General features: G+C 35.1%; 2 protein-coding genes across 2 annotated transcripts; both read left to right on the top strand.

The window, feature by feature from the left end:
* The first annotated feature begins 3,197 nt into the window (after positions 1-3,197).
* LOC128188439 (uncharacterized) lies at positions 3,198-79,033 on the top strand. The gene is made up of 54 exons (XM_052859488.1): positions 3,198-3,438; positions 8,803-8,975; positions 18,106-18,193; positions 38,088-38,188; positions 39,287-39,396; positions 40,339-40,482; positions 41,121-41,335; positions 46,413-46,506; positions 47,390-47,490; positions 48,218-48,280; positions 48,370-48,428; positions 48,886-49,022; positions 49,497-49,579; positions 49,825-49,980; positions 51,455-51,628; positions 52,082-52,182; positions 57,468-57,568; positions 57,988-58,548; positions 60,042-60,278; positions 60,463-61,026; positions 61,155-61,193; positions 61,324-61,629; positions 62,231-62,488; positions 62,605-62,634; positions 62,753-63,322; positions 63,470-63,502; positions 63,607-63,735; positions 64,464-64,601; positions 65,062-65,091; positions 65,398-65,515; positions 65,814-65,953; positions 66,187-66,301; positions 66,497-66,636; positions 66,873-67,010; positions 67,114-67,140; positions 67,515-67,629; positions 67,952-68,181; positions 68,731-68,845; positions 69,394-69,662; positions 70,305-70,422; positions 70,923-71,068; positions 71,342-71,456; positions 71,572-71,783; positions 71,937-72,051; positions 72,162-72,388; positions 72,611-72,748; positions 72,875-72,910; positions 77,103-77,135; positions 77,338-77,448; positions 77,564-77,707; positions 77,968-78,085; positions 78,182-78,357; positions 78,590-78,713; positions 78,798-79,033. Exons 1-54 carry the CDS (start codon positions 3,298-3,300, stop codon positions 78,922-78,924), a joined length of 8,283 nt encoding a protein of 2,760 aa, XP_052715448.1. The 5' UTR covers positions 3,198-3,297; the 3' UTR covers positions 78,925-79,033.
* Positions 79,034-85,438: 6,405 nt separating this feature from the next.
* LOC128188438 (uncharacterized) lies at positions 85,439-129,223 on the top strand. The gene is made up of 80 exons (XM_052859487.1): positions 85,439-85,522; positions 86,703-86,726; positions 87,385-87,948; positions 88,064-88,657; positions 88,772-88,813; positions 88,920-89,048; positions 89,201-89,362; positions 89,643-89,760; positions 90,084-90,226; positions 90,331-90,445; positions 90,700-90,839; positions 91,114-91,242; positions 91,390-91,416; positions 92,388-92,502; positions 93,050-93,294; positions 93,599-93,713; positions 94,035-94,294; positions 95,315-95,429; positions 95,613-95,800; positions 97,248-97,362; positions 98,060-98,244; positions 98,833-98,947; positions 99,649-99,866; positions 100,770-100,884; positions 101,066-101,304; positions 101,511-101,625; positions 101,972-102,192; positions 102,601-102,715; positions 102,877-103,051; positions 103,510-103,588; positions 103,914-104,028; positions 104,343-104,545; positions 104,714-104,828; positions 105,122-105,318; positions 105,576-105,741; positions 106,358-106,602; positions 106,951-107,065; positions 107,155-107,429; positions 107,552-107,666; positions 107,790-107,983; positions 108,456-108,570; positions 108,797-109,044; positions 109,476-109,590; positions 109,844-110,049; positions 110,444-110,558; positions 110,864-111,225; positions 111,658-111,772; positions 112,155-112,324; positions 112,787-112,901; positions 115,930-116,108; positions 116,328-116,442; positions 116,840-116,978; positions 117,171-117,222; positions 117,440-117,557; positions 117,674-117,933; positions 118,025-118,136; positions 118,387-118,728; positions 119,054-119,340; positions 119,467-119,581; positions 119,733-120,049; positions 120,400-120,514; positions 120,838-121,094; positions 121,623-121,737; positions 122,031-122,284; positions 122,461-122,575; positions 122,882-123,108; positions 123,471-123,585; positions 123,724-123,983; positions 124,276-124,410; positions 124,901-125,047; positions 125,307-125,351; positions 125,965-126,137; positions 126,507-126,664; positions 126,906-127,078; positions 127,374-127,424; positions 127,556-127,594; positions 127,712-127,829; positions 128,141-128,265; positions 128,514-128,628; positions 128,971-129,223. Exons 1-80 carry the CDS (start codon positions 85,465-85,467, stop codon positions 129,098-129,100), a joined length of 13,179 nt encoding a protein of 4,392 aa, XP_052715447.1. The 5' UTR covers positions 85,439-85,464; the 3' UTR covers positions 129,101-129,223.
* The last annotated feature ends 14,956 nt before the right edge of the window (positions 129,224-144,179 follow it).

The following is a 144,179-nucleotide window of genomic DNA, read 5'->3' on the forward strand; positions in this document are numbered from 1 at the left end:
TTAAAGATTTAATTGTACGATGGCTAAAAATCATATAAACATAAGTAATAAGGAATCATTCTTTGAATATTATGAGGTGATAATTTCGGTCGGGGCGTGATCAAATCTATCATAAAGCCCTTCGGGCTTTATTGGATTTGATCACGCCCCGACCAAAATTATCACCTCATAATACTCAAAGAATGATTCCTTATTCCTTATATAGATTACATATAAGTTTCAATTTGGTGTCAGAAACTCTGATAATCCTGTTGCATGTAGCGGCCTTGCTCTATCAACGGGGATAATAAAAGCGGACTACAAGGTTTATAATAGTCCTTTTGAACACTTAGTACATGTAGTTAATAATAAGGTGTACGTTCAGACGCTATACATGTGTGTGTGTGTGTGTGTGTGTGTGTGTGTGTGTGTGTGTGTGTGTGTGTGTGTGTGTGTGTGTGTGTGTGTGTGTGTGTGTGTGTGTGTGTGTGTGTGTGTGTGTGTGTGTGTGTTTGTGTGTGTGTGTGTGCGCGCGCGCGCGCGCGCGCGCGCGTGCGTGCGTGCGTGCGTGCGAGAGAGGGGGGGTGGGGTGGGGTTGTGAACACGGCGTGCTTCACGGTCGTCTTCCAATATACAGGTAGGTAAACGTCTATTGTTTCTTAAGGGACAAAAAACCGTTCAATTCACACAGAATATACAAGAAACTAACACGTGTATACACGTGTATAGGTAGAGTCAACGATCACTAATCATCTTTGGACATGTACCCCCCCCCCCCCCCCCCCCCACTAGCTCCAAATATTGTAACGGAAATAATGAGCAAGTTATTTTGTAATTAGTACATGATCATGATTTGTAGAGATAATGTGACGATGGTCCCGTTTAAGGGAAAGTGAAGTGAATGATTGATTGTCGTATGAAAAATATCTGCATATGTCAATTAATGCATGTATATACACTGAAGTATCAATAATATTTATTAATGCATGCATTATTCTTGACCCTTTTTTTATTAAATGTAAAACATTTCTCGATCTTAGATTCATTCTGTTCAGTGTGATTTATTTTTTTTTTCAAAGTGCGTTAATTTTAGGACCAAGTCAACGCACTTTAAAAATTATTTTTTCAAAGTGCGTCGATATCGTCGATGTTAATGCACTTTGAAAAAAAATTGCTCAGGGTTTGGTCGAAATAATTGATACTTTTATATATAAAAAATAATTGATTTAACTTTTTAAAGCTCAATGGGAGATATTTTTAAAAAGAACCGAATTCTCGGCTAACTTGGTAAACTGTTTCTCGATTATAATTTTTTTTTACTCGGTTTCCTAATATGACGATCTCTGTTGGTTTCTTTGTAGACCCAATGATCGTGGAACAGCCTCATGAACAGTATAAGCTGCCGTAGACTAAAATGTTCTTGCTGACAATACCAATTTAATAACAAATACATGTATTAGTATATGTTAGTACATGTATAACTCATGGACTTCCATCAAATATTTATTTCAGTCACCATTCATTAATTTTTTGGAGTGGATGTAAGATTTTTTTCTTTGGCTTTGTAGGAGATTTTCACTCACATACTTTTTTTCATGAGCTGATCTAGATAGGATTCGGAGGTGGAGTCCCCCGCCCCTTAGAAAAAATAATCAAATTTCTTAAATGTTCGTCGGAAAATTACCAAAAATATGCCTCGACCCCCTCACCCGACAAACCTACCCCCTCAAAAATACTCTGGATGAACGCATGGTTCTTATTACGTATCAAAAATCTTATTGAATTCTTATTCATTTAATGAAAAAATCATATGCATATCATTCATTAATATAGGTATTCGACACGGATAAATAAATGCGTATACATGTATACACATATACATATTCCTTGGGTGTTTCGTATCGACTTGTTCACTTTCACTGTATTATAATTTATCATAAGAGCCTCAATGACAGGCATAATCATCAAAATTTTATGTTAAATTAATTTAAAAAAATGGGTAAAACTTAAAAAGGGTTATAAACCGATTAATATATATAAAACTCATATCACCCGACTTCATGTAATATAATAAATTAATCACAGCAATAAGTGGAGTTCTGTAATTTAATGTTAACTCTATAGCCATCTGAAATGATTTATGAATTAGTTTATACAAATAAAAATGACTTTACTAAATGGCAGGCGTGCATTTTAAATCGACAGTCGTAAGAATTTTGCGTTAAGGTTTTCCCTTCACTTTGTCTTTCGCGCGTTTTTTTTTTTTTTTCTAAATTTGCGTAAAGATATGAATAATTCTATCTTTGCAATCTTTGCAATATTTTTAGTACAGTGAAATAAAAGATTAACGTACAAAAAAAAATAGAAATTAAAATTAGCCTTCAGGCAGGCGTTCAGATTATGGATTCTGCGTAAGCTTTTTTTACTAATTTAATGTTAATCAATAAATATGTACATATGAATTCTACGTACGAGTTATCTATCTTTACCAACATCTTTGATTTTTCGTCGATTAATCCGTAATAAAGGCTTTTAAAAATATTTTGTTTTGTGAATTATGATTATTTTATCATATTTATACATAATCAATAACTGTTGTATTGATATATAGCCGCATTTGCCGTGGGACTTGCGTGGGACTTACGTGGGACTTGTTTGTTTTAGTATCAGCGATTTTTCCGAGCTTGCCGGAAAGGCCCGAGAAGTTGCGATTGCTCTAGGTTATTCTGCAGTCGCAACTTCTCGGGCCTTTCCGGCAGGCTCGGAAAAACACCTCGAATGTATTACCAAGGCGTCCATGACAACCCCCCTTTTTATAAAACTTGATATAAATACAACACATTTTACGATCTGTTGAGATGTAAGCTAGACTTTAATAAAGTAAATGATATACCCTAAACTATAACACAGAAGCGACTTATAAGGCTGTCTAGCCGATACTTATTTTAATAGGAAGCGACTCCATTTTGTATAAAATTCTAACATCCGGTAATGTTAATACATTCGAGGTGTTTTTCCGAGCCTGCCGGAAAGGCCCGAGAAGTTGCGATTGGGTTATTCTGCATATTTACACAATATTTTACACAACAAAAACGATATTTTGAAAATGTTTTACAACATTTTTAATTACTTTACCTGCAAAAGATAGAGTTCTTTTATAGTTGAAATGCGAAAGAACGGTTTTGAGTATTATACCGGAAGTGATAGGGAAAACATCATCATGATCATGATGGGGTTGTGCACATGGTTTTGACATAGTTTTTTTTTTACAATGATTTAAACGATGTAAAAAAAAAAAAGGTGTCGTACTTGTCAATTATGGGGAAAACAAGACATAAAAAGTTTAAAATTGACAGACCTAAACCAACGGCTTTAATCAGTGTGAAAGAGGCAGAAAATGAGTTGGAGCAAGATAATATCTCGTCAAATGGTGGCATCGTCCAGTCCTTGATAGAAAAGGTATATTTTAGGATTCTCAGTGTCATTGTCTGCGATAACACAACGAATCAAATTTCTTCTTCTCCTTTTTTAAGTGCTGACACCATTTAAGTATTTTTGCATTGACAGGTCGGGCACCAACCCCCGTTTGGTGTTTGGAGTCCCATTTGGTGGTTAAATGCCTGAACGGTATACCTATTTTACCTACCAATTGGGACTCATTTTTTGTTCAACTCGGATTACGTTTTTCTGGAGGAAAGGCGCATCACGTTTATTACCGGGCAAGTACTCTGACATGTTTGCTTCATGATTAAACATTCGTTTAAAAAATTTTATGTGTCGATTTTTCCGCACACGTGTTTTAAAAAAGGCCGTGATGAAATGCTCCCGGAAGTCGCATATAAACAAAGTGTTTATGTCTTCTAAAAGATCGATTTTAATCAAAGTAGGACATGGCCTCATTCCTTGAACTCTGTACTTTCGATTTCTATCATCCGGGCAAGTGGAAAACAATTGCAGTAAATGAAATCGGTGTTCTTAAGTGATGTACGTCGAAAGCTCAATTTAGGTTTGGAGGCCCAATCGTACATTTCTTCAGTAAAATTCCTGGACAAAAGTAAAGTATGATTATGAAAATAATACCGAAAGTACAAGGTAATAAGTCACTATTTATGTTATAACAAAACAAATTTCGTTAGTTAAGATCTTAAGTCAGTTTTACTGAGAAATTTAATATAGCGCGAACGGGGCTCCATACCTAAATTAGCTTATGACACGCACCTAAAGATCATTCTTTTAATTGGCTGCAATTGTTTTTCACTTGCCTGGATGATAGAAATCGAAAGTACAGAGTTCAAGGAATGAGGCCATGTCGTACTTTGATTAAAATCGATCTTTTAGAAGACATAAACACTTTGTTTATATGCGACTTCCGAGGAGCATTTCATCACGGCCTTTTTTAAAACACGTGTGCGGAAAAATCGACACATAAAATTTTTTAAATGAATGTTTAATCATGAAGCAAACATGTCAGAGTACTTGCCCCGGTAATAAACGTGATGCGCCTTTCCTCCAGAAAAACGTAATCCGAGTTGAACAACAAGTGAGTCCCATTTGGTTGGTAAAGAAGGTATACCGTTCAGGCATTTAACCACCAAATGGGACTCCAAACACTAAACGGGGGTTGGTGCCCAACCTGTTTGATTGAATTCATCCATTTGGATAATAGGGCCAAAATAAATAGATAAGAAGTCAACTCGGCATTTGGATGCCGAAATCACCATATGCTAAATTTACTTAATGCCGAGTTTACCAGATACCTGCGTTTAACTACGTTCCTTATGAACGCAGGGGCTGCTGCTCCTCTATGTTCATCTCTGTTGTCTCATCAGGCTGTGTCACTAAGCTTGTAGGGATGGGATGATCCACCAATGCACCGGTGCATCACGGTATTTATTTTGACAATATTTGGATGGATACATTTACCATTAATACAACGATACCTAGGCAAACTTTTTTTTATTTTCCAAAAATATCTGAGCTTCATATATTGGCTATTTTTAGTCTATGTGCCTAATATGAAAGTACAAAGATGGCGGAAAACCTCGTAAAGTTGTCAAAACTGTTAGGAAGCTAAATGTGGAGTGTGGACAACTTTAGGATTACCTGTTTATGAAAAAGTAGTGTATATGAGACTAAAGTAATTTGTAAATTGTGCAGTGCTCATTTTAAATATATCAAAATAACTTTGGACATGGGGTAATACACCGACAGATTGAATAAATTTTTAACCCTTATTCATGTTTTCATTTAGTTGCAATGTATCGTGATATGTATCGCATCGCATCTCATGCATCGTGATATGTACCGAATCGGCAAAGTACAGAATCGTCCCAGCCCTATTAGCTTGGTCATTTCCCCTTACTGGTCCGTAATCTGCAGTGTAGTTGTATTTCATTGGATGGTTCTTCCAGTATCTGTCTAGCCTGTTTCAAATGTCTTGACTTTTATGGCAGATACAACATAGTCAGGAAGGCTGATCCATGTGTAAGCTACTCTGTTTGTGAAGAAGTATTTTCGAACATCTAGTTTGAACCGAATGCCCGAGACGCATAACTTTTGGCATGGGCAAACAATCTTGTTTGTACGAATGCCCAACTAGACGTGGATATTTTTTTTGCCAAGTGTATATAATATCGGGATCGGAGTTTTAAGAATTTTTAACTGATTCTTGTCACACTATTGCTTTCTTTGTATGGTCATTTAACATCAGTCAAGACAATTGTTTAATTCACGTAGACTATGTTTGAAATGTGAGCATGGCGAGGTAGAGTCCCTAGACATGCAACGAAATAATATAGGATAATATTAGGGAGATTCGTCGAGACTGATAAATGTTCACTTGGGTTTCCTGTCGAATTTCAGAACAGTGCAACACATAGATTTAATAAAATCTGCGCCAACTTTGGCGAGCTGTTCCGATAGAAATATGCTGAATTAAATCAACTCCCAGCTTCAACTTTTTATTGAACATTGTTTTAAATTCCTATCAACGTAAAATGTTATTTCCTACCATTAAATGGTTTAAATCCCACAAAATATGAACTTGTTTAATTATCCAATTCATTCCCACATGCAGAGATTTGGAAGAGACATCCCTCAAAATTTTGCAGTTTCAATGAATCTTGTTGAGATAAGTGGACGATAATAGAACAAACAAGAAGTTAATGACAAAATGAAATCGAAAAACAGATTTTTGAATGTTTTACATGCATTGAAGCAGGGCTCTACATTAACTTTTTTTCCTACTTGTCCATTCGGACAAGTGACCAAGATATTTACTTGTCCGAACTTCAACTTCACTTGTCCAAAAAAATTTCAATATTAAAGATCAAATATTGTCAACTTGAAAACTACAGTTCTGTATTACTAAAATAAAGTCATTTATTGATTATTCTTGCCGTAATTAATAAGCTGACTTCTTCAATGGAAACTTAGTGTCTTTCCTAAATGTATTGGTTCCATATAACATTAAATATGATTTGTCAGCTGTAGCTTTGTCATGGCAAATTACAAGACATTTTAAATTTAGCATCAGGTTTTAAAATACATGTATATTGATTTCTCAGCTGTTTTTTAAACTAAACATGGAAGGTCATCATAGTCTATCAATGATGAATGAAACCTAAAATAAATTACATTTCTTTCCATAATCCTTAAGTTTATCTTTGCTACCTGTTCTTCCTTTCTTTTTGATAACTTGTGTGTTTGGTACTTTGAAAGAACTAAGATCCACACCTTTACAGTTCAATATTGAAAGTTGTTTGTAATTAGTGAACTTCAATCCCGATCAAGAGTAACTCAATTGCATTTCAATTTGAAGTCGGGATCGAAATTCAAAATAACTAATCGATAAACTTATAACGGGACTACGGATAAACTTATCACAAAACTTTCTTTACTTTTTAAAATGTTGGAGACTTCTTTAAATAAAAATGCACTTGTCCAGACGGACAAGTGGCAAGCAATATTCACTTGTCTGTATATTTTTTTAACTGGTACCGGACAAGCGTTAATGTCGAGCCCTGTGAAATAAATAAACAAAGGCCCCATAAAACTAATTTTTAGATTCTCATCCCTGCCCGCCCCTCTGAAAATGGGCCGCCCCAATGCATTTTATTATACCCCCAGCAAACAAAGTTTGGGGGGGTATATAGAAATCACCTTGTCCGTCCGTCTGTCTGTGCAATCGTGTCCAGTCCATATCTTTCTTATGGAGAAACATTGGAAGTTCTTACTTCACACAAAGATTGCTTATGACCTAAGGGTGTATCATGACCTTGACCCAAGGTCATTCGGGCAAGGTCAAGGTCATTGGCAGAAAAAATACAAAAATTGTGTCCGCTCCATATCTTTCTTATGGAGAATTATTGGAAGTTCTTACTTCACAAAAAGATTGCTTATGACCTACGGGTGTGTCATGACCTTGACCCAAGGTCATTTGGGAAAGGTCAAGGTCACTGGCAGAAAAATGCAAAATTCGTGTCTGGTCCATATCCTTCTTATGGGGAAACATTGGAAGTTTTTACTTCACACAATGATTCCTTATGAGCTAAGGGTGTGTCATGACCCTGACCCAAGGTCATTCGAGCAAGGTCAAGGTCACTGGCAGAAAAAGTGCGAAATATGTGTCCGGTCCATATCTTCCTTATGGAGAAGCATTTAATGTTCTTACCTTACACAAAGATTGCTCATGACCTAAGGGTGTGTCATGACCTTGACCCAAGGTCATTTGGGAAAGGTCAAGGTCACTGGCAGAAAAAATGCAAAATTTGTGGCCGGTCCATATCTTTCTTAACGGGAAACATTGGAAGTTTTTACTTCACACAAAGATTGCTTATGAATTAAGGTCAATTGATGAAGTTCAAGGTAATTGTTTCAAAAATGCTTAATTCTGTCCGTGTCATATCTTGTATTAATTGAAATATTAGAAGCTAAAATTTGACACAAAACTTGCCTGTCTCAGGCCACATAAAACTATTTTTAGTCTCTCATCCCCGTCTCTATGAAAATGGCCTGCCCTGATGATTTTTTTTTTTAGGAAAAAAAAAATTTGTGGAAAAATTTTTTTTGGTAAAAATCCGGCTCAGTATACCAATAATTTAAAATGTTTAAATATTTAATTTTTCTTAGCGGGGGTATCGATTGTGAGCTTGCTCACAGTACCTCTAGTTCATTTCACTTTTCAATTAAGGTCCGTTTTTCTGGAGTTCGATCGGGATTCGGTGACATCTTTTTTCTTGTTTATTCGAAACATTAAAATAATTCAAAATAGACATCTTGACTGACTGGGATTCTTCAATACTCAGGTTTTAGTCCTGTAATGTAACAATAACTTCAGATGTTCTCAATAAATACTCATCATTTATTCATGCGTCAAAACTACTACTAATTAACTTATGTAGTATTCAAAGGGGAATAACTCATTCAAGATGATTAAAACAATGACCGCATAAATTATACACGGTTGAACACGCGACTGCATATTTAACACCCACACGTAATGTTTAACGGTCGAAAATGCGTTCTTTACCACCAGTGTAGATAACCACTTTTACATGTCTATAGATTATCTACACAGTGACCATGGTGATATGCGTAATTGTTTATTTGTTATTTTTTTAAAGCACATCAAAAGTATCACGATACATATCGTATCATATTGTCTGTACCGTGATACGTATCATATCGTGAGGCAAGTGTATTGTTGCACCCCTAAATTGGTGACTATGCATTCATTTCAACCTGTTCCCTTTGTGATAAAAAATTTCTTTGAATGAGAACTGGTATGCAGATTTTCTAGTTTAATTTTTTTTGTATTTTTAGCTAAATGGGCCATCTGAAGAGGAAAGAGAATGCAGTTGCACAACAATAGCTAACCTTGTATCCCAGCCTAGTGCTGTTAAACTTCTTTTGCAGAACAACATTGTAAAAATCTTAGCTCCAGTAATTTTAGACAAAAACCCTGAGATTCAGGTCAAAGCTCTTGGGGCACTGAGGTTAGAATCACATGTTGCATTAAATACATGTACTAAATGAATGATATTTGGTTATTTAAGATGCTTGATTACTAGTAAATACATTTAGCCTTAGTCATGCAAATGATTTGTTTTACAATTACTAGAAAATGATTTCCAAAATTTAAAGGTCATATGAAACGATTTTTTTAACACTGATTTTCTTTCATAATTATAAAACTTGGTATAAACAAATGTTAAAATATGTGAAGTAAGATTTTTTTGCCTATGCATTTCTGAGAAATAACCATGAAAACTCAGTACCTGAAAAAATTCTTCCCCACTTATCGTTCTTGATTTTGTGGATTTATGACGTCACACAGACCCACCGATGTAAACAATGTATTAAAACTAGTGTAATTATGTCTCCCCTTTCAAAGGGGAGACATATTGTTTTTGTCGACTTTCTTTTTCTTCTTCTTATTAAGGTCTTCCGTTTCCAACGGAAGACCTTATTGTTATTGCTTTGTTTCTTTTTCCCTTTTTTTTTTTTTTTTTTTCTTACGCTTTTTTGTACAAGCGATTTTTTGAAAACGACTTGACCGATTTTCGTGAAAATTTCAGATCTTGTAGATATTGATAAAAACCTTATATATAATTTTTTAATTTAATGACGTCATTTCCGTTCGGGAGATATTGACGTTTTAGTGATTTTTAGAGGGTCATTTTGTCCTGCTATCTCCTCCTAAACGAAAAAAGATATTGAATTTAAATTTTCAGGGATTGTAGACAAAAGATTGTAGATGTGTTTAAAGGCATTTGTGGGTGTCTGGCTTCAAAGGTGTCGAGGCTCGCCTGGACCCGAAAATCGAGTTTAAAAAAACGACGTAATTTTTAATGGTTTTCGTTCTTTATCTCCTTTCCTGAAAATATTTTACCATAACATATAGAGCAAATAAAATTTATATTTACAGGATCTTCCGTTTGATAACAAGAAAAAGGGGCTGGTCCCTTAAATAATGGGCCAAAAGGGCTCTAAAGTCTTTCTCCCATAGCCCTTTACTGAGAAATATTTTGTAATATGTTTAAGAAGCAAAAATGTTCATCTTTTACTAATAAAACTATACATTATAAATTTTATTATGCGTTACGTAATTAGGGGTTTTAAGGGGCCAAAAATCCAAAACTTCGATCGAATATATCTCAAAAAGGACAAATATTTTGAAAAGCAATATAGAATAAAAGATGCTTAGAATGATGTTTTAAACAATATTCAATCATAAAATTTTCGTTATCTGGCCCCAATAAGGAGATTAGGGGTCGGCCCCTAAAATGTCCTTTCCCAGATAGCTCTTAAACGGCAAAGAATTTCTAAACACTTGTTGAACAAAATATGTTTAATATCAAAAGAACTTTCGTATGATGCCAAGAAAAAGGGGCTGGCCCTTCAATTTAGGGGCCAAAAGGGCTCTAAAGTCTTTCTTCTATAGCACTTTACTGAGAAATGTTTTGTAATATGTTTAAGACACTACTGGCTCTAAAAAGTACTGAAAGTGCCATTTTTTACTGATAATTTCTGATATTTACTGATATTGTACTGTTAGTGCTGAGAATTGCTGATATTTACTGATAATTTTACTGCTGTTACTGATAATTGCTGTTGGTTCTGATATTTACTGATGCTTTTGCTGTGAGCTCTGATAATTACTGATATTTACTGAGATTTACTGTTCGTACTGAGAATTGCTAATAATTACTGAGAATATTTTAAGGCCCAAAACATTGTCTTTTAATTATTAAATAATACATATTTCAGATTTAACACAATTTATTTAATTATATATTCTTAAGTTTTATTTATTTGATATTTAGCTTCTTTTGAACTTCGGAACCTCACAGATCACATTTTAGACAATATAGAAACCGGTAAAAGATTCGTACTCAAACTTAAGGCAGACTCCACAAAAATTTTAATTTCTAAATGCGGTGGACATTTTTTTTCAACAATGAAAAACCCCATAATTCTTAACATGATTATATTTCTTTTCAAAATAGAGAGATACCCGGTCAGGACTTTATAATGTCTTTGAAGTTTTACTTCACAGAAAGATTAGCGAGGCAGTACCTGTGTATAGTATGCATACTTTCAGCAGATCAAGAGGTTTGAATGTTGCAATTCAACCCTGTAAATTGTCAGTCTGGCACCTTGTGTATGACATTACGTAATATCCGTATACAGGAATCCATGATCTTGAGAATATTTATTCAAAGAGAAAAGTATTATTTTTATTGACAACAATATAAATAACGTATTAGAATGATTTTCATATTCATCATCTTATTTGTTCCGCATTCAATTGATTCAAAAAAGTTGGATAAATAATCTCTCTCTCTCTCTCTCTCTCTCTCTCTCTCCTACCATTTGCTGAAATCAAAATAGGTAACAATCGGCGAAGAATAATTTTTATTGTCCGACCATTCACTCTTTCTCTTTTAATACATATGTAATATATCTTCTGTTGCACGGCTAAGTAAAGTTGTCATGATCTAGTTCTATTATTGTAAATCTGCCCATCCTGCTCTCTCTCTCTCTCTCTCTCTCTCTCTCTCTCTCTCTCTCTCTCTCATATATGAAATCCTAAAATTTGAGTTTCCGAGTCAAAATGGCATAACGGCATTAGCACGATAAAGTTCTATTTCAGCATCACAACCGCCCTTTCAAACATAGATTTCGAGTGTAAACTTTTCTAAGACTACAAAGAACACCAGCTTAATATAGTGAAAAAGTGTTACGGCTTATCATGCTTTAATTCTCTCTCTCTCTCTTTCTCTCTCTCTCTCTTTCTCTCTCTCTCTCTCTCTCTCTCTCTCTCTCTCTCTCTCTCTCTCTCTCTCTCTCAGATAATCTATTATAACGTATTTTGAGGCGTCAATGCAGAAAGGCATAAGCATGATTATGTCCCATTACAGTATCATAACCACCGATTGCAACAGCGATTTGATTGAAAACCCCTCTCTCTCTCTCTCTCTCTCTCTCTCTCTCTCTCTCTCTCATTAATACTTTATTCATGCACTTGTATGCGGTTATATGACCAGCGGCTATAAAATTTTGAAAATAAGACACATAATTTAACTGATTTTCCTTAATCTATGAACGCTTAGATATTTAATCTCCACGCCTAAATGCAAGCGGAAAAAAATATTTTGTATGTCTGGGATTAAGAAAAACCTCAGAACTAACAGAGAGCACTCAGACTATACACACGACAGGGTGACCACTGCAAGGTGTGAAAATTGACCACCTGTGTATATGTCTGGCAGTCGCTGAAAAGATTCTTTTGTATGTCTGGGATCAAGACAACCCTCAGAACTAACAGACAGCGCTCAGAATATATACACGACAGAGTGACCGTGGCAAGGTGTGAAAATTGACCACCTGTGTATATGTCTTGCAGCCTCATAATAAACAAATATAAATGGCCGGGAAATACAATGTGAAACAAAAGTGTTTGATTTTATTTTGAAAACAAAATTAGTGATTATGGCCGGGATAAAAACATCTTAAGTTTATAATTATAAATATTTAAAATTTAGAATCATTAAATAGATGTTTATCAATTACATAAAGTGGTTAAAATCTTTATAATTTTTTTTTTTACTATGGATTGTTCTATATATACAATGTAACACTGTAGTATCGAGTGGATTGGCGCACGGGGATGGGATATATAGCAATTCTGCAATTTCTACATTCATTTATTTATGTGCTGAATTGTGTTAATCAGCTAAAATAAAACTTAGAACAAGAACAAGAAAAAAAAAGAAGTTACTGTTGATAAAACTTTAGTTAGATCTTACATATTTCTTTTTAAAAATGCCCGGTATTTGTTTACCGATAATTTTAAATAAATATAATTTGCATGTTACAGTAATTAAAATTAATCTCTTAAAAATCCCCTGCCTGTAATTCTCAGTAATTATCATCAATTCTCAGTACGAACAGTAAATCTCAGTAAATATCAGTAATTATCAGAGCTCACAGCAAAAGCATCAGTAAATATCAGAACCAACAGCAATTATCAGTAACAGCAGTAAAATTATCAGTAAATATCAGCAATTCTCAGCACTAACAGTACAATATCAGTAAATATCAGAAATTATCAGTAAAAAATGGCACTTTCAGTACTTTTTAGAGCCAGTAGTGAGAAGCAAAAATGTTCATCTTTCACTAATAAAACTATACATTATAAAATTTTTATTATGCGTTACGTAATTGGGGGTTTTAAGGGGCCAAAAGTCCAAAATTTCGATCGAATATATCTCAAAAAGGACAAATATTTTAAAAAGCAATATAGAATAAAAGATGCTTAGAATGATGTTTTAAACAATATTCAATCATAAAATTTTCGTTATCTGGCCCCAATAAGGAGATTAGGGGTCGTCCCCTTAAATATCATTTCCCAGATAGCTCAAAAACAGCAAAGAATTTCTAAACACTTGTTGAACAAAATATGTTTAATATCAAAAGAACTTTCGTATGATGCCAAGAAAAAGGGGCTGGCCCTTCAATTTAGGGGCCAAAAGGGCTCTAAAGTCTGTCTTCCATAGCACTTTACTGAAAAATGTTTTGTCATATGTTTAAGAAGCAAAAATGTTCATCTTTCACTAATAAAACTATACATTATAAAACTTTTTGTTATGCGTTACGTAATTAGGGGTTTTAAGGGGCCAAAAGTCCAAAACTTCGATCGAATATATCTCAAAAAGGACAAATATTTTGAAAAGCAATAGAGAATAAAAGATGCTTAGAATAATGTTTTAAACAATATTCAATCATAAAATTTTCGTTATCTGGCCCCAATAAAGAGATTAGGGGTCGGCCCCTAAAACGTCATATCCCAGATAGCTCAAAAACGGCAAAGAATTTCTAAACACTTGTTGAACAAAATATGTTTAATATCAAAAGAACTTTCGTATGATGCCAACAAAAAGGGGCTGGCCCTTCAATTTAGGGACCAAAAGGGCTCTAAAGTCTTTCTTCCATAGCACTTTACTGAAAATTTTTTTGTTATATGTTTAGGAAGCAAAAATGTTCATCTCACATTTATTTAACAACATATTATAATTATTTTATCATGTGTTCCTTATTAAGGGGTTTTAATGGGTTTTAAGGGGCCAGAAGTGCCAGACTTTGATAACATACCTCAAACAGAACAAATATTTTAAAAAACATTATTTTGAAAATCAATATAGAATAAAATGCTGAGAATGATGTTCCTAATAAAATTCAACCATCAATTTTTTTTTGTTGCCCCAATAAGGAGATAAAGGGTCAAATATCAAAGTCAAGGTCATATAACCTTCAAAAAATCGCACGGAAGACCTCCTCGTTGCTCGTAACGAGATCGTGTCTAGTTCTTCTTATTCTTCTTCATCCAAATTTGTCCAGGCCGTAACTTAAACACACTTTGACATTAAGACTTCAAACTTGGAACATAGGTAGATGGTATTAAGAAGGAGTGCACGCCACCCAAATTTTTGATTTTGACCTAGTTTCTTTTTCAAGGTCAAGCGTTTTATAGAAAATAGAGTTTGGACTATAACACAAGACTCCTTAAACATCCAAACTTTTAACTTGTATCATAGATAGATGGTATATAGTCCAGTTGAACCTTACCAAAAATTTTGACCTTGACATAAAAATTTTATTTCAAGGTCAAATAAGAAAAAACTTCATTGTTCACCTCCTAAATATTCTTTGACAGAAGGACTTCAAACTTTACACAAAGAACAATAAAGATACACTTAGGTGTACTATTGATTAATATTTGACCCTGACCTTGTTTTACTCAAGGTCAAATTGAGAAAAAAATAATTAAATTTTGTCTGGGTCGTAATCTAAATATCTTTTGACATTAAGACTTCAAACTTGGAACATAGGTAGATAGTATTAAGAAGGAGTGCATGCCACCCAAATTTTTGACCTTGACCTATTTTCTTTTTCAAGGTCAAGCGTTTTATAAAAAATATAGTCTGGACTATAACACAAGACTCCTTCATCATACAATCTTTCAACGTGTATCATAGATAGATGGTATATAGTCCAGTTGAACCTTACCAAAATTTGTGACCTTGACCTTAAAATTTTATTTCAAGGTCAAATCAGAAAAAACTTCATTGTTCACCTTTTAAATATTCTTAGACAGAAGGACTTCAAACTTTACACAAAGAACAATAATAATACATTGAGGTGTACTATTGATAAATATTTGACCTTGACCTTGTTTTACTCAAGGTCAAGTTGAGAAAAAATAATTAAATTTTGTCTGGGTCGTAATTTAGATACCTTTTGACATTAAGACTTCAAACTTGGAACATAGGTAGATGGTATTAAGAAGGAGTGCATGCCACTAAATTTTTTGACCTTGACCTATTTTCTTTTTCAAGGTCAAGCGTTTTATAAAAAATATAGTCTGGACTATAACACAAGACTCCTTCATCATACAATCTTTTAACGTGTATCATAGATAGATGGTATATAGTCAAGTTGAACCTTAACAAAAATTTTGACCTTGACCTAAAAATTTTATTTCAAGGTCAAATTAGAAAAAAATTCATTGTTCACCTCCTAAATATTCTTTGACAGAAGGACTTCAAACTTTACACAAAGAACAATAAAGATACACTGAGGTGTACTATTGATTAATATTTGCTTGACTTTGTTTTACTCAAGGTCAAATTAAGAAAAAATAATTAAATTTTGTCTGGGTGGTAACTTAGATACCTTTTGACATTAAGGCTTCAAACTTGGAACATAGGTAGATGGTATTGAGAAGGAGTGCACGCCTCCATAATTTTTGACCTTGACCAATCTTGTGTCTCAAGTTAATTCATTTTCTATAAAATATTCTATGAATCATAATATGAGATTCCTTAAACATACAGACTTTTAACTTGTATCACAGATAGATAGTAAGTAACTTAGATGGAACCCACCAAAATATTTGACCTAGGCCTAATATTTTTTTCAAGGTCAAATAAGAAAAAACATTCTCGTCCTTAATTAAAATATACTTCGACAGAAGGACTTCAAACTGTAAACAAAGAACTAAAATACCATGAGACATATTGTTAATTTTTTTTTTACCTTGACCAGACTCGTAACTCAAGGCCAAATTAAGAAAAAGGTTCATTTTTTTCCAGACCATAACTTCAAAATTCTTTGACAGAGAGACTTTAAATTTAAAACATAGTTTGACGATCTAGCAAAAAAGTGAACTAAACCCAACTTTTTGACCTTGACCTTTTTGGTTCTCAGGGTCAATTATCATGAAAATATTCCTTACAATAATGACTTGTATCAAATATGGATGATATCTAACATATAGCTGACTTCATTCTTTTTCACTAATTATATTTGCCCCATATTACAATCCTTGGGGAGAAGGGGAGACATGTGTTTTTTTGTATAAAATAACAATACCCACTAGTTTTACAGTAGTTTATCGATTTGATTTTAGTAGTTTTTGTATATATGAACGTGTCTTTCTTTTCAAATGAGATCATTTGATTTCGTAGTACAGATGACTTAGTTTTAATTGGTCGTTAATGAATAAATCTAATATCAGCTTCTCACCAGAATAAGATCATGATGAAGACGTGAAGTTCCCGTACTGCAGTGAAAATTTAACGAAAGAAATGCTCCAACATTAACAGCTGATTAATGAATTATCCTAATCCTTTTGAAAGAGAAACATCATTTTCTTCTTCTATACGTATAATGATTGAGCTACATTTAAAGGGAATTAAAGCATTTTAATTCATTTAATTTATTTTGTCACATAAAAAAGTATAAGCCAATGAAAATGTTTGAGGCATTGTGTACATAGTTTGTTTTTAAGAGCTTCTGTAAAATGCCACAAAATTATTCTTAAATTTTATCTTAAAATTATATAAATTTCTGACTTATTGATATATGCATGTAGCAATATCTTTAGAAAATACTTTGTGTACACATGTATAGACGTTTTATTAAATTAGATCGTGGAAATATGACATTTAGGGATTTAGAAATTTATCGGTAAATTAAATCGGTTGTTTGATAAAAATAGTTGTGAACGACTGTGAATATAATCAACAAATTTTATAAAGAACAAGCATCAGTAATAATAAAAAAACGAAAAAAAAATTGCAGAAGAAAGTGAGATCGAAGGGATCTGTGAGTAAACACCGCACATAGACGTTATTAAATCAAAACACCGCACATACAAGTACACGTTTCAAAATCAAAACATTTGAAGAAATTTCTCTTAGACTAAAAATAATTGAATGGTAACATATTTGTGAATTTGAAAGCGAAACAAACGATTTACTCGTGAAGCGAATGAGACACCACGAGGCCTATAAGTTGTTTAGAAAAAAAAATCTTAATGAATTGCATGAACGTGCAAATGGGAAAAACGATCAGTTATTTTTGAATCTGACAATTTCATTAAAAAGATTGAAATAAAACATATATACATGCCTACATTAAAATTATATTATACTTGCATGTAGATCTATGAAGAAAATCATTCATTCTCCGTGCAGTCTCTAAACTGAATATGTACACGCTATCAAATATAGACGCACATGATTTCATTTCTTGAGAGAAAAAATACTGCCGTGGTTCATATTGTATAATTATACAAGTTTTTATATAAAATAGTATTTATTTATTTTTTTAAATGCTACAAAATGACATGGATATTTGTATTCACAACATAGCTTTATAAGACCATTTGGTCTTCCTGACGTCATAAGCAAGGTAGCTAAGCTGCGTAAGTCAATGTTCCTTTTCCCGATTAAGTGATTTTGATCGACTGTGGCGCTCACATTTTGCATAAAATATTCAAAAAACAATGTCAGTCTTATTAAATAGGCACTTATGAACTCATTCCTGTATATAACTCAATATGGTCAGGATATCGTTTCATATGACCTTTAATGACAAATGTTGTTAACTCTTACCTGTGTCTCTTTTGCAAAATTGTTTGATGTTTTACTGAGTGTGGAAAAAAATGAGGCATATTAATTTATACAAGTAGATGCATTTCAAAAATAAATGAATTATGACAAGCAATTTTTTTTTTCAAAGAATAAAAATTCATTGACCTTTGGCATTTCTTCATAGAAACTTAAGTGTAGACGGTGGGGAGACAGTATGTCAAGAGATGGTGAAAAAGGATGTTCTAACACCACTTGTGGCTTTTCTCAAACAGGTAAAATCATATTTTATCCAATTTATAGTACATGTATCTTGGGCTTTTTAAAATTTTACACTAAGTTACTCTAGACAAATAACTAGAAAATGGACATTTAATAAACATCAAGGTTTATGCAAAAATTCATTCGTGATAAACAATGTTAATTTCCATAGCTCCATTTATTAGGTCTTTCCACCTCTCAGGTGAAAGATTGTGTTCTTTATGTTTTTAGGTCTTTTCACCTTTTAGGTGAAAGACCTTTTGTATTTCTTGTGGGTTTTTTTTCATCCCCTCGCGCAACTTGTTGCGATGGTGATATACCATCGCTGCTGTGCGTGTGTGTGTGTGTGTGTGTATGTATGTATGTATGTATGTGTGTGTGTCCATTGTCAGCTCTTTAGCGAAATTCCAAAAAAAACCCTCTAATGAATATTCATCAAACTTTGTACACTTCTTTGGCATGGTAAAAGGACAAACCCTTATGATTTCCAAGTCAATTGATTCAATACTTTTTAAATTATCATAAAACAGCGAAGTTAAAACATGAATTTTATGTACGACTTGACAATAGACATTTCATGTAATTTTCTGTTCGACTTTAAGTGAATGACTGTCACTTAATGAATCAAAATTATTGAACTTTAAAGCATATGTGTACTTGTGTTGAGTTTCTGCTAGGAATAGGAAAACTGTGCCATCATGTACATATAACAACCCCCCCCCCCCCCCCCCCAATTTATACACCACAAAGCTTGGGGATTTGGAGAAAATAGATATTATGAATTCAAAGTGGTTTTTAGAAATACTTGTGTCATATTTATTTTAATCTGATACATTTTGATCTGAAAAATTTACATGTATTTTCCTAAATAATGCATTTTCCCTCTAACAAGTCATGTCGCGAGGGGATACTCCGCTTTGCGGTGCCCTTGTTTTCTCTTTTTTTCCAAGAACATCTTTTTTATTTCTAGAGATATTGAAACAATTTTTAGTTCACCGACACGAAGTCAGGGGGAGCTTATGCTATACCGTCGGTGTCGGCGTCAGCGTCCGGACCTGTTTAAAGTTTTTGTTGCATGTCCTGTATCTAAGCTATTACTTGTCCTATCTTCACCAAACTTGCATGGATGATGCATCTGGACCTACTTATGGACTTGAAAGACTTGGATGCTGAATTTGAATCCTAAATTTCAGATGCTGGAGGAGGTTAAGGTTTTTGGACCAGGTTAAAGTTTTTGTTGCAGGTGCCCTTTGATAGCAATATCTAAGTTACTGCAGGTCCAAACTTCACCAAACTTGCTTGGATGGTGTGTCTTATGATACTGATGCACTAGACAGGCTTGAGTGCTGAATCTGAGCTATAGGTTTCAGATGCTGGAGGAGGTTAAGGTTTTTTGAGCAGGTTAAAGTTTTTGTTGCAGGTGCCCTTTGATAGCAATATCTAAGTTACTGCTGGTCCGTACTTCACCAAACTTGCATGGATGGTGCGTCCTATGATACTGATGCACCAGACAGGCATGAGTGCTGAATCTGAGCTATAGGTTTCAGATGCTGGAGGAGGTTACTGTTTTTAGAGCTGGTTAAAGTTTTTGTTGCAGGTGCCCTCTGATGATTATATCTTAGTTACTACTTGTCCTAACTTCACCAGACCTTCATGGATGGTGAGTCTTATGATACTGATGCACCAGAGAGGCTTGAATGCTGAATCTGAGCCATAGGTTTCGGATGCTTGAGGAGGTTACTGTTTTTAGAGCTGGTTAAAGTTTTTGAAACAGGTGCCCTCTGATGATTATATCTTAGTTATTACTTGTCCTAACTTCACCAGACCTTCATGGATGGTGAGTCTTATGATACTGATGCACCAGAGAGGCTTGAATGCTGAATCTGAGCCATAGGTTTCGGATGCTTGAGGAGGTTAAGGTTTTAAGCTCACCGAGACGAAGTCAGGGGGAGCTTATGCTATACCCTCGGCGTCGGTGTCGGCGTCGGCGTCCGGACCTGGTTAAAGTTTTTGTTGCAGGTCCTGTATCTAAGCTATTACTTGTCCTATCTTTACCAAACTTGCATGGATGATGCATCTGGACCTACTTATGGACTTGAAAGACTTGGATGCTGAATCTAAGTGCTAAATTTCAAATGCTGGAGGAGGCTAAGGTTGTTGGACCAGGTTAAAGTTTTTGTTGCAGGTGCCCTTTGATAGCAATATCTAAGTTACTGCAGGTCCGTACTTCACCAAACTTGCATGGATGGTGTGTCTTATGATACTGATGCACCAGACAGGCTTGAGTGCTAAATCTGAGCTATAGGTTTCGGATGCTGGAGGAGGTTAAGGTTTTTCGAGCAGGTTAAAGTTTTTGTTGCAGGTGCCCTTTGATAGCAATATCTAAGTTACTGCTGGTCCGTACTTCACTAAACTTGCATTGATGGTGTGTCTTATGATACTGATGCACCAGACAGGCTTGGGTGCTGAATCTGAGCTATAGGTTACAGATGCTGAAGGAGGTTAAGGTTTTTTGAGCTGGTTAAAGTTTTTGTTGCAGGTGCCCTCTGATGATTATATCTTAATTATACCCCCGCAAACGAAGTTTAGGGGGGTATATTGGTTTCACCCTGTCCGTCTGTCCGTCTGTCCGTCTGTCTGTCTGTCCGTCTGTCCGTCTGTCCGTCTGTCTGTAGACGCAACTTTGTCCCCCCTATAGAATTTTTTATTACTGCATGGAACAGTTTGAAAATTTGTACATATGTTGAACACCATCTGAAGATGTGCACCTGCAATTTTTTTAAAGATCAGACAAGATTTAATGATTTTATGACAGTATTCATTTTCCTTATTCTATATATTGTACACTAATGTTGAAAAGTAAGGGAGGTAATCCTTACAGATTTTATTAATTAATTAATAGAAAACACTCTAAAATATATTTATATAAATACATCCAGATGGAGTTTTTTGTCTTTATGTCTTAATTAATAAAAAAAAATTCATTTTTTATAAGTATTCTATCAACTGACAATGCAAAGTTTTTGTTTGTCAATGATAAATTCTTAGGAGCTAATGAGAACATCAAAGACAAGTGTGGCTGAATTCATTTGTCCCAAGGGAGCCATTATCTGAGCCATGGCTCAGATGGAGCATGTGTTTAGGGGAAATTGATCATCTGTAAAATGGGTGATGGTTTTGGGGCTATTTTAAAACTGTTTCATGTAAACCAAAAGGTCTATCATTATAAGGAAATAAATAATATAATTATTAATAAAGAAGTTAAACTATTTTTAGAGGTTGTTTAAATTTATTTGTCAAGTAATTTGATGAAGTGACCCTATTGGGCATTAATTTAAATGAAATTCAAAATTACTGATATGATTGTAGTGTTTTGGCAATTTTAAAATTGTTTGTAATATTAAATTTTCTTTTTTACATATTTTTACATAGTATGGTAATTATGGTAATGTTTTGGGAGTTTATTAAATTTAACAAGCTCATCAAAGAAAATCATAGTCCTATGGGATCAATTTTCTGATATGGAGTTCAATTGTGCCATAGGAGAAAGTGAGGAAAATTTGAAACAACTAATTGCATCTGTCAAGACTCTTATTAGAAAGATATTGAAAGTTTTATCAACAGAAGAGCATTGCTTGGCTACCGGTATTTCTATTCACTGCAAAGGGAGGGGTTATTGTCATTTTGTTGGTTTTTCTTTAAATCAATTAAATTAAAAAAATATATCATCAAATACATACATTTGTAAATGTATTACTGTTATAGATATGTATTTACAGTGAAATTCTGACAATTTTGATTTTAATTTTTCTTTGTTAACTATTTTTTTTTTTTTAACAATTCTAGAATTTTTTTTTTGTATGTGTTCCAAACCTTAATTATTATTCAATTCAATTATTTGTCCCATTTGAAATTAGCCTAGCGGGGGTATTAGTCCCATTAGGACAGTTCTAGTTACTACTTGTCCTAACTTCACCAGACTTCCATGGATGGTGCGTCTTATGATACTGATGCACCAGACAGGCTTGAATGCTGAATCTGAGCCATAGGTTTCGGATGCTGGATATGGTTAAGTTTTTTGGAACAGATCACATGTTTAATAAATAATAGTACTATTTCAAACTTGCATAGTTGAATAAACTATAGAATGAATGAATCACAGAGGAAGCTTCAGATGCAGAGCTTGATCTCCATTATCAAGGATGCTAAAAAATATATCTTAGTTAATACAGGTCTTAACTTCACCAAACTTGAATGGATGGTGTGTCTTATGATACAGATGCACCTGACAGGCATGGATGTTGAATCTTAGCCATATTAGGTTGCGGATGCTGGAGCAGGTTAAGGTTTTAATTGCTAGTGCCCTCTGATGATAATATCTTAGTTATTACTGGTCTGAACTTCACCAAACTTGCATGGAGATGCGACTTATGTATACTGATGCACCTGACAGGCTTGAATACTGAATCTGAGCCATTGGTTTCGGATGCTGGATGAGGTTAAGTTTTTTTGGAACAGGTCACATGTTTTATAGGTGATAGCTTGCATAGTTGATTTAACTATATTATAAATGAAATGCAGAGGTTGCTTCAGATGCAGAGCCTGATCTCCATTATCAAGGATGCTAAAGAAATCTCCCATCTCACTCAAACCTGCTCGATAGATAGATGATGATATAACATGATTCCTATGATATAGTATTGTATGGCATGAAACAATATTGTTTAATATGATATAATATAATATCATATGTAATATTATAAAAAGTGATATGATACGATATGATATTGAATCAATTTTTTTTATATTTTATGTTATGATATTGTAACATGATATTGTTATGTATAGTATTGCATATTATGATACAATATTGTATAATATTATATTGTATTATTAATTTATTTTATCACATGATACTATTACATAAGCTATTGCAAAATATAATATTGTATCCTATGATACAATATTGTATATTCTATAATATTGTATCATACGATATTGTATAATATGATATTAGTTTCTGTAATATAGAATTGTATCACATGAAATTGTTTAATATTATACTGTAATATTATATAATATTGTATCATACGATATTGTATAATATGATTTTGGTTTATAATATGATATATTATCACATCACATGAAATTATATTGTTTGATATTGTAAAATATATTATTGTATCATATGATTCAATATGTATAATATAATGTTGTATTATATATTTTACTTTATCACATAATATTGTATCATTTGATATGATACAATGTTGTATCAAAATATATTGTATCATATGATACAATATCATATTATGTTTTAAAAATGATACAGTATCATACAATATCATACTATATTATACAATATAATATCATATGTTTCAATGTTATGATGTATTATGTAATATGATATTGTAATATAATACTATAATTATTGTTTTATATATTATGATATTGTATTATGTGATCAAATACAATAACATATAACACAATACAATGTCATACCATACATTACAATCTCATATCTCATCATTGTTTATTATGGTATTTTATTGTATTATATGATATATGTTGTAAATATGATAGGATGCAATATTTAATTTTATATTATTGTATTGATTAACATATGAACATATGATTATCATACAATTTTTTAACAGATGATATACGATATTGTGTCAAAACAGAATCCATGAATATCCAAGATCATAAAGTATGATTTTCATTTAATATGATAAAGGTGGTCTCATAAAGGTGAAGTCTCATAAGGGTGATATCTCGGCTCGGTGAGCTTTGTAATCTGTGATTACCTATGTTTAGAGCTGGTTAAAGTTTTTGAAACAGGTGCCCTCTGATGATTATATCTTAGTTATTACTTGTCCTAACTTCACCAGACTTCCATGGATGGTGTGTCTTATGATACTGATGCACCTGACAGGCTTGAATGCTGAGTCTGAGCCATAGGTTTTAGATGCTGGATATGGATAAGTTTTTTAGAACAGGTCATATGTTAATAAATAATAGTACTATTTCAAACTTGCATAGTTGATTAAACTGTAGTATGAATGAATCACAGAGGAAGCTTCAGATGCAGAGCTTAATCTCCATTATCAAGGATGCTAAAAAATATATCTTAGTTATTACAGGTCCTAACTTCACCAAACTTGAATGGATGGTGTGTCTTATGATACAGATGCACCTGACAGGCATGGATGTTGAATCTGAGCCAAAGGTTGCGGATGCTGGAACAGGTTAAGGTTTTAATTGCTAGTGCCTTCTGATGATGATATCTTAGTTATTACTGTTCTGAACTTCACCAAACTTGCATGGAGATGGGTATTATGTATACTGATGCACCTGACAGGCTTGAATGCTGAATCTGAGCCATAGGTTTCAGATGCTGGATGAGGTTTAGTATTTTTTGGAACAGGTAACATGTTTTATAGATGATAGCTTGCATAGTTGATGTAACTATATTATAAATAAAACGCAGAGGTTGCTTCAGATGCAGAGCCTGATCTCCATTATCAAGGATGCTAAAGAAATCTCCTACCTCACTCAAACCTGCTCAATAGATAGATGTGTTTGTTGATAAATGATAAAACATGATTCTTATGATATAGTATTGTATGGTATGAAACAATATTGTTTAATATGATACTATTATATCATATGTAATATTATAAAAAGTTATATGATACAATATGATCATTTTTTAAAAATTTTATGTTATGATATTGTATCATGATATCGTTATGTATTATTGTATATTATGATACAATATTGTATAATATAATATTGTATTATTAATTATACCCCCGCTCCAAAGGAGAGGGGGGTATACTGTTTTACCCTTGTGTGTCTGTCTGTCTGTCCGTCTGTCTGTCCGTCTGTAACAAAAATTTCTGTCGCATTTATCTCAGCAACTATTTATCGCAGATGCTTGAAATTTTTACACAGTGTTTGTTAAGGCATGCCATATGGTGGGATATATTTTTGTCCCAATCAGGCGTCAACTTCCTGTTAAATAATGACTTTGTTTATTTTTAGCCAAAATGTTCAAACAAATTTTCGTCAAAGATTTCTCAGCAACTATTTATCGCAAATGCTTGAAATTTTTACACAGTGTTTGTTTAGGCATGCCATATCGTGGGATATATTTTTGTACCAATCGGATGCCAGCTTTCTGTTAAATGTCGACTTTGCTTATTTTGCATATTCACATCAGAGTGGGGGTATCACTAGTGAGCATTGGCTCACAGATATCTTGTTTGTTATTTTATCACATGATACTATTACATAAGATATTGCAAAATATAATATTGTATTGTATGATACAACATTGTATATTCTATAATATTATATCATACGATATTGTATAAGATGATATTAGTTTTTGTAATATAGAATTATATCACATGGAATTGTATAATATGATACTGTAATATTATATAATATTGTATCATACGATATTGTATAATATGATATTGGTTTATAATATGATATATTATTACATCACATGAAATTGTATTGTATGATATTGTAAAATATATTATTGTATCATATGATACAATATGTATAATATAAAGTTGTATTATATAATATATTACTTTATCACATAATATTGTATATATCATATATATCATTTGATATGATACAATGTTGTATCAAATTATATTGTATCATATGATACAATATCATATTATGTATCAAAAATGATACAGTGTCATACAATATCATACTATATTATACAATATAATATCATATGTTTCAATGTTGTGATGTATTAAGTAATATGATATTGTAATATAATACTATATTATTTTATATATTATGATATTGTATTATGTGATCAAATACAATAATGTAAGCCTTCTGTCTTACAGGATCCTATTGAGGGTCAGCTCAAGCTTATGGATGACAAGTCCAGTATTTCTTTCTCAAGCGGTTTTATTAAGCGTGATCGTATAGTTAAGATTACAACAATCTAAAGCAGCCCAAATCAGGAGTCTGCACAATCTCATTTCATATGGGTATATATAAGGTTTTACTTATGATGGACAGTTTTGACTAGTTCGGCCCATATACGACGATCATGAGTGAACATTTAGTGTTCAAAATTAAGATTAATATTTTATTCCTAAATAAAGTAACAAAACCGTCAAAACTGCCAATCAAAGAGTCTGGATGCAGGATGTGGGTCTCCGAGTCCTGGGTCTCGGAGCCCCCCCACCTAGTATGAGACATCACTTACTCACAATACGTTCATTCATACACGGCATAAAAGGTTACAAAGGTTAATATATAGAATACACAATACATGACTCAATATAGAATACTAGAGCATTCGTTGCAGACACAGAATCGCCAAATAGGTCACATGTTGTTAAACTCTCAATTTGGATATTATTCTGCCCGTATTATGACCTGGTTTCATAACATCATTTAGGAATACTACGCATTGCTACAAGAGTCACAGAGTTCATTCTGTCAATTATTATTAACACCATTCAGTGCGCAGCATCTAGGTACACATAAATATCATAGTGACCATTATGTAATACTAGCAATTCAAGGTCATAGCATGGCTATCTGTTTACATACGTCCCCCAAACAAAAGAAATATCCCGAAGGGAGATTTCTCATGCCTGGCGCCCGGAATAGGAAAGCGTCCTTGATCTACCCTTGATCAGACGAACTTCCTAGTGACATACCAGTCAGAACATCTATGTTAAGAGATAGTAACAAGTGACATGTTTCCACCTCCGGCTTGGAACACCATTCATCTATAAAAACAAATCTATACCCAGGATGTATACATGTTCATAAAATCATATAGCTTGATTATATCGCATTACAATCATGAAAACAATAATGAATAAAGTATGATAATAATGACCAAGATGAAATAACCATAGTTGAATATAATCGTAATTCATCATCAAAGTAATACTAAGTATGATTAAGCTTGATGTCACATATATATAAAAAGTCAGTGCATGCTTATAAGTTCACAAAAATATCTCTTCCTTCCTAGGGGCGAGGTTCGCGTCATAAGTTCGGAGTCCATCGGTTTCTTCCTGAATTTCTCCAGAGTGAATCACCAAATACAAGATTTATATTAGCACAAGATAACGCACATTTCTACTTTAACACATTTCACATTTTTTTAATTTTCGCTAAATTTCACAATCCTTTCATAAGGAATACACAACTTCTTCGCGGCTGTAGCTCAATTATTCATCCATCATCGGCACCAGTGGATAGAGGGTCGGCGCGGATGGCGAGGCGACTTCTCGCGGAGCGTCTCCTGCGTTCCTCTGTTGCGTAGACATCGCGGCCTGCCAGCTCTGGGTCCGGTCGATAGTATTTGGTCCATGGATAGTCTTCATTTTCCTCCTCTCCACGAAATTGTTGTGCTAGTTTAGTCGAAATGGTCCCCGTGTTACTGGCCAATTTATGAGTTCCGATTCCTCCGCTTCGTCGGGGTTTCTCTTGGATCCTATTGACTTGCGGGACTGGTTCAAGTTCAATAATGTCGCTAGAGGTCCTTTTCTCTGGATTCTCACCACAAAATACAGTGTCTTTGGAAGAACCTTTCTTATCTCCGTCACTACCCTTTTTTCGACAACCTGTCCAGCAACCACCAAAGCATATACCACCCCACTTTTGAATAGTTTTGCGTTTCTTAATACAAAGTCCTAATGTTATTGTTACTGCCAAAGTTAAACACACATAAAACAAGGGCTTCCCACCCAAGGCGAGGATTTCATGGGTTGCAAATTAATTACTGGCAATCCCGCCGTAAGCGAGTTCATACGGAAAACTTAAATATCTTTAGTCTTAAGACATTAAACCCTGAAAACCTGATCAACCTTGTCCCATTATCAAGATGATGATCGCAAAATTTGATTGTTTTTACCAATAATCTTAAATCACGTACAAAAATTAGTCTTACAGTTTTTTTTTACTTAGTCGCTGTCTCATGTATTTCGAGTATATGTTAAATCTCTTTAACTCCGCATATACATATAAATAACCGAGATGCTGAGTCCGCGTTTGCTAGTCGGCGTATCTCAATACATGTTTTTATGTCACAGGGGGTCATCCTGTCATACCTTTTTAAAAGCGTGCAATATATACAAAGCTAAGCTTATTCAAGATTATTTACATCTACATTAAAGCAACTTATTTATTCCAGTACTTTGGTCAATTGCTTCAAAATAGCTAAGCAATCTTCAGCATACTCTTGTTTGCATTTTTTCTTACGGGGTTTAGGGGTTAGTTTACGCGGTTTAGGGATTGGTTTGAAGCCTAGACCTACTTTAGGGACTATTTCATCTATTTCCATATTTTCATCTAAGGGTACATTTGGGTTATCTAAGGGTATTTCATAGTCTTGACCACTATTTTCATCACATTGTTCTGACTCATGGGTCTCATCCGATTCTGAATCTACGGTCTGATCATTCTCGTGTTTATACTGCTGATCATCCGTGATCTTCTTAGCTCTTATACGTCTTTGAAGTTCTGCTAGGGGAATATCCTCTTCGTCTGAAGATCCTTCTCTTTCCCATTGTTTGGACTGTATAGCTCTTTCCAATGGTTCTGGTTGCATGTCTTCATTTTCTGACGACGATTCATCTTCCGGTGGCACCACATAGTTAGTTTTTCTTAGAGTCCTTCCACCATCTTCAGTAGTTTGGGAAAGGGGCCAGTGCGAAATATCTGCCAGTCTTAATTGTCGTGCATGGCATTTGGTGGTTAATCCAGTCAATTGATCTCTCACCACGAAACTAACTGGTCCTTTCTGCTCTATGATTCGATAATATGGTAGCCACTTTTTATCTAACTTATTTTGTCTTCTGTTGTTCTTAAGGTAGACAGGGTCACCTACCTGAAAATTTTCATCTTTGCTTCTCTTATCGGCCTGAGCTTTCTGTTTCTTCTTGGCTTCCTTCATATTACGATGTACTAGCAGGAAAGCTTTATGTTGTTCTTGAAGGGCGATCTTGTGTTGATCTTCTCCCGCATATCTCCTTCGAGGTTTCATTAACGTATCAAGAGGTAGTACGACATCTCTGTTGTACATAAGGTAATATGGGGAAAACTTTGACGAATCGTTAGGATGGAAACGAATGGCTGCCAACGTCTGATTAAGATGAATATCCCATGTTTGAGCGTTGTCTGTTGTTTTCTTAGCCATCACGTCATGTAGAGTTCTATGAAATCGTTCTACTTTACCATTACCTTGAGGGCTGTAATAAGATGTTTTGATATGGTTGATATTCAATTCTTTTAAAGTTTCTTCCACTTTCTTATTCACATTTTCTGTTCCGTTGTCTGTGAGGATTTGAAGAGGACAGCCATATCTTGGATATATTTCTTGTAAGATAAGGTGTACTATGTTGTCAGCTGACTTATCAGGAACGGGAAAAGCTTCTGGCCAACCAGAGTAAATGTCAATAAAAGAAACTATGTACTTGTTTCCCGACAAGGATGTTGGATAGGGTCCTGATAGATCAAGTCCTACTTTAGCCATTGGAAAAGGTGGTATATCTGTCTCTTGAAGTGGAGGTTGATTTTTCTTATTGCTCCTCGTTTGGCATACTACACATCCTTCTATATAAGAGTATAACCTTTTGTACAAATTTGGTATGTAGTACTTTTGTCTGATTACGTCATATGTTTTGTCCACTCCCATATGTCCAAGTCCGTCATGATACTGTTGCACTACTAAAAGTTCTAACTCACGTGGTACATACAGGCGAAGTTTTGGGCCTTCTGAGTCTCCATCTGAAAGATAGTACATTAAACCATCAATTTCCAGGAACTTCTTTTCTTCGGTTGCTGTTGCTGTTCCTTTACTTAACCGATTCTTCAGTTTCTTGATCTGCTCGTCGTGTTGTTGACTTTCTTTGATGTTGATATCTTCTGGTAGATCAATAAAGGGTTTGACCAGTTCGTCGTGTTGATTAACTTCACATCTGGCCAATCTCTTAGGCGAAAAGGCATTGGAGTTAAGTACGTTCACTTCAAAGAAATTGTCCTTAACATCTGGTTCATCATGCTCTGATTGTTCTTCCTCTTCACACTCGAGGTTGACTGTCGGTAATCGGGATAAGAGATCTGCACAGCAGTTAAATCTTCCTTCTATGTACTCTACCTTACAGTTATATCCTGCAATACTTAATGCCCATAGTTGAATTTTCTTATTTTGCATTGGAGATTCTAAGATATACTTGAGCGGCTTATGGTCTGTTCTTATAGTAAACTGAGCACCGTGTAAATAATGGTCTAACTTCTGAAGGGCGTAATGGATTGCAAATGCCTCCTTTTCTATGGTTGACCACTTTTCTTGAGTTTTACTCAGCTTGTGGGATAAGTAATATATTGGCTTATCTTCTCCCTCATCTGTCTTTTGAGTAAGGCACGCTCCAATACAATTGTCGCTGGCATCGGTGTACAGGATGTAAGGCTTATTAGTATCTGGATATGCTAGTAAAGGCACTACCGTTAAACTTTCTTTAATAAAGTCAAACGCTTTTTGGCAACATGGCGTCCATTTGAACCTTGCATATTTTCTGGTTAAGTCGATCAATGGTTCCGCAATCTTAGAGAAGTTCGGTATAAATCTCCTGTAATAACTACACATACCTATAAAGCCACGAACTTCTCGGACTGTAGTGGGCGCTGGTAACTTTCTTATAGCTTCGACTTTCTTTGGATCAGGTGTAACGCCATGTTCATCAATGATGAAACCAAGATATTCTGTCTGTTCCTTGAAGAAACTACATTTCTTTAGCTTCATTTTAAGTCCATGCTTCCTTAGGCGGTTGAAAACGTCTTGAATATGCCGAAGATGATCTTCCGGTGTCTCTGAGAATATAAGAATGTCATCCAGGTATGCGATGGCAAACTCCTCTTGTCCTTGAAGAACTATGTTCATCAGCTCTTGAAAAACTGCTGGTGCATTACTCAACCCAAATGGCATCCGGTTGAATTGGAATAGTCCTTTGTGACATGCAAAGGCCGTTTTTTCTTTACTTGAATCTTCTAATTTCACTTGCCAATATCCACTCTTTAAGTCTAGTGCAGTGAAATATTTTGCCTTACCTAGTAAACATAGGATGTCATCAATCAACGGTAGCGGGAATGATACGGGTTTCACTATCTTATTCAAGCTTCTAAAGTCAACGCACATCCGGTCTGATCCGTCCTTTTTCTTCACCACTACTAAGGGAAATGACCAAGGCGATTGTGATCTCTCAATTATCTTTGCGTCCATCATTTCCAGTATGGCCTTGTCAATTATCTTTCTTTTATTTAAGGGTACACGGTAGGGTCTGTTCTTTATTGGGTGGTGATCTCCAGTTTCTATCTTCATTTTAACAGTATCAGTCACTCCAAGGTCACTGTCTTTCTTTGCAAATAAATCATTGTTTTTGCTCACAAGTCTTTTGATTGAGTGTTCAAATCTTCTAGGTACATCAATTTCTTCTTTTGTGTCTTGAGTAGTCTGTATTTCTGAGATTTCCTTCTGTTTTAATGCGGTAATTCGTCCTACTATGTAGCCTCTTGGAATTTTATAATTTTTGTTAGTTTGGTTAACGAAGATCATTGGAACTTTCTTATCCTTCCGAACTATACAAACGGCGTCTTTTAAATATAGTCCTGGGTCTTCCATAATGCAGTTATTGTCTATGCTGTTCACTTCAACCAAGTCATTTTTTTCCAGAGGAAAATTGTTATTTATTTTTCCATAGAATACAGTCACCGTGTTTGGTCTCATAATAAGTTTCTTAGGAGTTCTTACAATAGTTGAGATGTGTAAATCTTCTTTAAGTTCCGCGTATACTTTGCCATCAATACGCATGAGTCCAAGATCAAAGTATAAACGAACATTGTTTTTCTTGAGCCAATCACGACCGAGAATCATGTTTCGGTTGAGTCCCTTTGTCACATAAAGTTTGTGGTCTAAAGTTAACCCTGAAATCTTAAAGGAAATATTTACATACCCTATCGCAATTAAAGAATTGCCATTTGCTGCTTGTAAAGAGGGGATGTCATTATTAAACAACTTGGGGCGGGGAAATAGATTATCATACATTTTCTTACTAATTAGAGATACGGCTGCACCCGTATCTACCAAAGCTCTAAATTTATTTTTACCTACTTTTAATAAACAGCTACTGGGGTTGTTAGTAAAATTAATTTCATATGTAGGTCTTTGTTTAAAGTTCTTTCTTCGGGCTTCAACGAAGGAAGAACGTCTTAGTTTTCCTGTTTTTGTTTGTCAAAATAAGAGCGCGATTTGAAATTTTGAGACGATCCCCTATTTACTTGGTCGCTAGATTTATATGTTCGGCCTTGACGATTTGATGGTCTGCCCCGATTTTGCTGCGTTCTTTGATACATATGCGAGCCCCAACAATCTGCACGCACATGACCTACCTTACCACAATTCCAACATTCCACATGCGAACGGGGTTTCTGCTCTATATTATGGACGGGTTTGTTTTGACTGGGTCGTTTATCTATTTGAGGACGGGACCTGACTTGGGATTTATTTTGAGTACAAAATCGAGCCCTATGACCCGTCTGTTTGCATTTAAAACACCTACTATTACGCGCATGGTCAATTTCCATTGGTTCTACATGCCTTGTTTCTACTGAGGTAAGATTATCTGCTCTATCCTTTAATAAGGGAAGAGTAGTATCAAAATTTGAAAGAGTTCGTCTGTTGTCATTACTTTGTACAATTTCTGTCATATTTGACCCTCTTATCGCTAGCCTCTGTCTCAGATTTTGTTCTCGCATTGCTATTTGAATTGCGGATTCTAAATCTTTAGGGTTTTCTCGCAAAATTTTCATTCTGAGGTAGTCGAATGTCAACCCGTCACAAAAGATATCTACTAACTGTTGTTGTATCAAAGGGTCTTTTAGTCTGTCATTACTGTAGGCGTCTTCCGCGATTTGCAATAGTCTCTCGGCGAACAACTGAACACTTTCATTTGAATGTTGTCGAGTCTTACGCATTACTGCTAACGCGTGTTGGGGGTCTGTTATTTCTGCAAATCTATTTTTAAGGGATTCCTTAAGATCGTTCCAAGATGGGATTTCTTCAGACGCATCTGTTTCATCTAAATACCTTTTAATATAATCCCCAACTGAACCCTTACTCGTTATGTATGCAAGCATGGGGATCTCATGACCTTGTTTCCCAGACATAACACTGTACTTTTCAACTTCCTTTATCCACTGTTTAAATTTTTGAGCATCTCCCTCAAAAGGAGTTATCACAGAAGATAGGGGCACTGAGAGTGCAGCTGTTATAGCTTTAACTTGACCAATAAAAAAATCTTTTTCATCATCCTGATCTGGGACTCGGTGTCGAGTTTCACGAGTTTCATACGGCCTAGCATCATGATATGTTTCAAAAGTATTTTGTTTAATCTGCTCTTTTTCTGGGGATTTTTGACCTGTTTCTTGCCCTTTATTTTTTTTGTTCTGACCCAACCCCGTGAATTGTTTTTCTAATTGCTCCATTTGATTTTTAAATTCTTTTTTATCAAACCCATCACCTGTCGCCATATTGGTTGCTTAGACAAAGTTGTTTACTTCGAGATAGCTATAAGAGACATATAGAAATGGTTCTTACCTTACTCTGTATTGAACTTCGCTCAGTCCTGGTCACTGGCACCAAGAAAGTTCATGTAAGCCTTCTGTCTTACAGGATCCTATTGAGGGTCAGCTCAAGCTTATGGATGACAAGTCCAGTATTTCTTTCTCAAGCGGTTTTATTAAGCGTGATCGTATAGTTAAGATTACAACAATCTAAAGCAGCCCAAATCAGGAGTCTGCACAATCTCATTTCATATGGGTATATATAAGGTTTTACTTATGATGGACAGTTTTGACTAGTTCGGCCCATATACGACGATCATGAGTGAACATTTAGTGTTCAAAATTAAGATTAATATTTTATTCCTAAATAAAGTAACAAAACCGTCAAAACTGCCAATCAAAGAGTCTGGATGCAGGATGTGGGTCTCCGAGTCCTGGGTCTCGGAGCCCCCCCACCTAGTATGAGCCATCACTTACTCACAATACGTTCATTCATACACGGCATAAAAGGTTACAAAGGTTAATATATAGAATACACAATACATGACTCAATATAGAATACTAGAGCATTCGTTGCAGACACAGAATCGCCAAATAGGTCACATGTTGTTAAACTCTCAATTTGGATATTATTCTGCCCGTATTATGACCTGGTTTCATAACATCATTTAGGAATACTACGCATTGCTACAAGAGTCACAGAGTTCATTCTGTCAATTATTATTAACACCATTCAGTGCGCAGCATCTAGGTACACATAAATATCATAGTGACCATTATGTAATACTAGCAATTCAAGGTCATAGCATGGCTATCTGTTTACAATAACGTATGACACAATACAATGTCATATCATATGCTACAATATCATATCTCATCATTGTTTATTATGGTATTTTATTGTATTATATGATATATGTTGTAAATATTATAGGATGCAATATTAAATTTTATATTATTGTATTGATTAACATATGAACATATGAATATCATGCAATTTTTTAACAGATGATATACGATATTGTGTCAAACAGAATCCATAAATATCCAAGATCATAAAGTATGATTTTCATTTAATATGATAAAGGTGGTCTCATAAAGGTGAAGTCTCATAAGGGTGATGTCTCGTCTCGGTGAGCTTTGTAATCTGTGATTACCTATGTTTTCTTTATGTAATTGACCAAATTTATGGTAACAAATGACCCTTTGCTTGATAACTCCTAGAACTTACAAAGTTATTGCCCTTGTGTATGAAAACCTTGTTATCGCTACTCCCCGTAAACCGTAAGAGGTAGAGACTTGAAACTTATACTAATGTGTTCAGTTAGAGTCTCCTTCAATTTTTCATACCGAAAGGACCAGAGGCCCCCTTTAAGCAGTTATTGCCCCTGAAAGTGTTTAAAATTCCATAAAAACACTTACAACTTTTTACTCTTCCTCCTAGAGACATTGCACCACTCGGAATTGAAGCGTCTTCCTTGGCCAATCAAAATGACATAAAGGTCAAAGGTTAAGGTCATTTGAAAATCTCTGTATTAATGAGTTTTCATAATTATTTTGTTGATAAAGTCACTGATAAATTTTTTAGGTCACCGAGATGAAGTCGGGAGGAGCTTATGCTTTACTCCCATCTGAACTCAGTTAAAGTTTTTGTTGCAGGTCCTGTATCTAAGTTATTGCTTGTCTTATCTTCACCAAACTTGCATGGATCATGCATCTGGACCTACTTATGAACTTGAAAGAATTGAATGCTGAATCTGGGCCATGAATTTCAGATGCTGGAGGAGTTTAAGGTTTTTGATGCAGGTTAAAGTTTTTTGAGCAGGTGCCCTTTGATAAGTTACTGCAGGTCCTAACTTCACGAAACTAGCATTGATGGTGTGTCTTATGATACTGATGCAACTGACAGGCTTGAATGCTGAATCTGAGCCATAGGTTTCGGATGCTGGAGAAGGTTAATGTTTTTGGAGCTGGTTAAAGTTTTTAGAGCAGGTGCAGTCTGATGATTATATTTGAGTTATTACTGGTCCTAACTTCACCAAACTTGCATGGATGATGCATCTTATGATACTGATGCACCTAACAGGCTTGAATGCTGAATCTGAGCCACAGGTTTCGGATGCTGGATGAGGTATAGTTTTTTGGGACAGGTCACATATTTAATAGATATAAGTACAGTACTATTTCAAACTTGCATAGTTGATTCAACTATTATATAAATGAATCGCAGAGGTTGCTTCAGATGCAGAGCCTAATCCCCTTTATTAAGGATGCCAAAAAACTACGACCTCATTCAAACCTGCTGGATAGATGTGTTTATTGTAAAATGATATAACACGATTCCTATGATATAATATTGATGTATGATGATACACTATTGTTTTATATGCTACAATATTATATCATCAATTAAATTGTAAAAAATTATATGGTACAATATGATATCAATTTTTGTGTGTAATGATATGATATTGTATCATGATATAGTAATTTGTTTTCCCTCGGACTGAAATGTCATATTTTCAATGGATTAAACATGGCACGTGATTGCCTCATATATCTCTATGTAGGTTCTTTGAGGATTAATATTAGGCAATATGGCCGTCATTGGCCGCCGCCTCACCTACTTATCTCGATATTTCATATTATTTAACACAGAAATTGTGTTCAGTAAGTCCTCAAAACATTTAGAGTAGTGGCCCTTTGGGATTATTTTTAAAATTAGAGAAGTTGCCCTTTGAATATTGACGTCACATTGTTGTGTCTGGAGCAGAACAAAATGGCAGCGTCTAAATTTGCTCAGATCTCTGCAGAGTTTTAAAATTGAATAGCAATAAAACATTGTAAGTAATATGGGTGAAGCGAAGATTTTTTAAGCGAATTTGAAAGGTGGTATTGATAATTTTGAAGAGTTTAAATGAGTTTAATTGGACGAGATGTAAGGCATCTTGTACATGGCTTAGCGTAGATCACCGCTATTTGTGAATGAATATGTCGCTTGATATTCTTCGGGAAAACAAAACACTTATTAGGTTAGTTACTGACTCACTAAGGAAATATATTGGGTTGATCAATCTCATAGACGGTTGGCTTCGCCCCGCCATCTATGAGATTTCCGTAGTGAGTCAGTAACTAACCTAATAAGTAATAGTATCATATTGTACATTATGATACAATGCTGAATAATATGATATTGTATTTTATATTATTGTATCCCATGATAATGTTTCATATAATATTGTAAAATATCGTATACTTATAGAAAATATACCCTTTTATGCCCTGTGCGATATAAACTGAAAATTCGCCTACCCTTGTGATATAAACCCTAGGGGTGTGATATAAGATTTATATCACACCCCTCTCCGCCAATCTTCGGATGTTATATCACACTCCTTTCCGTTAATCATCTGCTATTGTTATGTAGAGTTCGGTATGCACCGTTCAACTCTGATCTCAGAGTATGACGTCAAATAGTTACGTCGACGTCAATCCATTCATATCAAAATGATTCGATGTTACCTTAAAGCAGTTATTGCCCCTGAAAGTTTCTAAATTTTGTTAAAAAAACTTATAACTTTTAAACTCTACGTTGTAGGGTCATCTTACCACTTCAATTTAAAAGGTTGACCTTGATCAGTCAAAATGACAAAGTGGTCAAAGGTCAAGGTGCATACGGCTTTTTTTTTACTTTTTTAATGAAGTAACAGAGTAAATATTTTATTAATTCTTAATTGAATTCTTGAATTCCAGTAAGGAGTTAAAGGATTAGCACCCAATACCTTTTTTTAAGATATCTCCAGAACAAAAAACAAATCATGAATACTTGTTGAAAAAAAATATGTTCATATTTACAAGACTTTTCATTTGGTGTTGAAAGAAAATGGGCTGACCCCTTCAATTAGGTACCAGAAAGGATCTAAATTCTTTTTTTATAACTCTTTACTGAGCAATAAATTGTAATCAATAATAGAACCAAAAATGTTCTTCTCGTCGTCATCTACCTGTATAATATCATGCAAATTCAAATTTGAAATCCGTTTTAAAATCGGAGAATGCATTGCAAAGACATCGAGATTTAAAAATCGATTCTAAGAAGGATTAGAAAGCTATGCACAAAAGACTCTAGACTGAATATAAAGCTGATTATAAGACTCCTTGGCAGATCTATGTTTTGGCTATTGGGTATGGTACTTTGGTGAGCATGAATTCCTGTGGGCCTCTGTTTTATCTGTCTAGACTTGTATTCTACAATGATATGAACCTCTGCTGTACCCTTTTCAGTATGGTTGCAATTGGATGCCAGACCCACCAACAGGAAAGAAGCACAAATCTCTAAATTCTTCTATTTTTACTGAAGCTGTACATCTATTGTGGAATTTATGGTATGGTCTGTTTTAAGTAATGATACTTGACATACTATGACCTTCTTTGCAGTTAAGGAAATTGCTTTGCAAAATTTGCCAGTTGTTACTGTAGATTCCTGGCTAAATTCAAGCAATTAATATTCGTCAAGAAGATATGTGAGAAGTACATATTGCAGATTTAAAATCTCACTTTTATTTTTCGGACAGATGTAAGTTACATGAAACTATGATAAAAGTTTGGCGTTTGGGATTTTATTATCTCACAATTTGATGCAATTTAATTTGAAATTAAGCACTCGTGTAAAATAAGGAATTTACAATACACACCTTCCATGAATGTCCATATGAATCTTTATGAATTATACTGTATATCAGCTTTTTTCTGCGTCATGTTTTTTCCACGAACCAGAGCCTAGAACGGTAAATAAAATTTACGCGAATCAAATTTTCATTATTTCAAAGTCAACTGAAAATGTAATTCACGATTGTTTTAACTTGTGAGGTAAGAGGGGAAAAGGATCTAAATTGTCGCTCTTTGTAATGAAAAATTCGGACAATGAAACCATTTACACGATTTCCTTAATGTGAAATAATTACCGATAATTATTTTCAGACACGCAAACAGTCATAAATAAATAGATCATGTGCCGTTACATATATAAGTAGCTCTGTTATGATTAGACATCGGTTTACACAAGGAAAGCAACCATTTTAATTAGCTTGTCAATGGATTATTAAATAAACAACGAGGCTTACAAATCTATTATCTGGCGCTTGTCCTCCGATCCCGCAATTTGTACCTCTAACGAAACTTACTGAGCATAGTTCACCGTAATTTTACTTTATACCTGTTTACTTTATCAAGAAAGAGAGAACTCTATTTAAAAACAAAACTTTGTATCAAATTTACGGAAATCTCCACAAACAAAGCGGAATTGGATGCAGGCGGAAAAAAGCTGATATACGGTATTTTGTGTAAAATTAAAATTCTGTCATAGTAAAAACCATATCATCCTCTGCAAACATGTTAGATCAAGCTAAGGAATTTTACGTGTACTGGTATATTTGTTTATTAAAGAACAGTTTATGCACAGTACCTTTTTCTGGATTTTACAGTGAAAGCAGTGAAGAGGCTTTAGATATATTTAACCGAGAGAACCTGTTTCCCATTGTGTGTGCAGGCTTACAGTACAGTGTTTATGGGGCAGAACTTGCCATCACTGCTGGTAAGTAATCCATCAATCCATGAACCAATAACTACCGTGATATTCTATATTGTGTGAGTCAAGACATATAACTTATTGTATATTGTGAAGGTAAAACAGATAATTTATATTCTTTATTGGGTATGTCAAAAAGATATTGTATGGGTCAAACAAATAACTTATTGTATATTATGAAGGTCAAACATATAACTTCTTCCATATTGTGTGGATCAAACATTTAAGTTATAACTTATGTTCCCCGCAAACCGAATGGGGGGGGGGGGTAATGTAGGAATCACCTTTTTCATCTGTCCGTCTGTCTGTGCAAAATTGGTGTCTCGTCCACATCTTTCTTATGGAGAGACATTGGAAGTTGTTACTTCACACAAAGATTGCTTATGACCTGAGGGTGTGTCATGACCTTGACCAAAGGTCATTTGGACATGGCCATGACATTTCACTGGCCAAAAAAGTGCATATTTTTTGTCCGGTCAATATCTTTCTTATAGAGACATTGGAAGTTCTTACTTCACACAAAGATTGCTTATGACCTGAGAGTGTGTTTTGACCTTGACTCAAGCTCATACTGTCAAGGTCAAGGTCACTGGTAGAAAAAATTGCAAAATTCGTGTCCATATCTCTCTTATAGAGAGACATTGGAAGTTCTAACGTCATACAAAGATTGCTGATGACCTGAGGGTGTGTCATGACCTTGACCCAAGGTCATTTGGGCAAGGTCAAGGTCACTTGCAGAAAAAGTTCATATTTTTGTGTCCGGTCAATATCTTTCTTATTGAGAGACATTGGAAGTTCTTACTTCATACAAAGATTGCTTAAGATCTCCATAAAGCTGATTTTATTATGTCAGACTCTATTATTGCTCAAGTGAGCGAAGTAGCCAACTTGTTTTGTGATGATTTGAAAAACTTAAAAGCATTGTGTTGAAGTTTAATATTTTTTCAGCTAATTGTCTCTACACCATAACTGAAGATAATGCTCCCATCATAAAGATCTGTGAAGACCCAGATGTTATCCAACTGCTGAATTCTTTGGTTTCACTTAATAGTGACTCCTCTGATCTAGTCCTTCTGAAAACTCTTGCAACAGGTTGGTAATTTTACATAAGATAAGAGCAGCTTCAGCACACGCCATAAAAAAATAGATTTTGGCAATAATTTCCATTTCGCCTCTCTTTAAAATAGATACATGCAGCAACTCTACAAACACTATGTGCGTACTGCGCATACTGTATTGGTAGTTTACAAAGATGTATGCATTGATATATTCAAACAAAGCAAAATGTACATGTTATCATTATATATGATTGTAATAGTAACTTTATCCAAAGGGTCCAATCACTTTTAGTCTCATGATCCATGCTTGGCAACCAAATGTGATCCAGCTCTTTGGATCAAGTTACTGTTATGATGATGAATTTATTATATTCCCTTTCATTGAAAAGTAAAAATGACAAAACTTTCTTTTTATTAATCAATTGTAGAAAGTTTTTTTTAAGGAACAAAGCCATTCTAAAACAAACCCTTAAAATCCACTAAAAAGCAAACAATATTTATTGTGTACTACGTCATCAGGTTCAGAGAGAGGTGATATGGATTTGGAAAACCACTGTTAGGTGATCCAGTCAATTGGATCACACTCTGTAAAACTAACAATATCGAGAAAGAAAAATTAATGGGTATATAATGAAATAAAGAGTCGGTCATCTCATTGTTGAAACTTGACAGGAATCCTGGTGAATGTACGCTGTGGAAGTGGTAGATGTGAGGGTGGAAGTGTGATCACTTCATTACTGAAGGCAGTCGCTGACGTTTTAACCTTGGATGCCTTGGATGCTGCCCCCAAATCTGCTTCTGATGACAGCAGCTCACAAAACGGAGATGATGACATGGTTACAGAAGGGGAAGAAGAGGGCAAAGCCCATACTGTAAATATTGGTCAGGTGTGTGTCTCTTGTACACCTTGAAGATATGGCTCATCATTACGGATCATGTCTTAAATATCTGATCAACAAAAAAGGAGTCCAACACATTCCTCCGAGTGATACTACTCATAAGATATTAAATAAATAAATCACAGCAACAAACACAGCTATTCTACTGCAAAACACCTACTGCAAGTAAAGAGAAACTTTTTAAGATTTAACAAAATATGATATGCAATTTTGCAACACTTCTTCACAAATTAAGGGATTTTTTATGGTGTCGAGCGAAGCTGGAAAGCCATCTAGGGATCGTACGACCACAGGAAGTGTTAGGAGCTGAACAATGCATGCTATCAATAAATCCGCGGAAATGAGAGCAAAGTTTTCTTATGTATTTGAGGAAAAAAGAAGATATACTCCCCTTTAGAATAGAACTGTACGTCAATTTAACAAGTAGGCAGATAACAAAATAGTTGATGTCTTTGACAATGTTCATATTTTTTTGTTAACAATATGTCTGGGTTTCAGCGGATGAATACACTTGCACAGAGAGACATGTGATAGTTAGGCCTACATATTCAATTTTTAACTCACCTGAGCTGAAAGCTCAAGTGAGCTATTCTGATCACATTTAGTCCGTCGTCCGTCTGTCCGTCTGTAAACTTTTTACATTTTGAACTTCTTCTCTAAAACTGCTTATCCAATTTCAAACAAATTTGGCACAAAGCATCCTTATGGGAGGGCAAATATAAATTGCAAAAATAAAAGTCCGATCTGTATTCAAAGCGGAGAAAATTTTGAAACTGTAGAAAAAGGGGGGTGCATTTTAAAAATCTTCTTCTCAAGAACTACCGAGGCAAATTCAACGTAGTTTAGCATAAATTATCCTTATGGGAAGGAAAATATAAATTGCAAAAATTATGGGGTAATTTTGTTTCAAATCTAAGTTATTACGAAAATAATAATAAAGGAAAGGCGTGTTTCAATCAGTTTAATAGCTTCGGGCTCGGCATCCGGTAAAATGGGTAGGCAAGACTTGGCCTGGGCAAAACAAAAGATTGGCAGTTATTAATCTGCCAATCTCATTAAAATTTCGGGATATTTGATGGACTAGTATATTTGTATTCGCTGTAGATATTGCTGCAAAATAATGCGTATTTGGAATTGACGATTGCCGATCTGCCCCGGCATTTATTTTTCTACGGCCCGGGTTTGCATACCCATTTTACCAAGACTCGTATTCCATACTTCTAAAACAAGGTTCTTTGTTTAAAGCAGCCATGACATTATACGAAAAAGGGTCGATCTGACTATGATGAATTTGCTTGTTGTGCAACAGTTCACGTATGAAGGGAAATTTTGAAACATGAAAAATATATTGGTGCCGATTTTGTGAAGTAAATTGAGGCTAAATATTTCAATGCGTTGACAGTTTTCACACATGACGTTGCTGTTAGCTTGTTCTGATTTTCGTTTCGTTTTCATTATTTATGCTTTGTAACCTGGAAACTATCGTCTGTATTTCGTGATTTTTACGTATCAAATCAAACAGAGACTTCGGTAAATCAAACAGTTACGTTAACTGTTTACCTGCGCAAATTAAGCAAAATCTGATGTAGGGGTACTGAAATACAATTCATTCTATCGGTAATTCGGCATTATCTTTTACGTAATGGTAGATTAATGCAATAGGTTTTGTTGAGATGCTCGGCATTTTCTCTAGTTTATTCAGTTTAAATAGAGTTTGATATCGCTTACGGAAATATGTAGGTATATACATGTATATATATGATTCATTTCGAAAAAATAAATTGTGTTCTTTATTTGTTATACATGTAGTGCATGTTTCTTGTGTTTAATTGTTTACAATTTCTATTTACTAACCATATTTGAGTGTTAAGCTTCAAATTATAAGCAAGATACAGAGATTTGCTCACAATTCTATGTTTCTACACAGATCTTAAAAGCTAAAGATTAAAAAAGTAAAAAAAATTGTCAATATTTATTACGAAAATTTTCAAAATCTGTTCTTCCAGAAACCAACTTATTGAATTGTAAACTTAACCTTTTAAGCTCACCTGAGGATGGGGCCACAATGGGGGTCGAAGTTTAACAAATGAATATATAGAGTAAATCTTTAGAAATCTTCTTCTCAGAAACTAATAGGCCAGGAAAGCTGAAACTTGTGTGGAAGCATCCTCAGGTAGTGTAGATTCAAAGTTGTGAAAATCATGACCCCTGGGGGTAGGATGGGGGCACAATGGAGGGTTGAAGTTTAACATATGAATATAAAAAGTAAATCTTTAAAAATCTTCTTCTCAGAAACTAGTCAGCCAGGAAAGCTGACACTTGTGTGGATGCATCCTAAGGTAGTGTAAATTCAAATTTGTAAAAATCATGACCCCCGGGGGGTAGGGTGGGGCCACAATGGAGGGGCGAAGTTTAACAAATGAATATATATAGTAAATCTTTAAAAATCTTCTTCTCAGAAACTAATCAACCAGGAAAGCTGACACTTGTGTGGATGCATCCTCAGGTAGTGTAAATTCAAAGTTGTGAAAATCATGACCCCTGGGGGTAGGTTGGGGCCACAATGGGGGATCGAAGTTTAACATAGGAATATATACAGTAAATCTTTAAAAATCTTCTTCTCAGAAACTAATTCGCCGGCAAAGCTGGAACTTGTGTGGAAGCATCGTCAGGTTGTGTAGATTCAAAGTTGTGAAAATCATGACCCCTGGGGGTAGGTTGGGGCCACAATGGGGGATCAAAGTTTAACATATGATTATATACAGTAAATCTTTAAAAATCTTCTTCTCAGAAACTAATTAGCCAGGAAAGCTAAATCTTGTGTGGAAGCATCCTCAGGTAGTGTAGATTCAAATTTGTGAAAATCATGACCCCTGGGGGTAGGTTTGGGCCACAATGGGAGGTCGATGTTCTACATAGGAATAAACAGAGTTATTCTTTAAAAATCTTCTTCTCAGAAACTAATCAGCCAGGAAAGCTGAAACTTGTGTGAAAGCATCCTCAAGTAGTGTAGATTCAAAGTTGTGAAAATAATGATCCCCAGGGGTAGGGTGGGGCCACAATGGGGGGGGGGGGCAAAATTTAACAAAGGAATATATAGGGTAAATCTTTAAAAATCTTCTCAGAAACTAATCAGCCAGATGATTCTTTATAATTGTTAAGACTTTGGCCCCAAGACAATTCTTTGGCCTCACGAGAAGGTTCAGAGTTTGATGTACATTTATATCCCATATATAAACTATTGTTAGGTATCTTTTTTAGAACTGCAATACTCAACATATGACTATAAAATCTTCCTGTTAGAAAAGGGACTAATGGTTATAAACATAAGAATATCCAGAGGAAAATGGATTTTATTTATACAGGATTTACATGAATTATTGTAAATTGTCCAGATAGTTTGTATTATGACTCCATTGAGCTGATTTTATCATACCTATTGTTCCTCAGGTGAGCGATGTGGCCCATGGGCCTCTTGTTTTATGAAATATACCTGCCTGCAAAACAGATTATTTTTTATCCATATCGAATGTTGACAATGTATAAATGCTGTATAAATGCTTGATCTTTAAGGTCAGACAACATGTTCCTGAATTTTATATAACTTTTTCCAGGAATTTGTTGATGGTTTACTACTATTTTGACAAGCTTTCTTGCAAAAAATTAGGGTACCTTACCAGGCATTTCTGCAAAATACTAGAGTATGCAATTTACTAATCTTCTTGAAAATACACTTGAATTGCTGATATAAAAATAAATACATATACAGCACAGCAAAATTCACTATATTGGAACTCTGTCTCGGCCAGGGTGGGGCTTTGAACTCACGACCTCTAGAACCTATATGCTTCTGGCAGTGAGCGGCCACGGTTCTAACCACTCGGCCATCTAGACACATAACCACATCCAATTAAATTTTAATCATTTTTTAGAATAATTATAAATTTAATATTTTTCAGTGGAACTCTTTATTACGAGGAGTTACAAAAAATATTTTCAAAAGATTACTTTCGGTTTATCCCTCCGCATGCTTCAAATAGTGCAAGTCAAAATGAGAGCATATGACAGTTTTTTAATTAAAAATATGAGAAATTGTAATTAATTAAGCAACACAATTACTTAATGGATAATTTCAATGCACCATTTTGCATTTCCCTACAACAGACAACGTTTGTTTACGTTTTAAAACGGCGTAGTAATACACAGTGTAAGACAGAAAAATCTCACACTGCTGTCTCACAGCGGACAAACCGATCTCACACGGGTGATAATGCGAGAAAGAGTTTTTATCAGCAATATACAATACATAGAATTCAATACAATTATAATTTTAATACTAATTAATTCTATTTAAATTAAGAAAAAAATTATCTACAATTTTTTAACTTCAAGGATATTTCTATAACTTAAGATTTTTAAGTAACATTTAAAACTTCTTAGGAATTCAGTGAGTCAATTTGTAATGAATTGTACTTTGATTAATTTTGTGATAAACACATAATTTTTATTTATTTGAAAGTAGTTGACTAATGTATTTGTCTTTATATTTGTTATTAAAAAGTAAGTATAATTGATACTAATTTCTAAATGAATGGTCAATAACCAAATTAGAATGATTTTTGATAATAAAAGAAATCACACTTCATTTTGATATTTTTATTATTTTAGTTGACTGCATAAAATCTATATTAAATTTAATTTGTGTTAAATTGACCACCCGACTCAATTTAAAAAAAAAATTAATCTCTAGCAAAACAATAAGAAAAGTTGGTCTCATGTTATTGTAGTACATACATTTCTTAAGAGTTACAGAATCATAATTTGTTTTAAGGATTTTTTTAATCAATAGTACCTAAATGTATGTGTGATCAATGATGGAATACCATAAATAAAACAATATATATTTATTTCTGTTAAGTGGAGATTATTTTGACTTTTTAAAAAAATTGTTCAGGTTTGTACTCTTCAAATTAATTTCAACTCGATGCCATTGTGGCCCTTCAGGCCTTTGATTTTTTAATATGAGGCATTTGAAAATACCTATTAAATGTTGATATTTTTACAGGAAGAGTTGGAGGAAACATTTAGGGATGTTCAAAATGTGTTAACTGCTCAGCAAATAGCAATGGAAATAGTAGCCAATATCTGCTGTACAGATGGTAAGCTTCTTGACCAAATGACACAAAAATTTAATATTTTAGATAATTCAATTTTCCTGAAAAATGTACGGTTTACAATGTATGGTAAAAAGATAAAGATGTAGCAGTCAAAATTATTCCAGCAATTTCATATTTATTATTACCAAGGACTTGGTGATAGGTTTGAACCATTCAGCGATCTAGCTTTTTGGTAGACAAACCTTATGGAGTGGATGAAGAAAAATCAAAAATAATAATTGTGTACTTGACAATAATTTAACATTTTTTGTAAAAGAAATTTAATTGGTTTTCGTTTTAGATTAGAAATGTGATGTAATTTCTTCTACAACTACAGTTACATAGTAGTGGTTTATGAAATGGTTTTATGTGCATTGTACATGTATTTATAGGGCTGGGATGATACATTGTTTTATCTATTGATATATCTTATGAAGTTTGTGTGATGTTACAATATGTATCATCATATTTTCCTTTCAATAAAAAAATAATGAATTTTACTCACAATATTTAAACATTAAAACCCTGAAAGGAACAAAGTTTATTATACTGCCTTTAACATGATCACCTTTTTATGCCATTTAGTGAGGTTTATAAAATTGTGAGTTCATATTGAACAATATTTTACAAATAAATAAAATTTAAAGCATAGAATAAAAAAAGATGGGAATTTAATATTTAGCATCAATATTTATGCACACATATCAATATACATGTACACATATCGTCCGCACATTATATCCAAATTATCGATATTTCAATATATTGGCCCAGCCGTAATTGTATGCAGGGATAAAACTGAGATTTGAGAAAGGAGTTTGATGGACATTGATTCCTTTGAAAATGTGCTAACTGAAATTCTCAAAGGATCAATCTCTACATACAGATGATGGATGGGAAGATATGGGAAATAGTGAATCCAGTAGCTGTGAGGAAGAAACAGCAGAAGAAGAGGAGGACATGGACCAGGAGACCATTGATATGTTTGTAAGTGGAATTGGACGGCTGAATGGAAAAAGAGGGGGTGTAAAATGTTGAAGTTTTGTAAGGCAACAAAGCTTAATATATGTAAGAGAAGTATTTCTGTTGGTTCAGATTAGTTAAGAAATGAAGGAAACTACCTTCAGTAAGACATGCTTATAGCAAACACGCTTGTATGAGTTAATGCTTACAGAAAAGTGATTTTCATTCCCTGTGACTTTATTACATGTTGTAAACTAGACGGATAATATTAGTTACATGGTTTGAAGTTGACCAAATATGGTTTATACATGATCAGTAAATTCCATATGGGGCAAGAGCGTAGCTCGAGCCCCAATATGGAATTTACTGATCATGTATAAACCATAGTAGGTCAACTACAAACCATGTAACGATTATATCTTACCGACTGTCTTTTTTTATGATAAAAAGTAAATAAAACAATGAAGTCAAGCTTTTGTAATAATACTAAAAGTTTCAATTTGAGTACCTAAAGTGACGTCATAATGCTCAAAGGGGATAATATTTTCTACTGACTATGTATGGAATATACATAGTCTCCACGTGACTGCTGTAAGCCAATAACTTTCTTACAATTTAGCAGGAGGTAAGATATAACAAATTACGCTTATAACAAGCAAAATTGCATGTCCCTGGCACTTCCTTATAAGCATGCATGTTTTACTGTGTATCTCTTCAGGTTTTTGTTTTCATATTTCACTTTCATCTTTAGTCTTCTCTCTGTGTGTCAACTGAAGTTCAACAAGCTGTCAAAGGATTTTGTGTGTTTGAAAAGGTAAATGTCAATGATTCTTCTGAAACATTCTGAACGTCATTTTTCTGACATGTTTCAGCCATATGCATAATTGTGTTTTTGTTTTGCAGGTGTGTTCGAAGTGTTCCCCTGTGGACTGCTGTGGTCCTCCCAGTAGTGTTTCAAAAAGGTTTGTGTGTTTCAATCTTGAGTCTGAAAAATGTAAAAGCAAGCTTACAAATGTGCCCCTACTAGTATCTAATGTGTATATCAACACAATGAACAGGAAATTTTGTGATGTTAGCAATCTCTTGTCTTGTGCTCAAGTTTTACATTGTCACATACAAATTCAGGTGGAATATTTAAGGAAGATTTTATAAATTCATCATTGGTGTTATGCATAATCTGGTCTGCATCTTCATTTATGCCAACAGAATTAGATTAATACACACTTAGTATCACTTTTATTTGATTCTGCCTCGAGTTCCAATGATTATACCATTGTCTTTTTAAAATAAATCTCTGAGTCTCTTAGTTATTCCAGTTTTGACCAGTGATAGTTCATCAATGCTATTCATGTATGTTATAATGTATTTTATACAATTTCAATGAATACTGAAAGATGGGATCTACATGTACATTTTTAGCTTTGTGAATTTGCAAGCCCATGCTCTGCTGTGTATGAACAATATGGTGAATTGTATGGACCTGGATTTGTTAGGAGGAGCAGACAGACTACACCAAGTATGGAGCAGCCTAGCATCCCTGTTGGCAAACATTGATAGTAAGTTTTGAAAACTTACCATGTAGCCCAAACTCATTATTTGGACATTTAAATTAAGGTTTTGTCCGCTATAGTAAGGTATGCTTTATGTTATATTATGTTGTGTCTAGTTGGCTCTGTACCTTAGTTTAAAGAAATTTTTAAAGGCATTATTTTAATGGTAAGTATGACTCTGATCTCTGTTTACTTGAAACATCAAATTATACCAGCATAGCAAATTAAAAAACAGCAAGATTCCATCTATAGCATTTTGCTATACAGCTGGACATATTTCTAGTTACAATCTTGCACACATATTTTTTAACTTTAAAAGAGGGCATAGATTAATGGAATTTGCTTTTTTCTCTTTGATGTCATGGGTTAAGACGCTAAACATAGAACAGTCTTTTAATTTTTCTATGACCAAGATTAGTTATTACTCAACATCTACAGTATGAGATGAGTGACTGACATACTTATTGGTTGTTTTTACAGAGACTGATGAGATGTTGTTGGAGGCTACAACCAGTGCACTGCGGGCTGTGATACAGAAGCTCTCTAGTGCTGGGTCCCAGAAGGTGTGTATACTAAACAAATGAGTGCAGGCTATACATGTATTAGCTAATGAAAAATACTGTGATTGTGATTACAAAGTTTTACTTTCTATCGAAAAATAACCGATACTATTGATGTGAATTATCAAGTTTGAAAACTATAGATTTTGGTGAAGTAATTTGGAGGAACTTTTGATTTAATATACAAACAAAACACCAAGGATGTGTCAGTGAATTATTAATGGGAATATATTTTTTTTCACTTTCAGCTGCTAGAGATTTCAGTATCTGACCTTCAGTTCCTGTTCAGTATTGGTCGCTCTTGTCAGCTGGCTGATGTGAGGGTCAACATTGTACGAATCGTAGCCATAGTGGGTGTAGTGTTCAGCAAGCAAGCTGATTTACCCAATGTTGACACCCTGAAGGTTGGTTGTTCTTGATAAAGACATCTGTTACTTATCAAGTACAAGTATATTACGCATCAGCATCTGTGCCAGTCAAAATTAGTTATTTAAATTGTTGAATTTGTTTATCAGTTATTGTAAATTAGATATGTGGTAGTTAAAATCAAAGTCAATTACTGTAGATTCCTTATTTTACGCGAGTACCGGTACTTAATTCCATGATTCAGCCATTTTCCATCAAATCGCGAGAACATAAAATCTCGAATGCCAATTTTTGATCATAGCTTCATGTAGTTTTCAGATGTCCAAAAAATAAAAGCGAGATTTTAAAATTTGCGAGATGCGCTTCTCGTGATTTTATGCGGATATTAATTCCTCACGTTTAAATAGGAATCTACAGTATTTAGGCATTGAATGCCTATTTTTGGATGTCATTAGTCTTGTAACACACGAAGCAGTGCAGACAAATTGAATAGGTACGGTATGATATGTGGTCTGCTCTGCTTGGTGTCTTACAGGACTAACGACATCCAAAAATAAGCATTCAATGCTGATATTTATATTCATACTGAAGTTTATTTGTATGAAATATATTTGTATTGATGCTGTTAAGCCATTATAATTTAATTCTGGTTGTAACGCGGCATTTGATTGGATAGAAAAATTTAGTTAAATTTGTATAACCTGGTTTGCACGTCACAAGACACGTCACAATGCACCAACGTACTAATTCACTTGACGTTATGTTTGAATTTTGTACAGCAAATTCCAGAAAATTAAATTATAAGGAATGAACTCAATATCTACCCAAGTTATACTCGTATAACCTGGGTTGGAGCAATTTACGCTTTTTTATAATCCGCTTCGCGGATTATAAAGCGTAAATTTACTTGGGTAGACATTGAATTCATTTCTTAAATATACCCTCTCAGTCAGGGGTATGAAACATAAATGGAACAGCAATATTAACGTGTTATTTAGTTTGCTTCCGCAACTAAACATATAGTGCAAGAAACTTCGTAGAGAAAAATCTTTTCTATTAAGGAGTAGATATAATTCAATGATTATTTTTGATAAAGTACAAATTGAAAGTTTCGTTTAATCTTACAAAAATAAATATACTCAAAACATGTGAAGACGTTTATATTTGTGCTCGTGGTGCATAAATTAGCAAAGTGTATTCATAGAAAATTGAACGTCGCAGATTTCCAGTGCAAACATAAAGGGAAATATACACTGAATGTAAATCTATCTACATATAATTTTTAAAATACTGTGTATAGAGCCAGTTAAGTTTTTCTGTGAGATGAAATATAGTTAACAGAGAAATAAAAAGTCAATTCTCAAATTTGTTTTGAAGGTGCATGAAAGTTGATGATTTAAATCATTTATTCCTTTGAATGAATCGAGATGATGAAAAGATTAGCAGAAGGGGATGTGGTAAAATTCTTTTCAAAATGTATCTATTCATAAATTTGTGCTCTCTATTGAACAGAATATTGGGATTTTTTTGCTGACTATTGTCTGTGGAGACAAGGATTTATGGGTTGTTTCCGAGGCTTTGGATAGCTTGTTTGATGTGTTCGGAGAGGATCATCTAGACTCCATCGACCATGACATTGGTCTAACAGACCGACTGTCAAAATTTGTGCCTGAAATGAAATCTAGAGTAAGTGAGAAAATGTAGCATGTATATGCTGATTTTAATATGGTGCCCTCTTAGTGCACTGTATGAAAACTGACATTTATTCGTGATTCGATTCTTTAAGTATTTTTTAATGACGTAAATAGAAACCCCGTATGTAATTTACATACAGTTATGGAATGAAGAATATGAATTTCAACTATATTACACTAAGTCTTGTATTATATGAAAAAAATATCTGCTAAAAAGCACAAGCAACCCTGGTCGCAAATACAATCATGCATTTATTATTGCAGACCAGTTTTCAGTTTCGTATGAAATGAATAAAATGACTCATTGCTTGCTGAAAATGGTCAAATGACCTTTTCATTGGAAAATGAGCAAATTAGATATTCTCTCATCATCTTATAATTTAACTTAATATGGTATATTAATATTAATTGTAAAATGTTGTTAATTGTTCCTTCTTGCCCACAGGTAAACCTGATAAAGAGAAAACCAGATGAGCACTACCCTGTGATTTCTACAGCTAAAACTAACCTGATTCGATTTGTGAAATATAAACTCTCTAAGAAAAAGTCATAGACTATTTTTATTGCATTTATGTTTCATATTGGATTGTTGACATTTTATGAAATTTTACTGTCTTCAAGTATTGATATTAGTTATATGCAATACAAAAGTTGTGTATGGTTTATGAAGTGATACAGGTGCTGTATAAAGCTATTGTTTTAATAAATTACCTATTATAAGAAAGAAGTTGTTTTCCTTTTCTTCAAGGTGGATGAAGTTAAGAAGAATGTTAATGGGGGATAAAAAATAAATTGAATGAAAATATATGCATTTTTTAAAAAGATAACATGTATTTAGCTATTATAAAATAATCCAGTTTGAGACTTTTTGGCAGATACTGTGGAATCATTTAATTTCGTGGGGGCCAATTTTCGTGGATTGTGGGTTTTTGCTTGTTCGTGGGGATCTAATTTCGTGGATGAGTCAGTTTTCAGTTTCAGTAGGTAAACCAAACCTTTTATAATTACTTTTCGTTGAGGATTTAAATTCGTGGGCGAGAGCTACCCACGACTACCATCAAAATTGAGCCACCACGAATTCTAATGATTCCACAGTATATGGGCTATGGTACTCCGGTCACTGTTAGAGCCTATGAGACTTATGTTAGTTCAAACTGCATCTGATGTTAAAGTTTGTAAACTTTGAGGATTTTAGTATTCTTAGAATGACATACATGTTCTTTCAAATGGAAGAGACATGCTTCCATGCAGAGCTAAGCATTTATATTTCATATACTATCAGATGGGAAAAGATACACCAAGTTAGCTACTGGTATGTTGAACAATCTTTCGATTTGATTGATGTTAATCTGCATACATCTTGATCAAACTACACTACTGTATTTTTGAATAAGGTTTATTGTGTGACTTTGAAGTACCTTGGGAAATTCTCCAATGAGACCACTAGTGGATACAAATGGAGATAACTGGATAGAGACCTAAACAAAGATAGAAGAAAGATACTGTTTTTACGTAGACAAACAACACGGAAACGTTCAACTTGTTATCTTATCAGATGAGGTCCTTAAACAAACGTTTGATAACCTTCTCTGTGTGTATCCTCACAAGTGTCACTTGGAAACACTTGTATTGTTTATCCACCTGCTTCATTTCACAACTACCTTTTATAAAAGTCTTCAGGAGGTATGAGACACCTCCATATTGTGGTGCACTTTTTCCCAAACAAACAATAAAATCAACATTAAAGGGACTTGGACACGATTTGACTTAAAATTTTCAAATTTTATTTTTCCATTTTCAATTTATATACTGATAAATATAGAATTTTTTAATGCTATGTCAAATTTTGAAAGTCAAATATCAAGTTGTAAGCAAGATACAGTCACAATTCTTTGTTTTGTAAACAAAGCTCGAATATTTTCATTTTTTACAATTGTGTTGTATTAGTGCAAGTTTCAATCACAGGTATCTTTCTTTTATTGATAATAGTAGTTATGAAGATATTGAGTTAATTTAAATTGTTTTTACATGTCATTTTGTCTAAGAAATGGTAGACCTCTACATTACATATTTTGTAAACAACTATAAGACTCGTGCTTTGTTTACATAACAACCAATTTTTACCTCTGTATCTCGCTTGTAGCTTGACCGTAACATTCAATATTTTTGTCAATCATTTAAAATGCATCAGTAAACCATTTTATACCTAAAAAATAAAAATAAAATTTTTGATCTCAAATCGTGTCCAAGTTAATGCTATTTTTCTTTGCCAACCTATACGCTGACATCTAACAGCGTAGTGCAATATATAGGTTAAAGCGACAGCTATTTATCTTCAAGTCACAAGTTCGAAACCCGCAAGACCTTTTACATTTTTTCCCTCTGAAAGAAATTTTAAATTGCATTTCATGGTCAACATTGTAGAATTTGAGATTTTATTAAAATTGTTTCGGTGATCACATGTATATTTCATTTTGATGTACAAATGTACTTTCATCTACATTGATATCTCAAAAAAAAATAATTCGTATCATAAAAGTAGGAGAGAAAAATGACGAGATTTTTGTCGTTAGAAACACTATATAAATAGTGCCTGTTTGGGAGGGTAATAGTTGAAATTGACACCCCAAGGAAACCATTGTCAACCGACGCGAAGCGGAGGTTGACAATGGTTTTCGAGGGGTGTCGATTTCAACTGTTATCCTCCCAAACAGGCACTATTTATTTTATTATACTCGTCTGAATGTCTTAATTTTAGAATTTTTATATATAGCCATTGATTTTATATAGAAACGACGTGAATTCCACGGCGAACCGTACACGCATAATTTACGCGCATGTAACAATTCGTTATGTTACCCGTTGCTAAGTGTGTTGCTAACGCTGAGGGTAATAGAACGGATTATCAACTGCGTCTAAAGCAATCAGATTTCAGTATTTAACATAAAAGTATAATAATTATATATGTTCACCGCCCAATACTGATACTTTAGATTCGTCACATGTTATCATCCTCTCACAGGTAGGAAGAGTTGGTGGGACATTATCTTGGGACAGACAATTAATTACAGTTCGTCCTTTGACTGACCTATAACCATGTCATTTGTCTTTTGCAAAACTAAAGGTCACTGCCTACCAAGATGGACAGCAACTTGGTATTCGAGAAGCATATGTGCTTAATGTAATTATGATTTATGAAAATTAATTCCCTCGAACTTTTCCTTTATCTAGAAAAAAAAACCAAGTTGCAGTATTTTAATACATGTACTAAATTGCACTATCGTCGTTTCATCAGCCCTGAAGCAAGAGCCAATGCCATATGGAGTAAGCTTAAAACTTTTTGTAAGAGGCCTTCGGAGACCTATATGAGTAAAACAAAAATTAGAGGAAAATTCTTTATTATGCAAGTTTATGTTATTTCTTTATTCAGTTTTATTTTTTTAACATGAATTTTCAAAGATGTATTCATATAAAGCGATAAAGTAAAATACGTAGAGAATAATATATACCCTTTTCCATATCACAGCCTGTATCAGCCCGGTACTCCAGTATCATCCCGAGGGCTGAAGGCTGTGATATTGAAAAAGTGTATCTATTATTATATCTAATTGTAACGTAAAAAAAAATAATAAGCCGAATAAACAAAACGTTTGTTGCAATTTTACTCTAATCGTAAATAAATTGCAACCACAAGTTACACGTTTTAGGAAGTTTAGAAGACGAAGCATGGTTTAGATAACCGCATACCATGTTCAGACAAAGTCTTCTTTATTTCAACTGAGATCTCCATTTTCCTCAAGACGTCGTTTACTCTTAGACAGATTCTGAAATCACCCAGATACGAAGCCCGCAGATTGTCCTGGGGGTTCCGAAGTAGTATAAATCGTCGACGGTTATATGTGATAACAAGTTGTTATCAAAATAGTTTACACAAAAATTGACCTAAGGTTTGCTAAACGGTTACACAATGACCTTAACATACTACTTGTTGACATTCGACATCAAGTGCAAGCAAATTTTCTTCAAGTTTATGAAACCAAAACTTCAAGGTTAAATGCAACAACTACTTAGAACAAAAATACTTTAAAATTAGTTTTGTGTCATGTTGTAAATTTTGAATTAACTAGATGGGTGTAAATACAAAATTTACAGCATGACATTTGATTGTTTTATTTACTAAAATAATCAAAGTACGAAAAGTACTCCTGGGAGTCAGAATTCAAAATTTGAACTTTCAAACCACAATGATCAAAGTGACTTACGTTATTGCAGTATCATCGATGCTCATGAAAACGAAGGCGTCGATATCTTAACGTAGAATACATTATGCAATAATTGCTTCTTTTAAACCTATTTTCTAAATAAAAACAGCAGAGTTTATCATAGAGTTGTTTAATTTTATCTGCTGATGCAAAAAGTATAATATGTACATTTGAGTAAATCAGCGCACACAAACCCTCTCGATAAAACTCGTACAAAATCACTAAGATGTGTTTGCAAAAAGTTCTGAATGAATTGAACATAAGTTCAACTCCCAGAAAATGATAAATGTTTTTAAGGTTTAAAGTTCAACTGCCTCTTGACACTGAAAAGGTAGGAAGAGACGAAGAAGGTTAAAAGTGACCCGTCTTGCAACGAGTACATTATTTTACATATGTTCATAGCCAGATAACCATTAACTCCATTGAAGTGAGCGATTGTTTACAATACACGAACGTATACATACTAGTACACGAAAACTTCTAAAAGTACCGTTAGTATATGTTATGGACTAACAATAAGGAAGGTCTGACAGGGGGCGGCTGATAAAAACGGGATTGGTGAAGAGGTCGAGAATGCTGAACTATAAGACTAACTTCACTCTATTATTAGCAGGCACTGCTGCCACTATCTATTCCTTCGATGTATATGCATGTATATGCACAACTTCATTCGATAGATTACTTCACATTGGAAACCCTATATATATATATTCCATTAAATACCATTTTTTTAAAAAATTTATATCATTTTAATCACCGCTATCGTGTAGATTAATACAGTTAGTATGTGCGTTATATCTGTCTCTTTGGTTTTTAATTCGGCGTATTTTGGTTAATGTCGAAAAGACAATTTTCGTTTATAGATTCTATTCATATGTAATATTTTAACTTGAAAAACTGAGTAGTCTTGTCCTATTTAAAGAATAACATAATATGATAGTACTAGTATAACAAAGTCTTTTCCCGAACATTTCCTTGCATATTCTAAATCATTATGGCAATACTAATAGCAATGACATGCCGGTATGACCTCCACCCATAATTCAATTTGAAAGCGTTAAAGATAGAACTAATTCTTATTGCATTTTACATGCACCTCTATAAATTCTTTGTATTAGATAACTTGAATAACTTTTCGAAAAAATCTTCTATAGCCCTTAAATATAAAAACTTTCATCGTTTTATATATATATATATATATATATATATATATATATATATATATATATATATATATATATATATATATATATATATATAATTTTGTTTCATCTATAATTTGTTTAATAAGCTATACCCGCGCCTTCATGCATCGTACTCATGTTAACTCAACTATTTCTTCATTTCGTATAAAGCACCAAAATCAAGAACCTTTTTAGGCCAGTTTTGTAACTGGCCCATAGTCAAAGCCTCAGTTACTGTATACAGAAACAATTTAAAAAGCATCCGTTCACTGCGATAGGCTAGAAGGCATCAAAATCTTCCTACACTTAGATATCAAAGAATTTCCTAAGTTGGTCAAGACGTCAGATAAAAGGCCAGATCGGGCGAGATTAGCGCATTTTACAGCGGGTCCTTGGCCGACATGCGGCGGATTTTGATTCTTCTTTCGTGTGCTCTTGTGAGCCTGAGAGGCTCACAGGGCGCTGCAACTACCGCTCCTTCAACTAGTAAGTTTGACCTCTGAGGTTATAAACATATATTCATAGGTGATGACCTATCGATAAGTTTTTTTGTTTTTTTTTTTTTCATTTTTTTCCTAAATATTTTTTAAAGTAAACAAAAAATTTGGTCATTCGTTGACGAATCCTTAAACTTTTGAATAAGCCGCTGACACTTTGGAATAATTTTTTGGGCTCTTGCAGAAGGGTGATTTTTATCCAAAACTATTTAAGCTTGAAAAACAAACCTCTGTTGAATGCGAGTATTGATTTTTTAATAAGATTGATTAAAGATTGTAACTTTGAATATTTCATAAAAAGAAGAAGTATTCAAAAATCAAAAAAGAAAAAAAGTACCTTTAAGTACTAAATACATTACACACTTTGTCGCCATTTTGTGTAGCATGGAGTTCTTTCTCTGCTTGCAGCCTGTGGTACTGTCCCAGCAGATATTGTGTTTTTACTTGATTCTTCGGGATCAGTGGGATCAGCAAACTTTCAAAAACAGTTAGACTTTGTGAAAAAATTCGCCAATACATTTGACATTGGGCCCAGCAACGTTCAAATTGGTGTGGAGACGTTCGCAACGACGCCCCATCACCAGTTTTTCATGAACAAATATCCAACGAAACCCACGTTGTTGAACGCCATCGGTAGCGTGCCGTACCAGTCGGGATCTACCCACACTGATCTGGCGTTGAAATACATCATGGACCATGACTTCAAGCCGGCTGCTGGGGACAGAGATCACGTGGTCAACATTCTGGTTGTGATGACTGACGGTCAGTCGAACGACAGACAGGCTACCACCACTCAGGCCAACAAACTTCACACCATGAATATAAAAACTTTCGCCATCGGCATCGGGAGTGGGATTAACCACGCTGAGCTGGAGCATATTGCTACTGACGCTAAACACGTCTTCACCGTGTCAAACTTTGACGCCCTGAACACACTGCAGGCGGAGCTGAAAAAGACGGCTTGTGAAGGTGGGTTATAGTAGAACATCTCTCTCTCTCTCTCTCTCTCTCTCTCTCTCTCTCTCTCTCTCTCTCTCTCGTTACTATTTCAGTTTAAAAATTGATACATAAAACGTTGTGCTATACATTTTTCACTTTGATTTTATTAATTAAAATAGGCCTGTTGCAAGAAATTCGTCTAAAGTTTCAGCTGTATCTGCTTTTAAAAAACCCCCAAAGTGATATGTTTATTTTCACTCAATATCATATTTTGGAAAGATAATGTATATTTGTATGACATATATGTACATCGGATGTACATATATTGAACAAAAAATTATTTCAGCATGCACTACATCCTGACATTTATTTGTTTTGTTCAATTAGGTGTATAATGGTTTAAAACTTAAATATTGTGAACAAAATGCATGATTTCCAATATGGCCAACCCCCCCCCCCCAAAAAAAAAAAAAACCCAGTTTATATCAAAAAATACTATCACTTATTTAAACTGAAACTGAACTTTACTTTTTTTTACAACGATTAATAAACAAGATCTACAACTTAAATTAATATCTCTCGTTGACTCGGATGTAATAACTCATCCTTTAACCCTTTCAAATGCATGCAAAGATATGCAAAGATATAGAAGAAATCCGTAGTTCACACATCGGCCCATACTTATTATCAATGATATAGACCGAATTCTACCGGCGTAGATAGTATAACAATACAATATAGGCTTGTCTGGAAAACGACCAAATGTCTGGTATAGAGGTGTGCCCACACAACATGTAGTATATACATGTACAGAGCCTTGCTAGTCCCACATGTCGCCCCATAGAGATCCCATAAAACTAGCAAATGTATACCAGTCGACAAAAAATCGTCTGTCAATTATTTTAAATTGATATCAAAATGTAACACCATGTTTAAGGTTATTGTATTTTGTGTAAACTTTTTGAAGTTTATTCTACCGGTTATTCATATAATAACCATTTATCCATCTTTCCACCTGTCCATTGTGTTTGATTTAAGGTCCCTCTTTGTACAAATATAAACTATACATTTTTTTAAAAATAATAATCATAAACTTAATACATTAGGCTTATTAATGACAACAAAGTTTTAAGTATATTTTTTAATGAAGAAATGCATGTAAATATGAATGTACATCGAAAGAATAGATAATGCCAGCCGTGTTTGGTAGTAAACGTATTCAATAGCTTTTTCTTGGTATCATACGTGGAACTGAATTGATAACCCCTAAAAACTGACAAATATATTTCACAACATTTTTCAATTTGTTTCAATGTAGAATGAAGGTCCTTTAAATGGTGTTTATTTCCCATACGTTCGCGCTTTTGATGTCCTAAAATGTTAATATGATGCAAATCCCCAGTATATGCTCTGCTCCAAATCTAGAGAGAGAGAGAGAGAGAGAGAGAGAGAGAGAGAGAGAGAGAGAGAGAGAGAGAGAGAGAGCTTTAAAGACTAAGAAATACTTGTCTTCTTTTTGACAGTTGACGGACATTGGAGCAAGTACGGATCCTGGTCCCCCTGCTCCAAATCTTGCGGAGGTGGAACTCACTACAGAGAGAGATCTTGCAACAACCCCCCACCAGCCAATGGAGGCAAAAACTGTGTCGGAGCTGCCAGAGAAACAGCAACCTGTAACACTAAGGCCTGCCCAACACAACCCCCAACCACCACTCCCCGTCCAACCACCAACCCCCCTCCAACTACCACCCCATCTCCAGGTAGATTTGTCTATTTCTATAAAGTAAAAAATATGTATTTTTTGTTCACTTTAAGTTAATCGATTTACTTGGTCTCAAATCTGTGTGCTGTGTATTTATTATAACAATATTTGTCTCTGCAGATTTTTCACATGAAAATAATTATTGATCATGCGGTTACTGATTTCATGTCGATTTCTTTTAGGATGTGGTGTCGTTCCCGCCGACATCCTCTTCATTTTGGATTCTAGCGGTAGTGTAGGAAACACAAATTTCCAAAAAATGCTCGGCTTTGTTAAAAACATGGTGAACGGCATGGACATCAGCCCAACCGGAACCAAAGTTGGAGTGATCACCTACAGTGATCGAACCCATCTTGAATTCCACTTGAATGCCCACAGTGACAAGACATCACTTGAACAAGCCATTTCAGGCATTAGGTATATTTCTGGAGGTACAAATACCGCTGATGCCTTGAAATATGCCAGGGAGACCAGTTTCCAGAATGTGAATGGTGCCAGATCCAACGCCGCCAAGATTGCCATTGTGATCACTGACGGAAAATCCACCAGCAGTATTGCCACTTCTGCTGAGGCTCAGCGACTGAGACAACAGGGTGTAACCGTTTTCTCTGTCGGCGTTGGAGCCGCAAACAAGCAGGAACTGGACGCTATGGCAACCGATCCCGACAATTCGCACGTTTTCGTCGTCAACAATTTCGATGCTCTTAAACAAATTAACGGAGAGTTGGCCCAGAAAGCTTGCGAAGGTATTCAGCACTGACAAGAATTAACAAAAAATGATATTTTTTTTTTGGCTCATGGAACAAATTGTACAATACTAGTTTGAGTTGATATAATAATACCTGTAATCTTTTTATCATTTCTATTTGATCAGTTAAAGCCACAACAGCCCCTCCACCAACCAACAGAACAGGTACTTACCATTCTATGAATTGTCTAAGAGGAGTTGAAATGAACACTTAAAATCATCCAATCTATCTTCAAATTACAGGAAACGATACAGTATAATTATCCAAGGTGTTCATGATTATCGTTTTCTTCAGGGTGTGGTGCTAAGGCAGACATCGTCTTCCTCTTGGATTCCTCCGGTTCTGTCGGATCATCCAATTTCCAGAAAATGCTCAAGTTTGTAGAAGGTGTTGCACAGGACTTCAACATTGGGCCAAATGATGTTCAGATCGGAGTAGACACTTTCTCATCGAGCCACAAGGCCGAATTCCACATGAACTCTCACCTCGATAAGCAATCCTTGGTATCCGCCATCAGTCGCATTCCTTACAAGTCTGGATCCACTCATACTGGGGAAGCCATCCAGTTTATGCACACCGACAGCTTCACATCTGCTGCAGGTACATGTATTGTATTTAAGGTGGAATAACACACCTGGAAAAAGTCACTCAAATTAACTGTAAATTATTTGATTATGAAAGATATAATGTTAAATAAACTATACATATGTCAGATAAGCGAAAAATATGCAAACTGAGGATAAAAAATGAATATCTAAAAAAAATCAATTCAGTAAGTAAAAGCAAAAGCCCCTGCAGGATTCGAACTCGGGATGTACGGATCACAAGCCCGACACTTTATCCACTCGGGTATGAGATAAGTTATATATTGTCGTCGATAAAATCCTTTCAATAAAACAAAATGTAGTTTCGATCAGAGGTCAGTCATTTTATGACGTTGTGTTATTCCACCTTAAGATTGTTCGATGCCCATTTCATAGTAATAGCTGCATGGTGACAAATTTTATGTATATGGTAAATCCTGAACAGTCCAAATCAATTTCAATAATCTTCAGTCGTTTTTGGAGTAATTTTTGTTTAAAACAGTCCTCTTGCATCAAAAGTTGTGGTGTTTTATTAATCTTTAAACAATTACATTTAGTAGTCAATCACAAACCTGAACAAAGAGGGATTTTATAACATCACTTGTTCCTTTCTTAAGGTCACAGACCAGGCGTACCGAAGATTGCAGTCGTGGTTACGGACGGTAACTCTAACAACAGACAGCTGACGGCAGCCGAGGCCGACAAAGCCAGGAAGGACGGCATCACGATGTTTGCCATCGGTGTCGGACACGGAATCAACGACGGAGAGCTTCACGCCATCGCCACGGACCCCGACAGCCAATACTCCTTCCACGCCGAGAGCTTCGATGCCTTGACCTCCCTCAAGGGATCACTGTCTTCAAAGACATGCGAACGTAAAGAAAAATCATGCGTCATTTTTTTTCCCAATGAAATTGATACACATGTAATAGTACTCAGATTTTAACTTCTTTTGACATTGTTTAACTTGTCTTGTTACATTGAATTTTAGAGGCCAAACCAACTCCAGCCCCTGCACCAAGTAAGTGAAATTGATTCACTCAATAATTTCAACATTATCGTTACCGAAATTAGTATTCTTTGCTATCGGCTTCGACAAACTCACTGTGTCCTAATTCAAATATATATTTTATCGCCAGACTGCAATGCCGGAAGCGTTGCCGACATCGTTTTTGTTCTGGATTCCTCCGGAAGTATCACAAAACCAAACTTTGACAAGATGATCAATTTCGTCAAGGACATGGTCCGAAGCTTTGACGTCGGACCAAACAAGATCCGTGTTGGGTTGGAAACGTTCAGCAGCCGTCCCTACCAAGAGTTCCAACTGAACTCCCACACCGACAAAGCCGCCCTACTGACCGCCTTGGATAAGGTAACCTACAAGAGTGGCGGTACCAACACTGGAGACGCTCTTAACACAATGTACACCAAAATGTTCACCCCTGCCAACGGTGACCGATCTAACGTACCAAACATTGCCATCGTACTGACGGATGGAAACTCTAACAACCACCCACAAACGGTCAAAGAGGCCAACAATGCTCACCAACAAGGCATCAACGTGTTCTCCATTGGTATTGGAAATGGAATCTCTAAATCAGAATTGAACAGCATTGCCTCGGATCCCGACAGCGAACACGTGATGACCATCACAAACTTTAACCAGTTGTCGCAAATCCAAGGCGCCTTCCAAGCCAAGACTTGCAACGGTATGATTCAGAAACAATTAAGCGTGAGAAAGTATCATTATTTTCATAGCAAGTAAATTCATAACGAGTAGGAATGATAGACGAAGAAAATTAATGCGCTCGGATTTTCGGTATTCTAATTAAATTTCACATTGATTGTTTTTTTAGTTATTCCACCAACTCCTGGAGTTAACCTTACCCGTAAGTGACCGAGATATTTATTTAATTCATATCGGTAACAAAATTGCTTTGATTTATTAATCTCTTTTATCAAAAATTAAAGTACGATTGCTTCCTTTTTGCAGCTGCTCCTCTGATCGACCCCTGTCAGGACGCCATTGCCGACTGCGCCAGGTACGGCGTATCTTCCTGTTCCGGACAATACACTGACTGGGCCAAGATTAACTGTCAGAGGTTCTGTCAATTCTGTCAACGTAAGATATTTTCTCTCTCAGTGAAAAAAACAAAACAACTTTTCTAGACGAACTTTGATAGGCAACAGCATTTTCTACTTGCTTTATGTTATAATTAAGTGTGTTCGTATTGAAAAAGCATTTAGCAATTTATGTCATTGTTAATCCTTATTTTAAGCAAGTGCTTGATTCCGCGATTCAACCTTTTTGCATCAAATTGCGAACGTCGAATTTTTATCATAGTTTCATTAAGTTTAAATCTATCCGAAAAATAAAAGCGAGATTATAAAACCCGCGAGATATGCCTCTTGCGATTTTACGCGGATATTAGTTCCTCTTTTTAATTAGGAATCTACCGTACATAAATCATTATGCTTTAGGAAAATTTATTCTACATGATTTTTTATATTTTACAAACAGAAATTGAACGAATTGTTCATTAAAAGAACAATAAAAGAAAATGGTTAAGAAATTCTTTGGACCAATATTATGATACCAAACAAAATTATATTAATAAGTCAAATAGTTTATTGTCCGTTTACTACTGTGGGGCCGTTTTGGTATTATAAGAGAACTGAAACTAAAAAACAAAATGCTCACGAAGGCAATGCTACAAACAATGAAGTGTTTTGACGAGAACTTTTGAAATGCAATTTTAAAACTATAACGAACAAATCTATTTCTTTTAAAAGCTAGAAAAAAGAGATTTGATATCAGTATTAGTACGATTTATAAATATTTCTTTCTAGCCGCAATCAAGACCCCACCTCCCCCCTGTACAGATGACCTTCCCGCTCCCCAGCAATGTTCCCAGTTCGATCCCAATGTGTGCACTCAGTACAAACCATGGGCTGAGGCCAACTGCAGGAAATTCTGTGGATATTGCAGTAAGTATTGTAGTATAGAAAAACGCCAATGAAATCCCACGGCTGTTACAGACAAACGTTCTATTCCATTACCCTTTAGATTTATCAATTGAATCGCAAAAAAAAAATCGCGGTTAATAAAGCGTAAACTGCCCCAAACCATTTTATATCGTATAAAACTAAAAAATATTGAATTCATTCCTTAAGTACTATATACAGGCATAATTATTTGCGCCCCGTGTTATTCTCGCCTAAAAATGTTTTAATTTTATCCTTATACAGATGTGGTTAAAGAGACGTTTCAGATTTGAATATCAATTAAGCCCCATTTTAGATTTGTCCACTGTGACTATAAGGTCGAAAATTTGTTTGTATACAGTACACGAAGAATTACAAGTATTGAGCAATTATAGCTGTAATTAATAATATCTAAATAGTGTTTCCGATATTAAAACTTGATTTGTTTTTCTCTTAATCAAAGGCCCAGATGCCAAGGGCGTCACCGGATACTGTAAGTATGAACTTAAGAAGTAAATATATACATTGTAAATGCAATAATGACAGTTAATTTAATGAATGAGACATGCAGTTAATTACACTCACGTATCACCTGCATAAGAACATTTCATGTAAATTACTGTGTAAATTACTAGTATACAAATGTACCAATTCAACTTGGTGAAATGAATAAAAATGCGTTTTTTATATGATAACCCTAAATAATGACATTAAAACTTGCTTATTCGAGTAGATTTTTTTAATCAAGTTGAACTCACTTGAAGGCTTTGTAAGCGGTTATTTGGTCGTTATTTTACAGACGGAAGCTGTTATTACAATGGCAAGACATACTCTCAGGGACAGCGATGGTCTGATGGCTGCGCATACGAATGCACTTGTGATAATGCTGGCAGTGGAAAATACAGTTGCTACAACAAGTAAGATCACCCTAAAATGTCCTTCAATAAAATCAATGACCTTCCTCATGTAAATAATGGATTTAAAAAAAAAAGTTTGACGATCTCCGATCCTCAGCAATGTTCGATAATCTGGAATCCGGAAAGTTTGAAGGATTAATAACATTTTTATTATGAGAAAAATACATTGAGGATGAGGATCGGAGAACCTGAACACAATATTTCTAAGAGATGGAAACCAATATAATATTTTGGGGTTTTTTCTTTTCGTGAAAAAAAGAAATTTTGTTAACGCTATCACCTGTTCTTTATCACATAGGTGCCCCGCCTACTACAATCTACCACCTCAATGTACACTGACCAAGAAAACAGGAGAGTGCTGCCTGCAGCCCGTCTGTAACTTTAATCCACAATACCAGACACAGACAGGTCAAAAGGTCGTCAACGTCAACGGAGTCAGTAAGTGACGTCATTTCCTGAATTGAACTCAAATTTTGAATCAGTTAAAAAAAAATCAGTATATGAGTTTAAAAATGTAACTTTAAGGATATAAAATTGTGAGATGTCACAACTACTTTCTAGTTTATACATGTATTTATTCTCCATAAAGCCTTTTCAGCAATCAAATGATTGAATTATCAGATATTGAGTTGACAATAAAGACTTCTGAAATCCCTTTCTTTCTCCCACAGATATGTGCGTCTACAACGGTAAGAACTACTATCAAGGCCAGACCTGGTCCGTTGGCTGTGAATATGACTGTCAATGTGTCGATGCTGGCGCTGGAATGTGGAGCTGTCAATCTAAGTAAGCATTCCCCTACAGCTGATACCTATATTTTCACCAACGGTTTTTATTTTTCATTTAAGATATTATCGTTAATGTTATGAATGATACAAATTATATTACATGTTGTCAAATATACACCATGGCATGAATGATTCTGTATTGAAATATTAAAAATACCATTGTGTATTAATTATGAATCAAACATTTTTGCAGGTGTCCAGTTTACCAGAATATCCCATCCATTTGTCGCTTGGAAACTCCACCTGGAAAATGTTGCCAGGAACCAAAGTGTACCTTCAGTAATCAATATGGAACCTTCTCCGGAGCTGGAACAATTTCCGGAAATGGAACAGGTATTCAAAACATTTGTCCAACATGAATGAGTATTAATGAAAAATTCCTGGTGCAATGTCATTTATGTGACAGACAAAGCGGCCTTTTTCCAAGAAGGCATTGGTCTCAATACATATACCAAATAATGTTCAGACATCACTTCCTGCCGTTTAAAGTTGTATCAAATCAAATATTATTTTCATTCAAATAAATGCTATGCATGTCAGTACTTTCAGTACTTTGATTTTGATTGCAGCCACCACCACACCTACTGCACCTCCCCCATGTGTTGATAAAATCAACAACTGTAACCAATATCAGCTGGCAACCTGTACAGACAAAATGTACCGAGACTGGGCTCTGGTCAACTGTCCAAAATTCTGTGGATTCTGCTGTAAGTACAGGTTATATTGGTAACCGGTAATGTATATGTTTAAAAAAAATTAATAAGCTTTATTTTTTGGCATATTATTAGATTTTCATTTTTTCTATTGCAGCTTTACTGAACCAACCTGGACCAAATGGTAGGCAAAACTGTTTAATTTTGCAAACATCTGTAAAACAATTTCGTCTACGAATAGAAGCTATTTTGACTCATGCTTTTTGAAACAACACATGCTTGCAAAGTATTGATAGAGGGGGATATAATTAAATGAAAATGATATATTTTGTTTCAATAATATTATTACACTTACGCTTATCTACGGAAACTTCTTTTTTGCGTGTTTATAAATGCACATTCAATTTCTCTCTGCGAAACACCGTTCGATCGACTTCAATAAATTCAAGTTATTGCAAGTATATATATTTAAATTCAAGTTATTGCAAGTATATATTAATCATGGCGTCAACAGATTAAAGTTCAAGAGAATTTAACTGCATTTTGGTGTCCCTCTAGATGTCTGCGTTTACAAGGGTGTGACACACAAGCAAGGAGAGACTTGGTATGATGGCTGCGAATACGAGTGCATGTGCGAAAACGCTAAATATGGATACTACAGATGCAATAAGAGGTCTGTTTACAATTTACCATATACTTAAGTCTTGAGATCATGATTTCTATCTATGAATTATTTACAAAAATAACGGCATAAAACCATATCGAAACTAAATTTTTTAAAAGTGTTGGTGAGACATTGTAAATTAGCGAGAAGCACCTTTCACAAATTTTAGCATCTCGCCTTTTTTTCTAAAAGATGTGAACTATATGAAACTATCATTAGAATACCCTGCTTGCAATAATTTGCAAGACATTGGAATGGCGGAATTAAGAACTCGCGTAAAATAAAGAATCGACAGTAGTTAAATATCATTTTTTCTCTACCTCACCTATAGATGTCCAGACTACACTAACCTTCCCCTTGGCTGCAACATGGTCAAGGTCACCGGCCAATGCTGTCCAGTGGTCAACTGTTCTGCCGGCTCTACGGGCACCTTCGTGGGCTCCAGTACCGTCCCCACCCTCGGAGGATACCCCATCCCCAGCATCAAACCCACATCCGCTCCCAACCCGCTCAACCCAGGCGCTCCTACTGTGGCCCCACAACTGGTTCCTAAACAGATTGGTAAGTAGAACAAAACCTGTGAAGGGGGTGGAATTGCCGTGGCCAGAGAAGCACTCCGTATAAAGGAATAGAAAAATATTGAAGATTTTTGAAGATAAAATATATGAAAATTTTCCTTACTAAATAATTGTTTAAAGCTTGAAAATAATTTCTAAAAATTTAAGGTAGATATGATGGTTAATTCGTTGACCACCTAGCCTCCTTTATGCATTTCTAGTGGAATATCAAAAAAACAGAATGCGAATTGGAAGGTGATAAATCAACCAAGTCCCGACCCTTTTATGTTTTTTCGATGCCTTCGATATCTAGAATTGAAATATTAAATGTAAAAAAAGGAAAGGACCAGACCTTGAGAATTTTATGTCTTGAAAATTATAAATGGTTAAACTATTCTTTTGCATTTCAAATTCTAAGAAAATTTTCAAAACAAATCTTTGTTAATTTGCGTTTATAGATGGATGTTACTACAATGATTATAGATGGTTAAACTATTCTTTGATATCAAATTCTAAGAAAATTTCAAATTATAGAATCATTTGTTTGTGTTAGATGGCTGTTATTACAATGGAATGTTGTACCAACAGTCGCAGAGATGGACGGATGGTTGCAAGTACTCCTGTGTTTGTGACGACGCAAAGACCGGTCGTTACAGGTGTTCTCCAAAGTAAGAGACTACTTTATTTACGTGTTACAGGTGTTCTCCAAAGTAAGAGACTACTTCATTTACGTCCTTGGTTCATAATTGGGGATCGTATAGGCTTATGTGTGTAGTTTGCAATTATATTCAGTGTACTCAGTTTAAAGTTATTGAATTTAGAACCTAATATGCATGAAGATACTCTGAATGATATCGGATAAGAAAGGTTTTCAGGACTGTTGTCTGAACTATCATAATGTACATGCATTATTAAAACGAATCATAACGATCTAAATAACTTTTTAGCCGTGAGATGGGAGTGTTTGTTTGTGTTTTTATAGCTAAATCAAACACATCTAATCAATGATGTACCGCAAGAGCCGAGTTTCTTTCGCGTTGTTTTAATTCTGATTCATAAGATGACAAAAACCGGCACTCCTCTACTTTCCTTTTCACGACTATTGTAATTTTTTTTTTAAACTAAACAATAAATCCAAGGACACAAAATGACCAAACGCCAACATAACAAGTAACTTTCTATTCATTCTGTGGTGTTTTTTTTTTGCATCGCTTAGATGCCCGACATTCAACAACTTGGATGCTGCGTGCAAACTGATGGAAGACCCCAATGATCCATGCTGTCAGATCCCGAATTGTCCTGCAAACGCCACCCTTACCAATGTTCCGGTCCCCTCATACGGACCCGGAATCACCGGATACGGAACTGCCACCTATCCCCCCATGACCGTCACCGGCAGCACCGGACCTTCAATTAACGGAACCGGAACTCCGTCATCCTTTACTGGCTTTGGTCAAGTTGGACCCACCGTACAAGGATCAACAAGTGAGTTTATGTTAATAGTCTTAATAGGTTTTTTTTTTCAAAACAGTTCGAATCATTCATGCTTCTATACAATATTTCTGTGTATGAAAATGATTTGTAGATAGATTTATATAATTTATTTTATTCAAAGTTTCATGTAAAATTGGTTTTATTAGTTGTTAAAACATATCAACGCGAAAAAATGCATGCTTTCGTGAATTAATTCCTTTAATTTACATTTCATTATTAAAATGTTATTAAAATAAAATACTAGCTATAGGGCCATATCCACGTCTTTTGAATATACATGTTTTAATGTGGTATCCAATGAAGTTATATTAAAAAAATGATGGAAATAGTTTTGTTTGATTCCTATGTACTTTACTACTTTTTAAAAAATTATTCTACCGTCTTTTTTTGTCTAAACTACTAGTCTATCTCTCTTCAACTTGTATTCTTGTCTTGGTTTTTCCCTTCTTTTTGTCTACTTGTCTAAACAATTCGTCGCTTTTTTTCTGTCGGTGTTTTGTAATTTTTTTTTCTACTTGTGCAAACGACGAGTTATCTTTTCTACTTTTCTTCTTGACTTTTTGTCAACTAATTGTTATGACTTTTTTTTACTACTTGTCTATTTGTCTACACAACATTTTAACTTTTTTTCAGCCGGTGTTTGCATTTACAAGGGTCAGATCCATCAACAGGGGCAGACATGGGACGATGGGTGTGACTACAGGTGTACCTGTGTGGACGCTTCCGTTGGCCAGTACAGATGTACCGACAGGTAATGGTAAATTCTTGTCTGAAAAACTGTATATTTACACAGGAGTGAAATATTTCAAAATATTATTTAAATTCACATGACTCCCATTTAAACCATGCCTGAAATTATCAGATGGAAACAATGAGCAACCACTAATCAATAAACTACATATATATACAAATGTACGTTATATTTATGTTGTAAATCATGTTCACCATATGTATTTCGATGTATTTGTAACTGATTTGAAAAAAAATATACTCTAGAAAGATTCGTCTAAAAAATGAAATGTTCTTCCCCCCCCCTAAAATTGCTGACCATAGCCTGACAATTATTGAAGCGTACATTGTTTTGTACAAGCAAATATAAAATATATGCAAATTGGCCATAAATTTCATTTTGGACGATATTACAAAGAATCAATTTTTTTTTTCAATATCGAACACAATTTGATTTGAAATTCACACGAAATCCTAAGTTTTGCTCAAACTTTGAAAGCCATGCATTTGTCTGACTTGTAGATGCCCATCTTACCAGAACCTTCCCCCTCAGTGCCGCATGATCCAGGACCCCAACGATTCCTGCTGCCAGACCTATGTTTGTGACCAAACTGTCACCACGGCTCCCCCACTGTTCCAAAGAACCACACCCGCGTCAGGATCAGGAGGTAAGTTTTACGAACGCTAAATTGTTTGCCGTAATCATTATCAGACGTTATAAATTTCATCTCCTTGACACAAAAGCCGTTGTATAATGATATCTGAAGATGTATTATTTAACCTAAAAAATCAGGATTTTATCATCCTTTAAATATATTGTTTATGACTAAAAAATAAGATTTGAATTTCAATGTAGACCTGACGGGTACTGGTAATTCTGTTGAGCATTGAAGCTCCAAAACTAAATGTTGGAATTTAAGTGATTGGTTGAAATTGTTTAGACTACTGCGTGTACAAGAGCCAGTACTACCACCAGGGAGAGGAATGGTTCGATGGCTGCAGCTACAAGTGTCGGTGTGAAGATGCTAAAAATAAATACTACCAATGTACTGAAAGGTAAACTACGTCATCACAATTAATAAACTTCGTCATGGCAGGTAATCTACTCATTGATATAAACAAATTTTTAGTTCCCAGTTAGAGATAAACATTATTTGATTTTGTCTACAAGATGTGGCCAATATTCCAACATTCCCGTCGGATGTACATACGTCACCGATCCCAATGACTCCTGTTGCCGTGTCCCACAATGCACTGTGACCGGAAGCACCGGTCAGGCCGTCACTGGATTCAATCCAGCGGGTTACACCGGAAGCTTCACGGGACAAGGACGACCCCAGGTCGCCACCGGATCAACTTCCGGTGCAGTGACTGGATATTCAAGTACGTGCCAGAAAATATTTTGTTTAAAATTTTTCAATTGTTTTATTTTTATTTGAAATGTACCAATTTTTTATTGTTTGAACAAACATTTTGTGTCTTGCAGCTCTCGCATAGTAGTATGTTGATGGGTTTTTTTAATTTTATTTTCAACAGATAACTGCATCTATAAGGGCCAAATTTACACTCAGGGTCAGACTTGGCAAGATGGTTGCGACTACAACTGCGAGTGCATCGATGCATCCAAGGGAGTTTACCGTTGCACGGACAGGTCAATTGCGATAATATTGATAATTTTTTGTGCAATAGAATTGTTTTTCCAAACAAAATTTTGAAATGTAAGAAAATGAAACAAAAAGCAATTATCATGTCTTCTCACAGATGTCCAAGATATGGAACAATCCCCGCAGAATGCCACTTAGTTCCCGACGCCAACGACCAGTGTTGTCAGAAACCAGAATGTAATCCAACTGGAGCCGGCGCATGCCGTGATGTCAAACCCGACTGTGCATCTTACGGTGACTACGCTTGTCACGAGCCCTACGCCGGATGGGCCAAGGACAACTGTGCTAAGTTCTGTGGATTCTGTGGAAACACTACCACATCCAGTAAATATATTTATACCTATTTCTGAATACCTGTTTATTTATTTTTGCTTCAGAGACTCGGTCTGTTATGATTGTCGCGAGAGAACATACTTATGATCTAATTAGTAAACTCTTCCGTAGAGTACAGCTTGCGAAGGTTTTTTAAAAATGCATTAGAATTTGTATTAACGTTTTTACATTGTTCATTGCTAGTAACAATGATAATATTTTGTTGTTGCTCAGCTCAAGTCCAAGCAACCACGGCCCCAGGAATGTGTGCTGACAGAATTCCTAATTGCAAGGATTACGGAACCCAGTCTTGCTCTGGACAGTTCGCTGGATGGGCCAAGTACAACTGCCCCAAGACCTGTGGATTTTGTGGTAAGTGGAAACAACATCAATGATGAACTTGGCTTTGTAAGCACACGTTTTCCTTAATTTAATTTGTTGTTGTTGTGATTTTTAGCCATGACGATAAACCGTCGCATATCTTTGTGTTTTGTTTAGGTGGAACTGGCACCGGAACCATTGGAACAATGACCGGTAGGTGTCCTTTGGCATATTACAAATGTGTACTTCCTATTCTGAGTTTTATGAACTCTAAGTTATTACCTTGACTAATTTTATCTAGTAATTGTGCTTAATATAAACAGAACCATATTAATAAGACCTTGGACTTTCGGTATAGGATGTAACTATCTTTTTCTTGCCTAAAAACAAATTAAAAATTACGCTGGTTTCAAGTGAAATATACACAGATTGCGTAGTCTTAGCTCAAAAGCCAGACAAATCTTGTTGATTTCAAAGAGCCATGACTGAGTGGTTAGCAATGAAATAGACAGGCCTACATCACGTTGCTGTTTGACAAAACTACCCAAAGGCCAAGCTCTTGTTAAATTGGTTCTATATTGCTGCAAATTCAATAAAGCATTTATTTTAACACCCTGGGCACCGTTTTGCTTGCCTTGCGCTTTTGATGGTATAGTAAAATATATATATTTAATCAAAAAAAATTATGTTCAGCCTATTCATGCTTTATCGATAGCATTTTTTGGTGTTTTTATGTTTGTTTTCATCATTCATCATGCGATAAACCCGGCAAATAAGGATGCTTTTATGTGTATGCATACAATTATGTGATATCAATTTATGCAGCAATGCATTGGGATTTTGGTTAAAATTAAGTAGATCTTAGTCAATATTATACAGAAGTATCCTTTAACACAGGCAGGGAGACTACCTGATAATAACAGCAACCAAAGTTACCTTTTCTTTCAATGTTTGGTTAATAAAAAAAACTCCTTGTAACAGCTTCACTTCACATTTTTAAAACTTCCCCTCATGTTCACATACAAATGATACGTGTGTGTGCCAATCATTCGTGCGTGTGTTTATGTGTGTGCTGTGTCATAAATGTTATTTGCTTTTGCATTTTCATTGCATGTTCAGGAGCTCCAGTCGCACCATCAATGATTTCTGGTGAGATTAAACTCAATTGGAAGTTTTCTGGCAACCAATTTTGTGTACAGCATCTTTAAACCCCCTCTCAGATTCTCCCCATAATAACATGGTTACTGAAAAATGATAAACTGAATTAAATTTTCTTTGCCTAAATTTATATTTAAAGACTGTACCTATTGAGTTCAGTTTATGTATTGTATTTCATTTTTGGCAAATATATATGTCTATGACAAACCTTTTCTTTAAATCGTGCGAAAAAATGAAAAATGATAAATTCACTTATTCTGACATAATTGTAATTTCGTTCAGAAGAAAATTACTTGTGAATTTTGTTTTAAAGATGCATATTACTTGAGTTGTTTTTAGCTCACCTGAGCTGAAAGCTCAAGTGAGCTATTATGATCACATTTTGTCCGTCGTCCGTCTGTCCGTCCGTCTGTCCGTCTGTAAACTTTTCACATTTTGAACTTCTTCTCTAAAACCACTTAACCAAATTCAACCAAATTTGGCTCAAAGCATTCTTATGGAAAGATGAATATAAATTGCAGAAATGAAAGAAAAATTTTCATAAAAAGCGGAGAAAACCTCAAAACTGTTAAAAAAAAAAGAAGAAAAAAAGGGGGTGCATTTTAAAAAATCTTCTTCTCAAGAACTACTGAGGCAAATTCAATGTAATTTAGCATGAATAATCCTTATGGGAAGGAAAAAATAAATTGCAAAAATTATGGGCTAATTCTGTTTCACATCTGAGTTATTACGAAAATAATAAGAAAGAAAAGGCGTGTTTCAAGCAATTTATAGCATCCATGAGTCTTGGTAAAATGGGTAGGCGTGACCGGGCCAGGGCAAAACAAAAGATTGACAGTTATGAATCTGCCAATCTCATTAAAATTTCAAGATATTTACTGACCAGTATATTTGTATTCGCTGTAAATATTGCTGCAAAATAACGCGTAATTGGAATTGACGATTGCCGATCTGCCCCGGCTTTTATTTTGCCCCGGCCCGGGTTTGCTAACACTTTTCACCAAGACTCGTATTCCATAATTCTAAAACGAGGTTCTTTGTTTAAAGCAGCCATGACACTATATGATAAACGGGTCGATCTGACAATGATGAATTTGTTTGTTGTGCAACAGTTCGTGTACGAAGGGAATCTTTGAAACATGCAAAATACATTGGTGCCGATTTTGTGAAGTAAATTGAGGCTAAATATTTCAATGCGTTGATATGACGGTGGTGTTAGCTTGTTGTGATTTTCGTTTCGTTTTCATTTATGCTTTGCGTTAACCTGGGAACTGTCGCTTGCATTTCCCGATTTTTACGTATCAAATCAAACAGAGACTTCGGTAAATCAAACAGTTTACTGTTTACCTGCGCTAATTAAGCAACATCTGATGTATTAAGAAAGAACTTAAATGCAATTCATTCAGGCTGTCGGTAATTCGGTATCATCTTTTGCGTAATGGTAGAATAATGCAATATGTTTTGTTGAGATGCTCGGCATTTTCTCGAGGTTATTCAGTTTAAATAGAGTTTAATATCGCTGACGGAAATATGTAGGTATATACATGTATATGGTTCATTTTGAAAAATAAATTATGTTCTTTATTTGTTATAGTGCATGTTTCTTGTGTTTAATTGTTTACAATTTCTATTTACTTACCATATTTGAGTGTTAAGCTTCGAATTATAAACAAGATACAGAGATTTGCTCACAATTCTATGTTTGTACACAGATCTGAGCCCATTCATTTTTTTTCCATTTTAAATGCCGAATAGGAAATACCAAGTTAAAAATCTTGAGCTGAATGTAATAAACTCATGTGAACAAAATATGACTCAAACCTAGCAAAATTTTGAGCTCATCTTGCTTATAATTCTACGATTGACGCTGAAATTTTGGTTGATCATTAAAAATTCTATATGAATTAGAGTATATTAAATACTTGTACACAAAAAAAATTAAGGAATGATATGCTGTTAATAACTTCTCTCTGGGGCCCCCTCTTTATACAATGAATAATGTGAAATGTGAGTAAAAAAAACCGACATCGTTAGAACAGTTTCCATAGTTCTTACACATTTCTGTTGCGGGGATAAAAGAATTATCGCTATTCGTAAGAAAATATTACAGCGGAAAATTATCCTGGTTTGTAGCCATTTGTTATTTTTGAATAAAAATGAAAATAATGGGTGGGCCATAGTAAATTAGAGTGATGTGCGTGTCAATACGGTAACATTGATTTTTATAGCTCTTTAACATGTCACGTGACAACATTTTTCATTCCAGTGTATTCATCAATCAAGTGTGAGTAAAGTTATAAAAGTCACGACTTTACGTGAGGTAAACAACAGTCATTTAATTATAATGGAGAAGACAAATTAAATTGTTGACTATTTTTAATTTGAGAAATTGAGCACATTGAGGTGCAATTTTCTTCTTCACATATATACATGTAGGATTTTTTTGATAAAATACAATAACTATTATATTTAAAAAAAATACAATAACTAGTAAGTAGTTGAGGAAGAAAATGTACCTATATGCTCTCATATATTTTGATCGCTTTATTAAGAAGGGGAGGGGGGGGGGGGGGCAGAACGAAAATACAGGGAATTAGAAGTTATATAACAGTGTACCCCTACCAAATATTTAGTTCTATATCTTGCGTAGGATTTTCTTATTCTGTGTAAAAACAGTATTTCATGAAGGGACAATGTCAAAGATTACGTGTATGCAAAAATAAGTGTAAAATTCGAATACTTTACAATATTTATTTTTTTGTTATTCTACCGAGGGCCATATGGCACAATATCTTTTGAACCCCCATTGTTGCTCAGGTGAGCGATGTGGCCCCATGGGCCTCTTGTTCAGGAAATATGAATTTAATTGACATTTCTTTATCGTATAGTAAATTTTGATAGTGTAGCAAAGTATATGGAAATTATAAACGGTTTATAAATGCGTTATTTATAATTTTTAAATGTGTTTACAAAATTGAATCTTTTTGTTTTATCATGCAATGTTAGGAAGTTTCACTGTTTAACTTATGCAATTCATTCGCATAATTTGAATAATCATTTAAGGTCAAATCCCCTTTTGGCGATAATTTATATTAGGCTAACCCTTTTTTAAAGTAGTAAAGATTAAATGCAAAAAAATTTAAATCTTAAAAAAATGTCAGAAAGACAATGATATTAGGCTTTATATTCTAAAATCAATGACAAAGATGCATTTTATTTCATATTGACCATATTTTTTTTTACACAGGAACCGGAACTGGAACTTCCGGCACAGGCTCAGGTCAGTTTGACGTCACATAATATTAATTTTTTTCTCTCTGTCTGTGAGTTTAACGTTTACAGTTGAAATTATTTTTTTTTTAATCATAAAAAAAAATCTCTCATAGTTATTTTTGTTTATACCGGTATTAGTAATCAGTTTCAGTTCTAATGGCATTGCTCATATCAAGATGAAATCTAGACTGATAATTTTTTTTACACAGGAGCGTGTCAGGATACCATTAATAACTGTGCTGAGTTCACTAGGTCCTCGTGTGTAGAGCCATACATCTCCTGGGCTGTCAAGAACTGCCCCGCCTATTGTGGCTTCTGTGGTAAGACAGTCGCCATTCGGTCGAATGGTTCTAATAACGACTCATCATTCAATTAGATGCATGCAAAAGCGATTCTATTACAAATGGGCTTAGAAATGTTTTGCTGAATTTGTAGGACCCAATGGTACAATAATTGTAACTGGAAACACAGGATCCATGACTGGAACCGGAACTGGTGGTACCGGAACCGGAACACAGGGAGGCATGACTGGAATTGGAATGGTGACGTCCATACCAGGAAGCTCTTTCACTGGAGTTGGTAAGTCCGAACCATGTTATCTATACTAGTTTTCTTCTTATCTATACTAGTTTTCTTCTTATACCAGATAAAATAAATCTTAGTTTTAACGATTGCTTAGGTATGAAAGTGAATTTTAATTTATTTAAACATAAAACTATGCATCCCTGAATTTCAAACCGTATCATTTGTTTTTCCTTTGTCTTTTCTTATTTTTAAATGACCCCCCTTTTGTCACATTTACAACGCATATTATTTGCTGTGATAATTATGTTTTTCAGGAGGTGGATGTTTGTATAAGGGACAACTGTATCAACAAGGTGAACAGTGGAACGACGGCTGTGAATATAACTGCACATGTTCTGATGCATCACGTGGTTATTACGTATGCAGGGCACTGTAAGTATGAGAGAAAAAAAATTTTGCCTACAAATTTCCCCCCAGCATCTGTTTTGAATTGTTTTATTCTAATCGTCTGTTTTGTTCAAATATTAGATGTCCCCAATTCACCAGCCTCCCTCAAGGATGTGTTCTTGTAAAGCCAACTGGACAATGCTGTGCACAACCTCAGTGTACAGGAGGAACCGGAACTGGAACTGGAACCGGAACCATGACAGGAACCGGAACTGGAACTATGACAGGAACAGGAACCGGAACTGGAACTATGACAGGTATCATCAAAAAATGTAGAAAGAAACATTGTTTAATATATTCATGTAAGCTTGCAAACAAATAGAAACAATTCCAACAACACAACCAAAACTTCTACTGGAAATATTTTGTCAGCTCTTCATTCATTTTTAAGTTTCCAATGAATGAAGTTTGAGTTGATGATTTCTGTCATCTATCTTAAAGCCTTTAAATGTTAAATACTTTGTTAAGTAAAAAAGTATATTTCTCTAGGCCAAGGAACAGGATGTTTCTATAACGGAACATTATACCAACAAGGACAGAAATTTGACGATGGTTGTAAATACACCTGCACATGCGCAGATGCATCAAGAGGCTATTACACGTGTCAGAACAAGTAAGAGTTTCAAATGTCTTAAAATTCACTTTCTATATAATTTTTTAATTTTTTTTATGAATGAGTATCTAATCTTTTCGACAGATGTGTTGATTGGCAATTGCCCCCCGTCTGCACACTGAACCCACCTGCCCCAGGTAAATGTTGCAAGACGCCAAACTGTCCCCAAGGATACGTCATCAACTATCCCCCTGGCTATGTGGAGCAGTAACAGTTAGATTAATATAAGTGTGAAGAAATCACATCAATAAAAGTATTTCTTGTATTTGTATCGAGTGTTTATTAATTGAATACATTTATACTGTGAAAGGTTTGTAATATATGTTGTTGTTGTTGTTTTTTCATTTCCAAAGGTAGTATTCTGTAAAAGTACAAATTGATTTAAATTATAAAAGAGAGTCACCAGAGTAACTGAAACATTAAGAAATAATACATACTGTATACAGGGTTATTTTTGCTTATTCACAGCTCAAACATAACTATATTAATGATTTCGCTCCGTTTTAAACAACTAGCCCTTATACAGTCGTGGTTAAAGATAACTAGTAATTTACGAGGGCTCAACGGTCGTAGCCATTTTAGACTGTATTGATCTCCTTTAGAAGGAGAGCTCTATCTAAAACTATAGGAAAATACCCAAATTTTAAAGGAAAGATTCATGGACTTTTTACTTACCAAATGAATTTTTATTGCTGAATCAAGGCGTATCTTAAATTTTAGGTAGATTAATAACTAGTCTTGAAGTTTTCAATGACGCCCAGTTGATCAAATTCGTCCACTTTCATCGACTTTAAGCGGTGCAATAAGAACCGGGTTAAAAATTTTCTGTATATACATCATTTACGAGTGTATTGATGATGATGTCGAAAGTACAGAGAAGTTCAAAATAAAATGTAATTGCATATTATACAATTATTAAAAGAGCAAACCAAAAATCTCTGTATAAACAGTAAACAAAATGAATTTATAAAACAGTAAACAAAATGAATTTTCCTTTGCTAAATAATTTATAGCTAAATGAATTTTATCAACAAATTTAAGGTAGATCGGATGGTCACGGGGGATGTGCGGCCATCTTGTACATTTGAGAATAAAAATGTAAACACTTCTTGACTTGGTAAGGTTTGTTAATTTCTGCACAAAACTTGCTAAAACTGTTGTCTAAAGATGAAAAAAACAATAAATATGAGGTTCTACATCTTGTATTGTATGCAAATTATGCATACAAGAACAGAACATTGCTTTTAAATGACTAAGAACAGCTGTAGAACTGTGCAGCTGCAGACTAATTTTGTTTCTGCACAAAACTTGCCAAAACTGTTGTCTAAAGATGAAAAAACAATAAATATGAGGTTCTACATCTTGTATTGTATGCAAATCATGCATACAAGAACAAAACATTGCTTTTAAATGACTAAGAACAGCTGTAGAACTGCGCAGCTGCAGACTAATTTTGAAGATTTAAAATTTTCTCAAAAAGAAGCAAAGGGGTTAATTGGTGTGCTCTCTACATGTGTTGTTGAGAAAAAGGTTAAATTTTACACGTTTATGTAGAAATTCTGTCTCAAAATAGCTAACTAAAATAAGGAAGCTCTGACCTTTTTCTCAACAAATGGTTGTAGTAATTTGCATACAAAACAACATGTTGAAGGTCATATTTATTGCTTTTGTATCTTTTGACAACAGTTTTAGTAAGTTTTGGACAGGAACAAGCCAGTTCAAGAAATGTTTACATTTTTCTTTTCAGATGTAAAAGATAGCCGCACGTCCCCTTAAATTTGTTGACAAACGAGACTCCATTTTTGTTTTGGTAATTTTCCCAGACAGTGGAATTATTTTTACAAAGAGAAATTCAAAACCGGTTTCTCTACCATTAATAATCAAAGGGCCGAAAAACAATACTCCATATTATACAAATCATACAACCATATTCAATACATTTTATAACGACCTGCTTGTTGTCTTTCCTTCGCTAGTCAAACTACTATTACTTTAAATTCAGACAAATTATTATCCAAGACAGCATAACTACATGTATCTCCCTCTTTAGCGTTGTCACATAATAAAGTTATTATGAACTGATAAAAGCATTTTTTTTAAAGTTAATCTGAAGAACTGTTTATTCTACAAGTACCAAGTCACTATACGAATGTCCTTCCTGACATTGTTTATTTTTCAAATAAAATCTGCAATATGACTACTAAAATTGCAGATTTTATTTCTAAAATAAAATATATCAAGAAGGACACTTAGTATTTGAAGTTTATTTGTGCCAGGACAGCCAAAACAAATATCATGAATTAACAAATATGTAAAGCCGTTGCATACACGTTTCCTTTTTACATACATATGTACATTATGTTTGATATTTTTAAAGTTTAAAATCAAAAGATGTTTATGGTCAAGTTTATAAATCTTTCATGTTACAGATTGCATATACATGCCCGTGTATAAATATCGTGATATTACAACCTGTGTTTATCTCTGAAAAAAATCTGCAGTTCTAAGACAGTTTGCTTTTTGCAATACAGAAGTGAATCGCATTCTAGAAAATCGTTCACAGTTTTAACGCAAAGGTATATTTAAAAGAAATTGCTTTCAATATCACAATTATTGTTATAAGTTTGATAGGCGTTTGAAAGAATAAAATCTCAACCAGAACACAAACATTTTTAAAAAAAAAAGTGTGTATCTAACTAATGCTACTTTACCATTTTTAATCGTCAATTGTTAGTTTGTAAAAGACATCGATAACACTTGTCATCCACGTTTCGCAGCTTGGCAAACACTTTTGTTATTGATTAAAGTTTATATATGATTTTCCAATTGAAAGAAATCGGAGCAATACTACTTTTAAAATTTTATATCCGTTCTTACTCTTGTTTAAGACCAATAAAGCTCTTGATTGGACATCGTCAACGTCATCGCAGCAAAACGTTAATATGATTTTTGCAAAAGAGACAACAGTCACTTGCAACTGACTTTTGAGATAAAAACTACTGCATAGTATAATAATAACAGTTATTACGATACTATTCGGCAAAAGTCTCTCAGGAACAAGTGCTTGTGACAAAGACTCGATTTTTGGGCCATTCCTGTAGTGGACAAGGAGATTCCATAATACAAATCCAATGTGCAATCCCGCTGTGTGAACTTTAGTGATAAATTTTATCTAATATTCAGTCAGTCAAGCACTACCAAAAGTCAGAATGGAATCATATTGACGAGATAATTCCATGTCGCGTAGATTTAGATCAGTACTGCAACTGCGCCCACCACTCACCGTTGTGCGTTTGGTCTACAATGTATTTCTTCTACGTCTTATCACTACATTGATTTTGGCTGTTTTAACTTACAAGGGCGGCCAAAGGGGTAAAATATCATACTGCAGAAGATCAACACTTACCTGTGAATGTAATTTCAATGAGCATGAAAATTAACAAAAGAGACTGCTTACAAAAACCCAATATGGTTAAAAATGTTCTTTTTTAAAGGTAATTTAAATTCTAAACATCCTGGGGTCAGAGTGGATGGGGGCTGGTCTTCTTGTGAAGATGAGAGGAAAATGGAGGATATTAGTAGCAAAACTGATGAAGATGCAAACTAGTTTTAATAATTTTCATACCATAGCCCCAGTTTTATGTGGACCAGTAGTTTCTGACACGATTCGGTATGTTTTCCTTGGAAGTCTATCAAACAATAATACAATATCTACGATACAAGACACACTTCTGTGGAAGTTTCGTACGGCAGAGTTCGTACATTATTTTGTGGCGACGATTGAAATACACATGTATGTCTCTTTCTTTAGCGCTTTCAATGTTTACTAAGATGCACAAATGATACAATGCGCTGGAACGATAAAGTATTTGAATGCATCATCACATAATTAGCAACGGTCTTTCGTTAATTTGTTCCCAACACGTCGAACACATTCAGTGTTTCAGTTGCGAGTGTAAAACTTAAAGTGTTGAAGAACAATCCGATGGATTTTTTTAAAAAATACTATCTAAGTTCACATGTAAAATAAAGGACATATTACAAGTCATTTAGAATACACGTACTTAAGAGATACAGTACGTGGTCGAGCTCCATCTATCGCTCTCGCCTTAACCCCCCCCCCCTCCCGTATCTCTCATACAGTCTCTACATATTTCAATTTTAGGATCGGTCAATGTTATAAAGCGAAAAAGAAAATTATATAAGATAACATGATTTTGAGATAAGAGGTCGCGCCTACACGGTCATGAAATATGTAAAGATTAAGATGTGCGGTAAAGAAGATTAAATAGTAAATTAAAACTCTTCATCTTTACGTCTACTTTTTGAGCGGTAAATAAGATAAAATTGGAAATTCAAACTCTTCATTTTTACGTCTTGTTGTATTATTTCTGTCTCATATGTTGAGTATGAACAAAATCTTTGTTTATCAATATTCATCAGCGTATACTTTATATTGGATCAATTATTATACCTAGTATCTGGAACAGATATGTACCTACATGTACATGTATCTTTGTGATATATCTCCAATACATTGAACTGTATGTAACGTAGTAAGACATGCTACCTGTACTTTGAATCAATAAGTCTTAGATAAATGCTATACGAGGTGGAGGCGTCTTTATATTAAAACCATTAAAAAAAATCCGTCTTCAAAAGAACAAGAATTTTAAAATTATATGATTATACATGTTTCCATGTACTGACAACACTTAACACAACAATACAATACAAAATGGGCCGGTTCTTGAAGCATGTACTGGCAGAGATCTACTGTAGAGAGGACATGTACTGATTGATAAACCTGTACCTTTGTGACCGTGTCGCTGGCCTTAAAGGAACAGACAACCCCATTATACAATACATGTATATGTAATGTTATTCACCGAGACAGAGCCATTTCTTACCTGATTCACGTCGATACAGGTTCAATTTTAAGGAGGCTGGGTGGTCAAAAAATTAAACATCAGATCTACCTTAAATGTTTCAAAATGATTTGAATAGCTATAATCTATTATTAAGGAATGAAAAAAAAATATTTGAACTCTACAATTTGAATACCTGGGTATATCTTTTATAGAGAATTCTTCTTGTTGAGGAAATTGATTTGATTTGAACAAGTTTTATTGTATGTCAAAGAATATAAATGATTCGGACACAAGTTTTGACAACTTACGAGGTCTCCACCTTAATTTTCGCTTAAGTCATTCCCAATGTAGTTCAACATCAATTTGGAGAAATCTCACCTTTAAACATGATTCAAACACGAAAACATTCCTTATATGTGTAGATGAAAATGAAAATAACAATATGAAATCTTTTAGATGAAAAAGTATTAAGGCTGAAGAATGTGGGTCAGAAATAGCCAGCACTATTGCCAGACAGTAGCAAGTGTCAACGGCTTAAGAGAGCTGGATCATGCGGATGGTTGTTGCCACTTTCAGACTATGTTGAGCCACCTGAAGAACCCTGTATACTAATGTAGAAATATATTCAAATTTTAAAGCTTATATATTTGGAACTTTTCTCTCTGTAACAATAATTTATGGCGTCAGAAATCGTATCAAAATGTTTAAGATTGGCCATCGAGCCTCCTTTAGTTTGCAACTTTTTACGACTCCAGAGTCGATCTAGTCTATCGATTGTTGTTAAAATTGACTAAATGAGATCTTGAACGATATATCAATAACTGTTCATTTTATGCATGGATATGTTATTGAACGATTTCCAACGCGTTTCAATTGTGATAATTACAAAAACTTATTTATTTGAATTTATTATTGTTTGAAACCCCCATCCCATCCCCCCCCCAACCCCCAACCCCCCCCCCCCCCCCACACACACACACAGAGAACAACAACAAAAACACACAAAAACCAAAACCCATCATTCGAAACGAACATAAAGTCTTACCTATTGGTCGATGTAAGTTTGGCATTTCAGCACAAAATACAATAGTTAACTATTAATGCTACACACCTTGTTTTGTCTTTTTGTGTGTTATCAAATGCTTTAGCTGGAATATGAAATGAAACTAGCAGTGGTAATTGATCTTTGAAAATTAACGAGTCGGTGATCAGATATTTTATCAAGTGTTTCAAAATGTTAGATAGAAAACCCGTTTTGTACACTAAACGTAATTGCATGACAATTGTAAAACCTGTATATGTACATGTACATGTACTTCATGTAGTATAAATAAACCCGAAAGAACGAATATATACAGTTGTATAACTTGATTCCGGCATACCAAGAGAATATTGGTTATACAACATGCATGTTTAATATGAATTTCTACAAAAAAGTCTGAAAGTTGAGGTTTTGCAAATGGTTCCAGAGCACATACACACAAAGTACCTTTACATACATTCGGTAACGTGAAGTTGCCGTTCAACTTTATTCACACAATATCCCAAACCATTGAATTACGCAAGTTTCAAAAAATAGAAGCTTCAGGAGGCGAAGACAGATGTCCCTTCCCCGGACACCCCCACTTCTATTTACATTGTTTTAGTTTATTGTCCAATTGAGTATGGCGTAAATTTTGAAGTAGCGTATATTAAAAGTTCACAGTTTGTATTCAAGACTCGGCATTTTGCTTGATTTCCACTGTAAGATAAGGACTACGCTAGGTGTAAGGTCACTACAGACCCAATCCTCCAGCGCAATGCGCCCCCTGTTGGTTAGGTCTATATAAAAGTAGTCTATCCAAGGACAGTTTATTCTTTCGTTTCGACTTGCCTTAAGGATGTACCGGTCTTTCGGCGTTCTTCTGGCACTTTTCGTAGTGCTTCATGCAGCGAATGGTAAATATGCAAGCACTTATTATTATTTACTAATTGACCTATATACTTTTACTTGTATGGTATCTATTCATATATTGTTATGTAAACATAGCCTTTAAAAGTTTATGTATACAGTTTTAAAAATTTGATTTATTTTTCTTCCGAATTTTTGATTAAAATTGAAATTATATTGGGCCATAAGGTTAGCGAATTGTAGTTATGCAATCATTTATTTTTTTCACTAATTGACATGAATTTATGTTTGTATAAAATCCGTAGAATATTATGTAGACTTTCAACATTTTGGTGTACATTGATAGAAATATTAATGCAATTTTATTTCCAAAATTGTAATTGAAATAGAATTCGGTCATATTTAATTTTTAACAACAACAGCCAACGAAATATTTTACAAATTATACTCAGTGGTAGAGTAACTCAATCAGTATCATTAGATTAAATGATGCCAATATAATGAGGAGGATATCTGATAATCATGCTACTATATAGTGTATCTATCAATCCGTGCTTTATGTGACATAACGTCTGGACACTTCTCAGACTTGGAGACATTTAATCAGCCTTGACCATCTCTGGTACACTATATCGTAGACACGCACAAACCTCGCTCACCTATAGTATGGCAATATTGTTTAGAAAAACGATTTCTGAATAGCGATTCATGTTTGCCACTGATTTTCTTTTAATATTTTAATGTGGCTTGGACGGTATGCTGGCTATCAAAAAATCGTTTTACTAAACAATATTGGCAGTTTTTACTGGCCTTTTTAACTGTGCACGACGATATACCCATATTGGCTGAGCTTAATCATAATGTTACAAATAATTTAAATATTATTTTTCCGTGAACATACTACAAAAAAAAATGGGGGAACAAATATCATAGAAATTTCTAAAAGAATTAAAATGAATGAATTGAGTTAAAGGTATAAATGTGCACTAAATGAATGATAGCGAGTTTCCATAAATACCATGTCACGTGTAGCGCTCACATTGAATCACTGATAATATAGTGACCCATGATCTCTTTTTACATAATAGATAACAAGTCACATGACACCAACTAAAAGAAGGAATGGTTCTAATGACATTTTTTATGAACTGAACTATTTGTCCTCTAATTGAATATGACCGACATTTCCTGACCATATTTAATTGTTTGTTTTAATTTTAATTTCAGTGCGGAAGCAGCTAGCTTCCCAACGTAAGTATGATTAAAATAAACATTAACCCTGAGTATTTTTTTTTTACAAATTCAATCAAGCAACAAAATATCAAAATTATGAATAAATGTTAAAAATATAAAGCGTCAAATAAATTGCTTTATTCTACATGCTTCAGCTTACATTCACGCACATAATGGCGATGCTTTTGGTAGTGATCTAAAAATAAAGCATAGCTTTGGGTAAAAAAAACAAATTAAAAACCTAGTAATATCAAAAAAGAGCTTGGCTTTGACTACAGCAATTGACTTTATCAAAGCTTTGGAGAGAAAAAAGTGCTTATTTGTGGTGAATGGACTTGCGTGGACACGAAGATGAAACTGTTGGTGGAATCCGTTTGGAAATGTTGCTTTCAAGTTTCAATCCGCTTTCATTGCTGAACAACAGCCGTTAGAATTCAGAGCTTAACTTTCGCTTTTTGGTGCTTTACCGACGTTCTTCGCATATGTACAAACTCACTAGCTTCCTTGGACTGGAATACATCTGAGACACTGACAGATATTGTCTTTGAAGCATGGCAAAATTTGCCTCATTCTGGCTGCAACGAATTTCATGCTTCTGCTGTCTTTGTTGGTCAAGGATTATGTCACCTCAGTACCAATGAAATATCTATATAAACTATTTAAACACACATTACAGAATGCATCCCTGAGGATGTAACGTTCCTGGTAGATTCATCATCATATGTAGGAGCCGATTACTTCAGAATGCAACTCGACTTCATCAAATCCACTATAAATAACTACTATATAGCACCCCAATGCACGCGAGTGAGCTTGGTTACCTTCAGTGATGGTGCTTACAACCAGTTCTACCTCAACCAGTATGCCAACAAGGCGGCGCTGTTCAATGCCATAGACAATATACAGTACACCCCGGCCACGCATCGGTACTCCACCGAGGGCCTCAAGTACATGATGGCCAACAGCTTCATGTCCTTGCATGGTGGACGAAACAACGTGCCACACATCGGGATCATGGTTTCCAACGGGCTACCGGCCAATACAAATGCGTTTTTGCAAACGGCGCAACAGGTTAAAGCGAGTGGCATCAAATTGTACACAGTGGGAGTGGGAACCGGCGGACATTTGCAACAGTTCGCCACTGCTGCTAGCTCACCATACAGCCGCTATTCTCTAGTGGCCGATAGCTACTCGACCCTTAACGATCTTTCATATCCACTCGCATACCGAACAATGAGTGGTATGTAAATACCACATGAAAAAAAAATAATGTTTTCTTATTCCTCTCGGTTTTACTGTTTTATTACTTACAGATGCACAAAAAATGTTACTTGATTTATTTTACTAATTCGCAGAGGCTCCTTTGACGTCAGTTCAGAAACAAGCATGTGTTCCGAAGGCTGATATCGTGTTCCTTATTGATGGAAGTGGAAGTATTGGACCAACAAACTTCAACAAACTGAAAACCTTCCTGAAGGGTATTACCAGTCAGCTTGACGTGGGCGCTGACAAGATTCATGTTGGTGTCGAGCAGTTCAGCAACTACCCGTCTATTGAGTTCCCGCTCAATATGCACACAAACGATGCTGACCTGAGTTCGGCAGTCGACAACATCAACTACATGAGCGGTGGCACCAACACTGGAAGCGCCATCGACTACATGTCGCAGCAGATGTTCTCCCAGACAAGCGGTGCGCGTCCCAGCGTTCCAAGGATAGCGGTGGTCATCACTGACGGAAAATCGTCCAGCTCCGCCGCCACCGCTACCGCCGCCGACCAGGCCCGTCAGAACCACATCTCCTTGATTGCTGTTGGCGTCGGAAACGGTGTCGACATCAATGAACTCCACAGCATCGCCGATGATCCAGACAGCTCCAACACGTTTACTGTGAACAGCTATGATCAGCTCAACACCCTTACTGCCCAGATCATTCAGAAAGCTTGCTCAGGTTAGATCCAAGCATTCATACTTCTTTTGATATTTTATGAAAGTCTTAAATATTTGTTTGGTAAAAGAGTTAATATTATGACACTGTTGAACAGAAGTTTCAATTTGTTTGTAGTTAGAACAACAGCCCCTCCAGTTTCCAGTAACAACAATGCCGGTGCGTCTTTTAATGCTGTTATATGAGAGTTTTCTTCAAATTCAATGTAGGCAATTAAAGTTCTATGATGTAAAATTTACAACTTAAAAATCCTTTACCTTTCCAGGAGGCACCTTGCCACCCGATCCTTGCCAAGACTCTCTTGCTGATTGCAAACGATACGGAGAGAGCGTCTGTGTTGACTACGCTCCCTGGGCCCATGACAACTGTCAAAGATACTGCGGATTCTGTAATCGTAAGGCGTCAATCCATTTCAAACACACATTAATGTTAAGTATGGAAACGTCAAATACACATCATAGTTAAAAAAAGAATATATAATACCATTATTGCATAAAAGAGTTATGGAATCAATATACTGATAATTTCATGATATCGCTTGTGTAGCTCTGTACACCACTGCTCCTCCACCTTGCGTGGATCTCCTCTCCAATTGTCCTAACTACGGATCTGCCGTCTGCAACAACAACCTGTATCAAGGATGGGCCAAGGACAATTGTAGGAAATTCTGTGGCTTCTGTGGACCTAGTGTCAGTGCTGTAGGATTCTGTGAGTCTTCATTCCGACATTTACTTAATATTATTAAAGCCATCTTTGCGCAATGAACGCTGATCGTTACATCGGTTGTCGCTTGACATTGCAAAAAACAGTGCTAAAAATTGTCAGAGACGATAAATCTGATCGGAAGTTTTGGTTCTTAGATTAGCAAATACATGTGTTAATATTTCGGGGTTAATGCGTGTTCGTGTAATGTGTGTTCGTGTAATGCGTTTGCGTGTTCGAATAATATGAGGTAATCCAAGGACAACTTCTTCGTACGTCTTTACAGATGGACAATGTAGTTACAAAGGAAAATCTTACAACCCCGGAGAGAAATGGACTGATGGATGTGACTATGAGTGTATCTGTGAGGATGGAGCAAGCGGTCGCTACAAATGCTACAACAGGTGCATGATTAGATTAAGCACTTTATTTTTGTCCAAGCAGAATAATACCTGATTGGAATGTTGATGGATGGATATAAATACAGATGCTCAAATTTTCAGCAAAATTCGATCTGCTATTTGTTTATATATCAGGTCGCAATTATGAGTATTTGATATTAAATATCTTAGATTACTTCTAAAAATGTATTGGAATGAACTGCGTTTGCTCGAGACAGTAGTTTCAATCAAAAAATTCTATGATGCCGTGAATGCAGGTTGAAAATTTCAATGAATAAGAGGAGTTTTAATATTTGACATTTATAAACCAAAGCTCCGTTTTTAAGGTGTCCTCTCTACTACAACTTGCCCGCTGAGTGTACGCTCGTCCGAGACCCACAGGAATGTTGTCAAAGACCTGTTTGCAACTTCAACCAGAATCTCCAGACATTCGAGCAGACTAGTCCTGCCCGAACTCCAACAGGCGTCGGTACGCCCCCTTCTCTCTCTCTCTCTCTCTCTCTCTCTCTCTCTCATACACACATTGCATATATACCAAGTTAAAAGTTACGAAACAACGGTTGATTTTTGTAGGTGTATGTGTGTACAAAGGAAAACAATACTATGAGAGTCAGTCTTGGAAGGATGGCTGTAACTACCAATGCACTTGCGCCAACGGAAACACAGGACTGTACAAATGTCAATCTTTGTGAGTTACCACGAGTCTTCTAATGGTAGAAATAATCTTCGTGAACTGTCGGATCTTTTAGTTCCTTTCAGATTTAAAATTTCCACATTTTTTCTTTCACGTATTGGTTTAAATTGTAAATGGGGAAATGCGCACTCAGTATTATTTTTCATGATTTTAAACCCATATTTTTGATTTTCCAAATAAATGATCATGGATGAGACAAGACAATATACGTAAGATGTACAACCTGTACTTTTTTGTCAATAATCTAGATGCCCACAATACCAGTCTCTCCCTCCATATTGCCACATGGTCAAAAAGGCCGGAGAGTGCTGTGCTCAGCCAAGTTGCGAATTTAACACACAGAGCGGATCTTTTACAGGAACCGGATCCATCAGTGGAGGCGGAGTTGGTAGGTGTTCCGTTTCGTGATCACGTGATTCAGCTTAATATTTATGCGTTCTGATCACTAAAATTAATAAATAACAGCAGAAAGATTTTTTTTATGAATATTCCGGAACCAGTTGTCTAGTACATGTACGTTCAAACTTCGTTTTTTACATTAACATTTGCGCGGGAAGTATGCTTGGTAATGATTTTGCATCAGACTGAGAGACATGAATAACATGTTATTCATGTCTCTGACTGTATATATGAATATATATTCAATTGCTCTGAATATAAAGGCAAAACACCAACCACACCACCACCCTGCGTTAACCAGCTATCTAACTGTGAGAGATATGGACAAGATGTCTGCTCAGGGTTCTCTAATTGGGCCTCCGTAAACTGCAGAAAGTACTGCAATTTGTGCAGTAAGTGAAAAATGCCTTTAACAATTAGGCTTTTAGTAATGCTTGTTTCATATTAGAAATACTATTAAATGTGCTATTTGTGATACTAGTTTTATTAGTGTTTCAAACTATGTGTACATTGAATATCTTTTTGTCTTTCTGTCGCAGATGTTCAACCAACACCTGCACCAACAGGTGAGTAAATTTATATGACATATATCCTTTTGACTTTGTTCCAAAAAGTTCAGTGAGTATGTGGCACATTGGTTTGTTTGATATATACCGGTATATATATCTTTCCATTGCAGTGTAATTATAAACTGTACCAGAAATCTATAGTCATTACTTATACAGGTCCAGTACAATCTTCAGATTTAGCTATATAGCTTGAAAAAGCTATATTGCTTTATAAAGCTATTCAAAATAGCTTAATAAAGCTATTTATATGCAGTTTTTGAAGAAAATATTAATTGTAAGAAATGGACGAGAAATCGCAATTAACTTGCTACTCATATTTGCGCCACTGACCATTATAAACTTGACCCAAATGTAAGATAGTTTTAACACTGCAGCTTTTAAACACTTTTAAGCAAAATGTATATTTCCATTGTTTGGGTAACTGTTCACCATTTTGTGTGCAATGAAGCGTGGATAAGTATGATTTCTTCTCATTGTGATAAATTATTACCAATCAATTATCTTGTTTACCATAACTGACCTCCTTTATATTTCATTCAAGAAGTAACTGCATGTGTAGTCATGAATCAGTTGCCCCAAAACTTTTAGTGCAAAGTCTCTTAAGGAGACGCAAACTTATGAGTAATCTTTACATGCACTGTTTACAGAACAGTTCAAAGTTGAAAATTATCACTGCACTAAAGTGCGATTTTTTAAATTAACTGAAAAAATTACACATTTAAGAAAAATGTATGACAAAATAGCTAAATGAAGCTATTCTGAATAGCTTAATAAAGCTATTTAGCTTATTCAAGCTATATAGCTAAATCTGGATATTGTACTGGACCTGTTATATATAGATCTACAACACTTATCATTCGAATAGTACACAGTTCTTTGGAACGTCCCACCTTTCTGATATACTTTGTTATGTATTCAGAAGTGTATCAACAAAACTGTTTTCTGAACTGGTTAACTCTTTGTTTCAGATCAATGCATGTATCAGGGTCATGCCTACAGCCAGGGTCAAGGTTGGAAGGTCAGCTGTGACACAGAGTGTGTTTGTGAGAACGCTATTTATGGATACTACCGATGCACCAATACGTATGTCCATTTCCAATTATACAAACAAGTAAAATATATTTGCACTTGCTTAGAAATGTTTGGTTACTCTTTCCAAATATTGAAGCATTATGATCTAATCTTACATGTATATCTTTATTGGTAAGAATAAGTTAAATTTGTCAAACTCCTTGACCTTAAGCACTAGTTGCAATGACATAGCCCTTCCCATTTTGTTTCTTAAAATTGCTGTGGGAAAAAATATTTAAAAAAATAAAATTATAAATACAAGAAACCTAGATAGAAAAAAATTTGCTATGTACTGGGGAAAACTGGTTCACGACGACTAATTTTTGCGACCAAGCCTTATGAAGATTTGTGTTGTTAAAACAAGTACCGTAAATGACCAGGAATGGTTCACAATGAGAATTATTCACAGCAACGAGACTTGATCTCAGGAATTTCACAAAAATTTCTCGCATGCAAATATAAGTTGGTTTACAGTACTCAACTTCAAATAATGGTTCTTTTATTGTATTTACTGGTATATGTGAAAATGCTGATATATGCTCATTTTTTTCCTACATAGATGCCCCACATACAACAACTTACCAAAGGGATGTTATGAAGTAAAGAAAGCTGGCCAGTGTTGCCCAACAGTACAGTGTGAGAATGGAGTTCTACTCACATCCACGAACAACTTGGGGACTATTGGTAGTGGAGGCCTGATCAGTGTCCTTCACCCCCCTGTCCCCCAGGCTGTCCCCACCCTCCCCAGTGGAGGTCAACCTCTCCCAGGAACCGGAGGAACTGGCTTCATGGCTCCATCACTCAGTAAGTCCAAGTTCATGAACGGTTTTGAACTAGAATTACTGAAAACTGAATGTTGGTTTATAGATATCATTTCTATTGTATTTGTAGAAATGTTTGGGGATTTTGTAAAGACCTTTCCCTGCAATTGAAAAGTTTTTCTTTCTTTTAAAATTTGAATTACTGTCCTTACATTGAAAAACGTATCAAATTAACTTCATGCCAATTTGTGAAATTAAAAGTGATGGTACATTATTCTTTTTCAACAAAAATAAGTATAACATGGAAAACAAGTGTATCAAGTTTTTATTTCGAATTTCTCTTACAGAGGGTTGTTTGTACAAGGGAGTGATGTACATCCAGGATCAGATTTGGAATGATGAATGTAAATACACTTGTGAGTGCCAGGACGCCAGCACTGGATTGTATAGATGTAATGAAAGGTGGGTCATTGTCTATTTTGTTCATATTTTTCATTTGGTGTATAAGACTTTCAAAATTAATACAGAAAAATAAAATGATAAACACAGATTGGATGTTTATTTACGTGTATGTCAGTGTTAGTGTTTATAATTTTAATGTTGTGAAGGTACATAAATTATTGACCTTAATGCGATGATTTAGCAGTGGCATGCATTTAGAAGCTGCAAAATTAATATAAATCGAACATCAGAATAGATGTGATTTTGATTCTTGAGCACTTTTTGTTTATCTACAAAAGTTATGTACATAACTGTATTATTTATTTAATAAATACATAACAGATGCCCAACCTACCTCAACCTGCCAGCTGCATGCACCTTTGTAACAGACCCCAATGACTCCTGTTGTAAGAAGCCCACATGTCCAGATCCCAACACGCCCATTGTGCCCACATTTGGTCAAAGTAACATTGGTCACGGAATAGTCCAGCCTCCCAGCTCCACAGACCTGTACCAGAACTACAGTCCCATACCTTACACTGTCATCTACAACACCGGACAAACCACTCAATCACCCTCTGCCACAAACCCTGTCACCATTGGTAAGTGGCCCATAGAAACACTTTTTAGCCCATGGAAGGACTTACTGAGTCAAAATGAAAATATTTACATTTATCAGTGCCTTTGCCTGCGATAGCACATCATTGGGTGCAAGCTGGGATTGATTATAAATATAAGTAGGAATTATTCTTTGGATATTCCGAGGTGATAATTTCGGTTGGAGTGTGATCAAATCTAGCCATTCGGGTTTTATTGGATTTGATCACTATCACCTTATAATACTCAAAGAATGATTCTTAATTCCTTAAATAAATACAATATTTGATAAATAATTAACTTATAAAAGGACATTGAAAAGATTACAGAAAGGACTATATATGATAAGGGCCTAAAATGGCCCCCTAAAATGAACATCATCATTTTACTATCATTCTTTGTTTTCTTAGTACAGATATGTAAGCGATGTGTTTACATAATATTCATTTTGGTTCAAGTACCCACAATTTAGAAATACGACATTGTAAAGACAACCTTTTCCCGCCATTTTTGCATTTTTAGCGTAAAACAGCTTGTTTTCAAGCAGTTTTTCCTTCCGAAAACATAGAGCGCATTCTTGAACAAATAAAATATTTTAATCAGAGATGTATCTAGCCAAGACAAATAAGTGACAAAAAAATTTTCCTTGTTCAAGCATGCGCTCTATATTTCCCATTCGTAAATAGATAAGAAAGATGTCAATTTTTGGCTGATTTTAATTGAATTATAGAAATGGCGTCACTTCTGACGTCATATACTGCCAGTGAGTGCAAATAAATCAAATAAATAGATGAAAAATATATTTTATATCACCTCTTCTAAAAAATTAGTTAACATTTTATTCTTCCCGAAACACTTAAAAATTGGCGAATTATGGGGGCCAAATTTAACTCTTATCATATATAGTTCTTTGTGTTAAGTTCTGTTTTGTAAATTCAAATTAAAGTTACATTTATGTGTTAGAAAAATTTTAACCACAATACATGTAATAGCATTGTTCCATGGTTTACCTTTGCTGTTGGTAGGATACTGTCTGAGAAATGGACAGAAACATTTACAAGGAGAGCAGTGGAATGAAGGATGTGACTACATCTGTACTTGTGAAGATGCCTCAACAGGAAAGTGGAAATGTACCCAGAGGTCAGAATAAGCAAACTAATTTTGTTTTATTCTGAACAATTATAAGACATTTTAATAGAAATATAGCTCGTTTTGAAATACATACTTTGAAGCAATGGGAAAACAGGTGTTAATGTACTGTGGGTTACATTTAGAGGTACTGATATTGTTGATCTAAGTATTGTGGGTTTTGCTTGTACACAGATGCCGTGTCTACTCTAATCTACCCAAGCCTTACTGCTACCTGATCCAGGATCCAAGTGATGCCTGCTGTCAGAAGCCCAAGTGTGACTTCACTGCAAGCACTAACATCCACAGCGGCTCTTACTCAGCCCCGGTTACCGTCACTCAGAGGCCCACAACAACCCCCCGCCCTACCACCCCCAAACCAAGTAAGTGTTTCTGAGATTCTATTTATAGCATGCTTATTTGTTAGATAGCGTTTTTTTAACCATTTATATTTTATGAAAATTTGATTTAGGCATTATTATTTAGAGGCTGCAGATGACAAAAATTGATTATCGCATCTATTTATTCAGCATCAAAGGAGAAATTGATTTATAAAATATATATAAAAATTGCTAGAGCTATTCGCTACATTTACATGTAGGGTGATTTCACCATGCATCAGATACCTTTGGGTTTTTCCCTTTGTTCATGCATCAAATATCGTCTAAATATAAATAAAACTTGTTTTAAAAGTCACAGGTTTTCTCCTTGTTAAATTATTGGAGAAATAATTGTGAAATTGTTGAAAATGTAGAAAATAAAGCAAATTAATGAAGTGTTGAACTATTTCACTATGGATCGGACAATATTTACCAAGCATCGGACATTTATACAGTACTGAGTACTGAGTAGAGATTAAAAATAACAGTTTCTGGTTTTAATGCAAAAATACAAAGGTTTGGAAAAATAAATTCATTCAGTTGCTTTTCAGGTTCCTTTTAATATAAATCCTCAAATCTACATATAGGAATTTAGACTAGTGCTTCTATTTAAAGAAATATTTATCATGAGGGGTTCTTTATTGTGCCAGGTCCTTTGGACTAAAAAGGCTGTGTCCGTAAAACTCGAATTTGAAGTGGTCTGAAGAAAATATATGTATCAATTATTTTTTAAATATTAATTTTACTTCACATTTAAAGTATATCACAAGGAATGGGCACATAATTTCCTTATTATTAGAAGAAATCATGCACTGAAAACTGTCCGATGCAACATATGGAGCAAAAATGACCTTGACATTAATTGTTCAAATTTCTTGGACTTATTTTAATAATATTTTGTTTCAAAACTTACTTCTTTCTAATTATTTTATGCAGAGAGTGCATTGTCACTAATTCCCAATCAAATGCACTACATTTAAATAATGCTTTAGAGTAAAATCTTCATAACTAAATTTTCAAAGATGGCGAATTTGAAGCGTTTTACAATGCCTATATTTCTATTTCTTTGACAATGTGACTGTCAAATTCTTAATAATCATAAAGTCCATTAGCTCTAATTCAGGAATATACGAAACAACACACAAGTGCATGCACATTTATTTGTATATTTATAACCAAAGTTGTCCGATCCAAGGTATGTGTCCGATGCATGGTTAACTCACCCTATATGAAAAGTTTTTAATCAAATTTGCTGTGCTAAATGAATTTTATTATTTGAATAATTCAGACTAAAAATTCAACTAATACAATTTCAATATGATTATAGGTTACTTTCTATGGAACAAAAATACAAATTAAGCACTTCAAAAATGATGCAAAGATGTTTGTAAATCTTTTATATTTTAATTGTATATTTTTGGTTTGAAAAACATTTCTTTGTTCATTTCAGACGTCTGTGTGTACAATGGCAAACAGTACAGCCAAGGACAAGTCTGGTATGATGGTTGCAACTACAAATGTACCTGTGATGACGCCTATGGTGGAATCTACAGATGTGTCAACAGGTGTGTATTTGATATTAAAGCTATACATACATCTGAGGTTAACATGTTAACCAGAGTGAGTGCTAGCGAGGGCTCGTCAAAACTTCCTATACCTGTCACACAATATTTGACAAGTAATTGTGAGCACCTGCTCTGCTGTACACACCTTCGTCTTTGGTTAAAGTTTTGAAATAAATTTTTTGATGAATTGGTATACTATAAAACTTAACAGTTTTCACACAATCATACATGTATCATTGATTAAAAACCTGTAGTCAATAAATAGTCAATGAAATGTGTAAAAAAAAAATTATAGTCCAAATAATATTTCAAATTTTTAAAAAAAATTGTTAAGGTAAGTCACTACACTTTGAAATAGTTTCTCAAATCAGCAGAAAAATTACTTGGATAAGATAACATAATACATAAGAAGTATAAAAGTCAGATAGCAAAATATTTGAAATTATGGATAATTCATGATGTACAACAATTTTATTCAGTAAATATGAATAAAAGCCCCATGTGGATTTGAACTCCTGATATGCCATTCACAAGCCTGTTACTTTAAACACTGACCATAGATGTTATTCAACCATATCGATCGATACAAACAGTTTAACAAATCGTCTAAATCTGCCATCTTATGACATGGTGTCTTAAACTGTTTTAATGTAGCGAGGTACCTTGAATTAACATGCACTATTACTTCTGTGTCCAGATGCCCAGTGTACCAGAACGTCCCTGATGTATGCACTATGGTACCTGACCAGAGTGATCCTACTTGTTGCCAGATGCCCAGATGTAATTTCACCCCAGTCAACAACACAGTCAACGGACAGGGAGGAGGCGTGTCCACTCTGGCTCCAGGAACCTACCAAGGAATTGGCACCGGAGTCAACATCGGTAAAATAAATAAATTAAAATAAACATACACAGAGCCCCAAGAGTCTTGTAAGAAATAGGTACCGGAGTTAGCATTTTATTATCAGCATGATATTGAATGACACTGAAAGTTGGTCATTATTCAGAACATATTACCAGTTTGTTAGGCCTTACCAGTAATTTGGAGCTACATGTTCAAGTACACAAAGTTTGAACCATTAAGAATAGAATTTGAATGATAAAATTGTCCAAAGTTTATACGATATCTGTTTGGGTGAATTAAGAAGAAAGTGTTTATTTCAATAAATCAATAAATCCTTATCAATTTTATAAAAATTATTTGTTTGGTTCCAGTTTAAGCAACGAAAACCTGTACTCCCTAAGAATTGAAAATATTGGTGTTTTTTTATGGAGTCTGTTTGGAATATTATCTAAGAATGTCTTTAATTTTTGTAAATAAATGACTCCTTAATTTTTTCAAAAACATTTTTGTTGAAAATTTTCCCGTCCCTTGAAAGTTTAGAATTTTTGAGTGATTTTACACATAAAATTGAAATCAGACAGCTTAATGAGGATAGGATATTAAAACCCTTTCTTTATGTTTCCCAGGTTTTTGTCTGTACAAAGGAAAACAGTACACTCAAGGTCAAAGATGGGATGATGGCTGTGATTTCAGATGCGAATGTAAAGACCAGAGCACTGGAAGATACGTCTGTTCTGATATGTAAGTATTTTGGAATATCTCAATTTTGAGTCTGACTTAGTGATATTTTCTCATACCGTATCTTATATAATGTTATGCTTTCTAAATGTCTAGAGGTCATGTTCTATTATCTATGTATTGTATACATTCTGGTCACTCATAAGTTACATGTACCAGCTATTCACAGAATGCTACAGTACACACTATGATATGAAATTGTTTTGGAGTTGTGTGGCTAACTGGCTGTTTACTATCCATGTCAGGGTTGTCTCTAAAAATTGAAGTAGATGGAAGAAATAAAAAAGTAGAAGGGAAGTCTGGGGTAATCGGGTATTTTGCTTATAGCTACATTGTGTTTAAAATGCAATAATAGACGGGTAATTAAGTCATTATAGGCGGGGGAATACCCTGCCCCTCGGGTCTTGGAGACAACCTTGCATGTACACTTTGTTTCTCCAGGGACAATCCATCCTCTTGTTTTAGAAAAGATAAAAAATAACTAATGTTGAAAGCATCCATTACATGCTGTACTAGCTTTTATGCATTTGAGCAAGTATTGTATGATTCTAAGAGTTTTATTTAAACAAAGCAAGAAATATATTGGTATACTGTTTAAACTTAAATGGAGAATTTTGTCTAAAGCACATAATATTGGGATGTCTTTATACATATTTTTCAAAGAAGAGATTAATTTTACAACTCTTAGAATTGGTATTTCACAGGTGCCCAAGATACAGTGACCTTCCAGCTCAGTGCAAACTGATCCCTGACTTCCGTAACCCTTGCTGCAAAGTTCCAGACTGTGGATTTGATGGAACTCTGACCTCCATTAGCGGTCAGAATACCTTGGCTCCTCCAATGCCGGGACAGCCTACCCCTTCTCCAAACCCCCTCAACCCCAACCCCAACCCCACACCAAACATGGGAGTACCTGTTCTCAGTAAGAGCAATTTTTTAATCAGAATCAATCGACAACTCAAAATTTTCTAAGGATTATATATGTATTAAAAGTTTAATGTGCAGTTTTGCAAGTTGAGTATTAAGGTGTCAAAAAATAGCTAGCTTTTCTATCACCTTTTATTATTTGAAGGTTAACATTGTAATCATACATGAGCAAATTATCAGAGAGTAATCAGCTTTTGGTAAAACTGCAGTGGTTTTTCTTCTATACCATAACGGTTTTTTTGTATTTTGTAAGCCCTTTGATGCACTGTTACAACACACATTGAAAAATAGTTCTCTTTGAAAAAAATTTTCCATGTGCGTTTGATTTGAGTCGAAGTCCAAATGATGAATAATTATTTTAACATTGTTTAAGCTCATTGGGATATATACTGGAGAACACATTATTGGTCAGCTTGTTTTCTGTAAATATGACTATACTTTTCTATAGCAAAGCTTATTCCATTTTCAGTTTTTTACATTAAGCCTAAAATGTTTCAAAAGAAAAATATTGGACTTTATATTTGGTGTTTCCCTCCCCATTACCAATGACAGAAGATAGTGCTCATTGGTGTATGCAAAGAAATATAAATAAGGTCCAGAATTTGTGATTTATACATATTTGTATCAAAGTGCATAAAGTGTCTCCATGATCAAAAAAGTTAATGTACACTCATAAACACACTTTGAAAATGTTTTTCAAAGTGTGTTGACTTGGTCCCAAATTTAACATATTTTGAAATATTTCAAAGTGCATTGATTTAGTCCCAAATTTCATACACTTTGAAATTTTTTTTTCAAAGTGCATAATTTTTTCAAAGTACATTGCTATAATGCATATTTTAAGCCATTTGATATTCAGTAACCTCTTGCACTATGATTTTCATTTTTTAATTTTCAGACTACTGTTTGTACAAGGGAGTGAAATACTTCCAAGGACAGTCATGGGAAGATGGATGTGACAAGAAATGTCTGTGTGACCAGGCCTCAGAAGGACTGTACACCTGCAACGACAGGTAACTCCTATCTTTTAAATGATGTGAAAGTCAAGATTTTTTAGCAGTGCTTGATTGGTTTAATTTCAAACTGCTTTCAAAGAAGTTTTAAAAAACCCTCCAAATATCATTTCATGTTGATAAGTAGCAGCATTTGTGAAAAATTGATTACTACTGCTCAAAACTAGCCATTGTCTTCTAGATGCCCTCAGTACACACAGGCCCTCCCCAAGGAGTGCCGAATGGTGACCTCAAAAACCGACCCCTGCTGTCAGGAGCCCCAATGTGACATTCCTTCTCTGCTGGCCAACATCACTGGAACCTTGTCCCCTGGCATGATCCCGACACTGGCTCCACCTGGTGTAATTTCAGGCTATGCCAACACTCCAACTCCTCAGCCTCAGGCTCCAGGACAGTCTACACTGGCTCCAAAGCCAATCAGTAAGATGTCTCTTTTAAAAAACTTCAGCCTCCCTCCCCTTAACTAAAATGCAATCATCCACCCCCTCAGCTAGATTAGTCAAAAAACTTAAATGGAAAACTGCTTTTTGTTAAATAGAATTCGAAAACTAAAGAAGTAAGTTTAACAACCGAACAATTGATTGTATGAGAATTGCTGATCTTAATGTTTGTGATGACTTTTGTAGACTTCTGCGTTTACAAAGGCCTTCAGTATGCCACAGGGTCACGATGGGATGATGGCTGTGACTTCACCTGTGTCTGCACTGATGGAACTACAGGACACTATGACTGCACAGAGAAGTAAAATTGGAAATTTCTATACTGTTTATATTTTCATAGTGATGATCATTTTTTTTATTCTTTCCACATGTAAATTGACAATATCAAGTAAAATTTGGGCAAGTTCAGATTACGGAGAATTTGATAACCATGTTTATGCAACACTTTTTTTGCTTTTTTTGTGGTCACTTTCACATTGCAAAATATAATATTCTATGAGAAACTAGATTAAAAGGGTTATGGATCTAAACCCTTTCAACAAATTTAATGATTTGCAATAAAATTCAGATATATAATATACAATGTATAGGCCCCTACGATGTTTTTTTGAGTTTTGATTTGAAATTAACTTCAAACTTTTTGATAGATGCCCAAGATATGGTCAATTGCCACGTGAATGCTACCTCACAAAGGATCCTGCCAACCCATGTTGCCAGAAACCAGAATGTGTCTTCAACCCTAATGTGGCCGAATTCACCAACGCTCCCACTACCAAAGCTCCCCTCCCTGGATCCACCAATGCCCCTACCCCTCAGCCATCTGGAATGCCAAATCCCAACCCATTCCCAACTCCTGCCCTCCCCAAAGGCAAGTAGTCCCGCTTTTCTTTACAAAATCAGTTTCACTCTTCTTTAAAACTCATCATTACTTGTAAGGTCACAGAGCAGCTTGTACAAAGGTTTACCAATAATTGTGCACTATTTGATGAAAGTATAGAGCACTGGATTGTTTTTTAAAAAGAAGTTAGAATTGCGCAAATGGCAAAAGAACAGAGACTGCTTTTGGCTGAAAAATAAAATTAAAAAAGATTAAGAAGGTGGACTCTGTTGGAACATAAGTCAATACATGTACTTTTGTAAAGCTATAAAACTTGATTTTTGTTCAATTTAATTCACTTTTTTTTTTACATACCTAATAAAATGTTTTATGAAGTAGAATTCTAATCAGAAACTGAATTCTTACAATTGTACAGTTTTGTGTCTTTTTATCCAACAGCTGTGTGTGTATACAAGGGAATGAGTTACACTCAGGGCCAGCAGTGGTACGATGGCTGTGACTACACCTGTACATGTGAGGACGCCATGCAAGGAGTCTACAGATGTAGCAAGAGGTAATCGATTCCTAAATCTTCCACCCTCTATAAACTTGATGCAGAATTAGATAAACTCTCCTTATGTATTGCGAATTATGAAATACTGAGTGTTTTAGAAGTTTATGTAAAACTTGGAAAAAGGAAGGTAGACAGATAATGCAGGCATTTTACATTGACAGATGTACTGAGTATCCACAAATGACCCCAGGCTGCAGCCTTGTCGCCGATTCCAAAGACCCTCTGTGCTGTAAGGTGCCTCAGTGTCAGGTCCCACCCAAGTACAGCAACCAGACAGGCTTCATCAACATTCCTACCCCTCCCCCAGGAGTCATCACTGGAGGATCTGTCACAAAGGTAAGTGATTTCAATGAAATGAGCCATTTTTATGGTAATTTTGTTCATGTATATACTGTGGAATAGAATTTGTAGTGGTACGCTTTTATGGAATTTGTTGGTAACTCTCACCAACAGATAATGAATCTCTGAAAGTGAAATGCTTGCAAATATGTCCCCAAACAGAGAAAAAAATATGAATATTTGTTACACGTATTTAATGATTTTAATAAAAAAAAAACTTAATCACTTTTGAAGCTTTAAATTGTTATTGAATTTAATACTATATGCTCTATATACTATATATAAATAGTATATAATATATATTATATACTATAATACTGTATGCAATATATAGATCAATACACTTTTTGAAGACAAATATTTAGAGATTGTAAATATTTTATCTTAAAATTAATTAAAATACAGGTACATTGATATTGTAGCAATTATAATATAATTTTGAGTTGATACTTCAGGCACCAACCTTGGCTCCAAACCCAGCCCCAGGTCAACCAACTCCCAATCCTTCACTCAATCCTACACCAGCTCCCACACGTAAGTCAGTCAGAAAGCACTCTGAGCATCTTATAGTATGTATGAAGAAAGAAAAGTAAATGGCCACCGATGTATTGTATACAGTGCTACTGTCGCCCTTCTACACTTTATAATGGTTAAGCCCCATTGTGAATTCGCCAAGACATAGTTGTGTGAAAAGAGATATAGTTTGAGATATTAAAATTCTCCTCATCCTAGATTCATCCACTGACAACAAGAGTGAAAGGGGCCAAAATAAATCTTAGCCGAATATTTCCCTGTATATAGTATTCTCCATCTCTTCGATGAGTACATGGTTATTCATTGAGATTGAAAAATGTTTCAGCTGTCTGTATCTACAAGGGAAATCAGTATACACAGTCACAGAGATGGCAAGATGGCTGCGACTTTAACTGTGAATGCACCAATGCTCAGACTGGATTCTACAAATGCACTGAAATGTAAGTACACAGGTTTCCCCCTTTTTTGAAAGTTTGACTTGTGCTTTTGTTTTTTGTTTTTGTTTTTTGATCTAAAAGATGAAATATTACTCTGGGAAATATATGTACAAAAAGTCATGTATGTGGTAATAGTAATATATGACAGAACTTCTTTAGGTGTATGTAATAAACATACTGTTCTTGTGACTTCTTTTTAAATATCAGACTTGTGCTGTATGCTTTTTGATAATGAAAAAAAAATAAAATGTACTAATAATATTTGATGCATTGTACATGTATGTTAAAAAAGTAGTACATGACATGACTTTCTCCAGGTGCCCCAACTACAATGGCCTTCCACCACAGTGCCAGCTGGTCACTGATGTCAACAAGCCTTGCTGTAAGAAGCCCTACTGTAACTTCCAGGGTGTGACAATTGAGGTCACTAATACCCCAGCTCCTAACATGGGGACAACCATTGCTCCTAACCCACTCAACCCCACCGGACCAACTCTTTTCCCTACCCCTGCTCCACCAGGTTTGCCCTCATTGTTCTTAAATTTAGAAAATATGTCAGTCACTTTGTCTCTTACCTTTTGCTGGTATGAAAGATAAAACTTATAATAAGCTTTTGTTTCACTTGGTACTTTCTCCTTTAGCTCTAAAGTTACAAAACTTTGATGTAATCTTTTATGCTATATTTCAGAGGTGTGTGTCTACAATGGAGTCCAGTTTAAACAAGGAGCAACTTGGCAAGATGGATGCTCTCTGAACTGTGTCTGTGAAAATGGAAAGACTGGTTTCTACAGATGTAACGAAAGGTATTTTATTTTTTTAATCTTGATACACATGATAAAGCTTTGTATGGGTCCTGATTTTCTGTTTCCAAAAACATGCCCTTCAAGTGATGGAGAGCTGACATTTATGATCAGCAAATTTACAATGTTTATTTTTTTGTGTTACTTGTTCAGCAAGTGTTAACTTTAAATACTGTTTGAAAGCAGTCCCCAAGAATTCCAAAAGCTAGAACCAAGAAGCATGACTTGCATGAATATACAACAAGAATGTCATATATATATACATGTATGATGAGAATGCTTTATCTTAATGACAGGTGTGCCCGCTATGACTCTGTCCCAGCTGGATGTACAATGACAACAGACCCCAAGGACAGCTGTTGCAGAATCCCTGTCTGTGCTCCACAGCCAGCAACCACACTGGCCCCAGTGCCTGGAAACCCCGCCCCCACTCCAAACCCCAACCCCACCCCACCTCAGGTCCCCGTTGTCACAGGATCCATCATTGGAATAGGTAGGATAGATTGGGTTCATTTCATGCTTTACATTGATACCCAGACTTCATTAATTTTTGTGTCCATGAATTGGAAAAGGTTTTACAAAGAGAGTAAACAATGTTTTTAAGGCTTCATTACTTTTTATGTCCATTAATTGGATTTTGTCCTGAAGGGAATCAGCAATGCTCAGTTAGCAAATCCTCAGAGCTTCCATTTTCTTCTTTTAATTAATGTTGAATAACCATTATGACTTAATATACAATCTTTTTCACAGGTGTGACCCCCACTCCTAAACCAGGTGAGACCCCTGCACCCAACCCAGTACCTGTCTGTGTCTACAAAGGTGTGCAGTACACTCAGGGGCAGAGGTGGGATGATGGATGCACATACAAGTGTGAATGCATCGATGCCAGTGCTGGAAAGTACAAATGCACTAAGAGGTACATGTACTGACATATCATATGAATGAGATTTCTTCATTTTCATTATGTGAAATTCGATTCTTTGACGTACATGTATTTGCCATTTTTAATTTGAAAACTCTGAGGTTCTTTAAAAAATTGTTAACTAAATACTGAAAATTCCAAATTAAATGCAGGGATTTTTTGTTAGCATAATATTGCGAGAGAAGCATCTCTTGCAAATTATAAAATTTAGCTATTATTTTCTGAGTGTTGAAAACTATAAGATATTAGGATAAAAGTACCATGTTCGCAATATTATACACAACAGCAGGATTGCAGAATTAATTAGTTGCATAAAATAAGGAATCTACAGTGTAAGCTTAAGCAACTACTACTGATGTGAAATTGTTTACAACAACAAACTTGTATCTTTGCATGACAATACAGTTGTCCACAATGACAAATAATCACAATAATAAAAATATTCCTAACATGTTGATAAAAGTTGATTAATACTTTTTATTTTAATTCTTCATAATCATAATTGCCTATATACAGGTAATAGTTGATATATGGTATATTTGTATTCTCTTGTTTTTGATTATCATTGTGGCATTTAAAAATACAATTGTAACACTGTATCCACTTTCAGATGTGGAGAGTTCCCCAGCCTACCTTCATCCTGTTCTCTGATCAATGACCCCAATGACCAGTGCTGCAGAGTCCCCTTCTGTCAGCCTAATCCAGTCTCCACCCCAGCTCCAAACCCAGGAACCACCCTGGCACCAGGAATCAATCCTACTCTGTCACCTAATCCTAACCCTAATCCCAATCCAAACCCTAATCCTACACCTAATCCCAACCCAACAGGACCAACACCAGCTCCACAACCTAAAAGTAAGAATGAGAAAAAAATTGCAATTAGATGAACATGAATAGCTTAAACAGTTATTGTTAGCTTTTAAAGTGGTTGTAGATACCACTGACAAAATATGTTTATTTTTTCTCTTGAAATTTTCTTACTCTTGTATTTTCTTATCAAACAAAAAATAGGAGATAAATACAAGTTAGTTTTTACCATCAACTGAAAACTTAAAAACTGAACCAGCACCAGTTTTTATAAACATTATCAACAGCTGTTCATCAATCTAGCACCTTGAAACTGTTACAGTTGCAACCCTTTTCCTAACACAGGATATCAGAAACCACACTGACTGTTAAACTGTGATACATTTGTGATTTCAGACATCTGTACCATGAATGGCCGTACCTACACCCAGGGACAGCAATGGTATGATGGCTGTGATAGAATCTGCAGGTGTGAGGATGGAAGCACTGGATTTTACAGATGCCAAGATAGGTCTGTAGTTCCGACTATCACAAGCTCTTTTTAAAGTTAATTCATGTAATAAATACATGGTGTATTTAAATCATCCCTTTGATTTTCAGATGTAGCAAATATGACAGCGTACCACAGAACTGTATTCTTGTGGCTGATCCCAATGACCCACAGTGCTGCAAAGTTCCCTCTTGTATTCCTGGACCAAACGGATTCCCCACTCCTACCCCAGGACCTGACGGATCCACCGTGGCTCCAGAACTGATCACAAATGTGCCAGTGGGTGTGGTCACAGGATACGCCAAGCCGACGCCCACTGCCACCCCAGCCCCAGTGCCTGTGGGAGGAACCACCGCCAAACCCATGCCAACTCCAGCACCCAGAGGTTAGATCTGTTGTAATGTTCTGACTAATTTCAAAGACAGTTGGCCATCAGATTGCTCAAAATGCTGATGCTTGCATGACTAGTTCAGCTGTTATCTCTGTTTTTATGTTCATTTTATGTAGATGTTTGTGTGTACAAGGGAGTTGAGTACATTCAGGGACAGAGATGGCAAGATGGATGCACCTACAATTGTGTCTGTGAGAATGGAATGACTGGCAAATACAAGTGTACAGACAGGTCAGCTTTATTTTACCTCTTGTATTGTATAACTTTCAGTGTTATTTTGTAGTCTTTGATAATATTATTCTGAATTTGTTGTAGTCTTATGATATTAAAGGGTTCTCTTTTAACACCTGACAGGTGTGCAGCCTACCCAGCCCTGCCACCATACTGTTCCCTTGTACAGGACCCCAGTGACTTCTGTTGTAAACAGCCCCTGTGTAACTACCAGACACAGGCTCCCTCTATCCCCCCACCAGTGACCCCCAGCCCTCTCCCTGGGCAGCCCACACCTAGCCCTAATGTCAACCCCACACCAGCACCCAACCCCAATGGTGAGTTCCTCTGAACAAACATAACATAGAATGAAAAGTTTGATGGTGTGGGAACACATGTCATGTCTAGCAAGTGTGTTAATATTATAAATATTTTATTATATATATTTTATAAACAATAATAGAATACTATGAACCAACTTTTTATGAGAGACAAATTCATTTTTGCAATTGACTTGTGAAAAAATAGTTTGTGATGACTAAAGCATTTTTGCGAATGTCAAGTTTAAAATGTTTATAATCTTAAATGAATTAAGACATATCAAAAAACTGTGAAATATAATTGCAACTACAAGTCATCTTAAATCTCACTAAATTTAAAAAAAAAATTGTTTTATCATAGTCTCCATGCATTGACATGTAGTGCATTATCAAATATTGATGAATTTTCATCTAAAGTTTCTCCTAATTAAGACAGCCGATGATGAATTCACAGTAGTTTTATTTCATGTGTCTGGTGTTGTATTTTCAGCGGTCTGTGTGTACCAAGGAGTGGCCTACAAACAAGGAGATACCTGGAATGAGGGATGTATCAAGAAATGTCGATGTGACGATGCCAGCAAGAACATCTATACCTGCTTTGACAGGTAAAAGTCTATATCGAGATGGGTTACATGAAAAAGGTTTCAAATGAGACAAACCATGTACATTATCTTGTAGTGTTTTACTGTCTCCATAAACAGACAGATATTAGTTTTTTTGGATTGAAATGAAAATGCTTTGTTCCATCCTTCAAATTACAACCACGGATAAGCAGGTTGAGGTGTAGAAAAAGAGCGAATTGAAATTAGGATACAAATCCTTTCCTTGTAGATGTCCATCGTACAAACTGAACCCAGGCTGTGTAATGACCACGGATCGTAATGACCCCTGCTGTCAGGTACCCTCCTGCACTGTGGTGCCCACCCCCGCGCCAATCCAGACACCTGCCCCCATGCCAGGAGTGAGCACCGTGGTCCCAGGAACAGTACCCACCCCTGTTCCCTCTGCTTACCCATCCCCCATCCCCACAGGACAAGTAGGAACCATTGTGGGTCAACCTCAGATTCCCCCACTCAGAGGTCAGTAGTTGGTAGATCATATAATTATGGTGATATGTTGTTTATGTACAAGTTGTTAAGTCTTGTCATGGATATGTCTGATGTTTTATATTGATGTTACGATGAGTTTAAGTTAATCTAAATATACTTCTTAGCAGTTGAAATTTGATGTCTCGAAAATCAATATCTTGAATGTCATGGATATGTCTGATATCTGGTTATTTTTTTCATTAATTCATTTTCAAGTTTAAGATAATGATGTTTGACTGTTTATGGCAATTTGCAACTCATTTTCTGTCATTTTTGAATAGTTAACAAAACAAGAAAAAAATCTATCTGTTTTATTCCATGTATACCTCTAGTATTGATTTTTAATATGAAAAAATAAGATGTGAAACTGAATTTGATAAAAGATTCATTTAAGACCTGATTTGCATTTTTGAATTTGACAGCTGTGTGTGACTACAAGGGAATGAAGTATACCACTGGACAGAAATGGCAAGATGGATGTCAATACGACTGTGAATGTATTGATGGCTCAACTGGACAGTACAGATGCACTGAAAAGTATGTGATAAGTTAATGTAGCTTTGATCATAACAAAATTTTGTTCCTGATTGAAAGTGAATTGACATGACTGTGTAGATAAATCTAAGTGCACATTTAATCTTAATCTAGATGCCTTTTAACTTCTCAATGAATTAACATCAATTTTGAGATAGATATAATTTCAGTTGACATTTCATGTATAATGTCAAATCTTATTTGGCGCTTGATTTATATTTCAAGACAATAAAGTAATATTTTTGAATTTGAAAAGGTGTCCAAGATTCCCCCAGATCCCAAGCTACTGTATCATGGCCCAGGATCCCATGGAACCCTGTTGTAAGACGCCAGTGTGTAACACTGTCACCCCCACACCACAGCCTAATGGTGCCCCCACCCCACTGTCAGGATCTACCCTGCCACCAACACTGATGCCTCCTGTCACCCCAGGACCCATACCCACCCCACCGCAACCCAAGAGTGAGTAGAGCTGCCCATTACAGCTTTTGTTTACACACTACAGGGATGTAATTTTCCAACAGATATACAAATTTCTGCAGAAATTTTGAGATCATTGCAAACCCCTGACTGATTAGTATTCCTTTTTTTCACTCTGGCAATCATATTGGAGATTTTTTTTCCAAGTTATAAAATGCAATTTATACAAATATGTAAAAACAAAGGTTGGAGCATAGTATCTTGCTGACAGGGATCGTTTGAGTTCTTTCCTTTGTATGAGTTGTTGATGGGTTTTGTTATCAGCTTTGACCAGTCCTAGTATTGAGTCAGTATCTCTGTCAGCATCATGGTTTTAATCAACAATTTGTAAACATTTACCCAATGGCATGTGACTATTCATTAACTTGTATTTTAGATGCATGTATTATGAATGGAAAATCCTACACCCAAGGACAGCAGTGGGATGATGGATGCAAACAGATCTGTGTATGTGATGATGGAGCCACTGGACACTACACCTGTAGATCAAGGTCAGCATTAATATTAAGAGAGTTGGATGGTGGTGGCCATTTTTAGACTGTATTAATCTCCTGAAGAAAAAGAGCTCTGTAAAAAGATACAGGAAAATTTGTACATTTACATGTAATATAGTTTATAATAAGCTTAAAAAATCATCTGTAAAATTTTTAGCTAAATCTGATGAAATACTCACTGGACCTTCTTGAAATCTTAATAGAAATATACCTGTACAAACTGATGGCTAATTTCAAAAAATGCTTTCTATTCCATTTATTAAAAAAATTATAGTTCAAAGCATATTTGAATTTTGTTCCAGATGTGCTCAGTATCCTAACATTGCTCCCAGCTGTATCATGGTCCCAGATCCCAATGATCCCAAATGTTGCCAGATCCCACAGTGTGACCAGACCAATCCTAACCAGCCATCGGGAATAACTGGCAGTATCACTGGCACCAATCCAACACTGGCACCAACTCCCAACTACACTCCATCTCCAAACCCTAATCCAAACCCAAATCCCAATCCCAATCCCAATCCTAATCCTTATCCATATCCAACACCATATCCAGGAGGCACCTATCCTCCATACATGATCCCATCTCCCAATTCTAACAATACTCCAGCCCCAGGAATGCAGACTACTCAACAACCAACCATGCCACCTACCCCTCAGCCAAGTAAGTTTATGCATTAAATGAAATTAATCTCTTTATTTCTTCAATTTTGAAGCTATTCAATAATTAAGCACGATAGAACAACTTGTGTTCTGTTTTTCCAGTAATTTACTGGGCATTAATGTTCATGGATTGTGAGAAATGAATGTCCATGGATTGCTAGAAATCCACAAATGCAAAACTTTGTGGACAATGACTCTCCCCAATACAATTTTTTTGGCATGCATGTACTTTAACTTCAATGAAAATTTGATTTTGTTATTGTCAGCATAAATCAATACCCATAAAAAATTTTGCTCAACAGATATTGATGAAACCACATCATACATGTATTTATGCTAATGATAGGTGTAGAATTGGATGTAGTACCGGTAAAGAATCTCACAAAAAGCATTTGTCATTCATAAAGTACATGAATCATTTTCTCTTTTGTAGATATGTGTGTCTACAAGGGCAAGGCCTACAGCCAGGGAATGAAATGGAGGGATGGTTGTGATTACAACTGTGAGTGTCAAGATGGCATGACAGGACGATATGTCTGCACAGAAATGTAAGTGCTTAGCTTGATACTTTGCTTAATGATTAAGATTTACTACTCCAAAAAAACTTGGGTGTCATTTTCATGTTCAATCAGCTGCAATAGGCAGTGAAGCCTTTGTAAACCAACTTTGTTTAGGAAATAAAGAGTTGAGTTACAATTGGTTGATCTTTAATAAAGATTCTTAAAAGTTTATGAATATTAACTGATAGTGGTTAATGTTTACATAAACTTTATTCATAGCTAGTATTTTGCAATCTGAAATTGGAAATTTAATGCTTTTAAGTACACAAATTATCCACAACAGAACAATTCATTCAAAGAAATGTATAAAGGTTTAGTCTCTAATTGCTGACAGACTGAATGTTGTAAATGAACTTTTGTGTTTTCAAAGATGTCCAAGGTATCCCAACTTGCCAGCCGGCTGTGTAATGGTCAATGATCCAGCCAACCCATGTTGTAAGAAGCCTGACTGCAGCAACCCCACCCCTCTCCCTGTCCTGACCCCTAGCCCACGTCCAGGAGTCAACCCCACACCAGGTCCAACCAACACCCCAGCCCCAAGTATGTAAATTATACAATATTTGTAATATACAACTACAGCTGAAAGGAGAAAATTGTTGGTTGCATGCATGATTAAATTTTGATTTTTCATTTTACTCCAAAGAAAATCATCTTGAAAGGATATAAGTTTGAGAATACCGACTAAGGGAGTTCATAACTGTTACATTGACAAACACAATGTTTGAATAGAAAAAAAAAAACCTAGGGAATTTATTGAATCTGTTTTCAATTTATGTAGAAAATTACAGTAAACATTTTACATTAGGGTGTGTCTGTTAAATGGAGAGCAATTTACAATATATCAAGTATTTCTCTAAATGCTTGCATAAGCATTTAAATGAATCGATACAGAAATGCCCTAAACCAATTCAATGCTAATTTGTTGAAAAATTAATTTCAGCTAAATACTGTAGACATTAAGATAAAGGCCTGATTTGAGATTCGTCTCTCTTTGTTTTGTAGGTTTCTGTATCTACAATGGAATCCCCTACCAGGAGGGCAAGACGTTCGAGGACGGATGTGACAAGATCTGTACCTGTGAGAACGGCATGTTGGGTCATGTGACTTGCAAGGACAGGTCAGTCAGTTATGTGTTTACATATGAAAGTTGGATTAAAATTTTGTTGTGTCATCTTTCTTGTCTTTGGTTTCTTTTTCCTTGAATTCTCCTTCAAATAGATGTGCAGTCTATACCAATCTTGATCTTAAAACTTGGCCTGCTTTTTAGCTCACCTGAGCTGAAAGCTCAAGTGAGCTATTCTGATCACTTTTTGTCCGTCGTCCGTCCGTCCGTCCGTCTGTCCGTCCGTCCGTCCGTCCGTCCGTCTGTCTGTCCGTCTGTAAACTTTTTACATTTTGAACTTCTTCTCTAAAACCGCTTATCCAATTTCAACCAAATTTGGCACAAAGCATCCTTATGGGAGGGCGAATATAAATTGCAGAAATAAAAGTCAGATCTGTATTCAAAGCGGAGAAAACCTTGAAACTGTAAAAAAAGGGGGGTGCATTTTAAAAAATCTTCTTCTCAAGAACTACTGATTCCAATTCAACGTTGTTTAGCATAAATTATCCTTATGGGAAGGAAAATATAAATTGCAAAAATTAAGGTCTAATTATGTTTCAAATCTGAGTTATTACGAAAATAGTAATAAAGGAAAGGCGTGTTTCAATCAGTTTAATAGCTTCGGATTCGGCATTCGGTAAAATGGGTAGACAAGACTTGGCCTGGGAAAAACAAAAGATTGGCAGTTATTAATCTGCCAATCTCATTAAAATTTCAGGATATTTGATGGACCAGTATATTTGTATTTGCTGTAAATATTGCTGCAAAATAATGCGTATTTGGAATTGACGATTGCCGATCTGCCCCGGCTTTTATTTTGCCACGGCCCAGGTTTGCGTACCCATTTTACCAAGACTCGTATTCCATACATCTAAAACGAGGTTCTTTGTTTAAAACAGCCATGACATTATACGAAAAAGGGTCGATCTGACTATGATGAATTTGCTTGTTGTGCAACAGTTCGCGAATGAAGGGAAAGTTTTGAAACATGCAAAATGTATTTGTGCCGATTTTGTGAAGTAAATCGAGGCTAAATATTTCAATGCGTTGACAGTTTTCACACATGACGTTGGTGTTAGCTTGTTCTGATTTTCGTTTCGTTTTCATTATTTATGCTTTGTAACCTGGGAACTATCGTCTGTATTTCGTGATTTTTACGTATCAAATCAAACAGAGACTTCGGTAAATCAAACAGTTAACTGTTTACCTGCGCAAATTAAGCAAAATCTGATGTATCAAAAAAGTACTGAAATACAATTCATTCTATCGGTAATTCGGCATTATATTTTGCGTAATGGTATATTAATGCAATAGGTTTTGTTGAGATGCTCGGCATTTTCTCGAGTTTATTCAGTTTAAATAGAGTTTGATATCGCTGTCGGAAATATGTAGGTATATACATCTACATGTATATATATGATTCATTTCGAAAAAATAAATTGTGTTCTTTATTTGTTATAGTGCATGTTTCTTGTGTTTTATATAATTGTTTACAATTTCTATTTACTAACCATATTTGAGTGTTAAGCTTCGAATTATAAGCAAGATACAGAGATTTGCTCACAATTCTATGTTTGTACACAGATCTTAAAAACTAAAGATTAAAAAACTAAAAAAAATTTCAATATTTATTAAGAAAATTTTCAAAGTCTCTTCTTCCAGAAACCAACTTTAACAACTTATTGCATTGTAAACTTAACCTTTTTTAGCTCACCTGAGCCAAAGTCTTCTCAAAAACTATTAGGCCAGGAAAGCTCAAATTTGAGTGGAAGCATCCTCAGATAGTGTAGATTCAAGTTTGTTCAAATCATGGTTCCCGGGGGTTGGGTGGGGCCACAATAGGGGGATCATGTTTTACATAAGAATATATAGAGAAAATCTTTAAAAATCTTCTCAAAAACTATTAGGCCAGAAAAGTTCAAATTGAAATGAAAGCATCCTCAGGTAGTGTAGATTCAAGTTTGTTCAAATCATGATCCCCGGGGGTAGGGTGGGGCCACAATTGGGAGATCAAGTTTTACATAGGAATATATTGAGAAAATCTTTTAAAAATCTTCTTCTCAAAAATATTTGGCCAAGAAATCTCAAATTGGCATGTAACCATCCTTAGGAAGTGTAGATTCAAGTTTGTTCAAATCATGGTCCCTGGGGGTAGGGCGGGGTCACAATGGGGGATGAATTTTTATAGATAGAGAAAATCTTTAAAAGTCTTCTTCTCAAAATTATTAGGCCAGGAAAGCCCAAATTTGAGTGGAAGCATCCCCAGATCGTATAGATTCAAGTTTGTTTAAATAATAGTCCAGGGGTAGGGTGAGGCCACAATGGGGGATGAATTTTTACTTAGGAATATATAGAGAAAATCTTTAAAAATCTTTTTGAAAGAATTTTTGGCCAGAAAGGGTTTAAACTTGTGTAGAGGCATCCTCGGGTAGTGTAAATTCAAGTTTGCAAAATCACAGTCCCTAGTGGTAGGGCGGGACCGTGATGGCGGTTTAAATTTTTACATAGGAATATGAAGAGAAAATCTTTAAAACTATTTTGGGAAAGTGTTCGGTTCAAAACTCAGTACTTAGTGTGAAAGCAAAGGTTATGCAGATTTAAGTCTGATGAAACCATGATTCCCTAGAGAAAAATGGGGCCATGAAATGGGGGGAGGGGGGGGATATAGGAATAGAGATAAATCTTCTTACAGGTACAACAACAAAAGGGGCTTGGTATTTACCAAAAAATAAGAGGTTGATAAAAATTAGCAGATTTTCAATTTTTTTTAGCAAGATCTACTGTACTCAGTTGTCAAGATATTTTGATACTGTAATGCTAATTTGATCAGAATTAAGGCAATTGTTGCTCAGGTGAGCGATGTGGCCCCTGGGCCTCTTGTTTGTGGGTTCTTATATTTTCTGTTGTCATCTCTCGAGTTAAATCTATAAACCAAGATCTTCCAATTGAAAATGAGCGTATCAAAAACGCTGCAATATTATTACTTTCATGGACTATGACGCTGGTATTCGAGTAACATATTGTATGTGATTTATTAATTTAGATGCCCAACCTTCCCACCCCTCAAGAGTGGATGTACAATGGTCACCGACCCCAACGACAAATGCTGCCAGGTGCCAAACTGTGTCAACTCCACTACCCTGGTGCCATACAGCCCCGGCGGTACTATCAATGGTCAGAATATACCTCCCTCACCGGGATCCCCCAGCGGTGGAACCAGAAGTAAGGAAAATTTGTGTTACCCCAAATCTTCTAAAAAAATTTGAGTCGCCTCCTAACTTCCCATTTGGTCAGACCTGTTAAGAAACATCTTGGATAATACAGTTTAAAAAACCCATATTAAATTACTTATTGATATTTACATTGATGAAAAGACATCCTTCTTTTAATGAATGAAACCTCAGGGTGCTCTTTAGTGCAGTATTGATTGGTTAATTGTAGATGTGTGTGTTTACAATGGCAAGATCTACACCCAGGGACAGCAGTGGGACGATGGATGCACCTACCACTGTGTGTGCTTGGACTCCACCACTGGACACTACCAGTGTACCGAAAGGTGAGAACACTAACACCTGGGATAAATATAAGTGACGTTGCCCTGCAACCTCATATTGGGGATATATTCATTATCACTAACTAATAATTTATTTCTGTGCATGTGTAAAGGGAAAATGAGAAAAATGGCTATTTGCTCAAGGAAATTAATCAGAATGAATTGGATTTGTTTAGCCAAAACAATGATGCATTCAATACTCTGTTTACATTATATTAGAATTTTTTTTACCTAAACAAGCATTTTATCTTATTAAAAATGCAATATAACCTGTTACCTCTTCAAAATGTAAGTGCTTATTTATGTGTTCTCTTTTTTTACTTTCATATATGTACATGTTCGAATGTCTGAGAAAAGTAAACAATGAAAATAAGTCGCCTATACAAATTTTGTATAACAGATGTAACAGAGTGCCACAATTGCCACCATACTGTACAATGGTGAATGATCCAAATGACCAGTGTTGTCAGATGCCTTACTGCCAGAACCCCAACCCAACACCTAACCCCAACCCATCACCCGATGGATCACCCACAGTGGTAAGCATGCAATTACATGCATGTTAATGATCACCAATATTGGACTGCAAGGGGTAAATTTTTTGATGGCAAAAACAGAAAAATGATGTCATGAATGAACAGATTCATTACAATGGAATAAACTACTATGATAAAACTGTTTTGCTTTTTTTTTTTGGTCTTTTTACATTTCGTTTATATTATTTACAATAGGCACCAAACCCAGGACCCAACATGAATCCAACACCAGCTCCAAAGCCTAAAGGTAATATATATATTTTGACACAGAGGTGCAGTGGTGATGATTTCACGCAAATTTTTTTTGAAGACTTAAACTTAGTCAAAATCATGGGATGAAGAACGTTATTAAAGATTCATTTGAAGTATCACATCAAATGCTATTTGGGGGAGGAAAGTTTATTAATTTAGTATAAAAATGTGTGTACATTTTGCCATCATTGTGTAAAATATGCTGCTTCTAGATGTGTGCGTGTTCAAGAACACCCAGTACTACAGACAGGACCAGCAGTGGTATGACGGCTGTAATGCTGTATGTCGTTGTGAGAATGCTGCCACCGGGTACTACAGATGTCAGGAGAGGTAAACCTGAGAGTGCTCCTACAGAGGGCGAGATCAGTGTGAATAACTGAATGACAGATGATACACTAACTTACAATTCATGATTCAAAATCTGTATCCTAATTCAATTTTTTAAGATGTGCTCGATACACCAGCGTGCCAGCTGAGTGTACTCTGGTTCCCGATCCCAAAGATCCCTCTTGCTGCCAGGTACCAAAATGCCCAGTTAAGCCCACAGCCGGCCCAGTGCCCACACCAGGATATGTACCTACACCGGTCACTGCCAAGCCTGGAGTACTGACTGGCCTTGCCCCTGTACCTACATCTCAGCCCACTCCTAGCCCACTTCCAGGAAACACTCCTTCACCAACCCTTTCACCACCTCTACCCAAAGCAGGTCAGTTGGGTTTCGGGTTATTTTGATCCATTTTTGAAAGACAATGTACATGAAATGCGTTGACTTGGCTTGACTTTCCCATCTGCTGTAGGCTGTTACTACAAGGGAGTCGTTTACCAGAAGGGACAGACCTGGTCCGATGGATGCCAGTTTGACTGTGTGTGCTTGGATGATATGTCTGGACAGTACCAGTGTACAGAAAAGTAAGATTTGATGGCTATGTTTTGCATATCTTTAGTAAATTTTTTATCCTTTAGTTTAAAAAAAAAGGCCATTAATTTGTACTTTTGATATTATGATTTTGTTCCTCTTTTTTTGCCAAATTGTTGGGCTGTAGGTACCTCCCTTGCCATCTTGTTCCTACCCTCTTACAACTGATTATTCTTTTCTGTTCCAAAATTGCTCTTTACGCTAGTTAGTTTACATTTAAAAAAATCATTCATTCTATTTCAGATGCACCAAATACCCAAATCTGGATAGCCACTGTGTCCTATTACAAGACACTGCCAATCCATGTTGCCAGAAACCGTACTGTGACTTTGTGAACCCCACACCATTCCCCAATGGTATCCCAACACCACAGCCCATCATGACCCCAGCACCACTGCCAGGAAACCCCTCTGTGGCCCCCAACACTGTACCCACCCCAAATCCTAACCCCACCAGAGCCCCACCCCCAGGCTCCTGTGTGTACAAGGGTGTGTTCTACTCTCAGGGTCAGACCTGGAATGACGGATGTGACAAGACTTGTCAGTGTGACGATGTCACCACTGGCTACATCAGCTGCCATCCAAGGTCAGACCTTAAACTGGACTTAAACACACCTCTAATACCTTAATTCAAAAGCGTAACTAGTACCATATAACTGGAATTATCTGCAAGAGCAAGTACCTAAATATATTGCTAAAAATAGATAAAAATAGAAAGCACATTTCACAGAATTTATCTGCTTTAAAATGTTTGATACATGGTGCAAAGCAAAAATGAATAGTTTTATGATTTTGTAAAGACATTTTAATTTTGTAGGCTTGTCTTCTTTACATTTTATTTTCTAATGAACTTATTCTAAGAAGTTTTAATAAGTCATGATATTAATTTAAATCTTATCTCTCCCAATCAGATGCCATACCTACAATAGTGTACCAGCTGGCTGCGTCCTTAGAACAGATCCCAAGGACAGTTGCTGTGTGGCCCCAGACTGTAACAATCCCAACATCCTGAACCCTACCCCACAACCTAGCCCCACACCAGGACCCGGTGGCATCACCCTTAACCCTCAGATGAACCCCAGCACCAGTGGAGTGATGATTTACCCCTCACCTGTTCCCACTGGTAGCTTCATTGGAAGTGGCATCGTCCCAGGAGCTGGCTCAAGTTACCCTGGAACAATTATCACTGGATCTACAAGTTAGTGGAGAGAGAGAGAGAGAGAGAGAGAGAGAGAGAGAGAGAGAGAGATTTTGTTTTATACACTTAATATGCAAGACTTTTTTAGCTTTAGGAAGTACATGTAATCTTCCTTTTTTTTAACAGAGGCCTGTATCTACAAGGGTGTTGCTTACAACCAGGGAGACAAATGGGACGATAACTGTCAGTACAAGTGTGAGTGTATTGATGCTTCAAGAGGACAATACAGGTGTACCGACAGGTAAGAGGTTCTGTCGGTGAACAAATCCATTAAACAACCTACGACTTTGACATGCATTCAATACTGCATGATACTTCATAATCTACATGTAGTTTTTAGGAGAGGGTAATGGTTGGATTGAGTAGATTAAGATTATTGTTTATTCGTACAGATGCTACACTTACCCACCACTTCCACCCCAGTGCTCTTACGAACGTGATCCCAATGATGTCTGCTGCCAAGTTGCCAAGTGTACACCATTCATACCAACCTATGGTCCAACAGTGACTTTAGCCCCTAACACACCGATCGTCATTAACCCCAATACCAACACTCCAGTCATTGGAACACAGACCACAGCTCCCATTATCATCAACCCCAACACAAACCCAGGTGTCACTGGGACACAGACCACTCAGAACCCCATTGTCATCAACCCCAACACCAATCCTTCTAACACAGGCTCCCAAACCACACTCAAACCCTCAAGTAAGTTAAAATATTCAGCGTCCAGACTTAGGAGGCGGAATGGTTAACAAATAATCCATCAGAAACTTACTTAAAATTTTTAGATATGATACTTTAAGCCATAAACTGTCATTAAGTAAAGAAAAAATTCCAAATATTTTAGCTAATTTAATTGTTTTTTTTATATCTTTATATAGAGCTTTTTTTCTAAAGGAGAGTATTTTAGTCTAGAAATGGCCATGACCATCGAGTTCTCTTAAATGTTTTTATTATTAATTAGAAATTTCAACATTCTTGGGGGCTAATTATTGTATTTTCCTGGTTTTACAAAAAGGAGGGTTTGATTAATGAAATGTGATTTTTCCCCCTAGATATGTGTCTCTACAAGGGTGGTCTCCACCCCCAGGGCTCTAAGTGGCAGGATGGCTGTGACTTCACTTGTTATTGTGTGGATGCCATGTCTAACAGTTACAGATGTCAGGCAAGGTCAGTGTCGTTATGTACCAAATAGTATCCTTATTTTTAAAGTTTTTTAATGAGGCTAAAGGTAAAAATATGATTGACATGTTCTTTAAAAAAAATTAAAAATAAAATGTGTGTTTGCTATTAGCTCGGTATTAGATAAAAGAATAATCCCCAAAAAGTCAATTATTGAACGTTTTGTAAAGGAAATGAAACATCATGGCAGGATTGAAGCATGAAACAATTCTTGAGTGCAAAAAATTGATAACCATTGATATAACTTCATATCTTCAAATGCCTATATCTCTTTAAGTAACTTTGTGTGTATGGACTTCTCATGATAACAGATGCAAGACCTACTCCTCACTCCCATCCTACTGTCACTTGGTCCCTGATCCAGCCGATCAGTGCTGTGAGAAAGTAGAATGCACAGCCCCCAACGGTCAGGTGCTGGTTCCCCAGATTCCTAGCGGACCAACAGTCTCCCCTACCCTGTCACCAACCATTCAGCATGTGATCCCCGTGGGAACCCACCAGGTGTTCACCGGATCTGGACAGCCTAGCTACCCCATCAGTGGTGCTCCTGGAACCTCAGGCACCAGAAGTAAGGACCAATTTAGAGTTGATGGATGAATTTATGTTTTTGTTTTACAGTTGTTAATTTGGGGTTCCTCGGTTAAGGGATTCTGAAAGGGTCTTTGTTATTGAGAAAGAAATATAAGTTACAGAGTGATTTATTGTATATTTTGCATACAATATGTATTGAGCCATACTGTAATTTCCTTATATTATACGAGTACTTAATTCCGCGATCCCGCTGGTTTGTATCAAATCGCGAGAATATAAAATAGCGAACGTTGATCTTTTCTCCTTATTTCTTATAGTTTTGAACTCTCAGAAAATAATGGTGAGATTTTAAAATCCACGAAGGATGCTTTTCAAGATTTTAGGCAGATATTAATTCCTCATGTTTAATAAGGAATTTACAGTATCTATGACATGAAAACACTAGATTCTTCATTTAACTCATAGAAATAACAAGCTTCAGTCAGCTAAAACAAAGGGTTAGGTTACTTAATCATTTTCAAATGTCGAAGACTACCGGTATTATAAAATCTGTTTTGTGTACTAGGTGGATGTGTGTACAAGAGTACAGTGTATCACCAAGGACAGTCCTGGGATGATGGCTGTAAATATGTCTGCAACTGTATGGAGGAATCCACCGGTCTCTACAAGTGTACATCTAAGTAAGGACTATTTTGGTTAAAGGTTTGGTTTTCAAATAAAGACTGTTATATAACTAATACTTGTGGGTATAAATTTTATGTGGATTAAGTAAAATTTACAGTTTTAAGGAAACATAAATTGATGGACAATAGTCGTTTTGATAATACATGTTCCTGTTACAAATATTTAACTTTAAAATTCATGGATTACCAAACCAACAAATTCTGTGAAAATTGATGATCAATGAATAAAATGAAACCAATGAACATAAGTTCTATACAACACAGTGCAATATATTTAATTTCTCTGACAGATGCCCATCCTATCCACCACTGCCAAGCTACTGTAGCTTCACCAACGTCCCTGGTCAGTGCTGCCCAACTCTCAGCTGTAACAGTCCAGACTTTGGCAACTACAACCCCGCCCCACAGCTGTACCCTACCCCAGCACCCGCGATCCAACCCTCTCAGGTACCCCAGATCATCAACCCAGGATACAACCCCAGTGTGACTGGCAGTCAGGTTGTTCCTGGAACTGTGGCCTCAGGATTCACTGGAAGCAGAAACAGTAAGTTCTGCATGGTCATTTCTCTCTCTCTCTCTCTCTCTCTCTCTCTCTCTCTCTCTCACCAAACCTAAAGTACTGAAAACCTTGGTTTACAAAACAGATCAAAGATTAGAGACATTCTCCTTTTCTAATAGCATATATTGATTTCCTTTTGAATTACATTTTTCTTTGTTAAGACTTGTGCATCTACAAGAATAAACTGTACAACCAGGGAGACAAATGGGATGATGGATGTGAATACTCCTGCGAGTGCAAGGATGCAAACAGTGGATACTACGAGTGTAGTCCAAAGTAAGACGTTTTGCTCACCTCGTGTACTGTAAACATATTAGATATGGCTGTGTATTCTATTTAGTGTTTTTGGCAGAAAATGGCGTCCACTAAATCAAGTACATTGCCAAATGTAAAATATATAAATAGATAAATAGGTACATTTAGAAATGTGCTAAATCAAATCCACGCTCACTTGTAGAAATTATATTCTGCCAAATATCATACACGCTAAATATAGTATGTTTACAATGTTTTATTGATAAATGAATTAAGAAGTCTTTAGAATAATTTCAGAATTTAAATGAAACTAAACTGTGTTTCCAGATGTCCCAACTACAATCTGCCCACTGAGTGCTATCTGATGAGAGCTGGTGGAGACTGCTGCCCACAACCAATGTGCAGAAACCCCGACGGATCGACCATCAACCCACTGACCAGCCCAAGCTCCCAGTACCCAGTGTACGGAACCTACCCAGGAGGCTTCACTGGATTCAGACCGGGATACACCCAGCCATTCGCCACCGGCAGCAATTCATTCAGCAATCAGTCCAGTAAGTTTACCATCGTATCTGTCTCTCATTTCAACACAGGGAAATCTCTTCGATCACTAATTCACACAAGTTTAGACTATCATTATTATTATTTTTAAGTTAGTGTGGTAAGGGATGTCTTCTTTTACATGGATATTGCTGTTTACAATCTACAGTTGCAATGTATTACCATATGAACATGCTATGAACATACTTAAAAGACTGTTAATAAATTGATCTTGTACATAAACAGGATCTTTCATCATTTAATTAATAGCAAATTGTGTACTTCGTTGCAATAGAGAGCAGTGTACATGTATTTATAAAAAAAATTCAGTTTTAGATTGTGAATTTTTATTAATAAACCAATTCTTTTTTGCCAGATGTTTGCATCTACAAGGGATCCATCTACAGACAAGGCGAGACATGGGAGGATGGATGTGACTTCAAATGTACCTGCGTTGATCAGTCCAAGGGAATGTACCAGTGTACTGCCAGGTAATGAACCAGTGGACGGTTAGGATAAGTTTTTCTAAGGAGTTCCATGTGTGTTTTATGCTTGTAGCTGTGCAAGGTCTTACGTAATGATTATGCATGTAACTGCAGAAACTGTTATCAAATTCTCGTTTTCCACAGATGTAAGACCTACACCTCCCTCCCTTCAGTTTGTAAAATGTACGATGTTCCTGGTGAGTGTTGTGCAGAGGTCCGTTGCAAGACCCCTGAGAGCTCACCCACACCCCCAGTCATTGGTGGACCCACTGTTAGGCCTTATCTTGATCCACTCTGTCACGACACCATCGACAACTGCAAAAACTACCAGAAGGAGGTGGCCTGTCGTGGAGCCTATGAACCATGGGCAAGATCGCACTGTAACCTGACCTGTGGCTTCTGCAGTAAGGACTACAGTTGTACTTAAAATGAAACATGCGAGGCCTGTTTAGTAGAGCGGGTAGCTTGCAAATGCCCGTTCAAATTCCCTTTTCTTTAATGGAAGTTTTCAAGCCCATCCGCTCTGTTGAACAGGCTTAAGGTCGTGTCAAAAAGATAAATGATATAATTGTTTCTATTCTTGTTTCATACTGAGCTGTCACAAGAAACGCAGATGACATTATAATTAATTGTTTTTTAATATGTGTATATCTAATTGGTGAGAAGTGATTGAAGTCTTGTTTTTTTTTTACCTAGCGCCATCTGTAACCGTGCAACCAGTTTGTGCCAACCGTATCAACAACTGTGATTTGTATGGTAAATCTGTCTGCACTGGTACTTACCGACCTTGGGCAACAGACAACTGTGCAAAATACTGCAACTTATGTACAAGTGAGTGCAAAATGAGATTTTTTTATTGATAAGTTGATTAATTTTATATTTGATATTATGAAGTTCCTATTACATGTACTCACATTAGCAAAACATTTGACAAAAAGAGAAATTCTTTGAAATGTAAGTTATAATGGGAGCTTTTTATATTTGATTAGAAGTTTTTGGTATATACTGTTGATTATTTTAAACAAGTACTTTATTTGATGATTCTGTTGATTTGTATCAAATTGCAGGGATAAAAAAAATTGCCAATGCAAACTTTTATTATAATCTCATACGGTCCATATCTGTCAGGATAATGTTAGTGAGAATCTAAAATTAGCAAGGGACGCTTCTTTGAATTAAATGCAGATCTTGATTTATTTATTTTTAATTAGGAATCAGTATTTCACAGTATTTTTGAATGTGAGAAGAATAAAGTAAACCATATTAAAACTTAATACAAATGTTAGACTTAGAAATAAAATGTGTTTGTTTAATCATTTAGACTCTGCTCCAACCACTCCTGCCCCCACCCCAAGCACTGTGTGCCAGGATAAGCTCGACAACTGTCAGGCATATGGTAAATCCAGCTGTACCGGACAGTTTGAACCCTGGGCGCGTGACAACTGTCGTTTCTACTGTGGATTCTGTAGTACGTAAAATCAGAAATTTGAAAATACTATGATTATAAGTTTGCTTTAAAAGTATTTTTGATGTACTGTATACTAAAAGACTAGAAACAAGGACTTGGAACTCAAAAGTCATTTTCTTTATGTTACATGAGTTTAACAAACTCTTTACAAATGTTAAAATGTCCTTACTTTACTTTGAAAAAATGTGCTATTAAGAATGTAAATATAGAAAAAGACTATTGCAGTGTTGAATACTTGAGAATGTTTTTTTTTTTAAAGGTTCCACCGGATCAGTCATTAACTTCCAAGTTCAGCCTCCCACAGGTAAGTAATAGTTTTATAAAAAGTGTTAGCACTGTAAAAATAGAGAACTTCATAGTGATATCTGCAAAATACATAAGAAGATAAATTGCATATGGTCAATGGGATTTCACACACCTAAACAATGGGGGAATATGCCTACAACATATATATAGTACACAAAAATGTACAACTTCATAAACAAAATTTATGTAACAGAGGAAAATTTTTGGAATACCAGTAAATATTTTATAACTTTGGGTTCTGAGTGGAGGTAGAAGAATTTGAGAGAAAGCAGTGTTGTTTTAGGTTGGGGCAAGTCTTTGGGATATAGTTGACAATTGTACAAGATATGTTAAAGTTCCTTCTTCGCTCATCCCAAGTAGTCATTATAAAACATATTATTTGAGTAAGAGATAAAAGGTTAAAGTAGAGACATACATGTATAATTTCCATTTCTCTCTATTTCATTTCTACATCACTATCATATAATTCTATGTATGATATAGTGGTGTAGGAATGCACTCACTGGCAAGAAGTGGTTCATTGCGAGAATTGGTCTACGGCCAGTAGAATACTAGCACAGTGTTTTTTAATCATGAAAATGAATGTTATATGCGTGTGATGTCTGTTGAAGGGTACACAACTCTGATGAAGGGTGTGGCCGGAGTGCCAGGGGACATGTACCAGATCTGGACCAGCCCAGCTACAATGAACGCCAACAACCAACAGGCTATGTATCTTACCAACACATTCAAGGGTCACTACAAAACTGACCTGTCACAATGGAACAGCATGTGTCTTGATAGGGTACATATATACAAGTTTATTTCTTGCACACATTCTCCTTGCTCCATGTTATTACCCGTAGAATATAAAAAAACTGCAAAGAAAAAAAATAGTATGTTTTAGGAATAGTAGGAATTTAGAATGCATTTTATATACTTCATGCTGGATACATGGTTATTTTGAAACCTTTGATATAGTGCTTGAATATATGAAATCAAACTATGACATCATTCATTGATTATGTAGATAATAAGAATTGAATTATCATTGATGAATGATTATAGTAAGTTGTAATCATTAACATTTTAAATGTAACTCTTTACAGTTCAGATACAGTGTACATGTACTTCTCAGGATCAATGTTGTCTCATTTGATATCCCTCTATGCAGATTCGAGTGTCTATCTACAAGAATGGACAAGAGAAGGCATGGATCGAGTTCAATTCAATTGGAGCCAATCAGAACAACTGGTTTGATCCTAGCAGAATCATTGCTTCCAGCTACACAGACATCAAGACAGCAGCCAAGGAAGTTTTCAGCATGATGGGGTGTGTATACATACAAACATTACCCTATATATATTATGAACTTTTTCACAACAATCTATTTTTCACATGATTTTTGCAACCATTGTGATATTAGTCTCTTAAACAATAAAACAAGCAAGAAGTCCCTTGACATGAGAAGAGAAATTGTAAACCCCCCTCCCCCTCCTCCTCCTCCCAAAACTGATGTGAAATTACAGGTCAATAAGAATTTTGCCTCAAAGGGAATTGTGGCTATTTGTAGTGACACCAACACTGGGCGGGAGTTCCTGATGAGTCAGCACTCTAACACTCAATGCGATACCTATGGATGGATCATGATCTCCACCCAGAACAACTGTCCATTTGAGGCTAGTGCTGGTGGAAAGCCTGCCTTCCTCTACTCTCCTGGCCAAACATCCTCCCACTTTGAACAGAGTGAGCATAAATTAAGAGCTTCCCTTTTTTGTTGCTGATTAACTAATACAAATTAAAAGGCAGATATACTGTCTAGCAACTTTTATTTGCATGAAAGAAAATCCTGCAAACTATGTTGTCACTTTAAGTTCTTGCTGCAAATCAGTTTAACATAGTATAGATGTCTTGATTTATTCATTTAAATTTTAAACATAAACTTTATAATATAGAGAAACTTTATTTACCACCATCAATTTTATCAGTAGTCAACCACAAAATAAATAGAAACGATCTATGATTCTGTTCATTTTTGCAGCCCAAGTTGGAACTGGAGATGTTCTTGCTATCATGGGCCACCATGGAACATGTGAGTAGATTTTTTGAAACTTTGTTTTGTTTACATAAAAAAAAGAAAAGAATGGAAAATAACTGGACAAACCAATCTTACACCGGTGATTATGCAAGAAATATTATTCTTTTCTCCTCTTCATAATGTAGGCATCGTCACTGTGAGACCCACTTTCCAAGTCACAAACAGTAAGCATGTCCATATTTTGTTTCTCTGCTTTTATATTTCATTAGATTAATTCCCACATTAATTTCAAATTCAATGAAAGTGAGTAGTTCTTAAATTCTATTACACTTTCCTTTTAGCTGCTGCTTGTGTATACAATAACAAGGTCTACAACCAAGGAGACTCCTGGACCGATGGTTGTAAATATAACTGTACATGCACAGATGCCAGAAACGGAAACTATCAATGTGTAGAACTGTAAGTATGTTTGATATCAACTGATGCTTTAGAAGGGGTATAACTTTAGCAGATTCAAAACAAGTACAGATCTGGAGCCATGGATTTAACATACAGATTTAATAAAGATAGGGATTTACACTGTAATATGCACTAGCTATGTCATGATAATGTTTCGATTTGTACAATATTTTACATTTTACTTTTGTACCATCGTTCAAAGAGATATATAAAAGTTACACGTTTTTATTTTTTATGTGTCGGACTCTTTGTCAATCTGACAAAACTTGCATTTTGCCTGGCTATTATAATATGAGCAATATCTTTCTCAGATGTCCAACCTATTCACAACTCCCACAAGGCTGCTCCCTGGTGAAGAGCCCTGGATCTTGTTGTGCAGTGCCAAACTGTGGTAACCACGTCTACAACCCCAACAGCAATAACCCAGCAGAGAGAGGTAACCGAAGGCTGCTCAAAATATATTGATAGAATCAAGTTACATTTTGATATGCACTTACTTTTTATAAACTTGTCATTAAGCATTTTTCATGCAAGAAAGGGATATCTTTAAATGTGTAAACAAATGGAACTGGAAGCCAACAAAATCGAATATTTGATCAAATGTTAATTGGTAATAAATTCAGTGATATTTAAAAGTCTTTAATCTTAGGGATATGGATTAAAAATTCTTTTTATCTCCCTCAGGTTTGTGTTACTACAAAGGAGATGTGTACTCCCAGGGAGAGCAATGGGATGATGGCTGTCAGTACAAGTGTACCTGTCTGGATGCCACCTTGGGCAGATATCAGTGTAATCCAAAGTAAGTCCACTTTGAACTGCAACGTCTCCAGAATCGAGCAATTTTATGGACCTTAATGGCAGATCTTGTTCAGGTGTAGAATAAATTTTCAATAAAGCAGCAGATTCCAGATTTTTATAAAGGAATGATAGATACTACAATGAACAATCTAAACCCTATCAGTCATATTATTCCTTAGAACTCAAAACTTGTATGTTGCTTCTTATTTCTACTACTCATGTTACTGTTACAATCCAAGTGCCAATCAGTCAGTAAAATTCTTTTGCTACCACTGGAAACTTATATGTTGCTACTTATTCGTACTAATGTACTATATATCAATTTTTTTTTTCTTTCCTGTAGGTGCTTGAGCTGGCCTAACCTTCCAAGTGTGTGCTCTCTCCAGGCCCCTGCCCCAGGGTTGTGCTGCCCGCAGCCCAAATGTCCCTCCAATGTCCAAATCAATTTCCCCCCTGGTTACAAAATAGAATAAACACTCCTCTTCTATTTGATCATTTCTTAGTGCAATGATAACAAAGACTATATTTATTTGGTGCATGAAGACACTGTACTGTTAGTTATTATTATACAATAAAATTATATTTTGTTATTATGACATGTATTGTTTTCTTTTATTAAGATCTAAAGAACTATATCATACAGTTTTGCATGCAAAGTAAAATAAGCTGCAGAGTAAATGATTGTACTTCTCAGGTAACTAATCATTGTACTGACCTCAAAAACAGCAATAATTGTATAATGTTAAAAAGTTCACTGGGATATGAACTTGGTTGGTACTGATCAAACCTGAGAAACCAACGATGATATAGATAAGGTCATCAGAGACTTAGGGCACCTGCCCCAAAAGCATATATGCTCCAAAAACCTTAACCTTCTGCAACTGAAAGCATCAGGGACTTAGGGCACTTGCCCCAAAACATTTATGCTCCAAAAACCATAACCTTCTGCAACTGAAAGCTATGGCTCAGATTCAGCATCCAAGCCTGTGCATATCATCATAAGACGCACCATCTATGCAAGTTTTGTGAAGATACGACCTTTAATAATTTTGATACGGCCATAAAAGGGCACCTGCTACAACAAGAGGCCCAAGGCCTACATCGCTCACCTTAGCATTAATAGCCATTACCCTGAACAAATCAGCTTTAAGGTGGCTTTTTACACCCACAGTTTATTCCAAATTTCAATAGAAGACCACAAAACATATAAGTGTACTTATCAAATATTAAAATGATGATAGGGATACTATAGGTATTTTTAAAGAATTTTTAAATGTTTTTTCGTGTTTTTGTAAAATAATTTTTAAAATGTAAGCTATTAAGAAATTGAGAGAAATTTTTTTGTCATATGATGGATATTTCCTTCGGACACCTACTTCTTAACATTCAAAAATTTTATTATTGCAATTTTTTTTAGTATTTCTCAAAACATAATTTTTCATATTTTCTTACTCTGTTGACAAATCATCTGAAAAAAGCTGCTTGATGCATGTTATAAGAAAATATATTTTAATAACTGTGACATAAAAAATTGAATAAAAATCATTGCAAATGAACACAAAAAATATTTTAAATTTTATTTGGTATGAAAGTTCCTCAGGTTAGAGTTATCGTTCCTAAGTCCCAAACATCTTGTGGACTTTTCATTTCTGAGTTAAAGAAAATTTCCTAAATATCACGATGGAATGATAAATAAATACATATTTCATTATAGGCCTATATATGTGAATTTATTCGCTTTAATGCAAATAAAAAAGTCAAATAAATAAAGGGGAAAATTAACGAATAGGATTTATTTATCCCAACCTGAGAGAAATTCACCCTCCTATCCCCCTATGATGGTTAGGAACATCTGTCAATATTAATGTATATTATAATTAAGATACTTTCACCGGTTTAGAATTTTCTTTCACAGTATTCAACCAAAAAATACGTTTTAGAAAATTTTGGAAAGTTAAACATTTTATTGTTCTCTACGGGATTCGAACTCATGACCTACAGGTTTGTAGTGAACCCACTATGCTACTCTGTAAGATATCGATATTCGGAAAGAACCTATTTAAAAAATCATACTTGATTTTATTGTTTTTTACGATAAATAATACGACACAACGTGAAGGTGTCACATTACTTGTAAGTAATGATTTTTCCAATTAACAAATTAAAATTTAGACTATACATTTAAAACAAATTTTAATAGAGCGGTCCCCATACAATTCGCCTCGGTTTAAATCAGCCAGTACCGGAATTGCATGCTTCCAGATTTACTTTTTTGCGTACTGCGTCATCAAAAAGTGGTGTATAGAGCCACCGTAAAATATAAAATGCAAAATATCTGGACAACATAATTGAAAAAATCTTGTTTAAAATGATTTTCAAATATTTCTCTGCATATTCTAAATAAATGTAAAACATTGAGCCCCTTCAATTGTTTCAATTTTGAAAAGATTTTTAAAGATTTTCTCTTTTCCTTACTAAGTAAAAGTTCAACCTAACCCCACATTTTGGCCCCACTGTATCCCTGGGGATCATGGTTTGAACAATCTTGAATCTAGTCTACTCTCCCTGAAGATGCTTCCACCAAATTTAAAGCTTTTCCTGCCAAATCAATTTTTAGAATAACTTTTTAGCTCACCGAGACGAGGTCAAGGGGAGCTTATGCTATACCCCCGGCGTTGGCATTGGCGTCCGGACTTGGTTAAAGTTTTTGTTGCAGGTCCTGTATCTAAGTTATTACTTGTCCTATCTTCACCAAACTTGCATTGATGATGCATCTGGACCTACTTATGGACTTGAAAGACTTGGATGCTGAATCTGGGTCCCAAATTTCAGATGCTGGAGGAGGTTAAAGTTTTATTGCAGGTGCCCTTTGATAGCAATATCTAAGTAACTGCTGGTCCTAACTTCACCAAACTTGCATGGATTAAATTCTTATGGTAATGAGGCTCCAGCCAGGCTTGAATGCTGAATCTGAGCCAAAGGTTTCAGATGCTGGAGGAGGTTAGGGTTTTTAAAGCTGGTTAAAGTTTTTGAATCACTGGTGCCCTTTGATGATTATATTTTAGTTACTACTGGTCCTAACTTCATCAAACTTGCCCGGATGGTGTTTCTTAAGAAATGATCCAACATACAGGCTTGAACGCTGAATCTGAGACAAAGGTTTTGGATGCTGGATGACGTTAAGGTTTAAAGAGTAGGTTAAAGTTTCTGAAACAGGTGCCCCTCTGATAATGATATCTTAGTTATTACTGGTCCTAACTTCACCAAACTTGCATGGATACTGATGAACCTGACAGGCTAGAATGCTGAATATGTTAAGCCATAGGTTTTGGATGCTGGATAAGGTTAAGTTCTTTGGAACAGGTCACATGTTTAATATATAGATAGTAGTACTATTTCAAACTTGCATAGTTGATTAATTTAAACTATAATATGAATGAATCGCAGAGATAGCTTCAGATGCAGAGCTCGATCTCCATTATCAAGGTACGATGCTTAAAAATATATTATCTTATATAGTTATTACTGGTCCTAACTTCACCAGACTTGAATGGATGGTGTGTCTTATGATACTAATGCACCTGACAGGCATGGATACTGAATGTGAGCCATAGGTTTCGGATGCTGGAGGAGGTTAAGGTTTTTAGATCTGGTTAAAGTTTTTGAAATAGCTAGGTGCCCTCTGATGATGATATCTTATAGTTATTACTGGTCCTAATTAACTTCACCAAACTTGCATGGATGGTGCGTCTTATGATACTGATGCACATGGCAGGTTCGAATGCTGAATCTGAGCCATAGGTTTCGGATGCTGGATGAGGTTTAGTTTTTTGGAACAGGTCACATGTTTTATAGATAACAGCTCGGATAGTTGATTTAAATATATTATAAATGAAACGCTGAGGTAGCTTCAGATGCAGAGCCTGATCTCCATTATCAAGGATGCTAAAAGATCTCCTACCTCACTCAAACCTGCTTGATAGATAGATGTGTATGTTGTTAAATGATATAACATGATTCATATGATAAAGTATTGTATTATATAATACACTATTGTTTATAATGATACGTACAATATAATATCATATGTTATATTGTAACAATGGTACGATATGATATTGTATCACTTTTTGATATTTCATAATTTGATATTGTATCATGATATTGTTATGTATAGTATTGTATATTATGGTACAATATTGGTTTCTATATAATATATATAGATTATTACATGGCAATTTTTTATCGCATCCTATATTAGCCCGAGGTCGCTGTATATCATCCCAAGAGCCGTCAGGCTCGAGGGCTGATATAAAGCGACCGAGGGCTAATATAGGATGCGATATAAAAATTGCCATGTTATGATTTTTTTATCATATATGTACATATAAAAAATATCAAAGAAACAATAAAAACCATCATGTGATGAATTATTATTGTTTATAAAACGCTCCGTGTTTATATATTCCCTCTCTGATAAACTTCCCTGGCATTTTTACGCAAGCTGTTTGTACACCAAATTGACGTACTATTTGTCGTCATACTCGGAGATCAGAATTGAACGATGCATACCGAACTCTACGTCATAATAGCCGATGATTAAGGGAAAGGGGTGTGATATGACATCCAAAGATTGCCGGAGAGGAGTGTGATATTATACATGTATTACATGGCTATGAGGGAGTCATACCAGAATATTTGCCCCAAGGTGACAGGAAAGCCCTGGAGTATTATGTTGCCCGATGCCGAAGGCAGAGGGCGACATAACACTACAGGGCTTTCCTGTCACCGAGGGACAAATATTCTGGTATTGTCGCCCGAGAAGACATGTAATATATGTTATATAACATTTTTTAAAATAAAATTCTGTTGAAGAATATATTTACCTCATTAACATGTATATTTTTAATTGTTAATGCATCTTCATATATCTTACAAATCAATTTTCTTGTAAAATGCGGATCGATGCTTTCAAAAAGAATATAATTATTCAAATCAAAGTAAATTTCTCTGAACAGCAGACACTGTCATGACATTTTTATTTTCGAGGAACTGTTTACGTTAACTTTGCTTAGCTAAATTTTAAACTCGACGTAATTAATAAGCAGAATGATTGCACGCGAGGGTGATATAACAGTTTCGGGGAGGGGGGGGGGGGGCAATATAACCATTTCCTGTGAAATATAACTTTTACCGGGAGGGCAATATAACTATTTCCGGTGTGAGTTAGCAATTTTCAGGGCATAGTTATAAAATTATCTCATTAACGAGAAAACTTATTCAAAAATGTAACATAAATATCTTATATCACATGAAATTGTATTATATGATATATTAATATATGTATAGTATCATATGATACAATATGTATAATATAAGAAAGTATATTATATAAGATCATGATTTGAACAGACTTGAATCTTCAATACCTGATGATGCTTCCACACTAGTGTCAGTTTTTCTGGCAAAATGGTTTTTTATAAGAAATTTTTAAAGATTTTCCTATTTGTAATGCATTTGTGATGTAAAAGTTAAAAAGGTTATCTAGCCAAAAGATTTATCTCTATTATTCCTATGTAAAAATTAATTCAACCCCCCCACTGAACCTGGGGATCGTGATCTGGACAATTTTGAATCTTAGTACTACCTATGAATGATTCCACACAAACAGTTTTTGAAAAAATGTCTTAAAATGTCCTCAAATTTTCAAATCCATTTCCATATATTATCTCTTTCTAATAAAGGGTGTGGCCCTTCATAATAATAACAAACTTGAATCCTCTTATTCTAAGGATACTTTGTGGCAAGTTTAGATACAATTGGCCCAGTGGTTCTAAAGAAGAGGTAAAAACTGAAAACGCTTTGGACAGACAGTCGTCAGACAAAAATTAAGTGATCAGAAAAGCTCACTTGACCATTTTAGCTCAGGTGAGCTAAAATCTTTAACCTGCTCAAAAAACCTTAACCTCCTATTGCATCTGAAATTTATGGCTCAGATTCAGCGTCCAAATCTGGTAAGTCCAAAAGTAGGCCAGATGCATCATCCATGCAAGTTTGATGGAGATAGGACCAGTAATTTAAATACAGGACCTGCTCTAAAACCTTTATCCAGGCCCTGACGCCAATGGCAAGAGTATAGCATTAGCTACCCACACTTATTTGTCTCATTTCACATAAACTAGTAGTGTTCCATGCCTATGAATTAACACTTTTGGCACCTTCGCGAGAAAATTTACAAAATCATTCTGTAAGATAAGATAATTTTATTTCTAAATTCTGGGCCTTTTTGGGCATACAAAGGTACATGTAAAAAAAAAAAATAATAATAATAACTAGACACGATCTCGTTGCGAGCAACGAGGAGGTCTTCCGTGCAATTTTTTTAAGGTTACATGACCTTGACTTTGATATTTGACCCTTTATCTCCTTATCGGGGCAACAACAAAAAATGTTGATGGTTGAATATTGTTAGGAACATTATTCTCAGCATTTTTATTCTATATTGATTTTCAAAATGATGCTTTCAGAAATATTTGTTCTGTTTGAAATATGCTATCAAAGTTTTGGACTTCTGGCCCCTTAAAACCCCTTAATAAAACCTTAATTACGGAACGGATGAACAAATAATTATAACCTTTTGTTAAATAAATGTGAGATGAACATTATTGCTTCCTAAACATATAACAAAATATTTTTCAGTGAAGTGCTATAAAAGAAAGACTTCAGAGCCTTTATGACCCCTAAAAATATAAAGATAGGTCTTTATAAATATATTTAGTTCAACAAGTGTTTAGAAAGTCTTAGCCGTTTTTGAGCTATTTTGTTAAGATCGTTTTAGGGGCTGACCCCTTATCCCCTTATTAGATGCCATATGACAAAATTTCGATGGCTGAATATTGACAAGCGCATCATTCTAAGCATTTATTATTCAATATTGCTTTTCAAAATATTTCTCAGTAAAGTGCTATTGAAGAAAGACTTTACAGCCCTTTTGGCCCCTAAATTGAAAGGCCAGCCCCTTTTTCTTGGCATTATTTGAAAGGTCTTTAGATATCAAACATATTTTGTTTAACAAGTGTTTAGAAATTCTTTGCCGTTTTTGAGCTATTTGGGATAGGACGTTTTAGGGGCCGACCCCTTATCTCCTTATTGGGGCCAGATAACGAAACTTTTATGATTAAATATTGTTTAAAACATCATTCTAAGCATCATTTATTCTATATTGCTTTTCAAAATATTTGTCCGTTTTGAGATATAATTGATCGAAGTTTTGGACTTCTGGCCCCTGAAAACCCCTTATTACGTAACGCATGATAAAAATTTTATAATGTATAAATTTATTAGTAAAAGATGAACATTTTTGCTTCTTAAACATATTACAAAATATTACTCAGTAAAGTGCTATGGAAGAAAGAAAGACTTTACAGCCCTTTTGGCCCCTAAATTAAAAGGCCAGCCCCTTTTTCTTGGCATTATATGAAAGGTCTTTTGATATCAAACATATTTTGTTCAACAAGTGTTTAGAAATTCTTTGCCGTTTTTGGGCTATCTGGGATAGGACGTTTTAGGGGCCGACCCCTTATCTCCTTATTGGGGCCATATAACGAAACTTTTATGATTGAATATTGTTTAAACATCATTCTAAGCATCATTTATTCTATATTTCTTTTCAAAATATTTGTCCTTTATGAGATATAATTGATCGAAGTTTTTGGACTTCTGGCCCCTTAAAACCCCTAATTACGTAACGCATGATAATTTTTTTTTATAATGTATAGTTTTATAAGTGAAAGATAAACATTTTTGCTTCTTAAACATACATGTATCACAAAATATTTCTCAGTAAAGTGCCATGGAAGAAAGAATTTAGAGCCCTTTTGACCCCTAATTTGAGGGACCAGAAAATATAAAATGAATTTATATTCTACCTCAGATTTACAAACAGTACATTTTCTTTCGTTAACAGGAGTTTTATTATAGCGAGCAGTTTCAATGGCTTAAATGAATGAGAACTAATTCTAAAGTTGGTAAAACATTTCAATACATGAGGATTATGAATTGCAGAAAAATATTTTTCTCTACAAAATCTTGTTTTAAAAAGGGCATATGTTCTGGGTTTACCAATTTGTTTATCTGCGTTGTCTGGAAGTGCATTTCTCCAAGTGTTTTTATATATTTCACAAAATTTGCTGGAAGCTATTGACGCAATATTTCTATCATGTATAAGGTGTTGTAAATGTAGTTTATCTAGGATAAAATTAATCCTGCTACTTCAGCTGCTTTTGTTATTCTGATATAAGAAATTGTTTTCATACAATTGCATTTTTTAATAAAGAATGTTCAGGGAGAGCTTCAATTCTTTGTAAATATTTTAGATTACACTTTATGATATCAACAAACATAGGAAAACGACCAAGTTCACCAACAACTGCTTGGTTACAAGCTTTTTTATGTACACCACTTATATATCTCAAAAATTTAACATGCAATTTTTCACAATGCATCTTATTGAAGAAGTTGTCTAAACAATAATTGGGGCGTTTAGTAGAATTTACATCTGTATTTATTGTTCCCCAAATTTCACAAGCGTATAATAAAATTGGTTTAATAGTATGATCAAATAAATGTATTAGAGTGTGGACACTTGGTTTAATATTTCCAAAAGACTTTAAAAGTTTGAAATATGCTTTTAAAGCTCTTTTGTAGAGATCAAGCTGGCAATTTGTAAATGTACCTGAGGAGCTAAACACAATTCCTAGATATTTATATGATGTCTCTTGTTCAGTTACATGATTTTTATACAAGAATGTTTGAACCGACTTTGAGCTATTTTTACAAAATACTATAATTTTTGATTTTTTAAGATTGACAGTTACACAATACTTATCACAATAGTCACTCAACTTATTTATACACTTTTGCAGGTATGTCATAGGAAAAGTGTAGGGAAAGTTTGTTGTTCATGGGCCCGAATCACTACAGCAAAATTTAGACCCCAGCCTGCATGTGCTAGATGTAGCTACTACTGAGCTTTTCAGTTGATTTAGTCTCAACAACTATATACATGTAGTAACTTCTCCTTTTTTATTAAATGTCTGACCCAAGAGACAAATCAACCAAAAATTGCATGCCCATCCGCCTGATGGTCAAAGGAAAAGTATGTAGTTAAATTGGTAGCAAAACCAGGCAGTATATGTCTGACATTTACTCAAACTGATTAAACACAATATTTGACCCAAATGAAAAAAAAATGGAGCTAACAGGAGAATTAAGGTGGTAATTCGAACATCTGACGATATTTACGTAAATTAAAGTACTATATATCAATTATAAATACTTTCACCAGTTTAGAATTTTCAAATAATACAATACTTAGCCAAACAAGAGGCCCATGGGGCCACATCGCTCACCTGAGCAACAATGGCTTAATATGGGTGTTCAAAGAATATTGTTCCAAAGGCCCCTCGGTAGAAAAACAAAAAAAGATTACCATAAAATAAACTGTATCCAAATTTTACACTTATTTTCCTACACTTAATCTTTGATATGGTACCCATATGAAATACCATTTTTACCAAAAATAAGATCATATGCAAAATATAAAACTAAATTTTTGGTAGGGGTACACTCATAACTTCCAATTCCCTTTATTTTAGTTCTACCCCTTCACTTTATAAAACGATCAAATTATATATGAGAATATGCATATAGGTACATATTCATCTTCAACTTCATTGTACTAGCTAGTAATTGATTTTATTAAAAAAAATTCCTATGAGTGAAAGAGGAAAATTGTACCTCAAGACGCTCAAATTAAAAACATTAAAAAATTTAATTGGTCTTCCGCATTATAAACGATTGTTGTTTACCAGGCGTGAACTCGTGCTACGTTTTATAACCTTACTCACTTGATCGATGAATAATCAATGCATAGGCGTCAGAACTGGGTGGAGGGGGAGGGGGTCGCCCCCCCCCCCACTTTTTTTTGCAAAGTTAGACATAGCTGTACTCAAATTCTTTCTTTCTTTTTTTTTGCTTGTCAAGATTTCATATAAGGTCTTACCCCCCCCCCCCTTCTCAATGAGCCTCAGACTGCAATGCATTGACAGGCATATCGCTCTATTTTACTAAGGCCCACCCTTTATTTTCATCTTTATTCAAAATCAACGTTAACAAATGGCTACAAATCAAGATGATTTTCCGCTGTAATTTTTTCTTAAGAATAGCGATAATACATTTATCCCCGTAACAGTAATGTTTTAAACTGTTTTAAAGAGGTCGTTTTTATTTAATTGTGGCTGAAAAACCAACAAAGTTGGTGTAGATTCATCGTATTAGGAGGGGGCCCCAAAAAGTAGTTAGAGCATATCATCCTTTATTTTTTCTGTACAAGTATTTAGCGTTTAGTGAGACTTTTCTAGTGATAAATCAAAATTTCAGCGTCAATCGTAGAATTACAAGCAATATACAAATCTCATAATTCTGCTTGGTTTGAGTCAATTTTTTGTTCACAAGAGTTAATTACATTCAACTTTATAATTTCCTATTCAGAATGAACAAAAGTGTGAGCAAAAGCTCTGTATCCTTCTTATAATTCGAAACTTGACACAGCTGAAAATGGTTAGTAAAGAGAAAATTGTAAACAATTAAAACAGAAGAAACATGTAAAATATATTTATACCTATATATTGCTAGCAGAAAAAACAATCTCCGTTTAGACTGAAAATGCAGAGCATCTTAACAAAGCACGTTGCATTATAATCAACCATAACGTAGAGATCGTACCGAATTACCAATAGAATGTATAGTATTTATAATATAATATGTTGTTAGTGCATCAGATTTTGCTCTTTTTGCGCAGGTAAACAATTAACTGTCTGGTTTACCAAAGTCTATATCTGATTCGATATGTAAAAATTCCAAAATACAGGCGATATTTCCCCTCAAGTTAAAAAGCATAAACGAAATTCAAAACAACGTAAATGAACTAAATCCACGGTCACGAGTGAAAATGTCGATTTAACCTCAATTCACTTCACGAAATCGGCACAAATATATTTAGCAATTGTTTCATGTATCCCTTCGCACGTAAACTGTTGCACAACAAGCAAAATCATCTTTGTCAGTTTGATCCGTTTGTCATGCGTCAACATTCATACATGACTGCCTTATTGCTACCGCTCTCGAGCGCTAGCAACTACGTTAGTCCTTTTCACTGGAATACGCATGCTCGACTCCATTGTAGGGGATTCTGGGAATACTGTACTACTGTAGATAAACTGTACTATTTGAATTTCGTTTTATAATCTTCACTTGAAGTTTTGTGTGTTTATTGTAAATGTAAAAAAAAAACCTAACAGTAGCTTAGGTCTTGTAATGCAAAGTTATTTTAAATACAATGTTTTATAATAAATAGCTAGCTTTATCTTAAAATTACTTCAAACTGGGAAAACAACCCCGGATATGTTTTCCGAGCTCGTCGGAAAGGCCCGAGAAGATACGATTGCTGCATGACAGTACCAATGGTTCTTCGAAATTGAAATTACAGTAGATACATAATGATTAAGGCACAGTCAATGAGCTATGCCATTGCCGATAGAATCACTCTAGATTCACAATTCTAAATTGAGACCCCACTCCAGCACAATTCCATTACACCACTGTGCCTTCTTATTTTATAATTAATCTATTCAGAAATATAAACCAATGTATGGTGGCATAGATCTGCCACCACTTGTCAGATAGTTATGTCGACTTGTCAGATGATTATGTCGAATTGTCAGATATTTATGTCAACTTGTAAGATCTTTATGTTGACTTGTCAGAAAATAACCATATTGACTAGAAACTAAATATTTTGTTGTTAAAGCAAGTTAGTGCCACTAACTGCCATTAACTTGTCATCATAATATCTGAAAAGTCGACATAATGATCTGACAAGTTAACATAATTATCTGACAGGAAAAATAATATGGTCACTAGTTTAAAGAAATTTATCATTCATATTATAAGCCGAGGTGTCAGATAATGATGTTGACTTGTCAGATGTTATGTCGTCTTGTCAAATAATTATGTCGACTTGTCAAATAATTATGTCGACTTAAAAGATGCTAAAGTCGACTTGTCAGATCCTTATGTCGACTTGTCAGAAAATATTATTTCAACTTGATGGCACAAATTGGGCGTGGAAAGGTTATAGTGTAAATTTTTTAAACACGTGGATAAGTGACAAGCCGACTTAAAGAACTGACAAGTCCACATAATTATCTGACAAGTCGACATCAAGATCTGACAAGTCGACATAATTATCTGACAAGTGGTGGCAGATCTATGCCACCATACCAATGTTTTAGAAATCTGCTTCAGTACAGCGCTAGCTCACCAATCTTTTTGAAAGATAAGCTTGTAGTCTCGTTCAACCAGACGCTCGGCTGTCTCCGTATATCTCCGACGAGCAGACTCTGCTCGTCGGAGATATACGGAGACAGCCGAGCGTCTGGTTGAACGAGACTAACAGGTCACATACCACTATTTTTACCACGTGCTCATTGACCCGCAATTAAGTAGTTCCATTCTAAAAATGTATGTATTATTTCAAAAATTCCTAGGGGTACTATATAAATGGTCGAATTTGGTTCCTTTTATGGCATGGATGGAAAGAAGAAGGTTTGAAAAAAAATACAGACAGGACAAATTTTAGAAAAATTATCTTTACAGGCGCAATAGAAAGGGTGTGAGGAGGCCAATGTTTACACAAATTCCAAAGTGAAAGTGAATTTTTCATGGTAGGGGTTATTTTAGGGCCCATATCTCAGTCCCCTCTCGATTGATTTTCCTGTAGTTTGGATATGTTGTTGGACTAGTGTCATTCTATAGGTATGCTGTATTTGAACTCATTTGAGCCCGTGGAATTTTTTATATGATTTATTTTTGTATAAAGGAATAAGAGGGAAAAATAATTGTAGTCTGTGTCCAACAATGAACTTTCGTTTTCGATATGGAATACTGAACCCGAAGTTATAAACTGATTGACAGCGATTATCTCTTTATTTTTATTTTCGTAAATTACTCAAATTTGAAACAGAATTTGTTGATAATTTTTGCAATTTATATTTTCCTTTCCATAAGGATTATTTATGCAAAATTACGTTGAATCTGACTCAGTAATTCTTGAGAAGATTTTTTAAAATGCAACCCCCTTTTTCTACAGTTTCGCGGTTTTCTCCGTTTTAAATAAAGATCGGTCTTTCATATTTGCAATTTACAATCGCCTTTCTATAGGGATGCTTTGAGCCAAATTTGGTTGAAATTGGACAAGTTTTGGTTTTAGAGAAGAAGTTAAAAATGTGAAAAGTTTACAGACGGACGGACGAACGACGGACAAAAGGTGATCAGAGAAGCTCACTTAAGCTTTCAGCTTAGGTGAGCTAAAACTATTTTTGAATTTTTTGGAAAGGTAAAGATTGTGACATTCCGAGATGGATTTAAACTCACGACATACAGATTTGTTGTGAACCCTCAAACCCACTGTGCTTAACACTGTTGGGTAATAACTTTAAGAAAGACACTATTTTAAAAATTACACTTGATTTTATTAATTTCGAATAATAGTATGTCACAGCATAGAAGGTAGTGTCCCATACCACCTTAATTTAAATCTAATGTTTTAGAACTATCTATAAAATTATAAAATAATTATGATGAATTATTATGGTAGGAATTGGAATAAATAATAACATACCATATTTCTTATGTGTGCATGCAGATTTCTTATTTTTTCTATTCATTCCTATCTGCATGTGAAATAGAGTTCAGATGTAGAATTTGATTAATATTGTAGGAAACTGAGTGCACTAAAAAGTCAAAATGTGTTTGATTTTAAAGTACATTGTACAATGCAACACATTAAATGTGTTGTATTGTACAATGTACTTTAAAATCAAACATTTCCTTAAAGAAGATCCAGTGTTCTGTGATATGTCATACTTTTTTGTAAAACTTTGAATTCTTCAAAATTTGTGCGAGGTTTTTGGAGAGACTGTAGGCACATAAAACTGATAAGTCAATGACAAAATTTTGGATTTTTTCCCTTACATCTATTTCAAATTTTCAATTGCACTTAATTAACATGTTTTAATTTGTAAAAAAAACCATCAAATGTGTTGAGAACTATATACATGTAACTTGGGCAGTCAATCACACCAAGGAAGATTACAAATAAATAAGGCCGACACATGTATGGATCTAGAAGGGGTGAGCCAGAGGGAATGTTGGTCTTAAAGCCCGCATCCATTGAAGTTTATTTTAGTGGTAAAATGTAAATATTAAGTAGTTTATTTTTTCATTAGAAATTAAATACCTTTGCATGCAATGAAAAAATATGTGGCTTCCACTTCCAGGAAGGTTCCTGAATCCCCCCTCCCCCCTCCCAGAATGGCCCATTATCCACACATTTACTTGCTATATTGTAAATGAAAATATACACCGGTAAACCATGAATGGTAGTAGACAGGTACAGTACAAAAATAAGAGTTGCAAACACCTTAGAAATTATGAACAGATTTTTAAATTAAAACTAACATGCTACCAGTACCATATTTACATATTTAACATATATGATATTGATCGCCATTATGGTCCATTTGAGTAAAATGATGCACCGTCGCCAACTAGAAAGCTTATAGACAAGATATCACTCGATCATTTCTAAATTTATTACTCAAATTAATTCATACATACATACATACATATCATCTCGTGCATGATGTATCATTTAGCAGTAGCAGTACATACATAAAAAGCTATATAGAATATTTAACCAAATGTACTTTGTACTTTCACAATATTTATAGAGCAACGCAGGCAGATATCCCTACTGCCTCAACAGCTGCTCAATAAAGTGCAAAATTGGTGGTTCACGGCATTTCAATATCCATAATATTTCAGTATTAACAAAACCACAAAGAATGGACCCACAACTGAAAAATATTTAGAAACTGCTTCATTCTCTATTTTCTCCTTATCATCTATTTTTCTTCGTTCCTCGTTTTCATCTGCGTTAATATACACACGCCTAGAGATAGCCGCTATTGGGTTTGCTAGAAAAATTTTTAATCTCATGGAGAGTCGACTGTCATATTCCTGCCTGTTTTTCTCATTTCCCAGCACTTTATACGCCTCTGTTACTTCCTGAAATATCGCTGCCCCCCTCTCTGTCCGATTTCTATTTGGGCTGTATTTTACTGCTAGTTTCTTGTAGGCTTGTTTTATTTGGTGATCAGTTGCATTGTATTCCAGTCCCAACGTTCTGTAGTAATTTTTCATACATCTGTTAGTTGTGTGGATTCGACAAGCAAAGTTTTGACTTACTCGTAGATGTGCCAATCTTGACGCAGCACAGTTTAATGACTTTGTGAAGTTTGTCATATTTGAATAACCGTATGACGGTCACTTACTAATAACGAAAGTCATTCATAAGCGTTTGTGTAACACTGATCAATGACTTACATAAAGGTGAAGGCCACACTCCTGAAAAACTAATGACTAGAAAAT

This window comes from Crassostrea angulata, chromosome 6, assembly GCF_025612915.1.
Source record: "Crassostrea angulata isolate pt1a10 chromosome 6, ASM2561291v2, whole genome shotgun sequence".
In the NCBI taxonomy this organism is placed as follows: domain Eukaryota; kingdom Metazoa; phylum Mollusca; class Bivalvia; order Ostreida; family Ostreidae; genus Magallana; species Magallana angulata.

Bases quoted from the DNA above. Each gene is read 5' to 3' on its own strand.
- LOC128188438 (XM_052859487.1), top strand. From the start codon at position 85,465: ATGTACCGGTCTTTCGGCGTTCTTCTGGCACTTTTCGTAGTGCTTCAT. The intron at 107,984-108,455 runs GTGAGTTCCTCT...TTGTATTTTCAG, and splicing joins ACCAGCACCCAACCCCAATG to CGGTCTGTGTGTACCAAGGA. The intron at 126,138-126,506 runs GTACATATATAC...CCCTCTATGCAG, and splicing joins ACAGCATGTGTCTTGATAGG to ATTCGAGTGTCTATCTACAA.
- LOC128188439 (XM_052859488.1), top strand. From the start codon at position 3,298: ATGGGGAAAACAAGACATAAAAAGTTTAAAATTGACAGACCTAAACCA. The intron at 41,336-46,412 runs GTGTGTGTCTCT...ATATTTTTACAG, and splicing joins ATACTGTAAATATTGGTCAG to GAAGAGTTGGAGGAAACATT. The intron at 67,011-67,113 runs GTAAGTACAGGT...TTTCTATTGCAG, and splicing joins AAAATTCTGTGGATTCTGCT to CTTTACTGAACCAACCTGGA.